The sequence below is a fragment of the Thunnus maccoyii genome, chromosome 18 (genome assembly GCF_910596095.1).
Source record: "Thunnus maccoyii chromosome 18, fThuMac1.1, whole genome shotgun sequence".
Classification (NCBI taxonomy): Eukaryota; Metazoa; Chordata; class Actinopteri; order Scombriformes; family Scombridae; genus Thunnus; species Thunnus maccoyii.
Window position 1 is genome coordinate 2,756,950 of NC_056550.1, and position 144,179 is coordinate 2,901,128.

The window sequence follows — 144,179 nt, forward strand, 5'->3', positions numbered from 1 at the left end:
CAAACAGAGGGATAGTTTATGACACTAAATACAAAATGATGATTTTAAGCTGCTGCTGATATTTAATTCTGCAAAGTTTCTTTCATTCCCAGAGTGATTGCTGACAGTGTAGAAAAACTGGAAATAAAAACTAAACCCTCTGCTGTCTTTTATTGGAAAATTAATCCACACACTCTTAATTAGCTCCCATGATTATAAATGCAACATTTCAGTTGGATAAACCTCAGCGGGCATGAAATACTTTTCTCCTGTCTTCTTTGGCAGCCAAAACAGTCTACATTACTTTTTATATGAATCACATATTCAGAATTTGTTCATCATCCAAAAAAACAAAAACAAAACAACTCATTTTATACTTCAGACATAGTAATTCACACGCTCAGGCTATTTTAAGCCTAAAAGCTAAGTTTCAATGCTAAAGTGACAATAAGTACAGTAGATAATAGTCAGTTAAACCTGAAGATTGGTGTGAAAGATTAATTTGTGCATGTACTCAACACCCCTTGTTCATGCAAGCCTGTCTCCATCTCCATTTTCTTTTCTTACATGTGCCCAGTTCCCAATATTTTGACCAATGGGAAGGTGTGTCCTTCCTGTGCAAGCTCAGCAGACAGCATGGCAGGAACCTGCAACAGCACTCTGTCCTGTATGGGAGCTGAGGACAGCTGCTTCAACGGCACCAGTGAGTCCCTGCAGTGACAGTGATGTGAATGGTCTGGAGGTAGAGAGGCTATAGATGTTCATGTTAGCAGAGCGATGCTTGTTGATAAATTACATTTCATATACAGTAAAAGCAAATTAGTCTGCTTCGCACTTGAGCTGAGTGTGCATCATTTATGATCACTGCACTGACAGAATGAATGAATCTTTACAACTCTGTTATTGTTTTACACAGTGGTTATCAACCATACAAAGTCTAAATGAATTTTAAAAATGTTACCAATTCACTTCTTTCATGAAAGTCACAATGACATGACAAGTAAAACTGACGAACTGAAAACATCAAGCTCATCAGATACACGCTATCAGTAGTTCTCAAACTTTTTTCTGTCATGGCCCCCTTGAACCCGAAACAAATCTCACTCCCTGACATGTAACTTGATTGCATTTTTATCAACTGGTAACAATACTGGGGAGGGTAGTAATAAAGGAATCAAGTTCAGAATGGTAATGAAATATTATTCAATATTTGACTGCATGTTTCTTCTCGTGTTTTTCATTAATTTCTGTGAAAATGAAGTGCAAGTTAAACCGCACTCTTGTTTCTTTATTGTACCCAAATGAATCAGATCAGGATTTTTTCACAGCCCAGATTTTGACTTGACATGGCAGGGAAAGGACAAGTGGAACAAACAACATGAGTGATTGCTTTTTTCACCAAAAGCCTACTCACACCAGCATTAAAACAGTGCCAGAGACTCCAAACTGGAGGAAGCTATCATAGCTTATCAGCTGTGTGTCAGCAGGCACTTTTATTTAACCACTTCTGTCTGGAGTATAAACTGCTCCACAAAGAAGGAATGGTTTACAGACATTTACAGTATGAGACAGGAGTTGAGACAGGTACAGATTCGTCTTTTGAACAGTGAACTTAGATAAGATAATGAGCTAACTAATTCTGAGAACTTTTTTCTTTATTGAATGAAATGATGTACAATCCTGAGAACCAAATGACTATTATATAGTTTATAATATTTTATGACTGATTAGTGCTAGCATGTAACTGGCAGGCTAGCAGTTACCTTGCCAGAAACAGTAGTATCTGTAGTCACCAAGCTATCAGAAACAAATAATTTGCAAAGGTGTGCTAATTAATTCCTCTGCACCACTTTCTGGTGTACCTCAATGCAATGTAGCAATTAATAATGTTGTTAGTTACACCTGTTTTTGACAGGTCAAAACATCTGCAGTGATAAAGCTCTATTCAACTTTGGTTGTACTTCACATTCTCTCAATGGTCATGTGCACCATTCCTGCAATGAAAATATAATGCAATATAGTATCTGCCATGCAGTTTTTTGTAATCTGATGAGCATTCAAACTCAGGGATCTATTACTCGAACTTCTCTCCTCAACGGTATTTGTAGAAGCTTGCCTACACCAACATAGCCCCATACAAACTGAGTATATCCATGCATCATCATGATGCATGGATACACTCAGGTTGACTAACTGTACTTGTTTGCTGAAATCATTCTGTTTCTTATATGTTATATAAGAGTTTTATTCCTTCCTTCCTTTCTTGTGTCCTTCCTCTGCAGGTACATCAAACTCCAGCCAGGTGATAGAGCGCGGCTGTCTAAGCAGAAATCTCTGCACCAACGTGCTCATACGACAGGCTCTGTTTGGTGCAAACTCTCAGGTTGTCTGTCGAGCACCGTGGAGCATCAGGCTCAGCGCCGTGTTGCTGACCTTTGCGCTCACAGCATGTAAAGTTCTTGTTTAGATAAGACACACACAGTTGCAAAAGTATTACCCATTGTTTTCTTCAGAAAATATTTCAGTGTGATGGTACACAGACTAAAATACTAGATGAACACGAAGTGTTTGTGTGAGACTGATAAATTTCATAGCAGTGTAACAATTATTTGTGAAATGGTGACAGGGATCATTGAAAGTACCACCCACATACACAGAGATAAAATCTCGCACATGCACAGCAGCCACACCCAGAACCACAGACAGATGTAATCGTACAGAGATAAAGTCACAGGTATGCAGGCACACAGTAATGCTTACAGAATGGAACAGTGATAACACGTGTTGTAGGCAACAAACACAAACACAATGATATGAGTACTCACACTGACAGGAACATTTGTACAACACAACGCCTCTGCTGTCAGTCAAATCAACATGACATTAAAACACACACACACACAGAGTTCATTTTCAATGTGCAGCTGAGCAGGGTAGTTTTTATTGTTTTAGACAATAGTTGTGAGACAACTGATGTGTAAATGACCCTAGAGAGCACTAATATGACCACTTCAATACCCATAATACTCAATACACTGTGTATTATTGTTTTAATAAAATTAGACTGTCACCCGTTTTGTTTCCAAAGTTTTCTTCTTGTTAGCCAATAAGCTCTTTATCTGCCTCTGGCCATATATGAGGTCCACAGCTTCAAGATCAAAACTCCAGAGAAGACTGATATGACTGTACTGGTAACACACTACATTTGCCCAGTAATTTATCCAATGCTTACATGGCCAGAAACTGAAAAAAACATATGTGGCATAAATTAGGAGTAGGATTGACTGACCCCATGATGACAGATTGAAAGCGGTCTGTCAGATAGGATGTAAACCACATCAGTGCAGCTCCTGGTATGCTCAGACATTTTTCCATGCAGTTGAGTAGGATGGAATGACTGACAGTGTCGAAGGCTGCACTTAGGTCACTCAACAACAGAGACTGTGTGGTTGAGTCTCACAGCTCTCATTAACTTCCCATACAAAACTATAGACAGCCAGCAAACAATCTCACATCAAGCTACTTAACAGCAGTAGAGGGAAGAAAGGTAAACTCACTGTATCTCACACAACTATAATATATACCGGACCAGTTCTAGGTTTGAAGGAGCAGTTGGGATTAATAAAATTACTAAAAAATATTAAACACATATACATAACACAACTCATACAATTATTTGCAGTAAATTATGATAAGTTTCGCTTAACCCCTTTTGTTCCTTACCTTGTTTAGAATGAGTTAAAATATCTGTTTCAATGTTGTCAAATTAGTTTTGTCAACTGTATTTTCATTTAAGTTAAGACCAGTCTGTATTTTCTTTGTTTAACAACTTTCATTTATTAGGTTTAAGCCTATGTATTTAAGCTGTTTTCTTTCAAGTTAGCTCGTTCTGAGTTTCATGTGAACAGGTAAGAATCTTTTTAAAGTCCTTGTGTCATGTAATATATCCCATTAAATTTGCCCTTTTTCAGGAAAAAAATGAACATAAGACACACTTTTCAATTAAAACACTATTCAATTTAAAATACATAAAAAGTAGAACATTGACAGTTTAACACCATTGGGTTACGATGTTGCAGTTTCCAGTTCAGTTCAGTTCAGTAAGCCTATCTCAGTTTGATCGAAGATGAGGGAAAAATCTGGTCCTACCTTAATTGCAGCAAAGCAGTTTTTCAGAAAGTCAAACCGTGACAGCAGGTCCGGACACTGGGATGTCTTTTAATCCTTTGGAATTTCAGTGGTTACGGCTCACTATCTGGTGTCCTGTGTGTGCTCCTGTCTCAAACAGCCAAAGAAATGACACCACCACCATGATAAGATCTAACTTATGTCCAATCTTCAGAGAAACTCTCCTGGGGGGAAAAAGGGTCAAGTTCAAAAGAAAAGTTGATTTTTCCATGAATGATTTATTTACATATATCTATATATTGTTTTTTATTTTTTATTTTTTTATATTTATGCATATTACTGTTGGTAGCCTGGCTTACACCGCTAATGGTCAAAAATCACTTCACAGATTCTTTTAAAAATCAAACCCTGTTTTTGATACTATTTATGGTCGACATCTTTTCTCTAAAAAGTAGTTGACATTGTTAGTGGCAGACTCTGACATTCCCATATGACATTCAAATAGCCTACCTGCGCTTAGGAGGTTAACAGGAAACACTGGAACATGTAATTCAGAATTATTGTTCTCAATTTGATCTCACTGATGCCAACCTCTGTTTGCTGTTCACTTTATAGTGCTGTGATGAGTTAGTGCTAATGCAAACCCATCATATCCTACTGCTGCTACTTCATATTAAAAGCGTTCCACTGGTGAAACATGGGGTGGCTTTTATCATGAAGAAGTCACAAAGGGCTGACCACAACTGATGATGCATTAGTTTTTGGGGGAGCCAAACGCTGTTTTAGTCTGGATGGAGGGCCAAAACAGAGAAAAGATGCATTTACAAATTTAGCTCACTGAGTGTGGACTTGGTCTCAGTGTCCCAACACTTTCTCACCAAATAAATAGATTTAGCATTAACAAAGAACCTGTCAACAGTTAACTCCCACACAACTACATAGGATACATAGTGTGTACATACAGTAGTAGTGTGTACATTTTATTTGCATATAGTATGGCATATGAGCACAATTTAAAACCTATTGTGGATCTGAAAATAGTAGTGCTATACATGTTCAAGAATACAGAATTACTGTCACTCTGCACTGCCATCACCAGCCACCATGATCATCCCCCCTCTCTGTTTCTGTGTGGTGGATTCAGTCTATTTCGGTTAGAAGTGCTGTTCAGGATCAGAGCTAAATGTAGGCCAGTGGAACCAATGTGACTAATGTTTGAGAAGATGACACAGTTAGCTTCAAAAAGCTGACAAGCAGACAGACATTCAGCTCCCTCATCCAAAACCACAGTGACAGCAGGCCAAAGGGACTGTGGTTAGAGTCACTGTTGGTTCACTGCCATCCAGCTGAGATTCACCTTTAAGACCAATACAAGGTAAATGGCATTCCTCCAAGTTAAACCGATGAATTACAGTGGGATAAAAGACTATATTTAACAGTCACCACACTTATGCTTTTAAATTACCAATTTTATAGCTCATTTATGTTTTTTCCTTTTCATATTTTAATCAAATGACTCCAAGTAATGAATAAGGGTTGCTAGTACTGCTGATTGCACTGAGACACAAATCTGCAGCTTTCAGCTCTTTGTTTTAGTTCGCCAGTCCATACCATAATAATCCCAACAGCTATCACCAACTAAGAGATATTAAACCATGACAGCCTCTTCTAGCTCACAATATATATTTATATGCTACCTGCCCACTGTGAAATGGTAAAAAGGTGAAGAAAATAATAGTGGCCAGTGAAGAAAGAAATATTTAGAAAGCCAAAGAAAGCCACCTAAAATCTGACTGTGACTCCCAGATAAATAAAACTCCCTTTTGATTTTCATTTAGTGAACAAGTTCAGGTGCAGAAGTCTTGCAAGTAAGTGAGACTCAACGTTATTTGATGCTGCCGGTTGTGGTGTCTTATAGGTTCAATGTGTATTGGCCACCTGATCCAAACAAATAGGGGGCAGCATATCAGCATGTCAAATCTGTTATTTCTTCACATTCTGTTGATAATTTTAGTTAATTTTGGAACATTTCAAACTAAAATTCTGGCCAATTCGTACACATTAAACCTTTAACAGCTAACTGAAATAAAACTATGTTTTTGTTTTCCTGCTACATTATACACTGTAAATCACCTTTCTTGTGAAAAATCAGCAACCAAAGGTAAGACATTTATATTTATGTTTTTTGGTTTTGTGATGACACCCGCCACGGAATCCTTGTTTCCATACAGTCGATCAAATCTTTGCATAAAGCTTTAACATGACATTCTATAGGCAGAGCAGATGGTCACACTGAGCCTCATAGCGTCCTGCTACACAACACAAGAGCCACAGACTCTGAACAACCCACATCAGCTTTTCTGCTAGTCTCCTTCTTATCTAACTTAAAAAGATGAGCACATCTTGTCCTGCACCTTAGCTTGTTGAATGAGCCACCAAACAAACAAAAAGTGCACCGCTAACACTAATATCTCAACAACTATTATTAGATTGCCATAAAATGTGGTATAAATATCCATGGTGCCCATTAAATGAGTCCTAATTCTGACTTTATTTTTTTTATCTAGCATCATCACTGAGGGGAATATTTCTCTAACAATCATTCACCTTTAAAGAGACACATCTGCATTAATGGCAACACTACAGACTGCATCTCTGCTTTAGTGTATGTGTATTGAGCTCCATTTCCAAGTCAAATGCCTTTCCACATTCATTATTATCTATTTATAACGTTGATGTCATGACGTATCAGCGTGTTTGAGTGTGTGTACGTGCATGTGTGTGTGTGTGTGTCTGCTTATACAGGAGGCAGTGATGAGGCAGATGTGACATACTGTTTATATGTCGACACAAATACAACTCAGCATATTATCTATAAAAGACTGGACAGCGTTAGCTTACTCAGCAAATTTCTTTTTTTTTATTCAACTAAAGCAACAATTGTTATGCAGAGGATAGAGGAACTGAATGAAAAGCTTTAGCTACAATTTAAAAATTTTACAATAAAATTTTTACAAAAAATGAAAGTCAGGCATCAACGAATTCATCCTGTGGGATGATAATAATACACAAATAAGCAGGAAGGGCTGAGTGACTTAACAGTGATAATTGGAGGAAATCTAGGTGTTAAGATGTTACAGTGCTGTTACAGTGTAACCCACTTCCCTGTGTGAATCTGAAAATACATATTTGCTTTGCGATATATGTATATTCTGAGGAAAAAATACATGTACCAATACAATACAATGCAGTATTTATTTTGACACATATCTGAGTGTATGAGAATATACAATATGTGCTCCTCATTAAAACAAAGGTTTTATAAAATAGAAAATAAAACTAATGTGAGCTGCTTTTCCTCCATCTACTCTGTCACCCTCCCCTTCTCGTTATATGGTAAAAAGGGGGAGGGGGGAGGTACACACACACACACACACACACACACACACACACACACACACACACGGCAGCATCCTCTGCTGATGTCAGACTCCAGTCATGTCGACCCTCCTCAGCACCATTAACACCATCATCTTCATGGCTTTTCTACAGACACGTAAGTAAACAGACTCGACCGTCGTATGTGTCATTTCTCCAACTTCTCATATCATATCTGCCGCTGAAATCTGTCTGCATCTACCGTGATCTCTGCTGAAAGCCTCGTTTACCGGTGAAAATAACATTTCAGTGTTTCTTAACGGGTCAGGCTGGGATGTTTTGGTTGCGCAGCGGTGGATGCTGTCGGGGGAAGAAAGCCCAGCAGTGACGCTGACATATAAATGAGAACAATGCGAGACAAACATCACCTACAGGAGCATTTAAGTGAGAATGTGAAATAGGAAAAATGTCACCAAGCTCCGCAAAGGTTGATAGAAACTCTCTTCAGTCCCACAGATGCGCTATGCGGCGCTACATGCATATTAAAGGTGCAATTTGTACCTTTGCTTTCAGTGTCATTCTGATTATCTGCGGTCTGTACTATAACAGCCTACAGACGGGAACATCTTCATTGAGAGGCGAGGTTTTAATAAAGCTGATACAGAGCATGGATGCACGTGCTGCATTCAGGTGTTGTCAGTTTTCTGGAACACATCTAGGCAATGTGGAGATGGTGGGATTTTTGCAAGCGATCATCTGCCTGAAGTTTACCGTTATGCTACGAGATGAGAGGAACCTTCATTTGACGCACATGCCTTCTGTTAGAGGAAGCATGCGTTTCAGTAATTAGGCTACTGATGTATATAGGCTGTCCCCAATTTGTGCCTCTCATATATCATCATTACATCTGAGTCACAGAGCGAAGCATCTAAAAAATAAATACATTTAAATAAATATGTTTTAAAAGACCCAGAAGGTGTTTAACAAAATTTACCGCTGTTCTGAATGTTTATTCAGAATCTTCACCACCTGGATGAAAAAAAATATTTAGTTTGCTGCATGATATAAAAAGATAGTTAGCCTGTTTCCCAAGTTGCGCCTCTTTTCCCTGATGCAAACAAAGGATATGTATTCTTGCTCAATTTATGCATAACATGAACCAAGATCAAAAACTGTATGATCAGTTAAATTGTTATACACTAACATTTTCATACAAAATGCATTTTCATATTTTTCTTTAATATGAATACTCTGTGTTTTACCAAAGGTGACATAATTTCAAACAAAGAAACATAGTCACAACTTGAGAAACAGGTTAAAAATCTTAATTATTGGTGCAACATCCTGATTCATCCTGATGGTTAGAAGAGTGAGGATTCTGGAAATACCCTCTGAACAGCAGTAAGGGTTGTTAAATGCTCTTCTGGGTTTTTACTTATTTCTTGGAACATCAGATGTTTGTAACTCTGCTCTGTGTGTTATAATGATTTATAATGTAAATTATACAGAAAAAGGGATAAATAAAGCAGACAAATATTAAAAGTACAATTCTTTTTGAAGAGTAGTCTGTCTTTGACTATTTATCGATGGCTAGAGGACATCTTTCTTGCTCTTTCTTTGTATCATTACAGTACTATCATATAATACTCTGTGTGGTGTATAATATAATTTACTGCTTTACTATTTTCTTAAATAGAATTGATTTTTGTTCATATTGGTAGTTGTTTACCTTATATTGGTTGCTAGCAATCAAAGTTTACCACTTTTTTATTTACCATCACATCACTGCCTGTCACCCAAGGCTGGATTATTAATCAGGCAAAGAGGACAACAGCCTTAAAGCCCCAGCTCAATGTGTGTCAGTAGACATGGCAGTTTGTGGCCTTCTGACTGTGTGTGAATCTGTTTGGGAATATGCTCCTCTAAATCAGAATATCAACTTAAATGAAAAAAATGGTGATTATTATTTTACCTTGTGAAGCTCCATGTCAAAATATTGTTGTAAGAGGTTAAAACTTGTAGTATGAAGAACAACTTTATTTTGAGACCAGCACATTTTAGCTTGTGGCCTTCATCATGGTCATCCAGGCCACAAGCCAAAGATTCAGTCATTTAAACATGTTAATGCCAAAAGCAGCATGGAAACACCTCTAAAACTGGATTTAATATTAAACTCTATAGTTAATGACATAGACAAGCAGTGGAGTACTCATAAAATAAATATGTTTTAAAAAAATATTGCCAGCCTGAATCACATACGATTTTAATTAAAAAGTGCATTAGCCTGTACAATATGCTTTCTTCATCCCCATCTGCTTTGTGCCTCCTGTCTCTCCAGCAGTGACCTGGTCTGCCTCCTCTCGGCCCACATCAGTGTTTAGTGTGATTAGTTGGGAGTCAGATGAATGACTTTGTGCAGTGACCTACTAGCCATGCTGCTCATGCATTTGTGAACAGGACGCATTAGCACACACACAACCCATATGCACACAAACACACACAGGTCGATTAATGGGCTGTCTGTTAGTCATTGGCATTTCAGACTGTCTCTCATCGCTGGGAAACAAACGATCAATTCAGCTGACCAAGCCAGTTCTAAAAGTGTGTGTGTGTGTGTGTACACTGTGTGTTGGATGAGGTCAAACTTTTATTTAAAACCATTCTTAAATGATCCACAATTGAGCTGGTGTAAACTCACCGTTGTCCCAAATTTCTAGCTGTGCTGGAGGTCTATATCTGAGTGAGCAGCTATTTAGTTTCTGTTGTTTGGCAATGCTGAGCATAGGGGCAATATACTGAGCATTTCATCCCTGATCCATGTGACTGATTCACTTTGTGCTGAGATCAGCATTGGGCAAGTTACTTGAAAAATGTAATCATGTACACATTGCATATTATGCTTTTAAAAAGTATTCGCATTACTTTACTAATTACTCAACAGAAAAAATATTCATTAAATGGCTCGTTATTTTATTTTTGTTACGTCAAAGGTGCCCTTTAAACGACTGTCTCCATGCCCACATTACATCTTATAATAATAATAATAATAATAATAATAATTAGGCTATACATTTTATTTATAGAGCGCTTTTCAATATACTCAAAGACATGTAACACATCTTCTGTGTTAAACAAGTCTACCATCTGGAGCTATACTGACCATCAACAACTAGCTTAGCATTAGCCCCAGTGACATGAAGTTCTGTTCTGTCAGTGAAGCAGCATTGTTCTCACAGTCTCCAACTCTGAACTAAACCAGCTGAGTCCTTAATGTAGCCTTACCAGCGGCTAATGCTAGCAAGCCAGCTAAGAAGACACAACATGCAAGTAAGACAACTTTGGTAGCGGCTAACTACGTCCCCACACTTCCAGCCCTTGCATCAAGCTAGCACATACTGGACTGTTCTGTCCAACCAAAGCACATCATTGTACAACTTCAATATATAGGCTTAAACACTTCTAAAACCACAGCATCCCATTTTTATATTTAAATTTGTGTAAATAAACAGTAAATTCAACATCTTTGGAGTTGTTGGAATGGATAGTTGTGTTACTTTTCACTTTTTTTGCTCCATTCTGTGTGCTAAGCTAGGCTAAACACGCTCTAGAAATATGTCAGAAGTGAGAGGTGAAATTTATATAAATTCTTTCATCGCACTGGATAAGATAAACAAATGATTTATAGTGTAAAAGCACAGAGGCCCATGCCTTGTTTTTTAGTGGCGTATGTTTGTAAAATACACTGTCCTACCAATTGAAAATCCTGTCATCATATCAGTAAATTAGGCTATTGTTGTTCTCTTAACTAATGCAAAATGGAGAAAATTAGTGAGTCGTGAAATCAAATGGAAGCATTTTGGATTTGATACCATAGAAATGAAAAATTGTGGATAACAGTAAGGCTCTTTGCTGACATAAAATGCAGCAGCCTTACAGTTACGTTAGCCTGTCACTTAGCAACACAGCAGAGGCACCACAAAGTCACAAAACAATGTCAATCTACAATGTAGTTTAGGATATGGCTACATGGATGGCATTCAAATGAATTCAAACAAATTTCATCTGAGTTCAAACTTAATTTCTTGAAAAAGTGACAACTCTAGTGTCAGAATATCAGATTCAGCCTATTCTGTTGCATGAAACATCAAGCAAAGATTGGGTTCAGGTTTGGCAATGAGAAATTTTGCTCTTTCCTTTCGCTGACTATGTCAATTGTCAATTGGGTTGAAATAAAGCAAAACATATTAAGTAGCTTTGAATTTTGGTTTGGGCTAGGTTTCTCAAATTCAGCATTACCAGTCAGGTCAAGACAGGTCTTAAAGACGAGCATTCGAGTCTTAGTTTGAGGCCCTTGAAATCAGAATTAAATGTCTCAGCTCTCAGCTTTACTGTTCAATTCTCTGTCAGATGACTATAAGAATCATAATAGATGTCTAAAAGAACTGAACATCTTTTGGCTTTCTCTTTTCCCTCAAAATCAGTCTCCATTACTCATGGTTTTATAGAGGCTGACTGAAACTCATTTGGCCTCACCTGTTATTTCTCCTCGCTACACTTTCCTCTCCATCAGAAAAACTAAAACTAGCTGAAGGTGGGTGGTCTGCTCAGTCATTCCCTGGTACAGCAGCTGGATAAAGTCCAATAAGGCCAAGAGTTGCAGGGAGCTTTGCTTTACATGTGCTTGGCTGTAACAGCAGTGCTGTTTGTTTCATGGTAGAAGAGGATAAAGGGGTTTGAGAGTATGTTTTAAGTTGGTATTTGTGTGTATGCGTGTGGGAGGAAAGGGCAGAAGATGACCCACAACACTACAAAGTATGTACCCAAGACCTGACTACAAAGGCGTAAAGTGAATAAGGAAAAATCTGTCCTATTTGGCAAAAATTCTTAGAGTGATGTAGTTTTGGTCCCTCTAGGAAGAGCGGTGAAAGCATTCTGTTAGATACCAGTTTCTTCACATATAGAAACTTAGACAGCCCAACCTACTGTATACTGGATTTATTTTTGGGACTGTTTTTACATAAATAACGGTCCCTTAATTTAAAAAAAAAAGATATGTATTGAGCAGGATGTGAAAAATAAGGTTGTCAGTGCTCTCTGGTGGACAAACGTCATTTAATGGTGACACAAACTGTTTCTAAATTGCCCTCAACATATCTTTGGGATTTCAGTACTGCATTTTTTATTACTGTAAAATTATTTGTAATAAGCTTACATTGGCCAGTGATATCATCCATGCAAATGTATTGCAAGTGGTGAGGACTACATGAATACATGAAAACTTCATAACTCTTGATGTTGTGGACAAATGCCTTGCTCTACACGTGACTCATGAAAATAAAAATGGACCAAAACTTTCATTTGAAAACAATAACAGTTTGTTTAAAAGTTATATTTTATTTAAGGGGTTTGTTAGTATTTTTCATATTCACATTCCCTGTCACAGTGACAGTGACCTATTTTATTGCACTTTTTTGATGTGTGCATAAAACAAATGTTGAGTGGGAAAAAAGAAAAAAAAAAGCTGCCACATGATACTCTTCTGATCAGAAAAGACACATTCATTAGTTAAACGAAGACTATGCAACTTTTTCTTGAACAGTTCCACTGTGGCCACAAGTGACAATTTCATGATGATGCCAAATGCTAAGTTGTAGTTTAACACTAGCACAAGCAGAAAAGAATCCTAACATCAGAGAATGTCTCAGAAATGTCAGTTACACAACAATATCTATTTAAAGTTTGCTAACATTAACTTAGTTTTTCCTTGTTTCAAAGGTCACACGCTTACAAATGCAACAAGTCCTCCAAACGAGCAAATAAATTGTTTTACCATTTGACTCCAGAACAATACATAAGTGCATTTTCTAATCTGGCGCTTCTGTTGGCAGTAATCAGCAGGACAACATCATTTGTCTGTGCTTTCCACATCACTGTTAAAAAATAATGATGTTTCATTACATGGCAATGCTGTGGTTAAGGTCTGGTTAGGTTTAGGCACAAAAACCACTTGGTTAGGTTCAGGGAAAGATCATGGTCTGGGTTAAAATGATCACTTAGTTGATTAAAGTTACTACTTTCTTAAAGTTAGGAAACAAATATCCTGTGGCCAAGTTCTCTGTTGTTTAATGCCTCTACCACCCCTCCTCCTCTGAATGAGGTATATTGTCAACTTTTATATACATCATCTGAACTGCACCACTGCTCCAGGTCATAATTACTACGGCCGCTGCATGGCATCTGTCACTCAGACGTAACTATACATTGTTTTTGGCAACTGACATTATAAGCTATTGTTGTTTTTCTTGGGAGGACAGTTTCTACAAAAGCCACCTTAGGTGGGAAGCAGTAAAGAAATAATGTCCCAGACTTTCCAATCTAGTCTTATGATTCTAAAACTGACTTACTGACTGTTAACTCACCAGGACAATGCAACACATTAACTACACTCTACACTTCACTAGAGTTGGACCCAATCCTGAAGCTTTCGCAGTGGCACCAACCCACCCTGAAACCTGATAGTTTGTTGGGATCCATCTGGTGTTGTAGAACTCACCTAAAATGTACACAACATTTGGATGGAAAATTACCTTTTTAGACACTTCTTGGTCATTCAGGCATTTGCAATGCTTGAATCAGATAGTTCAGATACACTTCAAGTGTTTCTAAAGGATTTGTAGGGAAATGAATACAGTCAGTGTCCTCACAATAAAAACGTGTGTGTGTTATATGTAGAGAAGGTCACATGACTCTAGTTACAAAACGGAACATTATCTTCATTTTTATTACTTCTCTCACCCATTCTCTCTTTCTCTCTTCCTCACTCTTTCTCTCTCCATGTCATATTCTGTCAGCCTCAGTTGTTCTGATTTCCTCTCTCATCCATCCGTGTCTCTGTCACCCTCATTTTAAGCCTCCGTCTCCCTCTGTCTCTCTCTGCTCTGTAGCTGACTGCTCATTGTGTGTGTGTGTGTGTGTGTGTGTGTGTGTGTGTGTGTGTGTGTGTGTGTGTGTGTGTGTGAGTGAGTGTGTGCATACACCCCCACCCCTACACACACACACACACACACACTGAAGTAGCCTTCAGCTGTGCTCACAGATATGGTGCCATGTCCTCAAGGACTCTTTCTCTCTCCTGCTCTCTCCTTTTTTCATCCTTGCTTTGCTTTTATCATGATTGAGCAGCTTTCTTTCTTTCTTTGTTTCTTTGTTTCTTTTTTTCTTTCTTTCTTTCTTCCATCATCTGTTTAATTCAATTAATTTAAGCGTGCCTTCTGTTGTCTGAAATAAAGCCCTTGATGCTGAGAAATATGTTTCTTTTTCCCATGAAGGTCAAAACCTTGTCTTCTTTACTATTACTGGTTTGTAGTGGTGTTGGATTAGAAGATTAAATGCTGTGTCAATGGTCAGTTGAAGCTTGTAGTCTTAATGGCAAAGAGGTCAAAGACCACTTCACATAACAAAAGCTATATATTTAATGGATATGGCTGCAACCTACTAACAAAATAGATCACAAGATGAAATGTGCTAGTGCCTGGTGGCATACCATGAGAATAACTGGTGCACACAAATAAGCAATTTGTGCTCTTAAATTAATTTCCTGACTTAGTGTGGACTTGGTATGTGGTCTCAAATAACTTAATTTGTGCACACAAACAAGTAATTTTATACATTATATTTGATATCCCTCAACAATAACATTATGTTCTGTTAATTTTTCCATACAAACTATTAATTCAGGAGAATAAATTTAAAAGAGCACAAATTCATTTGTTTACCCATGACACCATATAGGTTTGGCTCTCACTGAAAGACTTGTCTTTAAATGCACAATATGTAATTTCTGCTGCTTGGGGTCTCAATCAAAACAATAACAAAAGACAGAGTGTGATGATGTTGTAAAGTAGCATGGGATCATGGGAGTTGTTGTCTTTATTGTTAAACAACCAGCTTCTCCGGGATAGGATTACTTCAGTGTTCATTGTTCAGGATGTTTTTACCGGGAGCTGCATTATCCGAGGTCTCCTCCTCCCCAGAACAAAGAGACCCACTGATTAAAACAGGTAAAAACACTTAATAAAGCAGTTTCACATAAAAAATCAGTGTTCCTCCAACGCTGTTCGGTGAGCACAGGATGTCCAGTAGAGGCTGCTAGCAGAGCTGCTGATAACGTTTGCTCAGCTTGTTTCTCTGATAACTTAAGATCCAGGCATTCAGCAGGTTTTTACTGGGAGCTGAATTATCTACAGAGGTCTCCTCCTCTCCAAAACAAACGTGGCTACATGGGATTTAACAGTAAACTGTGGTCATTTGGTATTTGACTCTTAAAATACAGCAGTGTTTGGCTCTTCTTCATGTTTTATAATATGTTCCCTTTAATGACGTATTTTCTATGTTGAATTTCTTAATATTGAAATAAAAATCTAATGACATAAAACCCTGGTGGTTGACTATGACTATGATGACTATGACTACGTGGTCAGCATGGATCCTGCACACTCTATGATGAGAGCCAGTCCCACTGAGTTTTGTGTTTGACCGCAGGGGGTTGTGGGTAACACAGACCGTTAGCCCATTAATAAATGAAACAACCATGTGATGAAGACATATGGCCATGCTCTGATCTGCCCTTGGCTGGCACTGTGTGTGTGCTCTTGCAAAAAAAGAAAAAAAAAAAAAAGTCACTAACGCTGAGTGAATTGAGTTGGAAATTGAGAGGGAGATATGGAGGAAGAGTCGGATAGATAGACGATAGACACACGCAGTGTGTGGGTTGAATGTGTGTGTGTGAGAGACAGAGTCTGTGGGCTGTGTGAGTGGGAGTTATCTGCAGAGAATGCTTTGACCTCTCTCCCTCTCTGCTACTGCAGCTGTTTTCATGCTCTGCATTCACACTCACACACACACGCACACATACATATACACACACACACACACACACACACACACACACACACACACACACACAAACTGAACAAAGGAATACTAGCATATTGGTGAAGGAGAGAGAGGGAACTGTTTCACTTCAAATGATCAAAATTGTATCAATTTTATGATTCTATTCTACAATACTGTGCTCTTCTGTTTAAACAACTCACTGGCCTCAGAACTGAAACTGGCCTTCGGGTGCAGCACTGTGGCAGCCTGCTGCTCCTTAACAGTCAGGATGTGTCAAATGCACAGAGCAGCCACTAAGACTAATGTATTATAACTTCACCATGTCCTCCAACCTAAATGACAAAACAGGTTGTGTCATAACAACCCTATTTTCAGGGCTTTGTTGGGGGGGGGGGGGGGGGGGGGGGTGCATGTTTTCATTTATTTGCATCAAGTCCTCCTAATTAAATAACAGTTGTTTGTCTGTGCACTCCAGAGTGACACATAGAAGCATTTTTACAGTATCAGCAGGGTGACATCATTTTTCTGTGCCTTCCACAATTGTTACAACACAGTGTTGAAAAATAAATATGTTGTATGATTTGACAACAAAGTGGTTAAAGGTTTGGTTAGGCACAAAGAACAACTGACTAGGTTAGGTTAGAGAAAGACCATTGTGTTACGATAAGATTGTAGCGTCATTGTCAACCCAAGAGGAACTTCGTTGTAATGGGTTAGGTGATGATTGTGGTCATGGTTTTAAAAAAAAACAATGTTGACTCATGGTTTGAAGCAGGATCCACCCTGATCTCCCCCCTGTGTGGACTTTGTTGCTCATCAATAATGTCCTGATTTCCTCTTTTGCTCCTGTCATAATTACTGTGGCCTCTAGAGAGTGCTGACACTTCACTTCTTCTGTTTAAATGTGACATGAGATCAATACTGCCTGCCATATGTTAAATTGCATACTGTAGTATGGGGATTTCTGCATGACTATCTGCTGTTGTAAATGAACAGAGGCATGGCTGTAGTGAATTTTGTGTAAGATGTTCATGTATGAAATGTTAATGTGCCGCAGAGCTGCACGCTCCATCCTGCTCTCCCAACACTGCTGCTCAGATCTCCTCCGGCTCAGGATCTGAAGGCTGGTTTTTTTCTGCAGATAAATGCAGCTTTAATCTTACATAGTCAGACCTTTGTCCCATTAACATAGACCTAGACTTTTGTTTCCTGCTTGCTGCCATCTTGTCACTTGTTTAGAGCTAGAAAATCGGAATTTGGGCAAAGGAGTAGAGTTCAGGCTGCACCAATAGCAGATCCACAGTTGAGAGCTGTCAATCATGCCACAACAGTAACTTTCAAAGTTGTTACCCAAAAGTGAGATGTTAAGGCCCTACTGCTTGTGGAAACAAATCTATTATTGTTGCAATTTTACAGAAAAGTTATAAATTATACTGCATTTCATGAAACATCTCTACCGCCATTATCCTCTGTCACTGTACTTGCACTCACTGCCAAATAGCATCTCTCTCATCTCTGTGATTTGTATTATTTTGCTGCGCAGATATAAAACAAGAATATAAACAATATTTCCTGAATGAGGGGTCTTGCTCTCTCAAACCAGCTGGACACAGGAAATCTCTGCGATTTTGTGTGTCAAAGTTCAATCAGATTGAATTCTGCATCACGTGAAAGAAGTGGATCAATTTGCAACTGGAAGCGAATGTGTCTCATCCTGTTCCACATAGACTTGAATGAGAAACCAAAACCAATCTGACTGCTACATAAGGCCAGTTTCTGCAGGCTCTCCTCTCTCCACTTCCAACCAGCCAGCATGCTGTGGTCTGCACTTTTGTAATATATTGTAAATAACATCATGCAAGTACCGATATAATACCAATGCACCCGTACTGCTGTGTTATAGTGATTATGGCAGCCACATTTGTGTTCAGGCATTAAAATGCATTGAGATGAATATTTCACAGTTGTTAATTTCTTGGATTTCCTAAAGATAAGGCTGTTGTTATATTTTTCTTGTTAACAAATCCAACCTGTCATGAGCCCCATGTCATCAAACCTGCTGACCATACTGGAAGTCTGGAGCTCTTGGAGAAGCTCATTCATTTCTGGACACACATTGACTGGTCATTTAAGGAGACTTATGAATATGAATATGATACAGTGATGCCTCGCTAACATAGAAGCATTAGTCCAAGCTTACTGATCCTGTCTACTGCAGGTTTAGTTTTAGAAATTAGATGCCGATGTTTACCACATAACCATGGCAACCGCCAGTGAGAGGCAGGGGGCAGGAGAGAGGAAGTAGTTTGTGACAGCAGATGGGAAACCAAACCTTTGGCTGGCGGGCTCAGTGGGCTCCTGGCTGCAGTTTGAAAACACGCACACACACACACACACACACACACACACACACACACACACACACGCACTCTCTGGCTGTCACCTCTGCCAGAACATGGAGCTTGGCAGATTTATTGTCATTATTGCCCCTGCTTTGTGAGGTGGAGAGTGCAAAGTGACACGCTGAGCTGACACGGCTCATCTTTCTGTCTTTCTTTCTGTCTGTCTGCCATAAGTCCATTCTGTGTTTTCTTCACTACATTTCCCAGAGATCAACTTCAACTCTTTTTGTATTCCTTCCCCTCTCCTACAGGTAACTGATGATGGATCTGTTTGGCAGAGGAGAGCTTGGGCTGCTGGGAGGTGGAGAGGGGCTGAGAGATGATGTGGGCGTATCTGGGATCAGCTGGTCGGCCAATAGGCTGCCAGATGACATGTACCCAGCGTCAGGATTGGCCCTGGCTGCCGCCTATCATGACATCAAGACCCGGCTGGCCAGTCTGGAGAGGGAGAACAGCAGCATCAAAAGGAAACTCAAACACTATGAGTTTAAGGTGGAGAGCAGCACAGCACACACACACACACACACACACACACACACACACACACACACACACACACACACACACAGAAGGCTTGAATGCATTATTTCCTAGAAAGTTAATCTCTCCTCTCCTCTCCTCTCCTCCAGTTTCCTATGATCAGTAAATTTGGAGAGGAGAGGACACTGTGTTGTTCCTGTGAGCCCATCATCAAGGATACCAGTGTTATCCAATCAGAGACCACCAACCTACAACAAAGGATCAACTCTCTCACTCAGGAGGTACCAGTAGTAGTAGTAGGAGTTGTGCAATTTATATTAATACTATAAGTTTAGTGAGAGAATCTCAACAGAGATAAAATAGAATCTGCAAGTTCTGTTCACTCCATTCCTTCCTCCCTCTAGACAATAAGTATGTTTCCATCGATCAGTTTTATTTTTTGCACATTTTCAATTTACGCATAAAAAAAACTTTGGCTAAAGTGGAAAAGTTGGTGCATTGATAAACGCGAAATGTGATAAAGCGCAGTGGAAACAGACTTAGTGAATAAATGATGACATACATGAAGCATTGAAGCTTGAGTGACTTAAATGCTACTTCACTTCAAGTACATCATCATTTATCATCATCATCAGACATCATCATCTGATGTTTTTGTTTCCTCAGTGACTTAAATGTCACTCAAGCTTCCATCTGTTTGGGGCAATGAGGAGGCTGTAATGTTCCTCAAATTCATACATGAAACAAACAGAAATGTCGTATTTCCATCATGTTTTCCACATGGTTTTTCTCTGTTTGAGCTTTGACTGCTAGTCTTTTAATGATGTCATCTTGTTGTGTCCTCTTCTGCAATGGTTTACTGGCACCGACCGGAGAATAAACGCCACCAACTGTTTATCTGGTGCACCAACTCCTAATATTCACATAACAGTTATGGATATTCTGGAAATAAGTTTAAAATTTGCTCTAAATTTGGATGGAAACTTGATTAATGACTTTTATGTGTACTTGTATGTAATACAGTTTAGTACTTAATCTGTACACCACCTAAGTGCTGTTGAGAATTTTATCGGCTACTATTTTTGATTTAATAAGTAACCACAATAAAATAAGGGGTAAACAAAGTTTTATTTCCTAATCATTTTTAGTTTAATACTCGTCTACTCTCTTTCCTGTGCACTCTCTGTAGCTCTCTCTTTCTCTCACTCATTTTTTAGACATTCCTGTCTGTGGCAGGATGGAAAAATAAGCACCTGAAGCACCTTTAGTGTACAGCTTTCTTCTAGTCATTCTTTTGTCTACATCAGCTGGTCAACAACCACCAAACAAACTGATGAATGACAGCGTGCAAAAGAAATCAACAACAATGAACGTTGCACTACCTACCTATCATGCCTAATCTACCAAACTGAAATCTGTTGGACCTCATTTAGCCTAGGTTAGCCTACATAGCCAACCTGTTAGCAAGCTTTAGCCCTTGTTTCAGTCAAGCACAAATGTGCAGGTAATTATGATTAGCAGATCATTAAGAATCATTTCACACATATTGGGTCATATTTTTGTAGTTTTGTTCATCATTTCTACTGGTTATCACCAGTCATTTCTGACATCTGGAAACATGGCTACAACAAAGTCTGAATGGGCAAGAAAGCAGTCGTAAACAAAACAAGTTTGCCTAAGGTCAAAGTTGAAACAGGAAGTTAGTTTGTAATCTGTGATGGATGTTTAGTTTCAGTTAACGGACAGTTTAGGGAATAATTTTACAATTCGCCTTTGTTTTGGCTAACTTGGGGGTTTGTTCCCAACATGTCTGATTTTTGGTGATTCTTGACTTGTTTGACTTCTTTTTAGGAATGTTGGTGCATTCCCAGTTTAATTATCTTAAGTACAATGTTATCATTACTGACAGAAATGATGGCCGAAACCACAGCTATAAACCCCAAGTTGGATTAATCAGAATTATCCTTCAAAGGCAAGTCTAAGATTACTCCTGTCTCTCTGTCTCAGCTCCAGAAGAGTAAGGAGAGAGAGGAGAGGTTGGAGGAAGTCATCCAGGCCTATGAGAAGATTCACTTGGAGAAAAGCAATGTCCAGAGAGATCTAGACAAGATGGTAAACATGTTCACACACACACACACACACACACACACACACACACACACACACACATAAATATTTCCTTATAATAAAATATTATGTCAATAATATTTTGTTTGTGTTTTTGTGTGTGTGTGTGTGTGTGTGTGTGTGTCAGACCACTCTAGCGGAGCAGCATGTGGAGCAGATTTGCAGTCTGGAGACTGCTCTCAGACACAGAGAAACTTCCCTTCAGAAACTCAGCGCTCAACTCCGCAGCAAAGACACACATCAGCCTCAACTCCACGCTAGCCTGGATGTACCCAGAGGTGAGTTCTGTTTGATCAGCGGGGGACACAGTCAGATCATGGTAGTATTAGCAAGAGCAGCTTGCCTGGATCTGGAGTCTCTGGAGTTTCTGGTTGTCCAGAAACTGATCATGTCCAAGAATCACCATAAAACGGTGATATGACATTTTTGCACTTTGAGTTTTTGTACAGATTTAACAAACAAAATACATTGTATTAGTGAGCTTTAGAGGTGCTGGTGGATAGATTTTCTCACCTTTGGACAGAGCCAGGTTAACTTTTCCAGCTTGTTTCCAGTCTTTGTCTAAGCTAAGTTAGGCAGCTGCTGGCAGTAGCTTTATATTTAGCATACAGACATGAGAGTGTATCAATCTTCTCCTCTAACTGTCAGCAAGAAAGCAAATGAGTGTATTATATTTCATTACACTTTTGGACTGATATACCAAAATAAAAAAATGCCAAATACCAAATAAACACCCAAACCCAACATGACTGAAAACCACAACATCTAAAAAGACAGTGCTGATGATTTAGGAATTGAAGTTTTAGATCATTGTGGAGCAGTGCTGTGTAATTCAGACTGAAGCTGTTGTCTGTGTGGTGTTGTCAGAGGGGCGCGGGCCGACCTTGCAGAGCTCCCGCAGTCTAGACGCCCTGTCAGATCTGAAGCTGCAGCGACTGGAGGCCGAGCTGGAGGGGGCGCGACACCAGGCCGAGGGAGCATGTCAGAGAGAGAAGGAGCTGAGAGCCGAGCTTCAGAGGCTGCAGCAGGAAGTAGCCCAGCTACAGGAAGCACAGAGACAGGTAGGCTGGATGATTGCGTGGGGTAGGCCTCCAGACTCTGGCCATTTTGGCACATTTGACAGACATTCACACATTCAGTGTGACTAGAATTATAAGTAGCCACATCAGTGGTCCTTGTAAATGCAGTTTTTTACTGGTAATGGGAACAATGGAATGGGGCATAAGATGATACCAGGAATTAGTCATGATGGGAATGCAGTGAATTAAATAAACAAACACAATGAAATTGACTGGAATTTAGGAATTAACTACACATTTAGGTGACAGCGATAGCATATATTGCAAATTTAGGCCAATGAATAAATTGAAAAATGAATAGAGGAAAATAACTTCACCAACCTATTCATTAACACATGATGTCTCTCTCAGGTTTTTGCAAATGTGTTTGTGACAGTTGCCATTGTTGTTTGTCACAGTTAGGGTTCCATCATTATAATGCAGTTGTGTTCATGGACTGACAACTGTTGAAGGTGATGTAGTTAAAAGGATACATGTGGTGAAATTTTATATTTTTCTAATTTTCAAAAAAAAAAAAAAAAAAAAAAGGGAAATGACCAAAACTGACAATACTCACTAGAACACCAAATGTGTATTAATCAGCTTTTGAAAATAGTCCCCAACAAATGCACTATTTCCTCCTGTTTGAGTAATATTTGCTAAAAACTACAGTGACCAGCTGTTTTGGGAAATTTTAGGAAAATGAGATTATGTATTGTATTTGTGACCCATTTTTAAAGATTTACGCCTTCAAAAACCAAGGGGTGCCACAGACATCATGTTTCTTCAATTGTTTAGTCTTTGTATGATGAACGATCAATAACTCTGAAAATCCCAAAATGTATGATGATTTTGACTTGTAGTAGTTTCACCTTTTTTCATATTAGTGAATCACATGACTCCTGAGATCTGCCACCACTCACGTATTATTCACTTTTTGTGACCGTGTGCTACGTCTTTCATTTGGTTTAACTATCAAACCCTTTCATTTGATATGGTTATTGTCAAGTTATGTCAATAATCTGTAAGCTCTCTGTTTACACGTTACTATGGATGCTATGTCCTGTAGCCTCTTCACTATGTTTTCCTGTTAAAAAAAAAAAGACAGGTGGTCAGAGACCATCACAATCAACTGGGTGAATTTTCCTCAGACACAGATTCATATAAATTGGATTAAATTTAATGTTCACTGTGTAATCTACTTATCAAAAGTTTCACCACTCTGCAAACTGAGAATTCTGAAATGAATGGATATCAATGTCTAACAATCTGAAAATATTTGTTGAGCATAAAATTTCATTATTGAACTTGGTAGTAGTACTTTGACTTATTAATTTGAATGTTTCAGCTCCTGTTTATAGATAAATCTACAACCTGCTGATACTGAGGAAAGTCTGTTAGGGCCCAGACTATAAATTTAACGTGTTTCCCATTGACCAACAATCATACATATCTTAGAAAATTTTCCAAACCATGTTTTTAGCTTAACAGAAAATAAACTTCACCAAAGATTCACTTACTAGCTTTTGCCAGAGCTTTCAATCACATCTCATGGTCTCCACCAGTGAATGGTTGCTCAGTTGTCATGGAGATGGATCATCAGTTGATTAATGGTCAATGGACTAAAACATGTAGAGGTTTTATAACTGTTCTGTGTTATGCACGCATAAAATCCCTTCAAATACAGTAGTTTCTGTACCAGAAAGATAATCTAAGCTTGACCATATGAAGAAACGCAAATCAATAAAAATGTCTGTGATAAGTAACCACAGCTCTCTGTCAGTCACAGGAGTTGGCCCCACACTGTGAGCACTGTGATGTAGAATGGATAAAGAAAGCCGGGGACGAACAGTAAGTCTTATTCCAAAGAGGAGAACATTTGGATACCAGTCTATTGTTTGTCAGCTTGTCATTTATGTATATATATCTATTTATTCAGTCACTCTCTCTGTGTGTTGCAGGGTGAACCTAGCATTAGCCTACACTGAACTTACTGAGGAGTTGGGTCGTGTTCGCAGCCTGGCTGTGAAGCAGGTTGACCTTCTGCGGCATGTCTCACAGGAGCCGGGTAGGTCACTTGACTGGGTTTTTGATTTATACTTTATGGTATCAGTAAAAATAAGACGTTAGACGTTAGACGTTGTTAGACGTTAGAGAGACTTTCCTTCAAACATGGTGAAAATCTCGCAGTTCAAAAATCCAGAAAAATGGCCTGGGCTTCACTAACAAAGTGTATGTGTCTATTATTACATACATCCATTTATTATACTTACAGTTTTACCATAGAGTTCCAAGGTGTAGCTTATTAACTTACAGAGAGAACACAACAAAACAGTCTTCCATCAGCCTGTTACAATTATTTGAAGGTGCTGCAAGCAGTAATAATCAGTAATGTTTACCAGGAACAAAGACAGTGAGATGTGGGCTGAGCCCTAGATTTTTGCTAGCTTTTGAAACTCCTTTTGGGACTTTAGAGGAAGTAGAAAAGAATGCCAGTGAAAAGTGATGTTAAGAGCTACTTTCCCTTGAAAGCAGTCCCCAATCATTGGTCAATTGGAAAGACACAGACAGACTGAAACATGACTGAGCAGTGCATTCAAGTGGCCAGTGTTCCCAAGTAATAAGTAATTGATATGTTTTGCTGAGGAATGTCTTAATTCCCAATTGATGATGTTTACACGTTACAAGAGGTGTCCCATGGAGTATTGGGACAACTCTTTTCCAGTCCATGAATTGCTGATTCTTCTTTTTCTGCCCTCTCCAGTCTCTCGTCCTCCCCTGGCTCCTCAGCGTCTCTCCCCCACCTCCCCCCAGCGCCCTTCCCTCTCCCCCGACAGGCTCCTCCCCACCCCCTCTCCTCCACTGTCCCCAAGCGATGGCCCCGCCTCTTACTCCCATCAGCTAACCAGCAGCCGCCTACGAGCAAAGTTCCAAGGTCGCCGTAGTTACTCAGAGGTGAGATCATTTTTTTGGGTCATTTTGCAGTGAAACTTTGGGATTACTACATAGAGAAGTTTGGAGATACAGTCCTTGAGGTCTTTTGACCTCCTCCTCCTTTCCTCAGGTGTCTGACCCGTCAGCCATCCACAGGCCCCCGGTTCGCCTGATGAGGGACCCAGTATCCACCCTCCCCAAGCCCAGGCCCCTCCTGGGGGAGACGCAGGGTTATGGCCAAACCAAATCCCAGCTCCGTACCTCCTTGGTGGGCCTGGTCAGACCAGCATCGGCTCACGGAGCTGGAGGAGAGAGAGGAGGAAATGGAGGAGAGCGAGGAGGAGGCAGCAGTCTGAGCAGCAGTCCTCATCATTGTGCTCTGGACCTGGGCTTCCCCCTGGCTGCTGAGGTGCTGAGAGCTTTCACTTGCTTTTATTAAGTTAGCAACATTCCCTTTATTAACAAGCTTATACACCCACATAGTTACTTGCTGCTTCTATTGTAGGTAACCATAGAAAATGATTTGAATTATGTTCTCATAGTCAATTAGATGATACATACCGACGGGTGACAAGTTAAAGGAAAAACCAACATAGAATGTCTTAGTAAGGTGTTGGGCCACCATATGCCACCACAACAGCTTCAGTGTGCCTTGGTATTGATTCTACAAGTCTCTGAATTCCACTGGAGGGATGAACACCATTCTTCAAAAAGATATTCCCTCATTTGGTGTTTTGATGATGGTGGTAGAGAGCGATGTCTAATGTGTCAGTCCAAAATCTTCTGTAGGTGTTTAGTTGGGTTGAGATCTGGTAACTGTGAAGGCCATAGCATATGATTCACATCATTTTCATACTCATCAAATCACTCAGTGACCCTTTGCCCTGTGAATTGGGGCATTGTCATCCTGGAAGGGACCACTCCCATCAGGATAGAAATGATTCATCATAGGATAAAGGTGATGACTAAGAACAACTTTGCATTGATTTGCAGTGACCCTTCTCTTTAAGGGGACAAGTGGACCCAAACCATGCCAGCAAAATGCCCCCCACAGCATAACAGAGCCACCAGATCCCCTCACTGTAGGGGTCAAGCATTCTGATTTTTCCTTTAATTTGTCACTCGTCTGTATTAATACTTTCTCACAGGCAGGACAATATCATGGACAAAAATAATGAAATAACAAAGCCAAATCATAGGAAAACTTATGTCACTAGTAAGTGGAGCTCCACTGCTAAAAGCTACTGATTCAGTTAGTGACAATGGTTATTCAGTTCAGTCCATTCAGTTGAAGATTCGGTGTTAATGATTGGTTTGTACATGTAAGATAATGTGGGTCAGACTGTCAAGCGACCACTTGCTGAAGTATTTCACGGTGAAATATTTCAACATCTACTGGATGAATTGGCCTACAATTTTGTGCATGGTCCCCAGTGGATGTATCATAATGACTTAGATTATCCCCTAACTTATACTCAAGCACCACCAGTTGACATTTTGGTCTAGAGTAAAACGTCTGTACTGAAATGAAATTCAGTACAGACGTTGATGTTCCCTAAGAGATGACTTGTAAAAACGCTTATGATCCTTCAACTTTTTTTGCATTTTTCTTTCATTTCATAGACAGTAGAGTACAGACAGGAAATGCGGGACAGACACGCAACAAAATCCCCCAACTCACTTGTCCAAAACTTTGATGTATGACCAAACGTTACCTGCTGAACAGCAGCATGTTAGCATTGTCATTGTGTGAGCATGCTATGCTGTTAGCATTTAGCTTAGCTGTGCCTAAGTTTGTCAACGTGGTTGTAGACTCTAATCTCCTATACTTTCAACAAGTGAAATGTTTGGTTGGCATTTAAAACAGGATAGACATTTCTAGTTTTGAAAATTGGCATAAATTAGCACGTAGTTCAACCATAAATTTCTCTAAGTAGGGTAAAAATAGTGAGGGAGCTATACTGAAGTTTGAATGACACCAAAGTTCACTTTCAGCAGCTGTCCTATAATTACCTAATAAGTTTTAAAATTGCTATACTTTCTCATAATTAAATACTCCACTATCACTTCTGCTAATTGCTAAGTCACGTTATATTTCCTGAAAGATAGAGATATACATTTTGGAGGGGATTAGACAATCAAAGACTATTCTTTCATCACATAAACATCAATTATTTTCGGAGTAATCATCATGTCCCTCCTCTTATCCAGGTGCATCACTTCTGTCGCCTTGATGACCCCCCTCAGCCTACCCCACTAGTGACCCCGCCACAGTCCTCTGATGATGAAGAGGTGATGACAATGAAAGTGATGTGTGTGACTCTTGTTGTGTCTTTAAAGCAGTGTTATTCACTTTGAAGATGTCTTTTACAGGATGTATGTACATATCTATCACCGGCTGCCAGCCCACCTCAGACACTTGGTGCAACTGGGATTGGCTCATCGTCGCCTAGGGAACAGCCCCTCCACCCCTCTTTCCCATCTCCGAGGAAACAGCCCCACCATCCCTCTTTCTCGGCCCCAGAGGGCCCTGCCACCCTCTCCTGCCATCTGCCTCCCTACATGAACACTGAGCACGCTCAGTCATGGCCCTCCATTAATGTGAGTAGTTAACAGTGTTGAGGATTACATAAAGTGGTTAATAGATTCCTTGCATTCCCTGTGGGGAAACTAGGTCATTGCAGCAGCAAAAAGAGGATTCATAAAAAAAGGGAAGGGAGATGAAATACAAAACATTGTTTTATATAATACAGGACCAAAAAGGTACTCATTTCAGGATAAGGAGGGTGTACAGCATACTAGCATTAGAACTTAATGAGGCAGAGAAAAACAAATCATTTGTAAATAAAAATAGGAATATAAAAATGTAAAATATGAAATTACATACTTTATGAAGAACGACATTTGGGGAGTTTGAAGGTAATTAGTTTGATTTAGCAAGTTACTTGCTAAATCAAGTTGCATTAATACATTTTTTGGTCACCTGGGGGCAGCAGGACAAGCTATAGACACAACACTGACATATCATGTTATCAAGTTGTTATGCACAACATGTTAGCAAACAATTGCCCAGGTTAAGGCAGACACAGAGAAACATTAGCATTTATTTGGAGATGTGTTTCTGGTGACTCACTAATGAATATAAAGATGGATTTATATTTGACGCTACAGATTACAGCAGTAACAGCAGTTACAGCAGTCCCAGTGTAGCATCTACAGTGCCAAATTTCATCTGTTGGTAGCAACGCTGCAACACTAGATGGATGTATCATACATAATCATGTTGTATCATGCTTTAAAGTAAATTTTTGAGCATTGGTTCCATAGCCATGCTGTAACCCTTTATAACCCTATAAATCCAGCTGAAGTCCAATATTAACTCTCCTTTTAGCTCTGGTTTGGTCTCCACCAGCTGATGAGGGCAATATCTTTATCTTTAGCTATTAAATGCTTCATTATGCTCACCAGCTAGATGCTTACTTTGTCAGCTGTTTGGTGCTGGGCATAGTGTACAGTGGGCTTTTTCACTGAAAAACCAGGTTTATAAGAGCAAAGTTTGCACTTTGTAAAATAAGAACAATGAGCTAAAAGAGGCTAAGAGGCTCCGTAGAGCTGATGAGAACTGCAGAGTTGGTGAATTCTCTGCAGATTTGTTACCACAAGCGACACCTTTTATATTAGACAAAATCATATGCCATAAAAATCTTGATTAATACAGCTTTAAGAAAAAATCAGTTTTGTTATACTTTATATTTATCAGTTTTATTTGAACAGACAACCTCTGAGAGACACAAACACACCCACAGCCTCTGTGGTAGTCTGGGCACAAACTTAGTTTAGATTCTTGCTGTACTTTGGGGTTCAGTAGTTGAAAGCTGTCTTCATCTGTCTGTAGTTATGGATGGAGTCAGAAGAGAGTGCTGTTCGTAGCTGTCCTCTGTGTCAGCTGACCTTCCCAACCGGTTACCCTGACGACGCCCTCATCAAACACATTGACTCCCACTTGGAGAACAGCAAGATCTGACCTTTCTATCAAGCATTTTACACCCATTCCAACCAGAGGTGGGGATTCTACTGATCTTGATTGTTTTCTTGTTTTTTGTGGTTTGATGAGCCTGCATGCTCCTTTCAGTGCTGCCTATGGAACATGTCCAGTACAACCGCAGTCCTCTGGTACAGGGGTTACATGCCTTGGTCAAGAGGCACTTCCTTATGCCCTTCTATACAGACTGTGGAAACCAGCAACCTTCCAGTTACAGTACACCTCTGTTTTTCTACTCTTACGCATAATATCTCTCACAAAGCACCATATCAACAATTCAATAAGAGTGGCTTTTATCAAATGCTGTTTTTCTCTTTTCACGACACAACTCGACTAACGACCATTTGTATATAGACCTGAGTGCTGCAGAACTAGCAGATGTAGAAAAGACAATAGCGCTGTATCACTCAGGTACACTGAAGCTCCACTGGTAACGTAATATACTGTATATACTGGTGTGAGACGAGCACTGGAGACAGAGGACGTACCGGAAACATCCGACACATGCAGTGTCAGAGGCACCTGTTGTTTTCATGTCCCCTGTGTGCCTCAAACCACCTGGATGTCACTGCTATCATGTTTTTGTGGAGGATCAAGATTTCTGAACCTGCAATGAATGCTGGTCAAATAATTTAGAGGTCAAAAATCGTCTGCACAAATAATTTTAGTGAATAAGTACAAAATATGTAGTCTAGAAGTCTTTCCAAGAATGAGAAACAGGCGGAGGGAACAAACCATGGAATTGCTTTAAGGACACAGCAAACAAGTCAGGACATTGATGACAGTAAATGGGGCCAATCTACTGGCAACTGAAGTTCCAAAGCAAACTGTATGTAAACTCTGAAGTGTGAAATGCTCCAAAGGTACCAATGTGATTTAAAAAAAGCACCTACTGCCATCTCCTGGTGTGGTAATGAAAGTGCCTTGGTTAAACCAAAACCTTTTACTCATCATCTCAGAATTATGACTTAACATCTCATAATTATGGCAAAGTTCCTCAGAATTATGAGTGTCCCATCATTTTTGATTATTAGTCTGATTTTTTTCTTGTTTTTTCCTATTATTGTGTGATAGTATCTCTAATTGTGAGAAATGTTAAGACTGAAGATCTCATAGTTTATGATGTATCTCATAATTATGACTTAGTACCTCTAAATATATGATAATATCTCATAATTATGATAAAGTATATTATAGTATATTATTATAAACCAATATTATTAAACAATTTTTCCTAATTTATATTAGTCCAGATTGTTTTATTATTTGCTCCTTAATAATTATAACTTCCTTTTTATATAAATATATGTATATTACAACTACAGATTTTATCACATAATAATGAGAAACTTTATGCTTTTTAAATCTATGACATGCCATTTATGAAATATTATCTCATAAGTTATGAAAAACAATAATAGAATAATAATAAATAATTCTGGACAAACAATGAATAATCAATATGTAGTATCTCATAATAATAACTTAGACCTATAATTTATAATGTATCTCATAATTGTCTTAGTATCTCATAATAAGAATATTTCTCATAATTCTAACATACTCTATGACTATGATCATCTAACTTGTATGGATCCATATGAAATGTGTAATGAATGACACTATTAGGCATAAGCAAAACATGTTTTACTAACTTGTTTCACATTTCATTTTTACACTTGCAATAATCCACACTTATGGGTTTATATACTTTGCTTTGGGTTAAACGCAGCTCCACAGAGTTTCCCATCGTACTGAAAAAACAATAAAAGGTGAAGATGAGCCACCTGCAGTGACACCAGAGAAACCTGTCAACATGTCTTCACTTATCACTTCCATTGCATCTGGACTACTGCACTGAATAGACTCATCTACAGAAACTATGGACTGAAATTTAAAGAGACTGAAAATGATTTTCTGACTCATAGCTGTTTTAGTGTTTCAAGGATGAAAGCCAAACTAATGAAGCAAAAAATGAGAGAATCTGATGTTACAGAAACAAAAATCATCTGAATAAGAACTACACAGTGAGTCATTCCTGGGACAGCAGAGATCTTACACATTTGGCTGCAAGTCACTCATGTTCAGGTGGATTTACGGTGTGATGAGCAGCAGGTCGAGGGTTCACTGCCTTGCTCAGTGACATTTCACCAGAACACTCGGCTCTGGGTGGACACACACTGCCTGTTAAATTCTCACGGATTCACCGAGTTCTTCTTCTTGGGATCATAAAACCAACAGAAAGTCCAAATCAATCTAGCATTTTAAGATGTAAGATGTGTGTGCGTAATGTTGTGAGTGCACATACATATTAGTAATCTGTGCAGGTAAGGTACCAGTTAGCTTAGCATCAGCTATTTGGCACTATGACACACGCGGGTCAAACTAACAGCAACCTGCTATCCATACACAAAAAGTGAAATCATTTCACAGTCGGGATCTGAACCTGCAGAAAACCTTACAGGGGACTTAAAGGGTCAGTTCACCCAAATTATGTATAAACATATTCTGACACTAACCATGCAGATAATTTTGGTTTAGTTCCAGTTGTTAGCTCCAGGAAAAAGCTAGTAAGCGGATGTTCAGTTGGGATTGACAAACAACTATTTCTGAGGTCAAGAAGAAACTTTCATGTTCAATTTGCTTTAATTTGTTTTGAGTTCTGTCATATCTGAATTTTGCATCCTCTCCAATACAATTGAGATGAATGGAAATTAATTTCATCATAACACATTTAAAAAAAAAAAAAAAAATCAACATCTGCAATACAATACAACATCTGCACAGACAAACACAGTTGGATGTGACGCAGTTCTCATGGCCTGCATGAAAAGTGTGCCCAGCAAACACTGGATTTTCTCTAAGTGTGTTTAGCATAGATCAGCATATTCATGAGAACACATACAGGCATACTTTTCATTGAAAGTGTTCAGTAACACAGTTTGTGGGATCACACATGCATGTCCCAAACTGAAAATATGAACTTGACACATTGATTTAAGTGCAGATGCATTAGTGTACATAGTAACATGTATGTACACATTACTCTAACTAAACTGCTATATTGTACATACAGTACACATACTAGGTTAGGGCTATGAAATGAGAAATAATTTCAGGATACTTTTTACTTTTTGTTTAAATCTTTGTCACTTGAACCTCTCTGGAAAACCTCTTAGAAAATAAAATTTTCTGATAAACACAACCATTTATGTTTAAGAGTTGGCAGTTAGCTCTGTTGCTCTGGCTGCTTGAACTAAAGCTCCATTCACACTGTGGCTGACATAGATTCAGATTCAGTTGAAAAGGAAAGCTACAGTTTATCACAACTTGGCTTTTGTTTCAGTGGTCAGTTGTATTGATTATAATAACACCAACGTAATTGCTGAGATCTTAATGAGTTGCAAGAGTTGTTGACATGAAAACCTAAAGTGAGCACACCCATAATTTGCTCAATAATCCCTCATTGCACAGGAAAATAGCACACGGTAAGCACAGTTGGTCAAAGTTGAGGCAGAAAGTGGGTCTGTAAACTGTGACCGTTTGAGTAATCATTTTATTGTCGCTTTTAGCATTGTTGCCATGTTCATAGATCATGTATAGAGATTATGGGAAATGGTCTTTGTTTGGCTACTGAAGACATGAATATTAAATAAACAATATTAGATCATTTACTTAATCTACCATCCTTATCCAGACATATGGAGTGAACCACATGACATAATGTTGAGTAAGACTATGTTCCAAGGCTGGATTTTAGTTATTTGTGTTATTATGAGTATCAATATGATTTTTAATTGGGTTTACATACATCTGGAACAGAACCCAGTTTCACTTTGTCTCTATTTAGAGACAGTCGAGAAAGTCTGCAGTGTGGATGGAGCCTAAAATCTGGAACATGCTTTTGCATCTGCAAGTCTGCTACATTACACACTTTGACCCAGGTAGATGTCTGCCAACCCACTTACATGTGACATTCATGTATTGTGCTACCAGAGGCAAGTCTCACATTGACAAAATCAAAATGTGTGAGAAGTAAAGAAGCACATCAGGAACAGAAACCTGTAAAATCCAAGGAGGTTTACATTTTTGAAAATATTTTTTTACCTGTTCATACTGGTTTATAGATGCTACCTAGTGCACACATTACATGTGTCAAGACTTGTAGACTCAGAAGTATATCAGAGCAGGAGTACAAATCCAACATGGCTGCAGATGAGAGCCCTTGGGGTAGTTGTCAGGTGTTGGGAGGGGAAGCTGTTCTATGTCGGTAGTGCTGGTTGCGCTCAAGGCTCCAGAAGAGATTTCAGTGAATTAAATACAACAGGAATTCCATCACTGTATCACAACTATTTTACTTTTTAAGTGTATTGTGAAACAAAAGTTGAGTTTTTACAATATTTTTTGCAGTTAACTTTATTGTAGATTGTCGTTGTTTATAAGCTTCGATGAGAATTATTTACGCTGTCAAAATGATAATGCACTTGATTCTTTTAGCTTTGTTAAATGAGGATTTGAATGCAGCCAGCAGGGGGCGCTCTTTGTCCGTTCCCCTCACTGTTGTCATGAATACCTCACTGTTACTTCACTGTTTACAGCACCAACATCAGCAGGAGAGCAGAGTGAATGCTTTTCATATAATAAATGTTAGAGCTGTGGACGGGGTTTCTGCTTGTAAATGATCCAGAAAAAGAATGAATAAATAAAATAGTCATATAAAATCCAAACTAACTTGTGTTCCATGCTGAATGTCACAGACTGATGCGGTCTAACAGTGCAAGCAGTGTGTGAAACACCCCAAGAGATTCAGATTTTTTCTGGCTGCTCAGGTTAAAACTTCAGACAAAAGGCAGCCTTTATAAAGGGTTTATAAGCTGTAACTAATTATTTTATTAATAGTTAATCATTTATTAATGATGAAAACAACTTTTGGTTGCCACTTGAAAATTCACTTTGGCTGGTGTTTATCCTCCTCCAGCATGTCACTTGCTTTGTCTTTTCAGCTCTGTAGTTCATCAGAAAGACTTAACGTTTACAAGTGTAAACATCATGGATCCCTTTATTAGTGACAGATATATCATTTCACTCCTATAACATTGTCAGACTTATGATGGACAGTTTAAAAAAAAAAATCGATGCAACAGAACCAGAGAAATCATCTGTCAAAACCTGGCGCCTCCATTACCCACAATACAAAAGTTCGGTTGGAGATTGGGGTGTGGAGTGTGTAATGTCGCTAGAACTGCTGGTCTCCAGCAGAGATGACCAGCGGGCTACAGAGATCTGGTAACTTCACTTCTTTCTAACTCCACACCATCAGATTTTTTTACTTTTCTAACTTGTAGTTTTCAGCCCCAACTGACACTGACTTAAGTGACACTTGAGGCAGTTTATCAGATTTTACACAGCTCCATCTGGTCAAGACAAAACACTTTATACTACTTTTTTCACATATGTACTAGAACTCCCCCAAACCTCAAAACTCACTTTCATGAGGAAAATTGGTTTATAAAGAAAACTGCAGTCCCAGGCCAAAAACTGTGCTTTGTGCTATTTGCATTTATCTGTCTTTTTGGATTTGTGTTTGTATGGCACATTTCCTTTTTTGGGATAACCAGGGTTATTTTGAAATGAAGAAATATTTGCTGTAAACAATTCCATACAATATACAGAATATGATGATTAATATATATGCCCCCTCAGCAAGAACTTGGCGACAGCAGCAATGAAAAACTCCCCTTTAACAGGAAGAAACCTCAAGCAGAACTAGGCTCTAGGTGGGTGGCCATCATGTGAGACGAGAAAGCACAAAACTATGCGGAAGAAGCCAAGTTAGTAATATGCATTAATGGGACATGAATGTGCACAGATGGAGAGGAGGAGGAGGAGAGAGTTGCTCAGTGCATCATTCAAAGTCCCCCGGCAGTCTAGGCCTATAGCAGCACAACTAAGGGCTGGTCCAAGGCAAGCCTGGCCAGCCCTAACTATAAGCTTTATCAAAAAGCAAAGTTTTAAGCCTACTCTTAAATGTAGAGAGGGTGTCTGCCCCCCAGAAGATGGTTTTATAGGAGAGGAGCCTGATAGCTGAAGGCTCTGCCTCCCATTCTACTTTTGGAGACTAGGAACCACAAGTAAGCCTGCATTCTGGGAGCGTAGTGTTCTAGTGGGGTAATAGGGTACTATGAGCTCTTTAAGATGTGATGTTGCCTGACCATTGCTGTTCTTTACAATGGTTTATAACTGATTTATAAAGCTTTAAGTTATAACTTATAAACACTTTATAGTGCCAATTAGAAAGTGGTACAGACAAATCTATCATTACAGGGATTATTTTCTGAATTCCAACTCTAAACTGAATGAACAAGTGTGAATGACAAACCAGTGAACCTCCTTCACTGATGAAGGCCTTGAGATACAGTAGAAAATTCCCAAAGAAGTTAGCAAGTGGAGCTTGAGATAAGATTACCAAATTGAGTGAACAAAAGTTTAAGATGCAAAACACAGAGTCGATTACTAAACCTTTTATTTGAAACAAAACCATTAAGAAAAAAACATGACAGGCTTTTAACAGTAGTCTCTTTTCCTTATTAAAATCTATTGTTGAAACATCAATAAAAAATACTTCATTGCATCAACTGAGAGCATAAAGATCCAAGAGACGCAATCCTCATCTTTCAACTCATTTTGAACATCAACAACTCATACAGGTGAGAGGAAGAAGGCTAGGCTAACAGGAGTAGTGCAAGATTCATCCAATGTGTCACCGATGTGCCACTATTAAACATCAGAAAATAAATTCGCACCAACTTTACAAATAAAGTTTATACAGTAGGACCCACTGAGAAAGAGAGCAGGACAGCACCAGTTCACCTGTAAAAACACCCCACAAGCCCCCAGCGCGCTTCAGAATTACTCCAAGTGTTCTGGATTTCTCTGCAGGAGGCATTTGACATTTAGTTATGAATTTATCACTGTCATAAAAATGAGATTGACTAAAAATATTTATATAGACATCTTAAAAGTCACAAAAGTATAACATATAATCTGACATTCATCCCACAAATATGATATAAGACACTTTACATAGAGAGAGGCCTAAATCCTAACAAAAACCTGCTGATTTTCACTCACAATTTTGTAAGGGGCAGTGATAAAGGGTTAAAAAACTGAATTTTCAAGTTAAGATTTTCGTTTGAATCATGAATGATTATATTTAAGTTTTATGGTAAGGGGTAGGCAAAAGGCTGGAAAGACATCCGGCTTTGTCTAAATCAGTCTTCATTGGTTCCATAGTGGCAATTCACCTCTACATGGTACAAAAATAACACAGTGAGAGGTTCATGTATGCTTTCAAATGCCTCTCTCCTCAGACCTCTGGATCTTTGTTGATGAGTCACTAGAGTATATTCATGTGTGCTTTATTGCACTAACACGTGTTTGCAGCATTCATCAAGGGTACAATTAATGATCTTTACTAACAGAGGGCTGCATAGTTCCTCTCATCACCGTGTGTTTAACTCCTGTCTAGTTTCATTCAGGCACAGCATTAAGCTAGGTGCAGTGTTCTACCACAGGTCCAGGTTTTCAGTTTTGGCAAAGCCTGGTTCTTTGCGGAGCTGCCAGTAGGTTCCGTTGTACAGCCACACTTCTCGGCCGGCCTCATCCAGAGCTTTCCTGAGAACGAAAAAAAACAAACAAAAAATTGTTGCTTTCTAGCAATCACCTTGGATTTTTTTTCTTTTAACAACATTAAACATTTAAAGGAATAGTTCTACATTTTGGGAAATATGCTTTTTAGATTTCTTAGATTTCTGCCAAGAGATATCGAGAAAGTGGTGAAAGTGGATTTTGTCACTTTTAGACAGAGCCTGGCTAGCGGTTTCCAATTGTTTCTGGTCTTTATGCTATGCTATGCTATGCTAAGCTAAGCCTACCAACTGCTGGCTCCAACTACATACTTTGAATTATTTATTTTCTTTCCAAGAGTTAAATGAGAAGATTGATACCACTCCTGTCTGTATGGTATTTCCCAAAATGTTCAACTACTCTTAACATTTTAACAATTAAAAATTTGCTGACAATTTGTAATGTTAGGTTTTTAATTCAATTTAGGATTCATTATTTCAGTTAAGTTTATGTTTTCAAATTTGCCATAATCAGACTCACTGATTAATTTACAATGTTTGTTGACCTAAACTGCAAAATAAATAAATAAATAAAAATCCCCTCAAACACTTTAAGAATGGAGACTGAAAAAAGAAAAAGACATGTTTGGTCAACTTATCAGATAAAAGTCCAACTTTACCAGCAGTAAAGATCATAAATTACATTCAGTTTACTTGTCATAACTTAGTCAAGGCTGAAAAAAGATAACCGTGATGATGTCATCAGTTTGGAGATTACAAATGTATGACAGAAAGCCTGTGTTAGCCATGTCTGTCAAACTCCATGCCCCAGTTTGTATTTATCAGGCAGTGAGGGTCTTATGAAGAGATGCTTTTGGTTGCATGATGGGAGATGTAGGATCAGCCTTTTTGAACTTAAAATCATAAAAAATACTAAAAAGTAGGATATATCTGCCTCTGCTGTACAGCATTTTGACCAATTTTAAAAACCTGTCCATTGTATGTCCATAAGGTTAGGAGACTCACAACACCTAAATTACTGGAGTGCCCCTTTAAAATATTGTTGATAAAAAAGTGAGACAATGTTTTGTTTGTTTCTTATGTATAAATATAAATTATATATTATATTGCTTCCAAATGTTCAAAAGAAGAGCTCCTTACCTGAAGAACCTGGGGATGTGCTCCTCTTCTCTCTTGGCCATCTCCTTCCTCCTCTCCCTCTGCTTCTCCTCCACCTCTTCCTTCTTTTTCTCTGCCTCTGCTAACTTCCCCTCCTCTAGGAGCCTAATGGAGAATGGAGTCACGGGAATTAAACAGCTGGTCATCATGGAAGATGGACGGTACAATAACTGGGATAAAAAAAGAAAATTGAACAAATGTTTCAGTTGAAATAAATAGAAATCCTGTTTGTACCTCTGGTCTGGTCTGAAGCGCGTGTCTGTAGGTGGAAGGACGGCCTTCAGGTCATGCGTCAGTTCATTTAGTTCTCTGGCGTAACATGAAAAGCCATAGAACTGGTGGTAGTCATCAGGCTGCACGTCTAAAAAAAAAAAAAAAAAAAGGAAATGACATCATACATGTAAAGGCTTGGAACAATGGACAATGTGAACTTGAAAAATCCTAAGTGAAGAACTGCAGTATTGCCATCCATTTGTTGTTTTTGTAATTGAACTATATTTGTCATCCCCTTCCATACCTATATCTTATAAGACTTTGATCAGCTCACCACCTGCTGCCTAATGAAGCTGACATGGGCTGGGTGATATAAACAAAATTCAGTTTGGCCTCAAGACATCTAAATCTTTGTGTTTAGCAGACAGGCCTGTAGAACTTAAGTTTGACTTGGTTTGATGAAATCATGAATCCTTTTTCTGATTTGAGACTTACTAATAGGTGGAATTGTCAATATAGGAATGCCACAGTTTAAATATTTTGTTAAGATTTTCGACCAATGACCAAACTACAGTCAGTCAAGTCGGTGACTCAAGTTGAAAGGTTAATACTGAACTGCAATGAGACACTACAGATGAAGTCTGAATCTGAATTAGTCAGGGGTTTTAAGGACTTTTCCTACATTCTGACTAGAATGGAAGTTACTTACTGGGCTTCCAGATACACTTTGGGGTAGACAGTGTGTCACAGAAGATGCCCTCATGCCAGAGCCCTCCAAAACGATGGACCACCTCTCCAGCCCGGTCCAGAACCACACCCTGGACCTCATTCTTACTGTTATCTGAGCTCCAATACCGAGACTGGAATATGAAGGAATCAGGGTGTTTAAACAGGAAGAGGACAAGAGAAGTCTATGTGTGTTATTCTAACTTCAAACTGAACTAGCAGTAACACATGCAAACATTAGAGGCGCTGTCTAAAACAGGACAACAGCAGTGTGTGTGTGTGTGTGTGTCCTGACCTTGACGAAGGTGATCTTGCAGGTGCAGATGTCACTCTCTGTGTTTCTGATGACCACCTCACCATAGTGCTCCAACCAGCGCTGCTGACTCAGCACGTTATGGATACACGTCACTGCCTTGTTCCATTCATAGTGATCACCGTACCTAAACACACACAATGCAATTATATTCAACACTTGAGTGGAATACAGTCAACAATTGACGGTTCACCACTGCTATTGTTGCTACCTGTCAAGCTTTCCATTCTCATACCACACAAACACTGTTTACAATAATAACAGTGAAATTCTTTGTAATTTTTGAAGCAATGGGTTCTGGATTTCAGACAGAGGTTGACAAAAGCAACTTCTCATTTCTTGCTGACAACGGCTGAATAACTGTCACTGGCAGATTATATCAGCTGCCAGGTAGCCATCTAAGCTAATGTTCTTTTTCCTGAGTTGAAAACTGTCTCTAGTTGACTTTTTTATTGTTTTCTGCTGACTTGTTTTAAAATGAGGATCCAATAAAAGGGGTCTTAAATAAGCACATGATTACTACATACATGATATTGTGCTAAGTGCCAAGCTACAATTGCACAATTGCTGTAAAGAGGAGGGGTTTAGGGAATTTTCTTACACGATTTGTTGACTGTATCATATGCTTGCTAAAGTACACCGTTAACAGGTCATGGTATAATAGACTTGTTAACATTACTGCATGAGCAGATGCTATCAGCTGTACTACTTGAAACTAGAAATTATTAGTTTATGACTTTTGCATTTTAACTTAATCTGCTGTACTGTGTGACTGGTGTTGTTAAAGGAGGCAGTGACTCACTTGGGCAGGGTAACGTTGACCTGTCCGCTAGAGATGATCTCCACTGACTTCCCCCAAAACTTGTATTTCCATCTCTGATCTGAGAGCAGAAAGACAGAGAGAAACAAAGTGTTATATTTTATTCCACTCATAAAAGTGGATCCAGCACTGATCACTCACACACTGCTACTACCTTGCCAGAAAGTGAAGTTTTCTGACTCTGCGTGGCAGGCTGAGATGGGAGGGTGATGGCTGACCTGAAAACACAACATCAAACACAGCGTTACAGCGTGTACTAAAGCCAGGTTTAGTTAGTATGTCTGTTTCCTTCTCTTTCTTTCCCATTAAACTAAGCTGGTTACCTGCTCACTGACGTAGCGGAAGCCTCTGTCTTCTCTGTCACTCTCATATGTTTCTCCCAGAACAGGGTTGAAAGGTTTGTAGCGATACCTCCAGGATGCCCAGGCATATCCGGAGATGGAAAACACTGCCATATAAACCTGGGATCATACACATTTGTTTAAATTGCAAGTAGAGAAAACTCCCCCCTGACCTCATCAGTTGTTTAATTTCATAGACAATTTATGATGTTCAAAGCCAAACGCACCATTCTCTCATATGGATCATCAATTTGGTTGGCTATGTCCAGCAGCTCGGAGTACTCCAGCTCTTCACTGACTCTCTGCAGCAAAGATAGTGGCTCATTGAGAGCGATAGGCATGGAGACTCTGGACAGGTCCTTGCCTATGTTGTTATACAGGATGGTCATGATGCCAATGTGGCTGTTGTCTGCTCCGGTGGCAGGGAGGACGGTGCGACGACCTGGATCACAGCAACACAAATCAGTACAAAGTAAAGTACAAGAGCCAAATGTGTCATGAGAAGAAGAATAGCATGACATCAAATATATAGGCACAACAGAAGCATGGAAAAATAAACAAAGGTAGGACTAAACAGGTCTCTTTCTTGAGCTGCTTTTTAAATAGGTGACCACATTATCCATAGAGTTTAGATCTACAAGGGACTTTGGCTCCCCGACTAATAAAACAGCACATAGCCTGAGGAGAGGCGATGTTTGATGAACAAACTGAGGAACAAATGTCCCTTCTCTTGCTGTTCTTACATAACCTGCAAGCTTTGTCATCATTAAGGCATATTATTAAACTTCTATTATATTTTTATAATTATATAACTTATGACAGTCATGATTTAGAGGGAGAAGCATCTAAAAGGAGGAGATGATGAAACGGACACGTCATGCATCACATGAATCAAGACTAAAAGTCTACAAAGCTATAAATAAGGGAAAGTAGCAAGTATCAATTTAGTTTTGTAAAGTTTTGTGAATCCTGCTCTCTATCTAGTCAAATTATTACTGAAATGCTGAGACCAGTTACACAACACTCCACTCATTTACAATATAAATTAGACAACACTAGTGGTGGTGTTACCTGTATCAGTGGGCACTGGGCTGGGTTTGTCAGGAGCGTTGTTCAGACTGGCTCGGTAGTTGAGGGTAGCAGTGGCTGAGGAGGAGAGAAGAGAAAGTCAGTCAATCACTCTTATCTTCAGTTTTGTTGGTCAGAATATGTTGGACTGATCATTCACTGGTGAGAGGAAAGGTAGGTGGACACTTACCATGTCCCTCTTCAGGCTCTGAGGTGCTTGTGGTGGTGATGTCACTCAGCCCTGACTCATCCGACGCTTCGGCCTCAGATGAGCTGTCGCACACGATCACCTCATTTGCATCAAAATACTCTGCCATGGAATCGGCCACTGAAGGTGGACGGTGACTATGACTACGACGACTAGATGGTGTCCTCTGTGAGGGAGCGGAGAGGACAGGAGCAAAGAGGAGAAAAGGATTTGTGGTTCAAACGACGCAGTATTATCTTTCAAATGAAAAAAAATAGTTAACAGGCATGTGGAGTAACAGGCAAACAAATGAGACACATGCAAGACAAACACACGCGCACACACAATCAGAGCTGGAGGTTCTGTCCCACTGATGCCACCCACACGCATTATTCTGTCAGGCTCTTATGTGGAACTGTCCAAAACCCATTCAAGTAGCTAACCTCAACCACACCAACCAAATTACACTGTCATTCATTTGTTTTTGCTTGTAACAGATTCAGGGCAAAAAATAGCACCAGGCACCAGCCAAATGCTGGTAAAATATGCAAATAGCTGGTATATTTGCTTCACTCACCGGCCAAAAAAACAAAGGAAATCTACTGGCTTGTAAAACTTCAACATTCACTAGCCATTTGGCTGGTGGACAAAAGAGTTAATTTTGTACCCTGAACCGACTGCATCAGGAGGAAAGAATCACTCTGTCCAAGATGTGCTCTGCTGTCATAGCTTCTGGGAGAATCATGATTTTCTGTGCGATTTTTAGATAAATGTCATATGCAAATTAAAATGAATGCAAATGGCTGACAGTGAGATAAATAAAAGATGTACAGTACCAGTCAGAAATTTGTACACACTTCCTCATTCAAGGGAATGGGAAGGTATGCCCAAACCTTTGACTGGTACTGTATGCAAAGAGAAACTGTCTTTCACACACAAACGCACAATGCAGAGTGAGTACACACCTGGTCCACACGGACAGTGCAGAATGATTCCTCAGTAGAGTCAGAGGACAGGGAAAGCGAGTGGACTTTGGTCAGATGAGACTGTATGTCAAGCTGAATGCACATATGCACAGATACACACACACACATGCGCAGACCAGCCATGCAAGACACATGAAGAAGAAACACAGAAGATCAAAAATAAATGATCAGAACCATCATGCAGACTCCAGAGCATTCTCACAGCTCTACTCTCCTGTGAGCGGGGAGGACCAACCTTCATCTATATGGTGGTCTACAGTTTTGGTGTTTTTTTAATAGCTCAATCAGGTCTTTCTGCTGCACTAGTACTGCCTTTTAAAATATTTTAGTAGATTATTTAAGTTTTCCACCAAGTGTTTATTAGGTTTTTATGAGGAGTAATGGAGGAGCAGGGACCAATAAATCCTGAATTTTACTCCACTGTGTGAGTCAAGCTCCAAAAGAACTGGTTCCTACAATTCCCATAATTCAGCGCATTAGTGTCTTTCATTAAACCCTCCCAGCCTGATAAACACCTGTGTCTGTAGTGCAGGCTTTCTATTAATTTTTTGCTGAGAAAACTGTCAACTGTTTTCACAGGCTGAGTAGTACTCCCCGTGATGAGTGAACTGATCTTGATGTGTAAAAATCGGTGGAGTGCCCCTTTAAAATCAACAAAACAACACAGTAAGTGCAATAGTTATTTATTGCTGCTGGCCTCTCAATACAGAGACTAGAGGGGGAATGAACTGACTTGTTAACAGTTGAGTGTGTTGCTCACAGTGAGAATGCATGGTGACCACCAACAAAATAAACCCCGGAGTCACATCAACTGATGATGGTTAAAAGACAGCTTCATGCAGCACGGACAGAAAACAAGCAGGCAGCTCAGAAGAAACCTCACGCAACACCAAACAAGAAGGGTTACAGAAAGCCGTCAGTTTGACAGGAGGAATTAACAAATCCCTCGATTGGCATGACTGCTTAGTTTCAGTGTGTAACAACAATCATTGTATTTGTGTGTTGAGAAAGGGGGAGAGAAAGACTTGAGGTGTGTTTCGTCAGGCTGCTGCAGAAATGGGCTGCGCCTGTGATAACTTGTGCCTGTCTTGCCTAGAAACAGCCCAAACCTGCTCAACAGTTTCACACAGCACTTCAAAAGACAGCAAGGGCTTGGTCTCCATTGTTTTGCAGGTCTATACTAATATTTTGTGCCAATAATCAGTGTTTTAACTCTGGAACTCTGGGAGGAAAGTAAAGAGTGGAGAGGGAAAAAACAGACACTACAAAATCCATGTCAGTCTTTGTTATCGTCTGCAGCTTTTGTTTACAGCTGTTTACAGTTTCAAGAAGTTTGAGTTGTGCATGTGTGTATGGATTAGGGTGTGTGAGGGCGTGTGTGTGTTACCTCAGACAGTGTGCTGCACAGTGTAGCGAGCTGATGTGAGGTGTTCTGCCTCAGGTCTGGGCCAGTCCAGGCCTGCCTAAGTCTCTCTCTCTCCAAGGTCAAAACCTCATGAATGGACTTGAGAGAAACATGAACTGCAACATAACATACAGAGGCTTTATGAATTACAAAGACAGATTTCACTTAATGCACATACAGTATGACGCCACTTGTAATAAAGATTAGGAGAACAAAAATGTTGCAGAGTAGTAGCTATTACGTTGTAAGTATTTTTTAACTATGATCAAAGTAATTTAATAATGGCTTTAAAAAATGTCCACAAAAGTGGCATTGTGAAATTGCCAAACTAAACATATTTTTAGGGCTGCCCCCTAATAGTTGATTAGTCTATGAAAAGAGTTTTAGGAAAAAAAAACAACAACCCGAAACTCCATTCGGGAGCTGCACCTTGCCAAAATTATGTCAAAACCTAGTAAGGCTGGACCATGTATGAAACACTAGCAGGCATTTAATTTGAAAAGACGGATACAGGAAGTGGCGACACGTGGTGACACCAATGAAGTTACGCATTTGCTCGGCCGCTTTAAGTGGACCAATGGCGTAACTTCACTCAGTCAGTGACCTGGTCTGCTGCTAATGACTATTAGGCAACTAGGATAATCTTTGGTCGGGGGCAGCCCTACATATTTTTGATCCACTGCAGCTTTATGTCACCAGTAGGTCTCTGAGGTCCTCTGATCAGGGTTTGTTGGTTGTTTCTCTCTTCGAATTCAAAACTAAAGACTGTGCTTTTGAAGTTGTGGCTTCAAACTTTGGAACTGTCTCCCATTGGATCTGTGGACTCAATTCTTTCTCTACTTTAATTAAATAAAGATAAGTCTTTTCATATAGCATATTGCTTTGTCTTTCTTTTACCTTGTATTGTAAAGTGGTTTGTGACATGTGGTTTGGAATGGTGCTATATGAATAAACTTGACTTTACTATGTTTGACTATCAAAATTGTCACTGATTAAGTTTGCTGATTGATTAAATCAATTATTTAACAGAATTTTTTTGTCCTGTCTAAAATAGACATTTCTCATTAAAACCAAATTCCTATGTAAACCTATACAGAGAAATCAGTTTTTAGATGAGAGGGCCGTACCCCTTTGGGAAACAGTGCAGATGTCCTGGTGGAGCTTCTTGGCCTCAGGTGAGGAGACCTGAGGGTTGGACAGCTGAGAGTAAACGTATTCCGGGATGGACTGAACAGAACCGCAGTTGGTACTCAGGTGGCTGGAAGTGAACTAGAGAGGACAAGAGAGAGAGGAGGAACTTTTTTCATTTACTTTCATCTTCTCCATAGGAATGAACTTCATGAATGGACTATTTTCAACCCTTCAGTTACATACTGACAGCAGACATTGTGTTACGAAATTCAAGGCCCATGTGATTAGAATTCACAGAACTAATTTACACAACAAAGTTAAGATGAAGAGGTTAAAACTACAATAAAGATTCTCTGTGGGTTGCAGAATGATGATCAAGTGTGAGAGTATTAAAGTCAGTCTTACTATTCCCCCCATGGCTTCAACACGGGACATGGTCCTGGAGTGACCAACTCCTTTCCCGGTCTTCCTCTTAGGTTTCTCCAGGGAGAGATTCTGAAACAGAAAACAAGGTTAAAGCTTCCTTCTTTCGTCAGTTGAGTCATAAAAGCCTCAACATAAATCCTCACCCCACTGTTATTTTTCCAGTAAAATGCTATCTTGTGCAATGCAGAAATTACACTTTTAGATACAAAGTAAAGACTTTTTTTTAAAAACTCAGTTGTTACCAAAAAACTGACCTGCATGCTGATTCGCATCTCTAGATCAGTGTTTGTGACTGGCAGGCCTCCCTCAAGCCAATGGAGTCGCTGGATGAGCTGGGCCAGTTCTGTCAGCTCTGCCTGACAGCGAGCCAGATCTGACAGACAAAAGAGTCACACACACAAAAAGTGTATTCAAATAAAGAGAGTCAAAGATCAAGTCATCCCATTTTTATTTCTCAATGTGTATGTATTATGAATATGATTAAATAAGATTGTAAACCGTCTTTCACAGATTACAGGTGGTTCTCACCGTTGGAGGTTGCATCAATGTCATGGGTCTGCTGCAGCCAGGCTGACACCTTGCTGGTGACCCCTGGATGTGATGCGACGGCTGGAGCAGGGGTTCCCGCCTCTGCTTGATACAGTGATGCTGAGCTGGCATAGTGAGACGGCTGGACAACCAAAGCACATAAGTTAACGAAACAATAAAAAAAAATACACACATTTTTATTTTCTTCAGTTTTCTTTTAAACAACTATCAGACAACTGTCATTGTGGGCCGTACTGTAAATAATGATGGAATGGTTTGTCAATTACACAGTCGATTAACAGAAAATAATCTATTATAATTTGAATAACTGATTAGATAGTTAAGTTATTCCGTAGGTAGAAACACAAAACATTTGCTGTCCACAGAAGTCAATTTGGACGTTTCTTAGGCAAGGCAACTGACTGATCTATGAAAAACACAATGGCTATTTAAAGCCCTGATATAACCTATTTTTGCTGATGCAGTTTGAGTTTCTGTCTCTGTTTCTGTTTCTTAAACCAATAAGGTGGATCTTCTGTTTATTCTAAATGCAACATGCATCACTTCCCGTACAGGAGGGAAGAACTACCAGGAACTGAAGCTATTTCCAAGTTATTCAAACTGCACACTAATTAGATGTTTGTATGTACAAGGTTATCAGTATGGAGCTGATGATCACTACAAAAATCACCCTCTTCCGATGTGTGTTTGTTGTTACCATGGATATTTTTCTTAAGAATGACACAATTCATGTTTTTTTGTTGTTGTTGTTTTTTTGGTCAGCAAGAATCTTTACTGACCGTGGCTCTGTTTTTCTGAGCGAGAGTTGATATAGCTGGTAGGGTGGTCTGACCCAAGGAGAGAGCATGAAGGACGCCATGATGGACACTCATCGCCTCGTTTTTCCTAAATACACGATGAGCACACAGCTTGGTCAACCAGATATAGAAGAGATCATGGCTCTTTGCCTAAAGGAGAGAGAGAAAACAAGGATATAGGAAGAATAAGGACAAAGTGTTTACCTCACTGGAGGCTGAAGAATTACCAGATGTTTGCTTAATAACTTTATTTGGATCCTCTAAATTTTATAGGTAGTGAATTATGCATCTCAAGTCATTGTGTTCTTCATATTCAAAGCTGTGTAGGTTACCTTGAGGTGGTAGAGGTTGTCTCCAGCATCCAGGTCTATGCGTTTGGACTTCTTGTTGATGGACATGACAGCCAGGCTAACATCCAGAGAGCCATGCAGCTTTCCTTTCTGAATCTAAAACACAACGGCAGAGCGGATTTTCAGCAATTCTGTTATTACCTATTCAACAAACCGAGCTGTTAGACCACACTGGAATCAGCTGAGTTTATGGCTCTCACTATCCATGATGTGTGCAACAGTGTAGTGTTGGCACCTGCATTTTTGTCAATGACTTACATCTTGCTGCAACTTTGAATATTTCAGAATTCCCTTCTCCAGCAGGAAGTATCTCTGAAAAGGACCAATCACAGTGAAGAGTGAGAATGAAAACAAAGAATTCCCAGTGGACACTGGAGTTATATCATGCTGACTGGTTTGATGATAACACAGTGTCAGCCTATCATGCTAACCAGCAAATACTTATATGTTGAATAGACACGATTTACTGTAACAAAAATGTGTAAATACAGCAGAAAAGTTATATATTGTCCAATGTGCGCTGCACTCACTTTGTGCCAGCCTTTGAGTGGGTATTTCCTCCTTTTCATCAAGTAGCCCTCACAGATCCCAGGGATACTGAGGTCCAGAGAGGAGCCAGGACCTGCACACTGTTCCAGCTGCTGCAAGTCGTCCATCACCTCCCAGTGACGAGACTAACAGAGAAAACACATCAATTATGACAAAATACACCAAATTACTGAAAGACAGTCTTTACACCTTAAGATTGAATTTCCACAATATGACAATTTGGCAAGAAAAGAAAAAAGAAAAAAAATATATAAGTCAATATATCTGGTCCATAGACTAAATCCACCCATTACAAACAGCTGTTATAATGGTTTGAACATGTAAAGTTGAGGTGTTAAAGTCCAGGGTCCCAGCTTAAACCACTTAACCAAAAATTATCATAATAATCGTTTTTATTTATTGATTGGGATAGTGTGCAGTTTTAAACATTAAAGATGCACCGCACCAGAGTTAGTTCAAAGCTAATTAGCATCTGCAGTCCCCCACAATCAAAACATACAACAACAAACAGTACAAAGCAAAACACACACAGAGCACAGCATACAAAATACAAAGCTACACACACAAACACAACAGCACATCACATACACTCACAATGTCAATTAGAAATTTATAATGTAAACTTGTAAAATTAAAAGAAAGACTTCCTGTGCTAATAAGAAGACCATAGATAAAGTTTAGACTCAGTGGTCACACAGCTGATTGGTCTTTAGCAGATTTTTTAATTTGGCCATGAATGTATTGATTGAATAATAAATAAATAATTTCCATTGGGTTCTGCACCTCAGAGCGCCGGCACCATCCCGTCATGCAGCCCTTTACTCCTCTACCATGTGGGAGCGGTGCCTTTGCTATGGGCTGGCTCCACTCCCCCTGCCCCGACACACACATGTTACACACTCCACACACAGACACACATCCATCTACTCTACCCCCTTTCTTTTTGCTTTACTGTCTGTTATCTCACTTGGTTGTTTATGTGTCCACGTACTTACTCTAACCTCACCTGTTTTGTACCAACTGTTATTCACAATTAAAAAAAAAAAAAGTTATCTTTTAGTAGACGACTATTTGACGGACCCCATTTAACCTTTTAGATCTAGACTGAAAGGAAACTTATGAGAGCCCATTTCTGCCAAGCATAGAAAAAACAAGAATGAAAAGTTGGAAAGGTAAAGGAATGATAAAAATGAATACTAAATGGTAAAAATTGTCAAAATTTTGACTTACCTTATAATTTTGACTAAGTCATAATCTTGACTTATTTTGTAATTTTGACCATGAGTATTTTTATTTTTGTCATTCCTCATATTTCATTTATGTTTTTTCCTGGTGGAAATGGGTTTCCATAAACTTATTGTATAAAGATAATTGATATAGATGAGACTGACAAAAATAGATTGTTGACAATATTATTGTTTGTTTTTTTAAACACAGTTAAGGCTGCAGGATTTCAGCCAAGTGTGTTCATACAAATTGACGGCATCTTATGAACAGAATGTCACAGGTCAAAATACATTTCCTCCCTTTTGTGTTGGAAGAGATAAAACAGTGCATCTCTAAGTGGCTAAAATTGTGAAATACAATAAAATACAGTCCACAGAGATTGATACAATCACTATGGAGTCAGATTTTGTGTCTTGTTACCTGCTTTGAATGTTTGGAGGAGCCAGTGCTGTTGTTCCGCGAGTGGCTAGGTATGAATGCACTGGCCGGGGATTTGTCAAGGCCGCTCATCACTGATTGGCTGCTGCTAAGAGGGGGCGGACACACCTGAGGGTCCATTGGTGCAATGTGATGAGGAAAGCGTTGCATGGAGTGACAGGACCTTCAGGGCAGGATATGTCTCATTGCACAGTACACGGCACTGCAGAGGTCAATGAACAGTGTCACGACCAGCAACATGCAAAGTTGTATTGCAGTATGGTGATGAACAGATCATGAAGATGTAGGAAAAAATTAAAACATTGCACAGTGACAAACAACATCAACTTCTAACAAATTTAAGACCTTAAAACACACGTGAACAAAAAAGATAACTATTGTGACACCTTGCCTAGAGCATTATCTAGCTGGAATGTTAAAAATAATAATAATAATAATAATAATCCCATTCTTAAAATGATGTTATCACAAGTTTACAAAAAACCACATGCGATGAAAATCAGTATCTTTACTGTTACAGAATAAATATACCAATCCTCAGTGTCTCCAGATATCTCACTGGTAAGGTCACTTTTTTGGAAACTTTGCATGAATAGCTATGATTTCATTTTCATTATTTGTAGTGGCTAGATCTCACTATGTGAAGCATTTTCTCCATGTTGAATAAAATGTCGTAACTCCTGATTTAGAAAAGGTAAACATGTACGTACAAAAAACTGCATCTCAAGCATTGATTTTAAAACCCACTGCAACCAGAAAATTCATGGCAACAACAAATATTTTACATTCTTCTCATCTCAAAACACCTTTTATACCCTGTCATATATCTGAAAACTTACATCCCTTATATTGCTATTTAACTCTTCATCAAACAAGGTCAGCAGCCGGGAGGGCAAGTACACTTGACAAATATATGTATACGTACTCAATAAGGACTTATATTTGCTCCTTATATTGACAGACCATTCCAGCTCTCAAGCTTGATCTTCTTGTATTGGCTAAACAGTTAAATATACAGTACACACACAAGGGCAGTAAAAACTACCTTCACCATCTATCAGTGGGGATGTGGGTCTAAAAGTCACTAGATCACTAGGACAAACAGGCAGACAAATAGATGCATAATTAGGATGAAACCACAGTCAGTGAATGACCCATTTGATGTTCAGTGGCTCTTCCTGCTCTCCCTCCTCCACAACTGCTGGTATTCCCTTTTCTTATTCAGCAGGTGAAAACAGCCGGTAAAAGGAAGTGTTCATTGTTGAAATTCCAGTCTAACGTTTCGAGAGGCCTGACCAGATTCTGGTGGCAGTATGTTGTCAGTGGCTGGCAGCCATTGTCACATGATGTATTCAGAGACAACTGGGCTGTTTTCCATTTTAGCTTGGGATTGATAGATAGACCTGCCTCACCAGCTGCTGTCCCGACCAGAACATCAACTGCATGCTTGTTTTTCCTTCTTGTTGATTATTAGATCAAGTAAAACTATATTATCATCTGTTTCTGGAAAAGCATGCTGAAATCAAAATTTCTTAAATGAAGCCTCCCCCCCCCCCCCGCCCCGCCCACCCAAAAAACAAAACAAAAACAGCTTTGTCTTCCAGTACCCAGAAATGAATTGACCTGTAGCCCTGAGTGACAACTGGACAATATGACAACATCTATGAATGCAATGATCCAAATTTATAAACCTACAGATATTTTCTCATACTGTTAATTCCATTCATATTGTCTTTACTGCAGTAGATTCCCTACTAATGCCACTGTAGCAAACGCAAGTACATAAAACCATATACTGAGGAAATGGAAAGCAATACTTGAAACCAGGAAAGCCTTGGTGACACAATGGCAAATAACAAAATGAAACACACCTGTGCTGCCTTGATGCTTGCTGGCTTCCTTTGCTGCAAAAAAGCTTAAGAATTCCCTTCAAAGTTCCCCTTCATGCCGCAAAAAGGGATTCTCCCATGAACTTTCCTTCAGTGTCAGTGTCCTCTGAAAACTGCCTTTAACTCTGTGTCACACTGAGAGCAATGCCACACCTGACTGATGATGTGCTTGTCAGACGAGTGCATATCAATGAGCAGCGGGTATCTGGGCGGGGCTGACAGTAGAGCAACACTCTTTACCTGACCAAACAGGCCTACCAGCTCTTTCATCACAAGGATGACAGAGATTTGCAACAATTTGTTGTCAGCGGATGTGCATTAGAAACATTAAGAGCCCTAAAATGTATTAAATAACAAATTCTGACAAACAAAGGCAAACAGTAGCAACTACTTTATGGGGGATTTAAAACAGTCAAATGTCAAAAAAGGGGGTTACATTTCATAGAAGGATACATCACACTTTTAAATGCCACCAACAATTAACATTTTACTTTTGCAGCATAACTTCTTTCATGAGGAAAGTTTCTTTTTTTTAAATAATGAGTGTCCAGAGAAATAATTAAAAGTTAAAAGAATTAAGTTTTAGGGATAAGGCTGGTGCTATTCTATATATTAATCCGCACCGTTGCACTGGGTGAAATGTTCCTTCATTACCATAAATCAGAATCAGGTTTATTGCCAGTACCAGTCAAAAGTTTGGACACACCCTCCCATTCACTTGAATGACACTGTAGTTTATTTTGCTTCAATCCCACACACACACTGCACTACTGCAGAAGATACTCTCTAGAGCACCGCTGAAAATAGTCCTCAATAAACACACCAATTAAAAAAAATAAAAAATAAATTATTTAAAGATGTACATGTTCAATAGGAACCAATGGGCTTGGGGAAGGCTGGAAGGTGGAAGAGTAAGAGTGCTAAACAAACTGCTTGAAGCTGTTAACATACCATGCATTCATTACAGAAAAAAAATCTCCCACAATGTGTTATAATATCAGTGATAAAATAAGGGAAAAGGATTACCTACTGGTGCAGCAACAAAGTCTGTGTCTATCTTTTTTCCTTCCTGGCAACAACAGTACATACTGCAGTGCTGTTAGCAGCCAACTGTGTCATACAGCGTCACATTTCTGACTTTCACCATCAACACACAGACACATTACTACATCTGGATGAAATATTTGCTACTTATAATGCTGAAGATTCTGCTGTTGTGTTTACCTCTGTGTCTTTGGACAAGAGGATCAGGAGAGGAGACCAGACTTCCCCGTGGCCAAAAATTAAGTGAATCAGTTAGTTCTTGGAAAGAGTTTTCCAGTTTGTTGGAAGCAGAGAAGAAGAAGAGTTGAGGCCAAAACATTCCCTGCATGCTTTGCACTACACATCACTGATTACGCATCTTGGTAACAGAATCATTGTATAAAACATTCTTAGCACTAAGCGATAAGCGCTGTTGTATTGTTGACACCAAGCCTTTTAAGGCTGTGTAATGTACGCCCATATGAGGGACATATCTGAAGGGATCAACATCCCCATTTCTCTCTGTTCCTAGCACACACTGCACTTGTCTATTTTGTAAGGTTAATTGGCTCTATTTTATGGTACGAGTTCCTTTCAATAATTATGTGAAGCTAACATAATGAAATTGATGATCATAAAATATGTTAAGGTTTGGTTCATGAAATTTACAAAAACACTTTTTCTAATTTACCTCTAATAATGACAAGCCATGCAGATCGTTTTGGCCTTTAGATGTCTATCTGAGATTTCTGCTTCCATCACACTGCAGTGAAAGTGAATGAAATTTTGTTTATGGGACTCACAGCTTTAAACAACGACATTTAAAAAAAATCAACAGCAATGTGCCTCTCCCAAAACAATGTCCAGTTACTCTAAATACACAAACCTCCCTGAGTGTCACAACACCCAACTGTGACTCAAAAGTTTTCAGAAAACATCTGCATGACTCAAAACTACTAGAAGTGAGATTTTATTTTTGTAATTTGAGTAAATTGACCCTTTAACATAGCCAAGAAATTTAGATTTTATTGCCAAAGATAAAGACATATAGCACCAGTCAAACATTTGGACACACAATGTGAAGCTGTGTAGCAACTTTTTGAATGAAATCTGCAGTGCAACATATCAGAATTGTTGTGATGGGTGGTGCCACCACTGGTATATGGTTCACAAGTCTTCGCTGGTCTAAATTTCTCCATACATTCCCTATGAATATTCAACTAAAGACAGTGAGAACAGAAGATAATTAGTCATCTTCTGACTTTGGGTGGGGGGTCAACATCACAGACGACCATCCTTGGAACTTTCTCAACAGTGGGGAAGACACAGCAACATCTACATGAGTTCGGGGGGGTAAGGAAGGGTAACATGACTCAACAGCTACCATGCATAGTTGAAAGCATAAACATGATGCATCACAGTGTGGTATTCTAGCTGTAGGCCAAGGCTGCCAAGGACATTATCATGACACACCTATTGGACATTGAAGCAAGCTACAATCAGGAGCTCAGGAGGGCTATTATCATCATCATCATCATCATGTTCTTAACTCTCTCAGGTGATCATTTTTTTGATCTCCTATTTGGCAGAGGATTCAGAAACAATATTCCCTCCGGCTGTCACTCATAAACACCCAACTGCCTTTCTTTAGTGGACATCCAGGCACGTCGTCACAAAAATATGTAATCAAATCCCCATCTATCACAGCTAATGTCACAACACTAACTAGGACACAGGAAGAAGTTCAGAACAACCATGATAAGTATGCGGTCCGTCCAGTAAACCAGAGAGAGAGAGCAGGGACTGAGATACAGCCCTGAGGATATTATTTAACAAACACTTCTACAACTGTGACCTTGCTGGGAGAAGAAAACAAGGACATGTGTCACTTGTAGAATACCAACAACATATTTTCCTTAACTCACTGTGGGTTTCAAGTCCTCAGTTTCAAATCCATCAGCTTGAAACACTGGTGTACAATGACTACAATATCTAAATGTTGTGACTCTGAAACATTCCTCACTTAAGTCAAGCCTGTTTTGGCTAAGCAGCAGCTACCAAACCTGAACGCTAACAGAGGAGCCAGTTTGATGAAAAAAATCCAGGAGTTTGAATGTGCCAAAACACGGCACATCAGTTTATAATGAGACAGGACCTTAAGATTATTGTCACTATGATAGCCTTCGCTAGTCTTATCTGCTGTCTTGACAAATCTGATTAGCCTTCACAGTGCATTGACAGATCAAATTGTGTTGGGGAAAAAGTTGACCTTGGCTTTTTACCAGTGCCCTCTGTGTTGGCACAGCACTCTATGCTAACACACTGGTGTCATTGAAATGGCTGCGTTGCAGTGTTAGTGTCAGTCTGAACATGGTCTAAAGCTAACATGGAATGGCAATATGTAGTTCTAAAGCCCACTAGCTGCTACCTCAAAGAAAAAAGGGAATTAACTGAGGTCATTAAGAAATGCCCACTCCACCCTCTCATAATTGTCAGTTGTATTGAAGAGGGCAACATTAGTAATAATGTTGAGTATCTATAAGTATGCAAAATATATATAGATAAGAAGAATCATGAAACACAAGTCCATGAACATTTTTCTTACTGATAAAAAAATAGTAGTTTATGTCATGTGTTTTCATATGTATACTTCCAATATACAGTATCATTATCTTATATTTTAAACTCTCAAATGTCAATTTCACTATTGGCCTCAAAAATCCAGCAGTCAGACTATAATAAGTTAGTTCTCATGTTACTTGATTTTTTGAAACAGTGACTGCCATATGAGTGCATGTCCTGGAACTCAGCTGTCTGTCTAACAGTGGCTCTGGGTATGATTAGAGCTTCCAACAAAGCCTACATCCTGCCAAACTAAGCCTTGAGATTTTGACTGTAGTAGAAAACAAACTTTGTATTCAAGATCAAATGAAAGTACACCGCTGCTTAAAAAGAAAACTCAAAAGTTGAAAGATGCTATGCTGCTGACCAACATTGAGGATAGTCATGGAGGACTGACCACAGTCAGCAGGACGGTGGCGGATGGAAATCAGATGTTGAATAACTCTGCCAACATAACCTCACTCCATATCCACAGCTAGAACTTCTATGAAGTCATCAAACATGGTAGCTATGAGAACAATGGTACAACCTGACCAAACCAAAGAGTGATAACAGATTCATAAAACTGATGCAGATTGATTTAAGGGAAACATTTTACAGAACAATCTGTACAATCTCGTTCATGTCTATGTGATGTCACCTCAGACAAGGCTGAGACCTGAACAGACTGGTTCTCTCACTCTTCTATCCTCCATCTTTCACTCCCTCCCTCCCTCCAGGAATGTGCCAGAACAACATGCAGAGACTGTTTGGCCACATGTGGCTGGTGGGAAGTTTCTGTAGGTACACAGAGTTTACAAAACGGTGTTTACAACCCAATGCTACAGTTTTGGGTGAAGTTTTGCACTAATATGTAGGACAGAGGGGAAGTGAAGACTTGTCTGCTTTAACATGATTGTCGATATGAATTACCACAGGAGCTGAACATCAACATAAGCACATCAACACATGAGAGAACCAGGAGCACTCTTCAATTTAATTCACCTATTTCTGGATTTTTGTGATTTTCTAGTACCACCTGGAACATGGAAATCTTAGCAGTCTTTGGTAAAAGAGAGTGAAAAATGGTTTGATTCATAATTTTAGTTTACATCCTAAAAGAGGTTTGTAATGGCGGCCATTAGGGCTGGTAATCAAACCTAAATTCTTTTCTGGTAACGACTGATGTGTGTCCGTAGCCCCAAGTATTGAAAACTGCCGAGTACCTACAGCTGACATGGAATATCTGGTCAGATTCGTAGTCTTGTTTACTAATTCATGATTAGACTATGGTTGCAACTAATCATTATTTACATCATCAGTTAATCTGACAACTGTGAATCATTTAGTGTATGAAATGTCATAAAAAAGTAAAAAATGCTCATGACAACTTCCGGGAGCTTTAGTCATGAGTTCAAATGTATTTTGTCTGAAACCCAGAGATATTCAGTTTACATATAATATAAAACAACATTTGAGAAGCTGGAACCACAGAATGTTTTTGTTCTGTTTCCTTTACAATTACCTCAAATTGCCATCAACTGATTACCAGAATTAGCGTTGACATATTTTCTGTGAATCACCAGATTGATTAATCGACTAATTGTTTCAGCACTACATCAGATAATCCTGATTTAAAGATCAAAATTTGGTCAATTCTAGACTATTTTATTTGGGCACTGTTCTTACAAAGCTGCTTGTGTTTAAACATTTAACATTTGAGAACTTTGCTTTTGTTAAATTAAAAAAATATATCTTTAGATGAACATGTCTATCTTTCAGTGTAAGTATAGGTACCAAACCCAAGTATCGTATTTGCACTTGTATCAAAAAAATTTCAAACAACACTCAGCCCTTCTACACAGAGCATGAAGAACTGATTATTTTCATTATTGATTCAATCTGCCAAATAATTTTATCTGTGAATCGCTTTGTCTATGAAACATCAGAAAACTGAGAAACATGCACATTACCTAATTCCCTATACCCCAAGGAGATGTTATCAGAACTTTTCTTTTGCCAAACCAACATTCTACACCCCAAAAGATATTCAAGTTACTATGTTAAGACAAGCAAAAGCAGCAAATTCTCAAATTTCAGAAGGCTTAATCATCGAATGTTTGGCATTTTTGCTTGAAAACTAACAAATCAACTATCAAAATAGTTGCAAATTAATTTTCTGTTGACTGTTGGGCAGCAGAGTTGCTCCGCCAATAAGCTGGCCACGGCGGTAGTCATAGAGCCCGATCAACTGTGTGTAAAAGGGACAGCTGGCATGGTGGGACAGGGAGCTGACACTGTTGTGTTACAGGTCACACCTCTGAATCCAGAACGCTGGCATGTTATGTAAAAGCACACATGGGGGCAGCATTATGCCGGCTTTGTTTGGTTCAGTGTAAACAAGCAAAGGTGGATTAATGACGGATCTTCTTTACGGCTATAATGCGGGATCTCTGTATAAAAGAGCCTGGTGACTGTGTGGTGGGGATAATGTTACAGGACTAGTAAAAAAGAAAAATGCCTCTGTGCCTGTTTGGGAGTATTTTGGGTTTAGTCCCTAATTCCATATATAACTTTATCTTGAGATGACTTCTTCCAAATACAAAAGCAGTTTATTAGCCACATAATTTTATTCAACTGTCAGTCTGCTACCACCACCCGCACACCATCTCTGTTCAGCCCACTGATGTTTCGGCATCCTCTGGCAAGAATCTATGAAAGAAGGGCACTTACTCCCCATCTATTCATTATTCTATGGGCCATAAGTATTTAAACCCAGCAAAACTTGTCCAAGCAGGCTAACTGCATACTAGACACATAGCACTGTTGGCTAGATAATGTCACACATGCTACAATGACTTCTATCACCAGCAGCTCAGCACTGTTTATTTTTGTTTGTTTGTTTTTTACACAAATACCGACATGTACTGTATACCATGGTGAAATGTCAGAAAGATATGAAGGCATGGAAAGTAGATACCACCCAAGCCTAACTTTTTCATCAAAACGGTACGAAGACTCCTCGAGGATTATGAAACAAATGTTGCTAAACGACCTTCTGGGTTTTTTCAAGAACACCAGGTATATATATATATATAGTCAAATGTAACAGTAATAAATTACAGAGGCCAAAAACAGTACAAATGACACTGAGAAATAATAAAACTTCTCAAAGACAAAACAACACATTTGAATGTGAATTCAGCAGCAAACAGCAGTGCAGCAATCTACCAAACCAGACTACACACCCAACTGTCTTGTGGTGAAAAGAAGAGCATCCAGTCCCTGAGGACATGTAGGAGGCTTCATGAACAGGTTTGTTTTATAGGATAAGTGAACAACACCATAAACACCGCCATAGAAACAGAGTTAGAAACACCATATGATTTTATAAGTTATGCAAAGGAGTTTTTTTTTTTTGGTCTGACGGCTTATTAAAAACATCATTCTGTATTAACGCTTGCTACTTTCATGCGAAAAAAGGAAATGGCGCTAAGCGTCAGTTCTTTGACAAAAAGAAAAAAAAACTGATGAAAACAGAGAAAAGTAATATATGTTGACAACTTATTGCATCGTGCATATTTTGAAAATAAAAAGAGCCGATTAAAAACGCGTGAAGGCCCCTGACCAAACTACAACATGATTACTAAAACGTTTCTCTCCGTTTTATAATTGAAATAGTATCAAACGTTTAACTTGCCGTCAACTAAAACGATAAAATTATCCATTTCTCTGAAAACAACTCACCTGTAAATTCTTTCTTGTGAGGTTATCTTGTCCGACTGCAAGCCACCTGCTGCACTGATGAAATCTGTCTTCAAACCCGTGCGTCGCCTCGAACCTCCCCTGCTCAGGTGTCTCCGCGTGGCAGAGATTTTGGCGGAGAGTTTCGCAGGTGCACCTGCGGTACAGGTGCATCATGGGAACACCGTATTTCAACTCATTTACAATTCAATCTTGGTTTGGTAAACTAAATAATCATCAATCTTAGACATTAAAGGAAAAAAGCAAAGAATGGATAGGTTTACAATTTTTCAAGTGTGTCTTTCAAGTGTGCTTCAGCAGTCCGAATTAGTTATATACAGTGGATATCTGCCACATTTACAGTCTTTTTAGCATCAAATTTCTTCTTTGTGCTTCCTCGGACAGTGTTTCCATGTTGAGCTGTGGTGGAAGTAGCTTATAGTAACATAAAGAGGGACACTAAAAAGACTAACGTTGATTTGACTTATTTGGACGGTTGAAGCTTCATATTAGCTACAGATAAACTTTTAAATACATTTTTGCACAAAAGGAGGACTTTAGTTTTTTACCCCCATCACTTACATTGTAAGTGCCTTATGAAGGGGTCCTCTAATGGTCAGTATGAATATGAGGAATGATTAAGGCAAGAAAATGTTTCAGTGTTAATTTGGGAACTTGACTATTGTTTTAAGAAAGACTTGAAAAATTATGAACTCGTCCTTTAAATGAGAATACAATCAGACATAGACTAATAGCCAATTAAAAAAAACACATTTTTATGTCATCATTCTCCATGTTTCTCCATGCATACATGAACATGACATTTTTTCATGGGAATGATGATATTTAGGCCTAAAACTGATACTGATGAATAAACATATATCTGATGGATATGTGTCTATACTGAAAGAATGTTTTGTTTTCTGAGCGGGTGGCAGAGCTTTCCAAGAGTTTGAGAAAGTCATCGATCTTACCAATCTTTTTTTGCAGCACATGAAGCTTATGGAGATTAGAAGGGTATGTATTAGTCCAAACAATATTATCATAAAAATATTAGGGATAATAAAATAGGGATAAATCATGGAATAATATAGAGTTAAATAAACAAGACACATTTATAAAACTTTGTAGTTTGCTGATCATCCCCAGCGCCTTCACAGTTATGTTACAAATAAATTCAATGTTTTTTTGCAGTAGAATTTCTCCTCAACCAAAATGACTCAGAAACAAGTGTAAGAAATTTCTCTTCTATCTATGACACCCCAGCATAATTCCCAACATACCTCCTGCCCCTTCCAGCAAATATTGAAACATCTTTTAAAATCCTTTATTGCTAAAAACATACAACTTATCAATCATTATATTTTAAGCAGTGATAACCTGTTTCTCTGCCTCTCCTCCTGAAGCTGTCCATGGTTCTGGCATCTTTTATGACAGATGTCCTGTTCTGAACCAAGAATGGAAGAGAGGAGCACACTATGTATCAGCCATGTATTTACTATGAAAGTGTATGGGATTTAGCTGAAGTTCTCCATCTAGTGGGAAAAAATAAAAACTACCTGATCTGTACACTTGTACACTCCTTCCCAGTAATGTACTGTTACCAGTAAGATTGACTAAAGACATACTAAGTATGTTTGGCAAGACTTGTTGACAGTATGTGAGGAAATCATGAGGGGCGGCTTACGCATGACACACTGCCATTACAAGAGTGAAGTTTTGAGGATGTGACAGCAGCATCATACACACGACTGAGGGACAATCAGCAGCGTCTGTCAGTGCTTCCTGTATGGATGAAGAATGAAAATCTCTTCACTTGGATGTGAGTTCTCCATGTTTAATAAAGAAAATATTGCCTTGTATTCTATAGATATAAGTAAGAATGACTTAAAAGTGTAGTTCTATATCTGAATATTCATTGGAGTTGTCCTGTGATTTGTGACTGCAGGGACAAGTGAGCCTTCTTTGAGAACATTTAGTTATTGTTAGTGTTGCCAGAAGGCAACACACAGGCTAGACATGTTACGAATGTCTTGTGATGTGAAAAAATCCCAGAACTAGTCTGCATGTTTATATAATTTTGACTGAAGGGTATGTATGCCATTGCTGATACTTCAAGAGCAGAATACTACTGTTTCACCAAACTGTGCAACATTCAAACTTGCAACAAAAAAATCTGTATCACCATGATCAGACAGTTAAGGAAAGAGCAGGTGGTCTTGCTATTTTTTCTGCACTCAATAGTAGACAGTCAGAAGTGAAAACTTTCCATAGTACATTTTGTAGGAAAAAACAGTGGAAAAAAGACAAGACATTCTTTTATGTTGAAACTTGCTTAAAGATATGTGAATACGTATTACACATTGTGAAATCCATCTGTCTGACGGTTTAGTGGTGACTTAAGTTCCTGTTATTTTACTTCCCTATATTCAGCTTCAACATAAATAAACCACACACCAAGTAATGACATTTTTAAGGAACATACCAAAATTTATTTAATGCTCACTTACTACAAATCAAATCTTCTTTAAATGACTGGAGATCATCGTTCAGGGCAGTAGAGTATTCTAGAAAAGCATGTCTACTCATATTGGCTTCCTACAATGATGATACCCATTGTGATGTCCCGATAGTATCTGAATATGTTGGACTTTTACCACTGCATACCAGATCCAGAAAAACAAGACTAGTGGTTCTGTTAATCTGTACTTAGACTCAGCAGTGCTTTGATCTGACCTCTGCACGTTTACACTTCATCTTGCTACATGAAGGGCAAAATACTAGCTACATTAGCACTAACTTTGGCACTGGATGAGGTGCAGAATCATCTAATATGGACATAATTCCTAGGGATAGTGGGCTCGTTATAACTTAGTATAATCAAGCTAGCAGCTTTGCAGATACATCCTTAAGACATAGTTAGTAATAAAAGTTAGTAATTCCATAAATATGTTAAAGTAATAAACATGATTCACATATTGAAAACACTGTTAGAACAACGTTGTGAGATGAGGTGAGATCAGATTCCCTTTTGATCATCTTGCTATTGGAGGTAAAAAAGATCCTCTGAAATTGCTAGGAACTAATAATGACGGCAGTTCCGGAGATACTCCTGGAAACACTGGATGATCTGGGAGATGAAGAGCTTAAGATCTTCAAGTGGTTCCTGCAGCAAGCTGAAATCCTAGAAGATTTCCCAGTCATCCGAAAGAGCTGTCTAGAGAAGGCTGACAGACTGGACACACTGGACCTGATAGTGCAGACCTACAGTGAACAGTCCGTGGAGGTGATCACAAAAGTGTTGAGGAAGATCAACAGGAATGATCTGGTACAGAGTTTGTCCAGCATCATCTCAGGGCCCAAATGTAAGTTATCAAATCTGAGACGAAGTCCTGGTTTGTATAAAAAGTAGGTTTTAGGATGTTGACTCTCTTTCTCTCTCAGTGAATGTCCGTGGTGTTGCAGAGACTTCAGAGGGCAGGGAAACATCTTCCATTCAACCACAGGCTGCTTCTTGTCTTCACCCTCTTGCCAGCAATCAGACTGAAGGTAAATCTCCTGTCCTCTTAATTATGTAAGTTAAGTGCTTATCTTGTCTTAAACATATCAAGGTTTAATTAAATAATTTGTCCTGGACACAGGTATTCATTTCTATATACCATGTGTGTCCAGTCCAGTAACATACATGAGGGGGGCAAAATATTAGGAACACTTTTCAATATAATGCACTCCAATACACCACCCACTACAACCTCAATAATAAACATAAAGTAGAATTATCACCTTTCTGATAATGTCAATAAAAACTGAAAATGTATAAGCTTCGTAAAAGTAGAATTTATGTCAGAGCTGTTGTTTTGGATTGCATTAGATTGCATAGGTGTTCCTAATAAAGTTGCTGGTGAGTGTATATACACTTAGTGAACTTACACTCCCTACACAAACAGATATAAATTAATTACATTTAAAATTTGGCATTTACATTTTATTAGATGTGTGTGTGTTTTGTGCATAAATGTCTGGCTACAGTCTGAGACTAATATTTATTAGAACAAATATCAACGCCAATATTTACATCTAAGCAATACATCTTTCTACAGATATAGATATTCTAATAATACAATACCAGATAGATATTTTTAATGTAGATTTTTAATGTCTTTAATATGTATATAATGCAGACAGTGACCCATCTGTACACATTTTTTTTTTTTTTTAATTCTTTATTTAATTCTGTGCTGGGCATAAATGTATTTCTGCAGTCTGGAACATGGGCTGCTCCATTATTTATTAGAAAAAGTACAACAAATTCCATGTACAACCCACAAATGGAATTCAGTAAGGCAAAAATGCTGCAAAACTGTGACAAATCAGCCAATCCCTGTCTTGACAGAAGAAACGTCAGTTGTGTCTCCAGCATTCAAATCTCCTACCTACTGTCTCTTAATACAATATCCTTATTAATGTATTTGTCCCCAGTTGTCCATTCAGTGCATGCAGTTGTACACTCCATGACCCAAACAATTACTGTCAAAATAATTTAATAATCCACTTACTCCAACATGCAGAACAATAATTCTTCCACCCAGAACATTTTGGCAGCACACTACTTGTATACATCCATGCTACACCACAGCTGTAGCATGTAGCTAACATTAGCTAACAAACGAAGACCACATGGAAGTGCATCATCATTACTCTGCAGAACACACAGCTAGGACCCCGGGCCAATCTGGTGCATGGATGTATTATAAGAGCTGGATACCGGACCAAAAATGGCGCCCATTCAGTCAAATAAGAATTGCTTGGCTGGCGCATATGCCAGAAAAAGTTTCTAGCTTCTGGGTTTGCTTCTGTGTTGTCCACTGAATATGCTCAGTAATGTTTCCTCTGCTGGCCCCACCTGGGGGTTCAGGCTTAGCCCATAGACTTTACATTGTGATGACGTCACAGATTTTTAAAAAGCTTTTCTTGGCTTGAGTAAAGTTTAAGACATATAAAACCTCCACGGATCAAAAGTTCATAATAGAAAGAGTCATAATTGACCTTGTTTGCAGCTCGAGGTGTCCTGTCAACAGGGGGATTTTTGCTGCAATACCACAAGTGATCACTGGGAAAAATTGGCTGTAAGCCTGAGTGGTGGAGCCCTGTCTAGCTCTTATAATACATCCATGATCTGGTACCTACACCGACAGCAGTTGAAAACATGAATAGAATGAGTAGGTGTCCGCCTAAAAGCCAAATTCTCTAAAACTGAATGTTCAACACAGTATATATTCCTGTGTGTGGGGATTTTTTGGAACCAGCATCTAGTGACCGTCAATGGTATTGCACTTTAAGGTACTTCCGCGTTGGCTTCAATTTCAAGCCTTGGTTGTTGCTGCTTGATCTTGGTCTTGCGGCAAGCAGAAATAGACTGAAGTACAGCAGCCCTAGCCAATGCCTGCTTTAGCTCTTCCTTTACACCTTTCAGAGATCTGAAAACAGATAAATGAAAGTTACACTCTGCGGAATAGCTGCATCTGCTTTCCCTCCACATTATAGCCTGCAGCTGCATCCTGTAATGTTACCTCTACACCAATGGCTAAAATTGGAATTTAAACACTGAATAAGAGGGGGCTACTTACATATAATTCCAGGCAGACTCCATACACAACCGACCCCAACAAAGAATCAGCAATGCCAGCACAACAAGTTCAAACTGGTTCTGTTGGAGCAGGGTGGGTCATCAGGAACTTTGGATATAAGCGCAAGTTGAGTCTTTGGTTATTAGACCCCATCATGACATCATCATATATTAAAGGGGGTAGTGAAGCCGTAAGTAGAGTAGGATACCCCCAGTGGAGTCTAGATACTGGTGATGGTGATGGATGAAGAGAACGCTGAGATCTTGATGGATGAGAAAATGAAAAGACTTCTGGTGATCTCAGACCCTGGTGCTGGAAGTGATGAAACTGGAGGTGAATGTGGAGGAGGAGGGTTGTGACAATTCACACTGAAATGACAGCTGGCAGCAACAGGCAGGAGAACAGATTTAAAGTCTAATAGCAAAGATATGATTGGCTGCTGAAGATCGTGGGAAAATCTGGTTGGTTTAACTAAAACTAGTCTAATAGCAAAGATATGATTGACTGATAGAGATTGTGGGAAAATAGAGAGAGAGGAATGAGAATAAATAGTCCTCCTGATTGAACTTGTGCTAAGCTTCATTTGTAATATGTTAAAATAGATACACTAACAGATGTTCCAGCTCAAAAATCTTCTGGTTGAGGCAGACATAGCTATCACAGCCAGATGGGGAGGTAAGTGGAGTCATATTCATCCAGGTTGAAGCAGTAGCTGGGGAGACAGGAAAACAGCAATCACTAGTACAGGGGTCCTATGTCGGTATATTGCAGCCAGTGCCAGTGTCGGCATTGTAGACAGTAGACAGAATCCAGCACTTAGACGCAGGGGCTCTGACCCAGAGTCCACAGTGTTGATATGGTTTCAGCAGAGGTGACCCACAAAAAGGGAGATTAACAAAACAAAACAAATATGTTCTCAGTCTTGCTTGATAGTTTTTAATGTGATGACTCAGAACTAAGAAAAATCACATATCTGTGAGTATATCAGGGTGATCAAATGTTGAGAAATTTTGTTGAAACTGAATAATCCACTGATTTTTCCTGAGAGTGAGCATACAAGCAACCTGCCAGCTGTCAACCGGAACCAGAAAGGAGAATTATTATGTTTCTTGGTGAACAACAGCCAAGTGCAGTGATTCCCTGAACTCTTTTTGACACAATGAGGTTTTGAGGTTTGGTACCATCATGCCTGTACTATACCTAAACCTAGACCTATACTATATACTTAAAGCTGTGAGCTCATTGATTGTATCTAGCAACCCACATTTCAGCTGTAGATACTGCATGGAATTACTGGGTGGAAGGATAAACTATTGTTCATTGGTACCAGCCCCTCTAAAGTAAGTGTAGCTGTTGGTAGGTATGGTAGATGTATTTTTCAACTTTGGAGAGAGGCTAGCACTTTCCCTCTGCTTATAGTCTTTGTGTTTAGCTTGACTAATCACCTCCGTACTTAACTGACAGATATGAGAGTGGTATCAATCTAATCATCTGACTCTTGTAAAGAAATCAAAAAAATGATTTTCCCAAAATGTTAAACTATTCCTTTAGGTAAGAGTGGTACTTCATAAGAAAATAGCAAAAACTGTTTAAAAATGGGTTGCGAAGCTGCACCTGGCTCTGGATCTGCACCAAAAGCTTTTCAATGACTCCTTAGCCTATGGCCTAACTTTTCATCAGAGTTTTAGAGCTAACTGCAAACAGCACCAAATATACGACCTACATGGGGGAGGTAACGCTGTCACATATGAAATGAAAGATATGAATCTGTTTGTGGATATACAGCTTTGATACGTTGTTTTCTTCCACATTCATTTGTCCTACATAGATTTGCTGGAGCTAGAACCTGACCCTCCAGAACCCATTGGATCATACCAGCGTACACTCCAATCACACCTCCAGAACAGGTTTATGTGTGCACAAGAAGGGTGGACAGAAAGGGTGGATAAAAAACACCTAGATGACATCTATATAGTGCTCTACATCACATATGGGAGCTTTGTGAACATCACCAGGCAGCATGAGGTCAGGCACATTGAGATGGCATCAAAAGAACCAGGGGTAACAGAGAAAGTAGTCCAACCCAATGATATCTTGAAACATCCTTCTGGAAAAAACACACCGGTACGAACAGTCCTGACCAGTGGGATTGCTGGAATTGGCAAAACATTCCTTGTACACAAGTTCATCCTGGACTGGGCTGAAGGAAGAGCCAATCAAGATGTGCATCTCACATTCCCCTTCACCTTCCGCCAGCTGAATTTACTGAAGGGGAGAAGGTTTCGTTTTGCAGAGCTCATTCACAAATGTATCAGGGAAACTAGAGATATCAAGGAGGAGGATCTTAATGACATTTTCACAAAATTACAGGCTTCAGGAAACACCAACTATGACAAAAGTAAATTCAAACTTCTGTTTGTGTTTGATGGGCTGGATGAAAATCGCCTTCACCTCAACTTTACTAGTGACCACACTCCAATTATTGATGTGACACAGTCAATTGGAGTAGAAGTCCTGTTGACGAGCCTTATCAAGGGGGATCTGCTTCCTTCTGCTCGCCTCTGGATAACCACTCGACCGGCGGCGGCCAATCAGATCCCTCTTGACTTTGTGGACGTCATGACAGAGGTCAGAGGGTTCACTGACCTACAGAAGGAGGAGTACTTCAGGAAGAGATTCAGAGATGAGCAGATGGTCAACAGAATCATTTCCCACATCAAGACATCACGAAGCCTCCACATCATGTGCCACATCCCGGTCTTCTGCTGGATCACCGCTACAGTTCTGGAGGACATTTTGAAAACCAGTGAGGGAGGAGAACTGCCCAAGACTCTGACTGAGTTGTACACAGAGTTCTTGATGTTTCAGATCAGACAGACAAAAGAGAAGTATGGCACAGAGAAGAGCATTCAGTACATTCAATCACTTGCAAAACTGGCTTTTTACCAACTGGAAAAGGGGAACTTGATTTTCTATGAAAAAGATCTCAAAGAGAGTGGTATTGATTTAGATGAAGCCTCAGTGTACTCAGGAGTGTTCACACAGATCTTTAAAAAGGAGCGCAGGTGGAAGAAGGACAAGGACGAGGATAGGATGTTCAGTTTTGTCCATCTGAGCATTCAGGAGTTTTTGGCTGCTGTTTATGTGGTGCAGTCACTCATTAACAGAAACAAAAATGTGATGGCGCTACAACAACTCAAGTTCCAAAGTGTGCAGATGCTTTTCAGCAAACCATCTGTAGCAGAGGTCCAAAGAATGGCTATTGACAGGGCCCTACAGAGTCTGGATGGACACCTGGACTTGTTCCTCCGCTTCCTTCTGGGTCTCTCCCTGGAGACTAATCAGAAAAGCCTACAGGGCCTGCTGAAACATACAATAAGTACTACAGAGGCCAATCAGGAAACAGTGCAGTACATCAAGGAAAAGATCCGAAAGAATCTGTCTGCAGAAAGATGCATCAACCTGTTCCACTGTCTGAATGAGCTAAATGATCATTCTCTAGTGGAGGAGATCCAACAGTACCTGAATTCAGGAAGTCTCTATGCAGACAAACTCTCTCCTGCTCAGTGGTCAGCTCTAGCTTTCATCCTACTGTCATCAGAAAAAGACCTAGGTGTGTTTGACCTTAGGAAGGACTCTGTTTCAGAGGAAGGTCTCCTGAGGCTGCTGCCAGTGGTCAAGGCCTCTACTGTATTCTTGTAGGTCTATAGATAATATTATATATATTATATATGTTATATGACTGTATGTAAAGAATTTCTAACAGAAGAGATTGATCTTCCAAATTTATTTGATCACTTTTTTAGCTTATAAAGTCTAAAAGCAAAAATAGCACTGCACACAATACTGCTTGAGTCACAGTTACAGTTGGCCTTGGCCAGTTAATTGTAGTTTGTGGCTAATGTTATATTTGTTACAAACTCCTCTTCAGCTTGAGTGGCTGTAACCTGTCAGAGAGAGGCTGTGAAGCTTTGGCCTCAGTTCTCAGCTTGCAGTCCTCCAGTCTGAGAGAGCTGGACCTCAGTAACAACACCCTACAGGATTCAGGAGTGAAGCAGCTCTGTGCTGGATTGGAGAGTCCACACTGTAGACTGGAAACTGTCAGGTCAGTTCACTTTAATTTTACAACAATTTGAAATTTGTAATTCACCATAACATATTTTATGTTTGTGCCCTGCATTAATCTATTTTGTTGTAATATAGCAAAGAATACTGTATGTAATTGTATGTATATATTTGTGTGTCTGCCCATATAAATGAAGGGATTTGATATTAAGTTTATTGTGAGCAAATTTAATTTCTGGTCCCTATTCAGATTGAGTGGCTGTAAACTGTCCTGGAGAAGCTGTGGAGCTCTGGCCTCAGTTCTCAGCTCACAGTCCTCCAGTATGAGAGAGCTGGATCTTAGTAACAATGACCTGCAGGATGCAGGAGTTAAGCTGTTATGTGCTGGACTGGAGAGTCCACACTCTACACTGGAAACTCTCAGGTCAACATCAATGAAATTTCAGTTTAGCTCTCTTTTAAATCATTTTGGGATTCTTAAAATATGTTATAAAGTGTGATGGTCAAGGAGGGATGTGAGAGAACTAAATGCCCATGTCTTTAAAATTCCATTCCCCAGTTTGTAGCAGAGGCTTTCATATGAGTATGAGGCACAAGAGATTATTGAAGAGTTAATGTATATTAATGTGAACTGATAAATATGCTCTTAGATTTACACTTGTTTGATAATGACATGTAACCCTGCAGGTATATAATACAATTTCACTAAAAACATGTATTGTAAGAGAAATTTTTTCTCCAGTTTGCAGACATGCACTGATAAACATATAATAAAACAGGAGAAAATACATAACTCTTCTGCCAGTTGAAAAAAGGTCTTTTTTGGCCATGGCAGCAGTTACAGTATGAGTGAAACAAAATTTTATATGTGCATATCACTCTTCTCAAATTCTGTATTTAGTCTAACTTATTGTCAAATTTGCTTTTTCATTCAAATTCTTCAGGTTGAATATGTGTAACCTGTCAGAGAGAAGCTGTGAAGCTCTGACCTCAGTTCTCAGCTTGCAGTCCTCCCGTCTGAGAGAGCTGGATATCAGTAACAATGACCTGCAGCATTCAGGAGTGAAACTGCTCTCCTCTGGACTGGCGTGTCCACACTTTAGACTGAGAATTCTCAGGTCAGGAATAATTGTTTTGATTAACAGGTAACCATTTAAATCGTCCTTGCTGTCTCCAGTGTTGAGACCTAAATTACCAAAAGACAGTTTTGAAGATTTTGACGCAAGCTTATTCAAAAACTGTCAATCTGACCACATAACAGCAGAGAGACGATTATGGGTACAACAGCTGCAATTGGTTTTTCTAAAACATCCCCAGCTTTTTTGTGTGTGTCTCTCTCTCTCGTGTGTGCGTGTAGGTTATCAGGCTGTCTGGTCACTGAGGAAAGCTGTGCTTCTCTGGCCTCAGCTCTGAGCTCCAACCCCTCCCATCTGAGAGAGCTGGATCTGAGCTACAATCATCTAGGAGAGTCTGGGGTGACACTGCTCTCTGCTGGTCTGGATGATCCACAGTGGACACTGGACACTCTCTGGTATGTAGACAGGGGTGGAGCTAGACTCTCAGTACAGCAGGGGGCAGAACATTCTCAAGGGGCCCTTCTGATAAAGTCATCTTAAAATTCACAACTGTAAAATAGCTGATATACCCTCTCCTATCCTATCCATAATCACATATTGTCAGTTATTGAGCCAAGCAAGCCTATGGTATGTTTAAGAAAACATACAGTGAGGCCACGTTATCAGACAAGCTTGTTCTAAAGAATAAAAAAGGAAAGAGGTTGCCAGCTATGTTCAAATGTTTCAGCACAGAGAACAGCACACAGTGCTCTATGTGCATCAATTAAGGAACGGTTCAGCACCACCGCCGATAGACAGTGACAGGCCAGGTGCACTGTCTCAGTATCATGTCCTTCTTACATGGGAATAACATAAACATAAAATAGACACAGCAGTCTACAACACTACAAGGCCTATTCAAATACAAAGTAGATAGTCAACAACACCACAGGCAGTGACACAGACAGGTGCTGAGATGCGGTAAGTATGGAGATAAACAACAGATTAATCTAACATTCTGACTGATTTCTTCATAACCAAAACTTAACTTAATAAAGACTAATTATGGATGTTTCACCAACCAATTGCTGTCTCTGCTCAGTCTATAATTTGGTGTAGTCCATTTGTGTATTCCACCATCCTCCATAGAACAATATAATCCACAAAGGTTAACAAACTTTGTGCATATCACAGACCCTTTATAAAACTTCACCTTCCTCTTTTTCATGTCAAACCTGCCAACCACTTTGTCATATTTATGTCCCGTTTAACACACAGAAAAGTGAGGTTGATAGTTTGGCCTCATCCATGCACAAATGCAAATGGCTCTTACTGAACCTCAGACGGCTGAAACTTCGTCTTGCGAGTTTCATTTTGGCTAATGTTTTCAGCAAAGTTAATCATAAACTTTGAATCACTGATTTTGCAGTCTTCACTCTCTGTGGAGTCAACAAGCAGAAATACGGACAGCACCACTCTGCCATTGAAACCCACATTGTGGTCAGAGGGGGGATTACATTCGTAGTGATAAGAACTATCATAGAGAATGAATAGAAAAAGTTAAGAGAGTTAGTTACTATTTCTGCTGTACCTGTGCTTTGTCCCCAGTGGGGCCCCTTCTGAGCGTTGACCGTGAGGTGGCTGCCTCCTCTGCCCCTGCGGTTGCTCCACTTATGTATGTAGAGCATAATGGCTGGTAGAAGGCTAGAATCTCATACTGTTTCATATTTCAGGATTATGAGTGATATTGCTTGTAAAAAGAAAATATAATAGTCTGATTTTGTGTATTCCTCTAGTGTCGACCATGCTGGAATGCGCTGGTTGAAATCTGGACTGAGGAAGTGTAAGTGTGTATTCACTTTGATTCATGAATGTAGAAAAAACAATCATAACGTAACATAAAGTTTTGCATGACTTTGTATCTATTTGGCCCTTGTACGATACCTTTGGGAAGCAGGACTGTCTGTTAGGGCCGTCACTTTTTATTTGAAATACGAATGTGGGAAGAAATAAAATATTCAATCTGTAATGATTGGTTTGAATTCAAAGTTTACAGTGTATAAGTGCAACAGGCTCTGTCTTCTACTTTAGTTCTAAAAATGCACTGTCTGTCTGGGTATTTTTACATTCCTTTTAATTCCATTTCTGAAATAGCTTTTTAGTATTTTTTATAATATGAAAATAGCCAGGTAATTTTCCTGAAATAAAAGTCACTTTTTTAAAATTTATTTTTGTATTTGTTTGGTTCATTTAGGATTTGTATTTATCTTGCATATATATGTGTGTGAACGCAAGTATAGGTATTTTTATTTTTATTATTTTACATTCATTGTCTTATTGCTTGTAATATAATTAATATTGCCATTAGCTGTATTGTTCTTTGAAGACTTTCAGATGAGGGAGAGGACGGTAAGGAGGGAGATAAGATGAACATGGGAGGGCTCTCAGAGGAAAACATTCTTACTGTGCTATGATACTGTTAAGTATTCATGTCATACTTTCAATCAAGATATTGTAAAAAGCCACTATTTTTGACAAACTGGAATAAATTGTTTAACAGCATAGGCCTACCTGGCCTGATATCTGCAGTCAGACCTTCTCTGGTGCTGACAGGTGTCTGTCAGTCACACTTTGTCTCCTTAACTTCTGTATCCACGGTACACATCCAGCTCAGGTTTTTGGGAACTATGTCCCAATGTTGTCCTGTTACCTTTATACAATATCTGATAGCTGACATATGTTCTTTGGTTACTAGTTTCAAATTACAGTCCCTACCAAACGTGACGTGAGCAGCAAATATGACTTTTGTTACCCCATCAACCTTCTCCAGCTTTCCCGGGGGGAACTTTTTGCTCCCAGGCCAGCAGGATTACGTAATTCCTCAAGCAAATATTATTGTATGAGTCTGTTTTGCCAGTATTTTTATATGAAAACAATCAAAATTCACAATTGTAAAAACAAATTAGAAGTCTGCACACATCTCATAAATGAGACATGGGCGCTTACTCATTCAGTTTTTCTAACTAATTTTTAAAAAATCAGGAACATTTGTGAGGCCTAAGCATTGAATTAAGATAAATACAGATAAAAATGAAATTAATTTGAATTAATTATGTATTTGTTCTCATTTGTTAGATTTTTTGGAAAAGTGACAAAAACAAAAATGCTGTTAGATCAGTACCTGCATCTGAATAATTTCTTGTTCTCCCCATCAGATGCTTGTGAACTCACCCTGGACCCAAACACAGCGCACAGATACCTCTCTCTGTCTGAGGACAAGACAACAGTGACTCTGGTGAGAGAGGAGCAGTCTTACCCTCATCACCCAGAGAGATTCCTCCACTGGAAGCAGCTGCTGTGCACAAATGGTCTGACTGGCCGCTGCTACTGGGAGGTGGAGAGGAAAGGGTGGGTGTCTGTGGGAGTGACTTACAGGGGAATCAGAAGGAGAGGAGAAGCTACAGACTGCTGCCTTGGGCTCAGTGACAGGTCTTGGAGTTTGTGCTGCTCTCGTGACCGTTACTCTGCCTTTAACAATAACAGAATGACAGCCATAAATACTCCCACCTCTGATCCTGACAGAGTGGCAGTGTATCTGGACTGGCCTGCTGGCATTGTGTCCTTCTACAGAGTCTCCTCTGACACACTGAACCACCTACACACCTTTCAATCCACATTCACTGAACCCCTCTACCCTGCATTTGGGTTTGAGTATCTGATTAGGTTTAACTCCTCTGTGTCTCTGTGTCAGATGGAAGAGGAAGAATCGCCTCCGTAGACTCACACTTCTGCTGCAACAAGACAGTACAAGATCACACATTTAACAAATATGCATTTTGAGTTTTGGATATAAGTCTTTGGATTATCATGTAATTGTTTAGTCAGTGTGAATTGTGCCTTATGCAAGAACATTTTCGTCTTCTTCTCTGACTTTATTCTGTGAGGATTGTTCATACAAGTATTCCACATTGGATTCAACAAATTCTTTTAACTGCACAAACTTGTCATAAATCTCTCGTTTCAGCCTGATGAATGTCACCTGTTCACGAGGAGGTGCAAGTTCATGAGATTTCATCTGTAGGATAATTGATGCAGATGACTAGTCCAGCTCTGTTTGTGGGTTTTTTTCACAAAAATGGTCAAATAAGTGTTTTTGCCCTGTATACATAGACAGTCTCTGCATAACTCGTACGATAGTTCTGGATCACCTGTAAATTTTGTTGGTACCTAAAAGAAAATTCTAAGTACACCACAAGATGCCACTGGTTCTCTTAAATCATTTTTACATGCCACAAAAAATAATTTCATTTGAGTGCTTCTAGCATGAGGCCTAACGTCTACATGTACTCAGGGTGAGGGTTGTAACATACTGTAACTTGTAACATAACTTGTACAAGAATATGGACAATTTGAAAATAAAATGACTCAAGTTGTTGTGTTTGTATACAACTGATAGATTAAAATATCTTTCTTATGAACCATGGTATTTGGTGTCTTTTATAAATGTCAAAACAAAAAAAATTGACACCTGCACACTGCCAGAACCTATAATGAATTTATTATATAGCTACATTTTGGTCAAGCAATTGCCTTGACCGAAACATTGCTGTAGTGTGTGTGTGAAAAAACTAGTAAACCATAACAATGTACCTAACATAGTTGACGGTCAAATATGCCTGATTATAGATAAAATATTGAAAAAAAATGAGAGAACACTCACTACAATGTGTTCAAAATGTCTGCCACTGAGGAAAATGATGCTGGTTACATGGTTTTGGGACAAGTAAAATTTTTTAAATTGCAGGGGCGTGTTCTGTTAGTAACATAGTTGACAGAACTTTTGCAGACATCAATCAACTAAACCATTTACTTCATTTAAATGTGAAACTCAATTTAGAAAGTACTATTTTTCTTTAGTATTTAGAATTTTGAAATAAATAAAAATTAGATAATGTTGACTTTAATGGTATTTATTCATTATTTTGAAACCAAGAGCCACTCAACTGAAATTTCAAGCTAAATGAAACATAGTGTACACAGAATGTTTGTGTAATATTATAATATGCTTTCCCTTATAGATAAAATATATGTTTGAAGAAAATAATAAAATTATAATTATCATCAATGGACATTAAATGTACCCCTAGTTGTAGAATGATTCAGCTATTTAATAAATTCACCACAAGTGCTGACAGTGCACAGGTTTTGATTTTTTGTTTTGTGCTGGTGCTTTGTCTCCTATGCTCCTGTCTATTTGTATGTGTGCACACTGTTTTTTAAAATCTCAACCTAAGCTATTTCAGTTTTAAAATTTTGTTACACATAATTATAAGAAAAAAAAGACAGCTGGCTATTCTGTGTTTTTCTTATTTTCAGAGAGATGAGAACTCCAGCAACACTTGTAGTATGAAGAACAACTTTATTAGTTTATCAGTCACCTAATAAAGTTGTTCTTCATACAAGTGTTGCTGGAGTTCCCATCTCTCTAGACTTCTTTCCCTTCTCCGTGCACCTTGGAAGTAGGTGAAGTTGTGCCAGAGACCCTTATTCTAAAAAGATAAAAAAAAATGCTCACAAATATGTTTCTAAAAAAAAAAAAAATAAGGCTCATTAATTTCCTTAAACAGCGACTCTCTAGTTTTTACCAAACATACTCAAACAGGAGAAAATAGAGCATTTGTTGGGGACTATTTTCAGCAGTGGATTAATACACATTTGGTGAACTAGTATTTCAGCCTAACAGCATACGTGACGTTGACTCCAGATAAACTACAGTGTGTGTTTTCATGGTAATGAAGGAACATGTCACTTGTCAATTTATACACACATTTTGGTCCGTATTATAAAAAGAAATTGATATTCAATACCCAGGCCTTCATAATAGACACTTCCCACACCCTTTTGATATTAGCCTCTCTTACCCTTGCCTTGGCCTCACAACGAATTTTCACAGGTTTATCTGTCTTCCTTAAAAAAGCTTTTTAAATGTTTAATTTAATTTATTTAATTTTATTGACTGACAAACAGAACACTACAAACAGAAAAACAAAAAATACAGATTCTGACAATTAATCAACAAACAAGTGAGTCCTACCATTTCTAACCCTCCCAAACCAATTTACAAATCTGAACCAACCCTTTACGCACCCTTCAAACAATATCAATCATAAAAGTTATTACTATCCTTCAATTCTCAGTGTAGTTTTCTAGAAAGCTGAAATATGACACTGGGTATTTGTCCATATTCTAAAGGCATCAGTATGCTTCAAATGAGCATCTGAAACCCCCTGCCCCACAACTTCCTTGATTTTTCATGTGTAAAAACCAAGTGCAATGACATAAATGCCTTTGAGGCAGACAAGTAGAAGCACTTGACTTCAAATTTATTTGAATGACACTTAGCTTAAACTAGTTTTTGTTAAGCATACTGAGACCTTAGGGGTGGGGGGGGACTCCATTCATTTTACACATCAGCGTGTGTTTCCAGGTGTTAGGGAGTGCTACTGCACATGTAAAAAAAAGCTGTATAAAGTCTTTTATGTTGTCAGAGGCAGCTGTGTGAATCCTCATAAACTGCCTCATCTGATGTCACTGAACTGTTGGTGGTCAGGTTGTGGCAACAGAGAATAAAAAAGTTGATATGTCTGGTTCTGTTTCATTGATTTTGAGCCTTTTTTTTAAAAAAACTGTCCATCATGAGTCTGACAATGGTATAGGAGTGTAATACTAAATCAGTGGTGTACTCTTTAGAAAAGGTTATCTACCACTGACACATGAAACAAACATCTAAACCATTACAATAACAAACCAAATATTTTCTAAGCATTTTTTTCTTATCTCCTTTGCATTGACAGTAAAGGTCTTCACAGGTCCACTCAGTTCTGGGGAACCATGATTCAAAAGGATCCAAGTTTACTCAGTGTCAGTTCAGATCCCGTGGTACCCTCATAAATCATCACAGGAGAAAATATTGTAGGGAATCAATAGCGTGTGTGAAAAATTAATGCTATTAAATTCCTCATTTTTGGGAATTTGATTTATAGTATTAAATTGGTTAGGGAATTGTTATATTCTGTTTCTATTACACAGTTGGCTACAGAATATTTTATTGTTGGTTTAGGAGGTTAAAACGGGTCTCAATTATTTCTATGAGTTAGCCTTTGAAGCATATAAATCAATGACTTTTTGAGTTAGTTTAAAAGGATTTTACATTTATTTTTAGAACATTTTTATTATATTGCAGTCCTTTTCCTTGCACAGCTGCTAGTTCATTGACAGATCATCATGCTGCTACTGGTACTCTCTATTACGGTCTGTTAGGGTCAACCACATTTTGGATTGGAATTAATTATAATTGGATCTATTTGTATAAGATTTGACTGTCCTTGGGTGACCTTTGGATCATATTTTTCTGTTTTGAAAATTAATAAATGCACATTGGGTTCAGGTAGGCTTACCAAAGGTCTGCTTTTGATCAGGTCTGACATTTTGGACCTATGAAGAACTCTAATTAACAACAACAAAAAAAGTCTCGTCACATGTATCAGGACTGAACAACATTTTATTCTGTACTTTTCCAGAACTTCTGTACAATACCAACATTTTCAAGACCTGGAAACGATCACTTTTGTCAGTAATCCAGGCGTTATAGAGCCACAGAAGAATCCTGCTTTAAGCACAACACAACACAACCAAACAGGGATATGATCTCTTTACTTCCACTTCAGGAAGCATGTTGCAATCAACATTTTGGCAATCACATATATTCTGCTAGGAGCTGCTTTTCATAACCATTCTATAACATAATAAAACAAATAAAAAGGAATGCCCTATATTAGTAATCCCATTTTAACCATCAGCAGAGTGAGTCTAACCTGACCAGAGGTCAGAGGCAAACTGCTCTTCTTAACATCAACATGGCTGTAGAGAGCTAAAGGCAGACACTGGAGGACAATGGGAGGCAGATGGGACATAAAATAAACACAAACAACCAACAGCCATTTCTTTGTTGGACCTCTTCTTGCTATGTTGAAAAGCTTCGGGAAAAAGGTCTATATTTGAATTTATAGATGGATTCTGCTTTTCGCAAGTCCATCTCAATACAATACTCACGTTTTAAACTTTAAGAGTTACTAGACACTGTAATCATTCCTATTCTCCCTACTGGCCATGCAGTGATACCTTCCTAACATGACTACACAGTAAGACATAAGATAAAATCTACAGTCCTCATTCCACTGTTCAGCTGAACAGCAGTCTGAATCAGCCAAAGCAACCTTTAGTCTTTATGTTTACTTGCTGAGCTGTGGTGAAAGGATGCATCCTGGTATTCTCATTGGTTGGTTGCTGGGACAAACTACAGGTAATAAACCTACACAAGATACCACGCTGAAGAAACCTGCTCAATTCAGCCAACTCATATTAGCTTCAGCTGAACTCTAGAATGGATTTTGACACAAAGTATCACTTCACAGCCAGTATAGACGAGAGAAATGATTACAGCAACCAACAACTCTTTCCATGTAAGTATTGTGTTAAGATGGACTTAAAAAAATCTGAATTTATCCGATGCAAACTCTGCTTCCTTGTCTTCTTTTCATGCAAGTCCCTTGGTAAGTCTAGAGAACACCCCTGACTGTGTTCAGACTGCAAGCAACTCTGTAAACAGGTTTGGCGTTCATTTCCTATGCCGTGTTGGGAAACTTGGCCACACATGCATGGACAAAAATAAAGTGTCAGCTGAGAAAGGTTGGCTATTAAGTGCCTGATTCCCACTTAATCCAAATCTGTGTTAAGCCTGACACAGTGGTGAAAAGCATGCATTTGAAATGACTGCTATCAGTTGGGGTTTATGTTTATTTTCAAAAAAGTGTTAAATTATGTATAAACTACAACCAAGGCAGCTAAAAGGCTTGATTTGCCTTCAGTGTACTTCTGTATTGATGTAATCAAAGCCTTTGGTTTTTCCCTCCTTCAGCAGTATAGAGTGACAGAGTTAACGTACCTGCAGTGTGAACACATGGACAGTTACGTAGAAATTTCCTCTTGTCTTGCCTCCATTAGTCCAGGTGGATCTAACTAGAGCACAGGATGGTTTGATTTGTGTCTTGATTGGTTAATCACATGAGCCAACAACCTAAAGAACAAGTGAAATAAACAAAGCACCCTACGCACTGAGAATTAGCATTCCTTTCAGCAAAACAAAGAGAAAACAGCAGAACAAAAAGAGTATAAAGGTTGGATGTCAATGAAACTGACATTTTCCTAACGGCTTCTTATCTGGTAAACAGATTTACTGTGAATTTAACAGCACTATTGGAACTGAAAGCTAAGCAGAACTTTTTTATAATACACATGAATCATTGTATTTAGAGCTGCTGATGTTTTATGCGGCCCGGGTGTGGAGGCAGCTGAGATCCAGTCTGAAAGAGCCGTGGCGTGGCTTTACCTCTGCCAGAGGAGACAAGGCACATGACTTGCAAAGCCTCTGATAATTATCACTTTCTCTAACCACCTTCTGCTGTAAAAGGTCCATTACAAAAGTGCTTGTCTTTTGTTACTTCCCCTCCTCAACTCAATGAAGACCAGGCTACTTTGAAGGAGAGCCTGCAGAGTGCTGCTTTGATGAACACCATCATCTTCCACTGGTTCAGCCAACTCAGCCCTGACTCTCCCTGCAAAAGGTCCATTCATCCGGTCCAAGCCTGCCTTGACTTAAGAGCCAAAGTCAGCAGATCTCCACCCGATAGTCTTTCCATGAGGAAAGGGTATAAAAAATGTTTTATAGAGCTGTAAAGACTAGATTTCTGTTTGGGTTTGTGGGTCAAAGTGGAATGACTGCCTTAGAATTTTGCCTCATGTGCTTGTGTCCATTCCTACAGTGCATTTGAGGGTTCAAGCTATGAAACTAACCTTTTAGATCCTCAAGCAAAAATGGCTGGTTGATGTCAAAATCTATCAGGCATCTGGACAGCCGCCTCCAGTTTTAGAATCACAGAGGACATCAAAATGATAGCTGGTTAGCTACAAAAGTAGCACAAATAAACCGCTACAGGCCAAATTTGCCAGCATTTGACTAGCGGATGGTGTTCATTTTCAATGCAGTATGGTCATTGTCAAGAGAGCACTACCATCTTTTCAATCTCTCTCTGCAACATCCATACAACAGAAGCTAGTATCCAATCTTTAACCCTGAAACATAGGCATCACATTCTCTTCTGTGATTTTGTTCCTCCACTGCAAACAAAACAAAAAAGGTCCCTTTGTCTTTAGTTCTTGGCCTGGTTTTGAGTCCAGCACCGTGCAGGGAGTCAGGGCTGGGAGCTGCCCTGGCTGTCAGGGTCCGTCCCCGAGGAGCTGGTGTCTGAGTCTGAATCATCATCGTTGTGGTTGTCCTCCGCCAGGCTTTTCTCACGTATTCGCCTGTGAGTAGCGCTGAGGCGAGCCAGCAGGCCTTGGTAGTCGAAACGACCACGCTTTTCGCCAAATGGGTCCTGGGTAGAGGGAGTTGGAGGGGACATAGAAATAGAGAGGTGAGCTGTATGCAAAATTCCTCAATTTGGTGCATCCTGATTATAATATTTACAGTCAAATTAACCCAATACAGACTACTGATTCTGTGCATAACAGATAATGAAATATCAATGCACTGCCCTATCCCTTAACAGGTCTACGCTACTCTTAGAACATCTTACAAGTAGATGTCCTTTGAAGAATGAGGAGAGGGAGGATGACTCAAAACAATTCCATGGTAATGCAGGGTATTAACATGCTTACACAGTGTGCGAGTCAAGATCGTTAGTAGCCCCCTGACATTGTGTGCAATTTTTGCAGTGGCACTCATAATTTTAAATGGATATAGGGGAAACACTGATCTTAAAACTGGCAACTTCCCATTCCCTGGAATGAGAGTGTGTCCAAACTTTTGAATGCAATTTACAATTTCATTTAGCAGATGCTTTTATCCAAAGCGATGTACATCTGAGAGTCGATACAACAAAAGCAAGGATCTAGTCAGGAGAGAACAATGCAAGTAAGTGCCATTAGGCTAACATAGGACGTAGGTGCCAACAGGCAGTATAGAGGCAATGCATAGAAGCAGATTTTCTTTTTTTTTTTCCCTCCAGCCCATCAAGTGCAGAGGTGTTCGCGAAAGAGCTGGGTCTTTAGTCTTTTCTTAAAGATCAAGAGGGAGTCTGTGGATCAAACAGAGTTAAGTAACTCGTTCTACCACTGAAGAGAAGAGTCTAGCTAGTGGCTAAGAGCCCTGTTGTGGTGGTAGTACCAGGCGCCTTTCATCGGCAGAGCCTAGTGAGCAGGAGGAAGTGTAGACCTGGATGAGGGAGTCCAGGTAGGCGGGAGCTATTGTAATTGCTGTTTTGTAAGCGAGTGTCAGGGTTTTGAATTTGATGCGGGCAGCAACTGTATAGCAATTGTATGAGAAACCATGGGAGCGGATTATTGTAACAAGTGAGGTGGTGTATATTGAGAAGAGAAGGGGACTGAGCACTGACCCTTGAGGAACCCTTGTGGATAAGCCGTGGGGTTTGGACACTTCTCCCCTCCAAGATACTGTTATGACCCTTGGTCATTTTTTTGTTTCTGCTCCTATATTAACTACTCTCTCTCTCCTCCTCTCTTTATGTGTGCATCCAGTGTGTGTGTGAGATGAGATGCAGGTGGTGCTCCCTGATTGGCTCAAGTGATGGGATAGCTGTTGGCTGATTGGTAAATGCAGATGGTCCTCTCTCTCTCCCATTCCCAACAACGGAGGGAGCCAAGTGTGTTAGGCAACTTTCCTACCATCAGATGTGCAGATCATTGTACACTGTAAATATTTAGAACCAAGGTACCAGTCACAGTCAGTAGGAGTGAGAAACCCCTTTCTTTTTGTAAACCATTTTTCTCTTGTTTTCAATTAGGAATTAGGTAAGAGCTTTGTTTTTTGGTTTCAACTATTTTTTTCAGGGAAATATAGGGTTGGGATTAGTGGATTTTTGTTTGTTGTTTTGGCCATTGCTCAACTCCGAAGCTTTTGAAAGTAAACTGCTACATTGTGAACTTTGATTATTGTTGGGCTGACCAATTCTTGGGATTGGGCAGAGCGGGGGCTCAAAGCATGTTGTGTCCAGGTTTCCCCTAGACTAGAGACATAACAGTACTCTAAGAGATCTCCCTCTGATGTAGGACATGAACCAGCGGAGGGTCCGTCCTGAGATACCAAGCTCAGTGAATATGGTGAGGAGGATTTGGTGGTTAACTGTGTCAAAGGCAGCTGACAGATCTAGCAGCAATAGAGCTAAGGGCTGACCAGCAGCTCTAGCTAAGCCAGTGATTCCATTACTGACAGGAGTGCAGTCTCGGTAGAGTGCCCCCGCATAAAGCCAGACTGATTTGGATCGTACAGGTTGTTCTCAGAAAGGAATTCAGAGATTTGGTTAAAGACTGTGCGCTCAAGTATTTTTGATAGGAAGGGCTGAGTGTGAAGAGAGTGAAACCGGTTTGTAGTTTCTAACCTGGGCTGGGTTGAATGTACGTTTTTTTGAGCAGCGGGGTGCCCCGAGCTGTAAATAAATGAAAATCCTGCTCTGAATTTTGTCCTTTTTTGCAAAGCTACAATTTTTTTTTTTGCAAAGTTACAAAAAAAAAAATCACTGAGAGTATTGATTGAGTACTGGACTGATAAGAATCGATAAGAGTACTAGTATCAATAAAATTATAAACTATCCTCACTAACAAGTCACCACTCAATGTTTACATTTTTCAAAATAAATGAGAAACTTTGTGTTTTTTCTGCATTTTCCCCACAGAAAACGTAACAAACTGTGTGCACGAAACCGAAATAAGTACATTCTGCTCCCATGTCAGTGACTCCCAGTGATAGTATCAAAACAGACAGTGTATAGTACATATATTGGCAAATCTTTGCATCATTACTATTTATCTCACAGACTTTCCTTACATTCTCACTGAACATATACAAAGATTTATTGACAAAGGAAGTAAAGTAAAACATAGACAATAGAAAAATTATGAAAAATAAGTAAAAATAAATATTGTCACCTGCATGTTCTGTCCCTGCAGATGCAGTCTCTCTTTGCAGACCCCCTCGTAGAAATCATAATATTCGAGGAAGGACTTTTCCATCACACTCCTAAAAACACACATATGCACACATCCATCAGTTGATAAGCAGGATGAAGAGGGGTGAGGAAATGAAGGAGACAAGTGATGAGGTGAGAAGGACAAGAAAGAAGCACAGACAGAAAAAGATGTTGGAGACAGATGGAGAAGGAGGAGGTTAGTCTTACCACAAAGCTTCAGGACAAGGAACTTTGCCCTCCAGCATGTCACACACAGCCACCCTCATGGTTTCGTGGCGGATACACTCATTGTAGTTCTTACTGTCCCCTGGGTGGCGCTCCTGAGACACACACACAGACCACAACCTTATCTAGTAACTTTAATGAAAGTGCATTAAATTTGCAATACTGCAATTTATAGTGACAGTGAAAGTGAATGGTCAGCTCATACATACATTAGTCCTGAAACTTCACAGCTGATTTAGTCAAGGGGAATCAACTAAACAAAACTTAATTTCCCATATTAGTACAAATGATATATGACCAAACTCAAGACATTCTCTTTTTGTCCAAGCGTTCTTCAGTTCTGCTGGCAGTTGAGTACCTCTCTGAGTAACTGACACACTTTAGAAAAATAGGCTGTAGTGGCCAAAAACGGATTTTTATGAGAAAGAGCGTACTTTTTGCATTTTTAAAAATGTACATAGTTTCACTTTAAAATCCTACAATGTGTCGCTCAGGGCCAAGCCTCCCATCAACAATTGCAAATAAGGATTTGCCCAGCAAAAAAGAGCTGTACCTGCTCAAAGCCAGGTTCATTGTGATAGGGGTTCTCTGTCATCAGAGACTGGATGGAGATGAGGACAGATGAGATACTCTGGGCTGGACTCCATGCTGGGCCTGTCCATGTCCTACACACACACACACACACACACACACATATTATAGCATCACGTACTCTGGTATAGCCAGGGTTTGTTTGTCGCTTCCACAATTAAGTATGATACAAATACAAAACCTGGAATTAACCAGCACTCACCCAAGGATGCTGAGGCAGACCTTGCCGTTGCGGTAAAAGTTGGGGTTGAAGCGGACAGTGTTGTGTCCAGTGGTGATGAGCTTGACCCGTGGTGGATGGATGGGGTAGTCGGGGGGGCAGCGGAACAGGAAGAGGAAGAATCCACCCTCATACGGTGTATCAAACGGCCCTGTGATCAGAGCATGGATCTGCAGGGAAATAAAGGAATAAAAGTATGTCAAGCACGGTAGAGACACTGAAAGGGTGTGTGGGGGGAAAAACAAGGGAGAGATGAAAGAAGGGTGAAACAAATGGATGGATAAGAGAGATCATAAGAAAACATGCCATGGTGCAGAAAATCTGACCTAGAAAACACTGGGCAACATCAACATTAGAACCCACTGTGAGGGAGAAAATGTACAAATGAGAAGGATGTCAAGTTTCAGTCATCCCATGACCTAAAAACTTCACTCCTTCCCTGTTTGTTAATGGTAGTTTCCAGTCTGGTTTTAACTCTAGTTAAACTGGAAACCCCCATTGACGCAATCAGTGTGACACATGGTGGTAAAAATCTTGATACTGCCCAAGCATGCCCAGAATATCTGTCAGATCCCTGATTCTCCAAAAAGTCCATGACAAATTTAATTTATCTTTTCAGCATCAATGTTCTTGACCTCGGAAAACTTGACAAAATAATCTCAACTCAAGGTCCGCTTACTAGCTTTTTCCAGTGCTTTCATCTACAGCTCACAGTCTTCGTCAGCAGATGGAGATCTTCCAGTTGCTACAGCTCAGTTACATGACCTAACTGTAAGCGAAACTCCATCCACCAACAAAGACATAAAGATGCGGACCAAAGCAATGGAAAAAGCTAGTAAGTGTGCCTTGAGTTAAGGTCATTTTGCCAAATTCATCTTCGGTTTGTATTTTCAGTTCATCTTCTCTTTTATAAAAAGAGAAAATAATTGTTATTGCTGCTATTTAGTTGTCAGTTTAGTCAAAGTTGAAGCCAGAAGTGTGCTTGTAAACTGAGATGAATGTTAACAACAAACAGATTGACCAATAGTTTTACCGTTTGCCTTCATTTTCTCTTCCAAATAAGTTTGACTAGCCTGGAAGATTGTTCCCAACCTGTCAGATCGTCTGAATGCTTGTGTTGTGATGACCTGACCTGTGTTCCGACCTGGTCTGATCTATTTATAATGATGGAGCTGTGTTCACAGATCTCAGCATTTAGTGTAACTTGGTGAGTACAATGTTATAAAAATAAGACCCAAATTGTAGTTAACTAGAATGATCTTTTAATTGACAGTTTACTAAAACCCCAGAACAGTGATTATCCAATGATAGCTTAGCAACAGTAACTAGGCACTGCAGGTGTGGATTTGGATTTCCCCATATGATGAGGCAGTGTGCAGACTACTATTACAGGTCTTATTGCAACTCTGTAAAAAGTTTGTAGGTGTGAGGCTTTTCTTTCTTTCCAAAACCAAATACACAAGTGTGTTCATCTGCTCTAATGTAAGCTGCAATTGCTAGCATGTCCGGTTAACTAGCTTATTACCCACAGTAGTAGCACAGTGTTACAAAGGGCACATCATAAACTACATTACTTTATGGGCTTACAGGTTACATTAGAAAAGCCACAATGATGACTGGCACATCCAGTGAATAGTGTTTCCCCACTGGTGTGAAAGATGGAGTTTAGGCTAATGTTAGCAGCTTTGTCCTTCTCTTCACTGGAAACCCAGCTAACGTTACCCAAGATAGTGTCATGTTTGCCAAACACATCTGTTAGTACTCATCCTAAGAGCCTTTTTATAAATACTGTATGAAAATATAAACAAGTACGTAAGAGCAGCCAAACATTCCTATGTTAGCACAAAATAACAGTCTGATTGTACATGTTTTTTTGCATCAGAAACCAGAGATAACTAGCTGTAAAATGTAATATGAGAACAATGCTGTTCCTGTATTTCCAAGTCTTCTGCATGAATGAATCATCAGTTGGTGAGTATGCTGACTTTCTGGCTGGGACGTGTACTGTAGCTTAAGCCTCAGTCTTTTAGCACAATATCTTGTATGTTGAAAAAATAAACACTGTATTTAAGTCCAAAATGCAGCATACAGTACATGTCAGTCGATATATGCGTACAGGTGTTGATGATATGATGTGTGAGGCAGAGTGTGTGTGGCAGTCACCGCCACTTCTCCAGCACATTGCAGCATGTTTTCACTGAAGCCATTTTGCACAAAAAAACAAACAAAAACAAAAGACAAACAAACAAAAATGAACTAAAAACGACTTTAAAATCAGTCTAGGTGAAATATGCACAGTATTACAAAATTTTCTTTATATGTGCCACTGTGCTTTTCTCCAGTTTTATAAAGTGATTGTGTTAAAAAGCTGCCTACTCTCACACACTTGTGTTTGCTTTTTTCTGTTGGTCAGACACTGACCCTCATCAAGACCAGTTAGCTTAACTGTCAGTTATGTTTCATATTGCAGTTCAGTGGACAAAGGACACCAGTCAATGGTATGGCACACAGTGCACTGGAGAAAGAGCCCAAATATACTGCCCCTTTCTATTTATTGAATCAAGAATTGGTTTGAAACAAAAATCAATTCTGAATTAAATAGAAGACATCAAGAATGGGAACTGTATCAAATCGTGAGATGGTCTGAATGTTTATGGCAGTGATGGCAGTAGATACATAATAATCTTTTGTTATCCGTTTGTATGAAGTGCATGTGCTCACGCAACAGTTATAAATGAAGCCCCCCTGGCATTTCACCTTGGTCATGTCTTGAGGATCAGGGACGACAAACATGCCTGGTGGAGGCTCTTTGTAGATGGACATGATATCCCTGCAGAGACAGACAAAGAAACGGAGGGAGACAGATGAGGTTCCTGAAAGGATAAAGTGATCATAGAGACGGAGAGAATCTTACAATCAACAGCAACTGACTTTTTGGATTTTTCAGTTAAAGAAGGGAAACATTTAAAAATGATATCTTAAGCTAATGATATCAAAATAAAGATTAATGATTTAAAAGGGTCAGTTCACACAAATCACAAAAACATATTATTTCACCTTCCTCTTGTGGTGTCTCGCCATACCAATAGTTTTGGATTTATGTCCAGATCTCCTAAGATATCTGTTCCTGAAACTGCCACTACATTTGAAAAACTCAATGTACTTTTCCACAAACAATCCTGCTGTCAATAATTTTCATAGGAACTATTGGTAAAGAGTAATTCCCATGAGAACTGTCCCACAGTGAAATCTGAGGATTATCTTAAGTAACTGTGCAACCATTTCTGGAAACACAAGAAACGTTTTCATATGTCATTTGAAATTATGTTACACTGTGGAAAAGATAATAATCAGCCTGATCATCTGAATAATGGGTAACGTTGTGAAGCAGTATGGAATATTTCTGTCATGATACAGTGGTGGAAGAAGTACTCATATCCTTTACTTAAGTAAAAGTATCAATACAGCAATGTAAAAATACTGCATGAAAAATCCTACTTAAGTAAAAGTATGTAAGTATTATGAGCTTGATGTAGTTAAAGTATTGCAGTAAAAGTAGTGGTTTGGTCCCTCTGACTGATATATTATTATATATGACATCATTAGATTATTAATACTGAAGCATCAGTGTTAGAGCAGCATGTTACTGTTGTAGCTGCTGGAGGTGGAGCTAGTTTACACTACTTTATATACAGTTAGCTAGTTCAGTCCAGTGGTTCCCAACCTAGGGGTCGGGCCCCTCCAAAGGGTCACCAGATAAATCTGAGAGGTCATGAGATGATTAATGGGAGAGGAAAGAAGAAAAAACAAAGTTCTGATACACAAACAGTTTTTGGACTTTTTCTCTAATCTTTGATTTTTGCTGAAATATTGGATGATTTTAACATTTATTGAAATGAAACCATGTAAGAAGTTTAGAGGGAAAAATCACTATTTGGTGGACGCTGCTTTTTGTAAGACGTCAAAAGCCAAAAAAGGTTGGAAACCACTGGTTTCAAAGCTTGTTATATTATCCATTGTGTCAAATCTTCATCTGAAAAGTAACTAACACTGTCAAATAAATGTAGTGGAGTAGAAAGTACAATATTTCCCTCTGAAATGTAGTGGAGTGGAAGTATAACAGTAAAAATAAAGTAGCATCAAATGGAAATACTCAAGTAAAGTACAAGTACCTCAAAATTATACTTGATAATAAGTACTTACTTTCCACCACTGACATGGCAACAATTAAATGACAATAATGGAAATGTGCTTTGTCAGCGTAGTCTAAATGAATTACAGAGGTACTCCTAACAACAACAATAACATTTGGTCTGAATTTATTTGTCTAAATTACAGTAAATTCTGAAGTTTCCTGGAATTTTCCGTCCTTTGTAGAGTCTCTGAGGGATGCCAGTAATGGCAGGAACTTCATGGTAAGCTTTTACTTTCGATTTTTACTCACCCCATTTAATTTTAGGCCTCAGCTTTCCTGGAAACACACAACTGAGACAACACAGACACATTTTTTGTTACTGTTAAGGTAATATTTGTATTACCTCTTTATCCTCAGGATGCACTGCTGGGAAGCCTTCTCGTTGTCCCAGTCCGTACTGAGGGTTGGGTCCCAGGAAGTGGCGTGGATTTGGGACAGGAGGCCTGCTCCTGCCACCCCGCCGACCCCTAACCCAACACCGGGGAGAGGCGAGGAGGCGTGTACGGTCGGAGATACGGCCACGACAGGTGGCGAGGAGCCGGGGGTGAATGTGTTCCCAAACCCGGCTGGGGTAGCAGTGACAGCGGATATAGGGGCCACCACAGCAGTTAGGCCACTATGCGCAGCCGCAGCGGGAGGAGGGGAGGCCGGATTTGAGCTGGAGTGAGCACCGCTGGCTACCGAGTGTCCACCCGGCAGAGAGTTGGCCAAAGTAGGCAGCAGCGGAGCTCCGCCGCCCTGTCCGGTAACGCCTGAGCCAAGGGCACCGCCGCTGGACTCCTCTCCAAAGCTGTCCGCCATGGCTCGGCTAACAAGCCTGAGTTAAACCACTGGTGTTGACTAATTTATAATGCTAACTCTAAGCTGCATTGACAGCCGAGTGCGAAGTTACCTCGACCTGTTTTGTTGTCCACTGGGATCAGAGAGCAGGCGAGAGGCGCAGAGGCGAGGCCAGAAAACAAGGCATTTCTTCCCACGACATGGTGGCTATTTATCGTTAGCTTAACTGGGTCTTTCCCCAGGCCTCCAAAAAGTATGAAGTCGTCAGCAAAATGAGCCCGTCCACCCTGCTACGGCTTACGAAGCGACACACCGTCCGGTTGTTATCAGTTAGAAGGAATATGGTGAGAGAATATTTGATTTTTTACCGAGCACATCCCTGTCAGTCCGCTCGTATAACGCAACTTCAGGGTCTGTTTTCTCACCAGTGAAACTACGCTGAAATATATAACACGGCATATCCGGTGAGAAACTTCAAAATAAACGTTGCAAGTACCGCTGCAAAAGAGGGTGACATTCAATTAAATACTGTATTTACGTATTAAACCAACGAGTTTATGGAAAGATAATTGATGAATGTTAATCAATTTAAATCCTTTTCATATCATAAAGTTCTAGCCACACAGAGTATTGTGACGTTAACAGTCTACAGGGTTTACAAAGCATTAGAAAACATGACTGGCTCTTATGAACAAGGCAACAGGAGCGCTATTATAATCTAGGCGGTAATTTGCTGGACTATGTGGTAAATTTATGAACAGCAGGTATTCTAAGAGCCTGTTTTGTATCAGTACCTCAGACACTCCTATTTATGGAGGCCTTTTGGGGTCCAAACTTGACTCTTGATTTCCAGTCATGTTACACCCAGACCCAGTCAATGACTACATCACAAGGTCTGTAAAGACCTGCATGATATTTAGTCCTAACCTGTGATTACTACAGTAAATATGGCAGGGACATAATATGGTATAATAATACTGTAATTTGATTAACTCTTTAGTTTACTTACATATACCACTATAATACCACACTTGTTTTTGCATGTTTCTGTGGGTTTGTACAAAATGACACACTTTACATTGGTAAGAGCACTATACAAAGCCTCCCGTCGCATTTTTGAATGGTTGGATGTGCTCTAACTCTCAAGCAGCCATTTGTTTCCATTCATTTCCTCACAGTATGAATGTCTAAATTATTGCAGACAAGATGTTCACCATTCTGTGATAAATTCTGAGGTGAATCGATTAGATTAGCCACTCGAAAATTAATCAGTTAACAGAACACATTTGAGAAATCTACTAAATTATATTTCGGGCAAAAATACCTTTTATTCAAGTTTCCAACATATACGTGAAAATTTGCAGCTTGTCTGTTTTATCATTGTAAAAATTAATATTTGTAGGTTTTGGAATGTGGGTCAGAAAAACAAGTAACTTAAAGACATCACCTGTGGCTCTTGAGAAATTGTGATGCACTTCCTGACATTTCACATACAAATCTGTAAACCAAGAAAATCAAGGGCTTAATAAAATCAAGATTTAATAACAAAAATAGTTGTAGCCCTAATGAAATGCCAATCAAGTTTCAAGACAATACAAGTTGTTTTTTCACTGCATACTGAAAGAAATGGAAGACAACTGCTCCATGTGGAAGGAAGGAAAAGCTTGACTCAATGGTCATCTGTAGTAAACAGACTCAAAGATTGAAAACAAGTGTGGTAGTTTCAACTCATTTAAGACATCTGAATTTAGATACCGTTGCTTTTAATTTCAAGTGCTCACATGGAAATCTCAACTATATCGTGTACAGTTTACAGTACTTAAACAGGACATTTGGTGATCCACACCACTGCTGGTGAACTCATTCTGAGAGCTGCTACATCGCCATGTCTTGTCGTCTTGATCATCAACACTGCAAAAAATTTTAACAGTATGTCCAAGTGGGGAACCTTGATTTCTGCAAGAAGACATTACGAGTTATTCCTGGCTTCTAACTTTACTTTCAAACAGTGACATGACATGGGTGGACTAAATTCTGTAGTGATTAGTTGCCAGTTTGTCCATTTCCTGATGTTCATATTGGGTTGAGATCATTTCAAGAACGGCAAAAAACCTGAGTGATGTTTGAAACTACCACTGGTTGCATTTTTACAGTACTGACAACGTTGCAGTCCATTTTTTCAGCAATAATAAAGATGAACACACTACAGACTTTTAGTTATCCCAACCATTTATTTTGGACAGATTATTTCAACCGAAGTGAGGTTTTACATAAAACTTCAGAAAAACAAAAATAAGTGTAGGAACATAAAAATGTAGGATTGGAGGTTTGCTAACCTCAGATGTAAATATTTTTCCTTTAATATTTCTTCCGCTGATTGGAATGGCCTAACAGCTCGTTCAGAGTTCCCGTTCTGGAAACCCCCCTCCGGATGGAAGGAAGGGAGGGAGGGAGAAGGGAGAAAAGGGAGAAGACAGGGAGAAGGAGGTAGAGGGGGGTAAGTGAAGGGGAAGGAGGTGTGGATGTGTTGCCAGGTTTACATGGCAAACAGGATGAGGAACGCCACCATCAGACAGAAGAGACCCATAGCCTCAGACAGGGCAAAGCCCAGGATGGCGTAGGAGAAGAGCTGCTGCTTCAGGGAGGGGTTCCTGTGGAGGAGAGCAGACAGGTGCACAAAGTGAAATTTAATGACAGTTTCACCACAATGTAACGACTGCAAAAACAAGTCTTCAGAGTGGACACAGTGAGCAGTCTGTGTGGGAAGTCACTAGGCATTTAAAAAGACCAAAAAAAAATGAGCAAAAACACTGAACAATATAGGTGTGATTGATGCCTTATGCTTCACCAATAATGATATTAATGTGATTAATACAGGCATTTACACATCAAATATAATTTGATAGGTTTTCTGGGTCCACTCTGAGACCTGAACCGAGACCCACGTAGGGCTGGGTCCAAATCACACCGTCTATCATCAGGACTGTTAGCATCAGGTTGATGCTGGTCTCAGGTCTGTACGCCAATATACCCCATGAATCCATGTGGACTATCAGCTCATATGGTGCATCATTATCACAGGAGAGAAATGCGTTTATGGTGAAAGAGTGTCAAATTTGATTGCTATGGTTTTCAAATGTGGCTGCATCAATGTTTGCGATTTCCATTAGGTTCTGTTCAGGTCTACTGCATTTTATATTAGTTCTCATGATTTTCTGGTCTATTCAGATCTGTTCGACTGTCCTTTGGTCCCTTTCGGTCAGGATCTTTTTGATAATTTGTACACTGGTTTTCCACGTCTGTTCTCCACTGGTTTGTTTTGGATTAGATCCAAAAGACATTTATTGATTAAGAATTTTTTGTGTTTGCTTTTGAACAAAGCCATCTGAAACACTCTAAAAATGTCATAATTTGAACAAAGTAGGGCTACATCTAACAATTATTTCATTATTGATTAATCGGCAGATTATTTTCTCAAGTAGTTTAGTCTATAAAAAAGTAATTGACAATTGATTTCAGAAAGCAAATCAATACATTAAAGAATATTTGGTCTTTTTGCTTGAAAAAAAGACTGAAATAATTAGTTGATTATCAAAATAGTAGCCTATTTATTTTCTGTCAATTGTCATTTCAGCTCTATAACAAAAGGTTTTACAGGTTACACACTGTAGATGCACATTTAAACTTACTAACTTAAATCCACGAGTCAAGTCATCAACTATTCAGACTACACTAGCTGGATAGCTTTAATCATTTACCTGCTAGTACTCTTCACATGGAATGGTCAATATGACAGAAACTTTTATCTGAGCACACAAATTAGTCATTTGTGCCCTTGAAGGTTACGTCACTGTGTTTAGCAAGACAAGTCCCCCCTTCTGAGAATATTTGCATATTCATAGATCCTTGATTTTTCATTGAGGAAGAGAATGAGGTGACGTTCTGCATCTAATGATTTTATTATGCTTTCAGGCAACATCCATGCTGAGGTCTTTGGTTTGTATGTCTCAGATTAGTTAAGACAGTTTAAAACACAAATGATAGGGACATCAGGAGTCAGACTGAATGACAAATCTCAAACGCTTTAAGGGGTTGTGGATTAAAGCATCCAAAAAACTGCTGCGTGAAAGCCGTTACCTGGCATAGCCAATGATGAGGCTGCCGAACACTGTTCCGATTCCAGCTCCTGAGCCGGCCACACCCACTGTGGCAGCACCAGCACCAATGAACTTGGCGGCAGTGTCGATGTCCCGGGAGACAGCGCTGGTCTGGAAGGAGCGTGTCAGGACTGCAGACTGGCTGACTGGCAACAGGGCCTGGGGAGAGGAGGGAGAGGATTGACATCTACACTACTGCATCGGCCAACAGCTGACTTTAATGCTGTTAGTGCATTTGATTCATTTAAATTTATTCAGGGTGAGTCAGCTCTATAGTAGCTATCCCTTTAAGGCCAATTTGTAGAAAATGTAATATCTTCACGTATATCAGTATTGTGATAGAAAGTTGAATGCAGATTTTAACATGTCCAATCCCTACACACATCCCAGTGTTTGTCAGGTATATTTGTCAGAAGCCAAAAGCAATTTATAAAGAATTGGATGCAAGACGATTGAGGTCAAACACTCACCTGCTGCTCCACTGTGGCTTCAGGTCTGTTGAAGAGGGAGACTGAGACTGGCCGGGCGAGGACTCTGGACCCCCCACGCAGCTACAGACAAAAGCAGACTCATTACAACCTGTATTACAAATTACATTACAAAACTGTATATCACCTGCACTTCCACAATGACATGTAATTTTCACAAATAATGGGATAATTTACACAGTGAATTTCCCAACACTATACATTTGTGGAGGTTTCCAATCTCTTTTTGGTTTGTGATCCCTCTCCACATGTTATGGAGTCGTGATTTGTAATTAGTTTAAACAAGATCGCCTCTTTGATCATTCCATTTGCCAATGTTTCAGATGCTGAAAAACTGCTTTAAGTAACTAAATTATGATATAATAACCAAAAGCTGAAAGAAACTGCTGCATCCACAGATGCTAATTTGACCGACTGTTTTAGAAACAGGTAGAATAGGGCAATGACTACATGTACACTAGAGCTGCAACCATTAGCTGATGACATAAAATTAATAGGTGACTATTGCAATAATCGATTAAAAGGGACCTATTGTGCTTGTTGGACAGTCATATTAAACGTGTCAAATAATGAGGTAAACATATGTGGGAGTATTCCCTGTGAGCTAAAATCACCGGCTTCACTATGCTTTGAACACTCGGTTTCCAACATTTTTTTTCTACTTTCAGCCTGAGCCGACCTCGGCTTGTGACGGATTTCTTTATATGGTTATCTGCTCCACACACAGCGCGCATGTTCACTGCTCGCCTCTGCTAACATTATGGTATTTTTCCATTGTTTTGGGGATAGTCACTCTGAGCCATGACTCCACAGCACAGCAAAGTAAAATGAGTAGCTGCTGGAGGTGTACTGGTCGCCTGCAGCTCTTCATCAAACATCATCATCACTGTGGCTGTTTCTACTAGTACTAGTCCTCCCTGCATTATTTCTAACTGATCCGTTCACTAACAAAGCTATGCTAATTCTCTGAGGATCATGTTTAATTTCCTGTAAATTCTTCACAATAAAACTTTGTCATTATTATTATCATTATTACAGTCAGTTATTATTTAGTCATTTAAAAGTTTTTAATATGGAGCAGTGAAGCAGGAAATGTTGGATTTGCATCTGCAGTAACTTAACATGACTGATGGTAAATCAGAGGAGAGTGAGCTCATCAGGAGAGGGCCTTAAAGAGACAGGAGCTAAGATCACCTGTAAAGAGACAGAGGCTGAGGGGCCGTATAAAAGACCAGTATAAGAGTTTTTTGAACTGTGAATCATGCAAAGCTACTCTAGTGGAGTCCCAGAATAAAAATATAGAGCTGCAAATGAGTATAATATCCCCTTTAACAGTTTGAGTCATTTTTCAACCAAATGTGAGAATTTGAGGCTTTTCCTTGTCTTACATTGTAGTTAACTGATTATCTTTGATGTTGGACTTTTTGGTCAGACACGAAATTTGACAACATCACTGTAGAGAAAACTGTGATGCACATTTTCACAGTTTTATATGTCAAACAATCTATATAATTATCAGATTAAGCAAAAATTAAAATGGTTGTGACCATGCCCCTCACACACACGCACACTAATCTATTTGTTAACCTGTAGACATTTTGCTACAGTTTCTCTCATGGTAGCACTCCCTTTAAAAAAAAATATTTATTAGACAATTGCATGCAATGTTGCAAATGAGCCAGCTTCATGGCTAAATTTGATTTCCATTATTTCTGCTTCAACATTGTACCCATATTGCCTGTCTCTAAAACTACATGACTTTCAAACCAGCTTTTATGTTGGGTTTGTGATGTTCTGCCTGTCCAGCTGAACAAAGTGTCCAATGTAAATATGGAACCTTGTCCTCCACAACACCTCCATGACTGAAATGCCCAACATGCTGCAGGGTCAGCTGACATGGAAATGCCACTAGCTGTGCAACTGTCATGAAGAGCATGGACCAAACATGGCTGCCATCCGCTGACTACTGCAACATTTAGAACTACCGTGTCCTTGAAGACAAATAAGGATGCTAAGAAGCTTGTTGGTTTGTACATTTCTTCTTTAAAGTACATTCACAAGATGACAGTTGCATTACAGTTAAAAGCTTCATAATTAACTTCTGATCGTCATAATATCAGTAAATCAACCACTTATCAAAAGGAGAAACCTCAACCACCCCAAATAATCAGTTGTCACAAGACTGTTACTCCCAAGAAGTAGTAGTTGACGTACCACAGCAGGAGAAGTGACAAACTTGGCGCAGGCATACATGGTTGGAACCTGGAAGAGAGGGAAAGAGAGAGAAACAAACAGAACTTATTATGGGACAGTGCACCTTCTACGCCACTAACACCTGGCAGACTGGTGATTATGAACACCAATGAAAGATGGACATATAGTGATAATGCTGAAGTTGAACCTGAGACTTTGAGAGAAGATGCTACCAATTATATACATTTTATGTGCTGAAATTGATAGTCTACTTTTTTGTGAGCTTAATCTTAACGTCAGGATGTGAGCAACATATGTATCTGCTTCATAAGGATGCAGGAACTGCTGGTTTATGATTTTTCAGGGAATTTAAAACATTGTGCAGCCTTGCTGAGTCTCAGCGAACAGAGAATCAAGGTGGAGGCTGCAGCTCTGTGCCATAGTTTGTTCTTTCTGGCCTGCAGCCTTGACAGCTTTACTGTAGATAGAAGTTAACTCAGGTTCAGCTGAGGGTCAAAGTACACACACGCTCAAGTAAGTAAGTTTCCAGTGTATTAATGCTATCGAGTCGGAATAAATCAGTTTGAGGTTAAATGTCACTGCAACAGGAAGGAGCACCTGGAGTACACAAAGGACAAGTCTAGCAACAGGTTGATCATGGAGTGCAACTCTGGCATGTTGCTCCTAGCTGGTTCAGCCAAGAAGCTAATCCAATTGCATTGACTACTGCAAGGATCAACTCAAGATAAACCGCTAAATGTCTACACATGCTGCAGAATGAATGGTTTTAACGCTCCCACTTACAGACGCCATTAGCTGAAAGCTGGAGGACATTTCTGCTGGGAAGTGTCATCTGGTGCTAGTACAAGATTCGGAATGTCAGTCATAAATGATCACAGTATTTTATAAAAAAAAATCCCAAAAAAACCCAAGCCGATGTCAATAGTGGCAAGGCCAGAGACAAGGTTACACAGCATGATAGTGCCACCTGGTCAGACCTGGGCTTGCTTGGTTGTCCTGGTACAAGGGGGGAGCTACGCTAACGTTAAGTTGCTAAGCTAACCAGCCTGCAGACTTGAAGGTCAAAAATGAACCATAGACGGTCACATGGGGCCTGGAAAACCGGTACCGTGCAGTCCCTGCTAAAATAAACCTTAATCTAACCATGTAATGCAATGACAAGGGGCGAGATGGCTCCGCGGGTCTCCCGATAGGAGTGTCCTTGCAGCGGCGGACTGACTCAGAGCCCGGCAGGCCCACAGCGTCAGACATTTTACATCCAGTAGTCTGTTAGCGCTGCTTGGCCGCGCCGTGCCCGTTGTGAGAACCGCTGCTACCCCGGCGGCACGACAACCAAAGGCCGAACTGCACTCTTAACGTCCCTATTGCTCTATTATCCGACACACAAACACACCAGGAACACACAGACTAATGAAGTAATTCCTACGAACCAAGTCATTGAATGGCCGACCTAGCTTGCTAGCTATAATGTTAGCAATGACAGCTAGCTTTACAAGCGTATCCTGACAGTTCGTACGGAGAAGTTAAAATATCACATACACATGCATTTAAAATACGGACTAAAGTGAGTAAAAATGACGTGTTGGAGCAATGAAACGCAAGTATTACCGGTTTGTTACAGCTTTCGGAGGGTCCGGGATTAGCTGCTCTCACACACAGCGGCAGTCAATGAATGTAGGAGGGGGCAAACTGTCACCTTGTCATTTATAAGCACAGTGTCTACGTCCTAAACGCCCATTGGTCAGAGAAAACTCCCCTGCATTCATAATTGGCGAATGATCATATTACGTCCGTCACTTTAGCCTATCGAATACAGCTTTGTTGAACTAAAAGATTTTGACTGGCCAGGAGGTATTTGAAGGCGGGACCGAAGGGACTTTCATTAATTTTATTGGACAGTATTGCCGGGAATGACGAGTTTACGAGGAGTGACCTTTCAAAGCACATCCAGTGTCCTATGTACTAATTGGTTAGTCTATAGGAAATCCCGCCTACAGGAAAATTGTCTTTAAAAAAAAAAAAAGAAAAAAAGAAAAAGAAAAAAGAAGAAATCAATGCTAGAATTCCATGAACAAATTAGGTTATACTGGAAGATGTTACACACAATCTCTCATCCCATAAAGTCACAATGTAACTGGGTGACAGAGAAACATTTTTGCATTTCCCACAAGTTACACAACCTACAAAATCATGTAGGCTAATGCATTAACAAAATATCTAAATATAATGTATTACCAACCCATACATCTGCAATAAGCCTCACTTTCAATTCAAGGGATTTTGCTTATTGACAAAAATGTAATAACTGTTTTTGAAAACATGCCTTTAAGGAAGCTCCATGTAGACAAACAATGACCATCTCTCCTAGTTTTATAAGGACTGCATTACTAGAGTAAGAACTCTCCCTGTATTGCTCAAGAACATTTTAAGACTAGAAAAGGCTATATTTCTGAAGAAAATTCACCTGTGCTAGCTGTTGAAATTTTGTAGTTGAGGCTTTTGAAATATAGATGAAACACTGAAACAATAGAATTTGTAGTTGAAGTGGCATTCACAATAGTGTTATCAAAGAAAAAGTCACTTTCTAGGCACTTCTGTTTTACTTCATGCACCTGCAAGCCTTGTGGCCCTTTTGTCAGGTAGAATGTGGAACTCAGTGTTGAGGCATTTATTCTCAGAGGCTTCTCCTTGATCTACTGTAGCTTGAAATGTACTTCATTTGAGTGTCGATTTGGCCAAAAGCATCTGCCAAATGAATGAATGTAATATGTAAGTTGAAGTGTCAGTTTTATGTGTAAATGCTGGGTGAATTTGAAGTATCAGTTGAAAAGAAAGTGTTGAAAAGGAGATGAAAATCCAGTTAAAGAAGAGGTTCACAAAAACAGTCAGGTGTTCATATGAACAGTGACTACATACTGGATATTAAAAGATCACCTTCAAATGTGCTTTCAATGTAAGTGATGGGGCCCAAAATCCACAGTGTGTCCACACAATCATTTTGTGAAAAATGCATTTAAAAGTTGATGTGAAGCTTATATGAGGCCTTTGCAGTCTGAGTTAGTCATATCAAGTGGATATCTGCCACATCTATGTCTTTTTAGCATCAAATTCCCTCTGTGTTTCCCCAGACAGTGTTTCCCTGTTAAGCTGCGGACTTTGACACTGAAAAGACTGTAATGTTGAAAGATATCTACTTGATTTGACTAAAAAAGACAAAAGAGACATATCAAGATTATGAATGGTAGGCTTTATATCCCTCTAAAAATTTTATGTAGTGTTTCAACATATAATAATGCTTGGGGGCTACATTCTTGAGAAATTATATTGAAATAACAGACCCTACCCTATCTATAGCTCCTCTTTTCATGCAACAAGACACAGCTCTTGCATCGAGTTTATAACTGTCTGACAGCAACAGTTCCATCCTTTACACCTACTGTTTAAAGAAATCATATCACATTTGTTGTTTTTCTTCCAAATAAAAAGGGGATCTCTGCTGCAACACAGATTAGCAGAAAGCCAGTCTTCAGTTTCCACTAGTTTCCTGACATGTCTAAATGACTTTAAATTATATATGAAATCCTTTAAAATAATGAAAAGCAAGAATGCACAAAATTTTATTTTATTTGCAATTTATTATTGTAATAATATATTAACAGAACCCCTTTTTGTTTTATATTTTATTATTTTTAGATAAACTAATAGATAATAATAACAACAGATATAGCTGAAAAAGAAGCAGCTACATGAATATATGAATGTGCCCAACTCTCAAATACACAGTGTGAGAACTAACAGAAATCTCATTCCTCTCTTCATTTTCATTAAAACACTTTCCCCAGCTACAGTTTCATTACCTCAGTTAGTTAGTTTAAAGTTGACATGACTGATTGGAGGAGGTAATCAAAATGTTGCTTCCTTCCTTCCTTCCTTCCTTCCTTCCTTCCGTCCTTCCGTCCTTCTTTTATTCATTAGCAAGACTAAGAGTCAGCAGCACTGGATTTATAGTTGTGCTATGGTTGTGAGCTAAATGCGAACACACGTGCATGCTGTCATGCTCACAATAACAATGCTAATTGAGATAATGAACATGTTGAACATGCAGGTGTTAGCACATTACCAATTGTAACACCTGCATGTTCAACATGTTCATTATCTTAATTAGTTAGTTAACATTTGCTAATGAGCACTAAACACAAAACTGATGGGAATGGTATTACTTTTACAGGTATTTGACCATAAACCCAAGTATTGGACAAGCTTTGACCTGATGATGGCGCTATATGAAAAGTCAAGGGATCACTGAAATTATTACAATTCATTAGGGGAACAGTAGTTGTTGAGGCATTTCACTCTGAACCTAAAATGTCAATCTGCTGGTGGTGCAGCAGGTCAGTCAGGAGATCACCAAATTTATTGGGAAACATTGGGCATCATGGATATCTATGCCAACTTTTTTTTTTTTTTTTCCTAAAAAAAATACCTAATAGTTGTTGAGATATTTCACTAAAAAACTAAAAATGTTAACCTCATGGTGGTGCTAGAGGAAAAGTCAGGGAATCACCAAAGTCAGAAGGAATCATCTGGTAACCTAGTCTTGTCTGCACAAATATGTATGAAATGTATGTATGTATTTCATTGCTGTCACTAGAGCCACACATGTATGGTTAAAACCAGGGAGTGAATGCAACAAAGGCATTATGAATGGAAAAAACAGAAAAGAAGGAATGAATAAATGAAAATAGGAATAAAAAGGTATAGAACAAAGATTAAGGGAGAAAGGATAAAAGTGCAGAATAAAGATGGATGCAATGTGTTGTGATTACAGTGAGGGGGGCGCAAATTAAACACAATGACAGACAGAGACATGGAGAGATAGACAGAGACAGAGAGCCAGATGCAGACCAGCAGGAAGTAGATGTGGTTTGTTTTACAGGCGACAGCTGTATTAAATTATCACATTTTTTACAAGCTCTAAATCCATATACACCACTGCAATGTGTGTCTGTGTATGTGTGTGTGCAGTATGTGGGTAGTGGCTGTGTGTGATATATGCATATTTGCATGTGTGTGGGGACATGTAAGTGCATGTGTATAAAGTGTGAGTGCGTGCTGGGCAGAGCATGCGTGACTGTATTATGCTCATTTCCATAATAGAGATGTGATGCTGAACTCTGCAAATATTCGGCTCATTTTTGCCTCACTATGTTAGCACATTTTACCTTCTCATTTTACTGCATATTGTGTGTGTGTGATTCTGTGTGTGCGCATGTGTGTGTGTTATAATACTAACCTACAAAGGGCACTCTGTCATCAGAAAGTCACCCAGCATGCTCCTAACTACTTCTGAACGCAAACAAGGCTTCAGTATAAACAAAGGAATTTCCGGTACATAAATGAGTGAATTTTTATATTAATATATCTATTTGCTTGCTATATTGTATATGATATTTGAATGCAACAAAACTGTAATCGTGTATGGGACTTTTAAAGCAGTGTAAAGGCCTCAGTATGCCTAAAAATCACATGCTTACAGGGTCGTCTAACAGCGTCTGTAAACTCATTTCCAGCATTGGAACTAAGGGGGCTGTGGAAGGCTTTTCACCCCATATTTGAGTGTGGCCTTTCAGAATTGGTAGAAACACTTATGTTTTTAGATGTGGACAGAGGACACGTTGAACACGTACAAACTTTCTTTGTTTGAAGCATACTGAGGCCTTAAAGTTCATAAAAGGAAAAACACTACAGCGGCATATGGTAGACATCAAAACACCCATGCTTATTTTTTTCTGTGTAAGCCTTACAAGTGTATGTGTGGGAATTTATCAAGATAAGCCTCTGTTCTATTTCCCAGCACTGACGCGTGAACTCCGCAGAAAAGTATTGAATTTATCATATTCAATCCCTGGATCTGTAAATCTCAGCTACTGTACTCTGACTACTTCTCCTTTCTGTATGGCACATCTGGTGTGTGCGACACACATGGATGTGCTTCAAAATGTTTTTCTCTCCCTGGTCTAAGGAAGTCTGCATCTGCCAATATTAAAATGAAATCATTTGGTAAGATTGAAATTTTATTTTCCATTTGTGTGCACATGATGTATGAATAAGTTAAAACTGACCTTTTAAAAACATATTTTCAAAATGAAAATGAAAATTTTCATAATGGCATGATAATCCAAGTGCTTTTTTTGTGAAATATGCTGAAGTCAATCATTATGAAACTGATAATTAAATCACCATTTCAAATGCGTTTTCAATTTCATTTTCATTAGAAATTTCACTAACAAAGACCATGCCATTTGAACTGTATAAAAAGTAGATTTATTTGGATTGTCGAGAGGGTTCAGGATTGGATGAGGATAGTGTATGGTGGGCTGGATGGGGGTTGAGGAGAGGGATGAAGGGGGTTGATTGCCGGGGGATGAGGAAAGGATCCTGGGATCAGGGGATGTATGTGCAGGGGTTGATTATGCAGCCTGCGGACTCAGGGATGAGATGAAAACGAAAACAGTACAAAACAGAGGAGGTTAGAAAGGAGGGAGCTCTGTAGCCTCCTTACGAGGGATGAAGAGATGAGGGTCGAGGGATGAGGGATGAAGGGATGAGGGATAAGGGTCGAGGGTCGAGGGTCGAGGGGTGAGGGTCGAGGGATGAAGGGATGAAGGGATGCGTGTGAAGTGGTAAGATGTGCGGCTCATAGATGCAGGGATGAAACAAAAACACAGTAGGAAATTGAGTGGATCCATCAGAGGGAGCACCGTGGCTCGATGTGACTATTGCTGTGGTAATGGCAGGACTGGAGGTGGCTGAGGGAAGAAACAAAAGAAGGAACTGAAAGGGTAGAGATAGCTGCAGCTGAAGGAAAGGAAGAGGAAAGGATGATGGGACGTATAAGCGGGGGTTGATTGTGCAGCCTGCGGACACGGGGATGAGAGAAAAGACGAAAAACACAAGACAGATCAGACGGGGAGGGAGCGGGCACAGGGGTAGATACGACCTGGCCCTGCAAGAGGGCTGAAGCAGATGGCTGCGTCATGACGTCATTGACGTGCGGCATACAGGTGGCGCTGGGTGGGGAACCCGGAAGTGAGCGGCCGTCCGGAGTGGTGGTGGAGGTGGAGGCAGAGAGGAGCAGGAAGAACCTGGCTTTGTTGTCAGTTTGGCGAAACGGGATTTGTATCCGGAGTTGAGCCTGGCCTTCAGCTGGGGCTGAAGAAGTCTGGGCTCTGTTGTAGTAGGCGGGGTTGTAACGTCATCGGTGTGCGTCGGCCCGGCGGCGGACAATGAACCCGGAAGAGCGGGAGGATTTGAGTTGCCGGCGAGAGGGTTGATGGAAGTAGAGTCTGCATAGAGTTGGAAAGTTTGTCTTTATCATCGTTTCGCAGAAGTGGGAGACCGTTTCCTTGAGAGCTTGCCGGAGGTGAGCAAACATCCGGTTGAAGATGTTAATCGCTTGGAAAAGAACCGTGTGCGAGTGGGCCATTGTGTGGATACGTGTGGAGCGTCTGGATCCCAGCTGATCAAAAGTGCGGTGTCTGGAGGAGAAGGGTTCCATGTGGATGTGGTGGTGATGGAGATATCTCGTTGGTACTGCTCGATCTAGTCGTGGGCGGTATGTTGCCAAGGAACGTGGATCACGGGCAGGAGGTAAACGTTTGCGATGCAAGCGTGTTGTAGGTCGCGTGAGAACTGAGACGAAAGGGGTTAGACATGCTTATATAGGTATGCACGGACGATTGAATTAGTGAGGCACAGGTTATTGAATTTAGTGTGAGAGAGGGCCGTGGTCTTGTTCCTGAACCTTTTTGAGAAGTCCATTTCATATAAAATTGTAATATTGCAGTGTATTCTTAGGAGCAGCCTACACAGAAAATTATTTGTCAGTAGAGTTTCCATTTGATTCTTATTTTGGCAGTAATTACGCATTTTCAAATCTGAAAATTAAAAATATATATTTTCTTGTCATACATCATGAACACACAAACAAATTGAGATTTTAATTTGATGAAATTATCATATGTAAATAGTGGCAGTTATAGACTTCCATACTCTTTAGCCCTTCTTTCTTCATAAAGGCCAACCCATCACCAGGCACTGTGACCTCTGACCCCTGCATCCCACAATGCACTCTAATGTTGTCCAACTAACTGCAGCCAACTCCACCAATGCACTCATTGCAGCTTCCCCCAGATGAAAACGTCAGCTAAACGTTAAAAATGTAAATGAAAATAATTCAGAGGCATTTACTGCCAACACTGAACAGTCGAGGCAAGCTGTCAGTTGATTTATGCTTACCATGCTGTCAGCTGATTGGCTGATCTCAGATGAGGGCCCTGCTCATAAATATTCATTATATCCTGTAAAAGAATTATAGATTCCTCTATGAAGACTCAGAGAGACAGAGAGAGAGAGAGAGAGACATGCAGACAGAGCTCATTTATTTACACTCCCTCACAGCAGAGGGCGCCAGAACATAAGCTGTATCAAAGTTGACTTTTGTTTTGGGGACTGGATGTTTATATACTTTAAGATATTGTTTTAGTTTCACTTTAGTTTTGGTTTTCAGGGTTGATATTTTGTGTATATTATTTTTTTTATACAGCTTATAATTTTGTTTCATGCTAAACATAACCTAAAGCAGCCAGCCAGCACCAGGACAAGATTGTTGTATTTGCAACCTCACAAGTGTATAGGCCTAAGTTGTGTAACTAGTAATGTACAATTAATGCAAGAAGTAATAGTTGACCTTTTTTAAAAACCAAAACTACTAGTAGTAGTAGTAGTTAACCCTAACCCATGAGCGATGTATGCTCATGGGTTTCTCTCTCATACTTATTTCACTGATCTGTCCTAGCTATAGAGTGCAGTGTCTTGGTCTATGCTGTGGTGTGCTAGGGCCTGACAGGATGAGCAGTGCTGTAATGTGTGGAACTTGATTCTGTAGTGATGTGTCAGTAAGCAGGATGCTGCTCAGGCTACAGAAAATTATGAAAATCTGTCTCATGCCTTTCTGGATAGGAACATGTTCAGTAGCAGACAGGAAACGCCATGGTGCAGCACAGAACTCGTTTCTACCTTGCTGTGACAACTCCAGTTTTGTTTTTTTAATCACATCTCCTTCTTGCAGTGTGATCCACCTGTTTATACAACTTCATACTATTTTTTCCATACATCAATCCATACATTTCTATGTTTGTAACAATGATGCACCTTTCTGTGCATTTTTTGAAAATAGCTTGTAACAGATAAGAAAGTGACAGAACCCTGAGCTTTTATTTATGCATTACACCGTCATTTGTACGTTGCACTGCGGATGTTGCTGAAACGATTGGTTGATTAATGAATTAGTCAATCAACAATAATTAGCAGCAATTTTGATAATCAATTATTCATTGGTGTCCTTTTTTAAAAACCAAAAATACCAAATATTTTCTGGTTCCATCCTCTCAAATGTGAAGATTTTCTTTTCTTTGCTTTCAGTGAGAGTAAACTGTGTGGCTTTTGAATTGTTGGTCAGACAAAACAAGCCATGTAAAGTTATCCGCTTGCATTTTGGGAAAAATGTAATTGTAAAATTCTTTCTCATATTTTATGGACCAGCTAAGAAATTAATTGATAATAAAAATAACTGTAGTCCTAGTGTGGAGGTGAAATGTTCAACCAAAGTGTAATTTTTGCCTCTGAATTTTTATTTTTATTTAAAGACGTTTTACAAGCCTAAAGAGGTGAAAGTATACAGCATCTCAAGAAAAAAAACAAAAAAAGCATGACATTGAATTTTTATATTTCTATTTTTTCAACTTTCTTATTGTTGTAATAATCAATGTATTCTGGACCCTTTGGGGGGGTCCCGACCTCCAGGTTGGGAACCGTTGATGTGGTGATCCAGTAAACACAGAAAGCACATGTGAGAACATCACCCCCCAAAAATGAAGTCTTTAAACGTCTTTAAACCAGATTTTGACTCAGGGCCCCTCTACATGACAAAGCCTAAAGATGAGGTAACATGCAGGACTCATCATAAGGTCTGAAGCATTTCAGGTGATTTTTGTGCTGTATGGTGCATATTCCTGAATTTTGAGACCACATTTGCAAATGATTGAATCATTAAACCTAAAGCGAGGGCGAGTTGCCTGGATTGGAATGGAATTGACTGCATTTATATAGTGCCTTTCCAGTCTTCCGACCACTCAAAGCGCTTTACAATATATGTCAGAATTCACCCATTCACACACGCATTCGTACACTGATGGCAGAGGCTGCCTTGCAAGGTGCCAACCTGCTCATCAGGATCTAATCTAATGAACATTCACACACTCACACACCACTGGCACAACCACTGGGAGCAGTTTGGGGTTCAGTGTCTTGCTGAAGGACACTTCAACATGCTGACTGGAGGAGCCGGGGATCAAACTGCTGATCTTCCAGCTAGTGGACGACCCTCTCTACCTCCTGAGCCACAGCTCAAAACATACCTGGTTTGTCTGGTTGGTAATAAAGCCCTGCCTCATGGGCTGGAAAACAGCAAAGCTTCACGCTAGGACTAGATCATGTGAATGCACCATAAAAACAGCAGAAACCAGCAGCCAAACATTGCTGTGTGTTATCCCACCATTCAAATAAAGCTTATCCAGCACTTTTTTTGTGACTGATGACTTTTGATACTATGAGATTTCTACATTTTTTGGACTTAAGTCATTTCTGCCTCGGGGAAATTTGGTACAGCAGCCTCAGGTGAGTTTATTTTGATGCAGGGGAAAGGTGCATTTCAGAGTTATATGGGAATATGAATCAGCTTTGCAGTGCATGAGATTATAGTCACATGTAGCATCAAGTAGCCTGGTAGCCACCGGTATGAAGAACACCTTCTTCAATTGCTTCTGTGGATAGAATGAGCAGGTGAATGCAGGACAATGTTTGTTCGTGATGGAGCTGACTCCTCCACATTTCTCTCCGCAGTTACCTTCAAATGCTCCTCCAGCTGTTCCCCTAATTATTCCCATCAGTATGTTGGCCCCCAGCTGTTTAACTGTCTGTCTGTGGCTGTTGGCATTTAAAGATCCCCTCCAGACATGTTTTTAAGAAATATAAAAAATATTCTGCTTAGAATAATAATTTGTCTCTGGTATGATTTTTCAACAATGACATCTCTTTATCCCTCATTAAAAATCCAAAATCTATGAACATGCAAATATTATTCATTTCAAAAGTTGAACTGCAGGACGCAAGATGTTGTCTACTTCACTGAAAAATCCATTCTCAGAGAATGTGCACTGGAGGCTTCATGTTTCCACATCAACTTGTATAAATTGAGTACAGGATTAGCTTCTAAACTAGTTGTGATGTCACAAATCCTGCTCGTACACATCAGATTTGCAGTGAGCATGGAGAAACTTTCCACTCACAGGAGATGAATGTGAAAACAGCCTTCAAACTGTCAAACTCTGCACATCATTCTGCACAGTGAAGCTCAAACATCTAAGTGAAGGAACAAGATGAAAAACATATTTTTGAGTGGAGGGGGGCATTAAGTAATATTATGAATCATGTTAAGTGGCCACCTACACAGAATCAAATCACAATATAGACATTGTTAAGCGGAGCCATTCGCGCCACCTATCTATCTCTTCTTCTTTTTGTTAATTCCAATTTTAATCAAATCAGTACACATTTTAAACCAAACTAGTAAATATATATACACTGAAAGAAACAACTAATTTTAATTTCAGTTTGACTTCAAAAGAAGAAGAGTGAGCAGACCACAGGCCTCAATAAAGCAAAAGGATGTTTGTTTGTCAGCAAACAGGAAAATTCATGTTTTTTCCACTGAGACAGACAGAACAAACTCTGCCTCTCTTTACCATCCAGACACACCTACACACACACACACACACACACACACCAAGAGAGACTGCCATCTTCATTAGTGCTGAGTGCCAATGTGGCCTCTGGATTTATTGGCAGGCAGAGGGGAAGCCGACATGTACACACAAACACATACACACACACACCTCTTCAGCATTCCACTCCACAGTAGCCTAGTAATAATGACCAACCTCAGTGGGATCAATAGACTGGAGACAGATGAGCCTGGTTAACACACACACACACACACACACACACACACACACACACACACACACACACACACACACACACACACACACACACACACACACACATCTTTGCTATGCTGCTCTGGTTTAAGCTTAGGGAAGATGGATAGCTGCATTCACACTGCAATTAATAATGTTTTTACAAGACTGATGGCAGAGAGAGAGAGAGAGAGAGAGAGAGAGAGAGAGAGAGAGAGAGAGAGAGAGAGAGAGAGAGATCTATAGCTTGATATTCCTCCCTCCGTCAGCTTCATCCATAGAAATGGGAGGTTGGAGGTTTGTATTTTAAAAAACAAAAATCCCAGCAGATAGCCTTTTCACTTCAGTGACACACACAGATTGATTATGGTGGTTGTGAGATATTAGACACGAAAAAGGATTTCTGTACCTTTAAAGTATGCAATATGCAAGACAATACTGAGGAGCACATAATATATTGAAAACACATTCGAAATATTTAAATAACTTTAAATATCATCTGTTGGCATCTCAGTGTCAGAGAATTGCATTTACTTGCATTTAAGTATTACAGAGAGTATCAACAATAGAGTAATCGCAGGAAGGGAGACCAGGTGTCTTGAATATGTTTAATTTTGTCTTTTAGATTGATTTAGATAGTTGTGCATTTTTCTAAGTTGTTATTTTGTTTTATTTAACTATAAGCACTAACTTTTATTAACAACAACCAAGTGCCGAGTTGAATCATGCTTTAGTTGCTATGAGTGGATATTGTATTGCAAGAGAGGTTATTGTAGTAAAACAAATGAAATACTGTAAATCTGGAGGACATTATGTTTCTAACAAAACGTATTTGCTGTTGCAAATGAATAGAATATGAAGTATTTCTAAAGGACAGGGTCAGTCTAACCCGCATACTGCTGTGTTCAGAGCATTTACATACACTAAGTAACCTGATTATCCTTGTCTTTATTTCCCGGAAGTAATCTTATTTCTGAGATATCATGTAAACAAAAAGTCTGCTTTTCTTTATGAGGTTAACTCATTTCTATCATCTGGTAACTGGTGGCAGTAGAATCAATAAAAACTGAATATTACAGTTAAAATATTTTTATGACATCAAACTCCACTTTTGATATTATTTATGGTTTGCATTTTTGTGCAATAGCCATACAATGTATTTACATTATCTTTCTATATAGTAGTTTTTGTTGGAAGTGGCAGGGTCTTCTATTCCCACACTGGATTCAGTTTACCTGCACATGAGGAATTCTCAGAAAAGTATGAAAGACAGACATTGCAAAAATGTGTCTACAAGGGCATTTTTTGGTCAGCAGATACTTTTTGCAAGAGAGTAAAGGAACAAGAAAAATGAAAGCTTCACTGAGCTTTTTCTGTATATATGTTTGTCCTCCCTCTATGCTGTTTGTGGGTGTGTGGGTGTGTGTGTAGGGTACAGTGGGATGTGATCTTATAAACTGTTTGCTGGGTAGCCGCCTGACTGATGTCACCGGAGGTTTTGACACAGAATATCACAGACTAATAAACTGTGCTAATAGAATACACCCTAATAGTCAAATTATTTGGTTAGAAACTCTGACTCAACATGTTCTACTTACAGTACATGGACTGCAATGTTACAATTAATCTGATAAATTGAATTAATTAATTTATATATTTATTATATTCACAATACTGGCATCAACATTACACCATTTCTACAGTATTCATACCAATGCTATATTTTTTATTGATACCTGACTCTGAGGAACATAAATACTTAATTTCATTTAACATAACAAGCTAACGTTATCCAGCTGCACTTTGCCTACAACAGTCATCAAATTGTGTAAAAGAGAAAGTAACCAAGACTATGAATCTGACCAGCAGTGTTGGGCAGTAACGAATTACTTTACCCATTACATTACGTACGTGTTACATTACATTATGATTACTTTCCTCAGTACTTGAAGCTGTCCACCCTCTCCACCGAGGACCTGTTGATATTAAGAGGGGTGTAATTCCTTCCCAGCTTCTTCCCAAAGTCCACTATCAGCTTCTCAGTCTTGCCGACATTCAGGAGTAGGTTGTTGTCCTGACACCAGTAGGTCAGGTCGTCTACTTCCTTTAGGTAGGCCTTTTCATTGTTATCTGTGATCAGACCCACCACAGCTGTGTCGTCAGCAAACTTGATGATGGTGTTGGAGTTGAAAGTGGCTACACAGTTGTGTGTGTACAGGGAGTATAGGAGGGGGCTCAAATTGCAGCCCTGGGGTGCTCCAATGTTAGGGATGCGGGCAGAACAAGTGTGTCCACCTACCCTCACCACCTGGGGTCTGCCTCTTAGGAAGTCAAGGAGCCACATGCACAGTGAGGTGTTTAATCTCAGGTCCTTTAGCTTTGTGACCTGGGGGGAACTATGGTATTAAACACTCAATTGCAGTCAATGAACGGTAATCTCACATAGCTCCCTTTCTTGTGCAGGTGAGATAGGGTGGTGTGGAGGATGTGTGCAATGGCGTCTTCTGTTGATTGGTTGGGATAGTAGGCAAACTGTGGTGGATTTAGTGTACTGGGTAGTGAGGAGCAGATGTAATCCTTGATCAGCCGTTCAAAGCACCATCCCCTGGGTGGTAGTCATTCATGCAGGCTGGTCTTGTTTCCTTGCGCACAGGAATGACGGTAGACTTCTTGAAGCACATGGGCATGACAGACTGAGCCAGGGGCAGGTTGAATATCATTGTGAAAACCAATGTTAGTTGGTTAGCACATAGTTTGAGGACCCACCCACTGATACCATCTGGTTCTGTTGCTTTTTTGGTGCTCACACACTTGAAAGTCCTCCTGACATCATGCTCAGAAAGGGTGATAGGTGTGAAGGTACACCTACCCAACCATTAAGCTCTTCTTCATCTGTAACTGCTTGCTAGCTGCCGATGGCCTCAAAGCAAGCATAAAAGTTGTTAAGCTCACTTGCTAGAGATGCATCAGCACTTGACAAGGAGGGTGGAATGGGCTTGTAATTTGTCATAGTTCTTAGACCTTGAGACATGCTTCTGGGATTGCCCTCCTGGAATTGTAATTCCACTTTCTTCATGTAGTCCCCTTTTGCCTCCTTTACTGCTCTTTTTACATTGTAGGCTGCTGCTTTGTAATTGTCCATGTTTCCAGACTGAAGCCCTAAGTTGTAGGCTGCAGTGCGTGTGTTTATGGCATCCCAGATGGTTCTTGTAATTCATGGTTTCTGGTTGTGGAGTGATTTAACAATAGATTTGGTTACAATTGCTTCTGTTGTTTCACAAATTAAATCCACCACAGACTCATTGAATCCACTGACGTCATCTGTGACACTGACGGTGGTGTCCGGAAACGTGTTCCAGACTGTGTCATGTAGTGCAGACTGTAGGGCAGCCTCTGGATGGCCTGACCATTTCCTGACCTTTCACATCACTGGGGGCTTGCATCATAGTTTGTTTACATACTTTGACCTCAGCAAGATGGCCACATTGTCGCTCTTCCCGAACGCGGGTAGTGATTCTGCTCTGTAGCTGTTTTTGAATGATATGTAGCAGTCATCCAGGGTGTAATTCCCCTTGTGGCACAGTCAATATGTCACTCAACATATAACCTTCTTAAGGTTAGCCTGATTGAAGTCTCGAGCAAAAATGAGCGCAGCATCAGGATTACTGGTCTGTGAGCACTTCAAGTCTTTGCAAAGGTCCGACAGGGTAGTTTCTATACTCGCCTGTGGTGGGATGTAGACCGCTGTGATAATGGTCGCTGTAAATTCCATTCAGTAATTACAGTTACTTATCTCGGTAATGCTCTGCTACTTAAACAGTTTGGCGGTGGGCTTGTTTGCTGTGTTACCAGTAGTTTGATGGGGATTGATATCAGTTTGGTCTCTGTGTGTTCAGCAGACAGTTAAGCTATCTGTAAATGATCAGTAAATACCTCCAAACTGTAGGCTGGCTGCTTGTTAAACCACAGCGTCTCCTTTTTTTTGTATATGTATTTAACAAAGAAAATTTAACATGTAGCTGTGAAGGCTTTGAAGCTGTTTAAAGACTTTGACGCGGCTGACGGCTGAGTAATGAAAGTAACATAACAAGCAATGTAACTAATTTTGCTGTCGAATGATTAGTAAAGTAATGTGATTAATGAGTAAAACATAGTGTGTAACTACATACATTTTTCAAGTAAATTGCCTATAACTGCTGACCAGACATTTGATGCAGCCTTCAGTGCTCAGCACTGGCTCCTGTCGTATACTGTAGATAGGCAAATGCTCGGGCACCAAGGTACTGTAGGGGGTGCGTAACAGCTAGGGTAAGGAAGCAAGAAAAGAATGCAGTGCTACATGGAGATCACAGAGGCAGAATTGCACTCAGTGATATCCTTGGATTCTACTTGTGACTTGAAGCATGAGACAGGACACTCTTTATTAGCATTTTAACCAAAACTACTATCTTTGCTTTTGTTGCCTAAACCGAACAACACTCAGAGCTCAGGATGTGAACTCTGGTCCTACGCTTTGTATGCCTATCATTTTAGGTGCTGCATAATAATTTTAGAATGCCCTAAGCTTTATAAATATTTGGGGTACAGTATATGAATTGGTGTTATGTGGTGTTAGTGCTGTATATTTTAACCTTTGGTGGAACAGTTTTCTCCAACAGGCCCAACTCTGCTGCTTTTAAAGGGGACATATTTATGTACATTTCCAAATCAATATTTTTAATCTGGAACTCTACTGGAATATATTTCATTCTTTATATTTCAAAAAACTTTTAATTATTTATTTTATACTGACCCTTTATACAGCCTCTCAATTCAGCCCCTGTCGGAAACCAGCTGTTTTAGCTCCTGTCTCTTTAAAGCCTCCTTCCTCTGTTTTCATTGGCCAACTTCTAGAGGCTGCCCTGTGGCAGACTTCCACTGGTTCTGGAGGCTACATAAACATACAGTAGTAGTATGATTTCACTTCTTTTTCTCATTCTTTATTCAAAGTGGAAACTTCTCAAATTCATCTGTAAATGTTTGAGCCTGAATCAGATCTGAAATGTGCAAGTGGACGATGTGAACAACCCATGGAACAACCTTAGCAACAGCCTTAGCAACAAAGGCTACAGAATAGATGGCTGTTTGTAGGTATGCGCAAACAATGATGATATCATCACAAGAAGGAAGTAGAGGAAATTTTCGAACTAAGAGTTCAGAGCAGGCTGAAGCCCTGACTTTTGACTTTCAGGGAGCATTTTAACATACGTTCACTTCAAGTTTTGGAACTCTGACCATGTTTAACTTCGACATCCGACATATAACAATATAAAAAAACAGAAAATCACAAAAAGCATAATGTGTCCCCTTTGTGACAGGAGCTGATGTGATTTATTGAAGCTCATCTCAGCCCCACCTGCTGTCTGGTTGAATATTTTTAGAAATTTTAAGTTTGTGATTGAATTTTAAATGTAATATAAATCATACAATTTGTATTCATTCAGTTGTTACCAAAAAATCCCTTTCTCCTCCTTCCTGCAGTCTGATTATGTCTGCTTATCTCCACTACTGTCTCAAAATGTTCCTAAAATTAATTTTCTCTATCAATGTATTAACATTGCCAAGTCCTGTCTCTGTTTGTGTCTGTGTGTGTATGTGTGTGTGTGTGTACATGAATGTGTGTGTTCAATGTGGTGCTTATTACACTGCCTCTGTATGTGTATGGGGTGGCTGTGAGCGAGTTTTACAAGCAATCTCTTTACTGCTTTGTGTGGTGCACACCTACTTTTACTACCCTACCACAGTGAAGAAAGAGCAGAATACACGCACAAATGCATGCACACACACAGCCACACACACACACACGCACATACAGGCAGTTCCAATAAGCGCCATGTGAATGATATGGGCCGGTTGGTTTGGTATTGAGTTCTCTCCAGCTCAGTTTATGAGGAAGCTGCATTGCGAGGAGGGGGGCAAAGAGGGGAGACGGAGACATTAGTTTAATTGTAGTCAGGGTCTGTGACTTAAGTGAGATCCCAGTCTCTGACAGCATTCACGTACAGTGCAGAGTCTCTAATGCACATATAGTGAGTAAAAAAAAACTGACTGTCTTATGTCACCACCATTAGAGGAAACTAGTGTTAAAAAGCCAGCAGTATAAGAGTTGATCAAACATGTTTAATTAAGAGCATAATACAGCTGGTGCACTCAAACTGCAAAAAGTGGATTTTCTCACTTATCTTCTGTGGTGTCTGGCAGATATTTTGGGTTTTATTTGTCCAGGTTTTGAAATATCTGTCTCTGCCTCCTCAACAGAGGTGAACATTGGAGAATGTAATTTTAAAAATCCCAACAACAAAAACATTCCCCTCCAGAAACACAGTCCCTGACTACACAGCTGAAATAATAAGTAGATCAATCAATTAGTCAACTGACAAAAGAATTTATCAGCACTTTTGCTGCTTTTCTTCCGTTTTATGTAATTGCAATTTGGGTTTCTGACAGTTGGTCAGACAACCCTTCACTACATTTATGGAAGATGTTTCCATGGGCTCTAAGAATGTGATAGGCATGTTTTTTCCCCCTGATGTTCTATAGACAAAAAATAAGTTGTTGTAGAAGTTGTAAAAGTTGCACATTCTTTTTGAAGCCTGTGTCAGGACCTCACACTTAACAATTACTTTGTACTAAAGTATCAGCCCCTGTGAAACTGTGTGTAGATTATCCAGATCCACACTCTGGATTGGGTTCCTTACAAAATAATCATTGTAACCTGTTCAATCAGGATCAAATCCTTACATTTGTTTAGTTAATCTAATTCTATTCTACTATTTAACAATGTTATAGTGATCTGCAAATCACCAACATTATTATTGGTATCATGAGCCAGACCTGAGAACTCAACCAAGAAAGTTGAAAATGAGTAACTTTTCAAAGAGATAGTAGATAAGTAAAACTGACAACATGAACAGCACAACTTCTGATATGATCAGGTGTCTCTAAGGTATACTTCCTCCAAATAACTCCTAATGAGGGAGCATCCATTTTGTAATAAATGCATTTGTTTAATAGGTAGGTGTGCACATTATATTGCCTGTATTGAGGTAGATTAGTGCTGCAGACTTGAACAAAGAGACACAAGTGAAACAGGTCATAACAACATATAAAAGACATACATTACTACAAAACAAAAGAAGATGACATATTCCCAGAATGACATAACTGTAGCTCAGGAGCCTGCTTAGCCACTTAAGCAAAACAATATACTATAGGTTTATTCCTATAAATCAGTCATAAGTGACTGTAAAAGTGACCAATAAAATAGGTGGTAAATGTGAAACAAAGCCTGAATAATTATATCAAAAAATACACACAATATTACAGAAAACAGAGGAATTCCACTTGTTATTTACAGTATAAATTTCAAAAATAGATTTTTACATGCTCTGTGGAGCATCTGGGCATCCATAACCACTTTCTCAGCACACTTCTTAATTGTCTAAAAACACCTTGTCTCCCACAAAACTGGGAGTCAAACCAATTACAGTACCAGTTAGTATCATTACCCCAACATACAATGGCATAAGACAAAGCACTGTTCACAAGAATCTGAAAATAAACATTTAAGCTTCCTGTTGACCTCCTGCAGAAAAATAACCAGAGTTGTGCCTTTTCAAACACAGCACGGACATGAACAGGCAGATGTTTGTGCACTTTGACTGTAAATATCATTGGAGCAATGCCTGCAGAATACAGAATCAATATTACTACTACTAATTATAGTATATTTTTATGTGCAATTAATATATACAGTACTGAGCAATAAAGAGGAAACACAAACAAATGAATAAATCTAAATAAATAAATTACATAAGAAACTATATAAGCCACAATATGAAGGATTTTATTGTCCTAAGTGCAAGATGTAAAATTGTCTGAGGTGGAAGTGGTTCAAAATGAATGATAAACATAGTTCTGCTGCTATATCTGGTTTCCATCCTAGATTCTGTTTCACATCATAAAACTAGCTTTAGTTGTATTCAAATTAGCATATTTACAATATTTTATGATGCCTGTAATAAAAAATGCTGCAATCTTAATTTAGGACTTAAAATCTCACATCACATTTAGAATGAATACATCTGTATCAAATGAAGTAATGCATCATGCATTATCAGACAATCACAAAACTATATGTGCTCATCATTGATCATTGCTACAGTTAAAAAAAAAAAAAAATTAAATAAGTCTCATAAAAATGGCCATTTATCCAAAGTATATGACATGATAAAGGGTGAGAATTCCTTTTGAAATCATATTTTTTTAATTGAATGAACTGTACTGCTGTAAATGTCCAAGAGTCTGACTTTACTACAATAAATCCAACATTCATACAAGGCAAAATGATGATTGTGACTGTAGTTCTTTGAGTCAGTTTACTTTTTCTGTTCAAGACATGAAAAAGATATTGCAATTACTGGTAATGTTCCATAAACATAGAAAACACAGTAAGGTACAGTAATGTTGTAATAAAGGAAATAATAGTAAATCACTATTACAGTGACTAAATACATTACTACATTTTGGCAGGAAAATAAAGAAATGTATTGCAGTGGTGGTGAAGTGACGTTATGATGCATGCTGACTGTATCCTGAGGACTGAACATATGATTTAAAGGAGGTCAGTTTGGCTCACTGCATTAAGAGTTTTCCACATTGACACTGTAGTACAGAAACTGGTCAGTGGTCAGTTTCAAGGTTGATTCACCCAAATCATAAAAAAAATGCTGTTTTTTCTTTTATTTTATTTATCCAAACAGATAGTTTTGGTTTTATGATTATTTAGATACTGAAATATGCATCTATGCAATTTATGCCTCAGCCCAAATACATTGGAGGTGTACTGTACTATCCTGTAAATGGACTGCATTTATATAGCAGTTTTCTAGTCTACCAACCACTCAACACATGCCAACATTCACCCATTCATACACACATTCATACACTGATGGCAGAGACCATGGAAGGTGCCAAACTGCTCACCAGCAGCGCTTTACAATGTTTCCAATGCTCACTCACCCATTCACAGCCACACTCACATAGCGAGGGCGCAGCCACTGGGAACAATTTGGGAATCAGTATCTTGTCCAAGGACACTTCAAGAGGAGCTGGGGATCGGACTACCGACCTTCTGATTAGTGGACGACCTGCTCTACCTCCCGAGCCATGGCCCCACAGCCATTGTACTGTATATTATGTTGGATTTCAATTAGCACAAGTCCTCTTGGTTATTACTGCTTCTAATCTTTTCATTAAGCAGTTGACTCATTCATTGGTTCAACTTTATAAGTTAAAATAAACGTGATATGTGTTGGTTGTGGTTGTGTGTGAAGTTTATATGAGATAGTGTGTGTGTGTTTACAGGTCCTGCATGTGGCTTCGTGGTTTGCAGCCTTCTCCATCATGAGCTACTGTTCTAGCAATAAAAACTCAGTTTCTTGCTTCATTTGACCTTTGTTACCACAGTAATTAGCACCAAAACACTGGGTACTGCATTTCTGTTGATTTGAAATAAAGCTCTAATGCCACATGGTGACTACAGTATGTGAGAAAGTACTACAGTGTGCTGAAGGGCATTCATACAGGATACATTGACAGTCGCAGCAATCAAACCTGTGACCTTTTATACTGCAGCTAGTTCATAGTTTGACTGTGCAATGTGCAATAAGTTTCCCTCTCTCTCCAGTCTGGACAACTGGAATATGATTTTCACATTCTCCTGTACAGAATAATAAAGTGACTGTTGATTTTCTTAGTCTTTACTCTGAAAATCAAATTTTATGGATGTAAAAATCTTGTTCTCAGATTTGCAACCACACATATAAGATTTGATAGAGTGGGACCGACTATGGGAAAGGTTATTGATTAAGCATAGATAGCATGATGATATAAATGTTGCATGATGGTGTTAGAGAAACATTCCTACTACAAGTTTGAGCACCACAATAACAACACAAAGAGCTGCTGAGCCTTTGAATTTGTGCAAGACTCTCTACTAAAATTTATTCCCAACACAAAGAAAGAATAATAAAACAAGCAGTATTAGAATGCATTAAAAGAATGCAGAATTTAAACAAAAACAGAGCAATGCCTATTTTAAATATATTAGAAAATATTTCGATAGGGAAAGAATGAAGAATTGATTCATTTTATATGTTTGAGCATATAAACTGTAGTTGTGTTCAACTACGCTGTATGATTTAGAACATTATCCATATCTGTTTCAGCGATTCAAGCACACCTACTCATAGTGGTAGAGTAGTGGTGTAGTGGGTACAGTACAGCCTAACAAACAACAGGTGGCAGTACAGATATGTCAGAACCCACAAAGTGTGAGGGATGTTTGTGAGAGGATGGGTTTATTGCCAGGGGAGGAAGGGACTTGCTCTGCTGTGGGTTTCCTCATTGGTTAAAAGAGGAACATCCCTCACACAATGCCATGGTCATGCTCCAAGAGAGAAAGACACATTACCTGTCTGTCTGCCCATCTCAACCCATCAGCAGTTTCACTGTCTGCATATTATGTGCAAATAGTAGTGCAGTACACTCCAATTTATTATGTGGAATGGGTAGTAGGGAGAACACACTGGAAACAGCACTGTAGGACATATAGCTTTTCTCTAGTACTATATGGATTGTTGTCATTGTTTTACTTTGTACTGTATTTTCTGTACTGTAACCTTTATGTACTGTTTTCACCCCTGCATGCATCTCTGACCAAAGTATTGCCCTCTTTTGGATAACAAAAGCTAATTTGATTGATGATATGTTTAATCTTGACTAAAGGCTAAAATACAGCACCTACATATATTGTTTAGTACTTCTTTTGCTGTATGTGTGAAGAGTTTCCATATAATATCATTATTTTCTCTGAGACACTGAAGATGCAGAGAAGCAGTTGGTCCTGTGGGTAGGGTTGACTAAATCCATTAAATATATAAATGCAGTATACTATACATTATACAAGACACAGACAACATCATATGGTGAGAATTTCTGTCACAGGGCCACCCTTGGTGCTTTGTCACTTTTTAAGGATAAAAGGATAAAAAACATTGTTTTCCTTTACCTACCTTAGTGACCTCTGCTAGAGAGGTGGGCAAAGTTTCCCTTGAGTTCTCTGACTATCTCCTTCATGCTGTGTCAACTGGGATCAAGAATTCCACAAAGTGGTCCTCCCTTTCACCCTGAACTCCGGTCCAGGTCAGCAATTTTCCTTCCCCTGCCTTCCTGAGTCATTGGACAATTTTCCAAGATCTCTTTGAGGCCAACTGAAAGTCCTTCTTATGGGACTCACTCTGGTTTTGAAGCCAAAGAAACTGCTGTCCTTCTGGTCTGCTGATACTGGTCTGCTAATTCAAGAGAATAAGACAACCTTCTGGCTACAACTCCCGGCAGCCACTTTGGTAATGGTGGTTTGAACATGGCCTATTTGGATATTGTGTCCCAAACTTTCACTTGGATGAAGGAAATAGTCACAGCCAAGTGGCTTTATTTTGGGTTTACCAGGTCTGTCATCTGATAAAACTACCAGGTGATGATCAGCTGACAACTCTGTAAGACATACAGCCACGGATTTGATGGTACTGTGCGACTATCAAGTAATTCACAGATGTTTGGCTTCAGGAGTTCTGCTACTTCAACAAACATGCTCATGAATACTTACAAACTACCTTATGCTAAACACGGTGCTTGTTTCAGACAGTCCATTACTAGCACAAAGAATCAATAACAAAACACCACTTGGCTCAGATAAGCAGTTCTTTGCAATCAACCTCTTCCCAGTTTCACCTGCATGATTGTTCATGTCCCCCAGCAGGACAATGTCCAGAGCCAGTGCCCTGTCCAGAATTCTGTCCAGAGACTCCAAGAAGGCTGGATACTTTGTACTAATATTTGCCACACAGGCACAGCCAACAGTCAGAGCCTTCTTCCCAATGATATGCAATCAGACACAAACATTCAATAACCACCTGCCACCTGTCACCCTGGGCCACCCTGGAAAAGTATAGATCCCAACCCCCATCCAAAATATTGATTCCAGAGACGATCCTATACCAAACTATGTAAAGCCCAACAATTGCTCAACTATTTTTTGTCCTACCTAGAATGAATGGCTGGCATAAAATTTTTTGTTGAGTTGGGTTGGTTGCATGCTTGATGACAACATCGGTGTGTCTGTAAGACCATTTTGGATTGCCTTGTTGTCTCCCAGAACCAAAATGGTTTAGGACACCAAAATGCAACAGATCCAACATTTCTCACACAGCAGGTTACTTTCTCATACATCTGCCAACTTTTTCTTCCTATACTTGTCACATTTTGTGCTAGGTATTTATCAAAACTGGATTGTCTATGAGTTAATGGTATGCTCAGGCTACACCCTGTATGGCCTCAGCTTTACCATTCAGTTTCTTCTTGGTAGGACAGTGGAGTTAGTGAAAAATTGATAGAGGAGAGGGGAGAAGGCTCTGGAAGCACCCTAAAAGTGTATGCCTTATTGTAGTGTAGGCACATTGGATAAAAACATGCCCTTCCCCAATTTCCAGATGTTACTAATTTCTTGCGGGACTTCACTGGCTTTTCTGTGCTCATGATCAGGGGTTTGAGAGGCTCACAAGCATACACACTCTCACTCTCCCTCATGAACTCAACCACACATTTCCCTTCTTCCCTGCCAGCGACAGTTAAACTGTAACATCTTGTGTGTAATTGAGTGTTGACCACACATCATTGGCTCCATAAAGCATGCTAAATACCAGTTGGAAATCCTGTCTAAATGCTAAATATATTTCTGTATTTTTTGTTGTTGTTGTTGTTGTTTTGTTTAACCATTGCTTGTTTTTCTCACTCAAGAGGAAGATCTTTCTCCGAACTCCAACATAACAAAGACAAAAAAGCATGCGTAGACTTAACTTTGTTTGTCTGCTGTTTGGTCCTGAGCAGTGTACAGTGGAATTATCAGAGCTTTTTTTTCTTTTGCTGAAACAGATGCCTGCCATCGCCGAAAACAACACTATGATGGTAGTGAGACTAGACCAAAATGGTAAAGTTGCAGAAACCAAAATCATGAGACTGAAAGAGCATATAAATCTCTGTAGAGCTGAGGGGAGCTGCAGAGTCTGCAATAATTCTCTGTGCTTTCAACACTATGAGTGCCCCCTTTCACAATATATCATTTGATCTATTGTTTGCTAGAAAAGCAATGATTATAGCTGCTTTAATTTAAAAAAATAAACTAATTGGTGATGTATAGTTAACTCTGCCTGAAAACCTGTGCCAACAAAGACGGGAAATAACCCAGACTTTGTTTATCACCTGAAGCATCACCACCCAATAAAGTACATGGAGTGCAAGCACTTCAGTCTCAAACACCAGCAATTAGACCAATCCTCCGGAACAAGTGGTGAGACAACATCCCTGCAACAAACTGTAACATTACTGTCTGCTTTATCCAGCGAAAATGGACACATATGGTTACTTAAAAAAAAAATTAAAAAAATTTAATAGATTCATACAGTTCTCGGCCATTTACAGGTTCTGCATCTACTTATAGGGAATTTTAAGTTTAAGGGAATCTTCAAACTCAATAGAAATACTGACTACATCTATATTGGGATATACATCAATCGTGACAAAAATGAACAAAAAATATGGCAGTGATTTTTTTTTTTTTACCCAGCCTTACCCTTTCAATAAGGATCTACCTCTTTTCAAAAAGAACAAGTGCAATTACAAAGTTAGACAAAATTTGCCCATGAGAATTTGACCCCTCATAGCTTTGTCATTGCTAATCCAAGAAGACTACCAACCTCAAATGAATCCTGGTAGTAAACCAGCTTCAGATTGACTCCTGACATATGCAGCAGTCTGGACTTTCATGTATCTATAATGTGTTGCTTGACCTGTGGCCTTCCTGTTGTTGACAGCTCAACTCAACTCAACTCAACTCAACTCAACTCAACTCAACTCAACTCAACTCAACTCAACTCAACTCAACTCAACTCAACTCAACTCAACTTTATCTATATAGCACTTTACACACAACACAGTTGATCCAAAGTGCTTTACAGCACACACAGTGGAAAACAAAAAACAAAAGAAGGAAACAAACACAATAGAAAAGAAGAAAAAGAAAAAATTAGAGTGATGATGAATAAAAATGACAATAATAATAGTAAAGGCACATGGTCACACAGAGCCCACAGTTGCAACACAGACCTACAGAGACTTCAGGAGAAATACCTGTGTTGGTTAAGTTAGGAACAGTTAAATGCTAATGAGTAGAGGTGTCTTTTAAGATGACTCTTGAAGATTCCACTAGTGGGGGAGAATTGGATGGTAGGAGGAGGAGAATGCCATAGTTTTGGGGCAGGGTTAGAGAAGACCCTGTCCACATAACAGTCCTCGATATCAGGACAGACAGAAGTCTTTGGTCAGACAATCTCAGTTCTCTGACAGCATGATATGGGGACAGGAGTTCTGTGTGAAAGGGGATGAAACCATGTGGCTGGACCACTGCATGTTTGAAAGATTAGAGAACATGGCTGGTTTCCAGGGAACTATTGATAATTGAAAGAATGCTGGGGCCAATGATGCCAACAACTTCTTTGAAGAATTTAGTTGGAATAATGTCAACAGAACAGGCGGAGGTCTTCATAGAAGAGATAATATGATGAGGTTCTGGTAAAGTTATGGAGTTAAGGGAATTTAGAACTACAGTGTTCTCAGAGGAAATGGATAGGCTATTTATAGGTGGACTAATACTAGCTCTGATGTCAAGTACTTTGTCTCTAAAGAAGTTTAGGAAATTTCAAATTTAGAGACTTGCCTCTAAGCAGGGGGTGGGAGTGGAGGAGGTGACAGAGTTTAGTATACTTAAAAGTGCCCTGGGATTATGACAGTTTTTGTCATTAAGATTGGAAAAGTATTGAATCCTGGCATTTTTCACAGCCAGCTGATATTTATCCAAGAGATCTTTCAGAATTCAAAATGAGATCTGCAATTTATCCTGCTTCAACCTCCGCTCCGCCCTTCTGCATGCTCTCTTTATTTCTCTAATATTACTGTTATTAAACCATACGATTTTTATTTTTGACCGGTGCAACAGAGTCAAGAATGGCTGAAACAGTATTGTTGAAAAGTGAGACAAGATCGAGAATCGAGATCAAAAATGATTGCCCTGTGATCAGATAGGTGAAAATCTTCTATTACGGGGCTGGAGAGAGACCTGAGGAGAGAATTAAATCTAGGCCCTAGATTTAATTCTTTCCTCCTAGATTCTAGGGTATGGCCTTATACATGGGTTGGGCCATTCACAGATTGTTGGAGACCAAAGGATTCAAGTAAATTTATAAAATCACAGGTCATGGCTTCAGAGAGAGAGCAAATGTGAATGTTGAAATCTCCGAGTATAAGAATATTGTATTTCGGAGCAATGTGGGAGAGGAGATCAGAGACTTCACTGATAAAATCAATATTGGGCTTAGGGTGTCTGTATAATAGTAGGCAGAAGACCGACAGCGTGCCATCTATCACAAAGGCCAGAAATTCAAAAGAATTGAAAAGGGGATTTTGATTGTATGTGTGAATTACCTCATGGTGGCATGGTCTGTCTCCAACAGTCTGAGAGGCATTTTCAGGTTATTCAGGTTGGTCAATGCATAGTCAGTGTTTGCAGCATTGCCCCATGCAGATTTGGATGAAATCCATTGATAAAGTCAATTGGCTGCAGTTCCAGGACAGGTTGAAATTGTCAATTAAGTCCTTGTTCTTTCATGCTGCACTGGATTCACCTGTCAGCCAGATGTGCAGTGACAGTAAATGTGAAAAACGGTCACAGCCCCGCCCTAAGGACATACTGGACCAGATATAAGGTTGAGTTTCCCAGTGTCCTGTCAGAAATGAAACAGCATTAGCTGATGTGCTAAACATGTGTTAAAGAAAAAGCTCTACATTTTCACTTACTTGCAGAGAGTTAGCTTAGCTTAGCATAAAGACTGGGAGCATTTAGTTTCCTGGAGTCTCAACTGGTAACCTGGCAACTGCGCGTGGCCAAGAATAGTTTGGCACATAAAATGCCAATTTGTCGTTTTGACACTTTGGTATTTGTACGGATTAAACAAGCAAGATACAATGTGTTTATTTGTGAATTTTAGAGGTGCTTGTAGGTGGATTTTGTTACCTTTGGACAGAGCCAGGCTAGCTGTCTCCCCCTGTTTACAGTCTTTGTGCCAAGCTAAGATAACTGGCTGCTGCCTCCAGCTATATATCTACTGTACAGACATGAGAGTGTCATTCTAACTCTCATCAAGAAAGCCAATAAATGCATTTCCCAAAATGTTGAACTATTGAAACTGACTGATACTGCTGAAATGATCAGTTTCCAGTCAAAAACGCAGAACTGTCTGTCGAGTCGGACAAAAACATAACCAGCTGTTCAAAGCGCTGAGGACCTCCAATATGGCCACCAGACAGTAAATTATGTCACATGAAAGCCCTTTATTCATTACTTACCTTGGTGTATCCCACCTGGGCCAGTTGAGGCAGGCTGGTCTGTCTTCCCCCTCTACTTATGGTCTTACATGATTATACCACATTATTATCCTAGCAGTACCCTCCGTGTGTCCCGCCGTGCTAAACTCTGTTCAGACAGGTGAGCAGGCTTCCTCACCTGTAATTAACCCTTCTGTTTATTGTTCTACATTATTACACACAGTCTGTGTAGAGTTGTTCCTGGTTTTGGCCTGCACAAATATGGCTGTCTGTGAACACCTGTCCAGGTGAGTTGGAAATCAGTGCAGGGTGTCTGATGTTTAAAGGCACACCTGCTGGCCAGGAGTCAAGCAGAGAGGACAGGACTGTGCTGTCTGTTGTTGCAGCTCTCATACACCCTGGGAGTCTTGTGATCACACTCTCTGAACTGTGTTCTCAACAATATAACAGCATTACAACTACCAACTGGATCTGGAATTCATTCTACAAAAGGAAATGAATTACCTCACAAACTCTTAAAGGAGATCATATGCTACAGTTACAGCTTTGTTTTGATTCTGTAAACGTCATATTGATTTTTCAATGAAGCATAATTGACGCATTGTAAAAGCCCTGACAATAAAGACACAGTTTTATAATTCATATTCTTATTTGTCTATACTCCAACTTTTATTACCATAAAACTTTAAGGTCCATCTTCGGAATGTGCATCAGTGTTCTTATGCAGTTTTTGTGGTGTGAGTTGTTAGAGCTATAAAATAAGGTATAGGCCTGACATATCCAAGTCCACTGCTGCTGATGAGCACAGTAAAGCATTTGATTTGTTATAAGACTGTGCTATTTGGTTTGGGATATATCTTACAAGTCAGGGTAGAAACAGTGGATAAGAGCACCATTCTTAATAAAGCCAAAGTATTTAGCCATCATTTAATCTGTAGCTGTGTGAGAAAAAAATGTTGCCATGCACCACATTCACATTAGATCCTATGCTGAAACAGAACATAAACATAAAAATAATCTGCAGCTGATTTCTTACAACTTTGGCAAGAGAATGCAAAAAAAGGTCTTTTCTCCCTCCCACCTATGATTTTTCCTCCATGTCCCTTCCATAGACCTGTCCCCTATCACCTCATTATATGCCTGGTAAACAGTACATTGTTTAGAAATCCAACCGAAATAAAAAATAATTATGTCAAATGATTTTGAAAATGTATTTTATATATTTTCAGCCATGCTAGCAACATATCTCTAGGGATGTAAATGTCAGTCCGTTGGTCTGTTGCTCCACTACATTGGTCCAGACTGAAATATCTCAACAATTATTGGATGGATTGCTATTAAATTTGGTACAGACATTCATAGTCTCCAGAGGATGAATCCTACTGACTTTGGCTATCCTTTACCTTTTCCTCTACTGTCACTGGCAGGTCAGAGTTTTCACTTAGTAAGTGAAATATCTTGACATTTATTGGATGGATTGGCACACAGTTTGTTAAAGACATTTACAGTTCTTATAAGATGAATCCAAATGACTTTGACTTATACAGTGTGAGCCTGTACTTGGGCACAGTGGTGCTTTGAGCTAAATGCTAACGTCAGCTTTCTCACATGCTCACAGTGATAATGCTGATGTTTAGTAGGTATAATGTTTACCATAGTTTGGCATGTTAGCATGCAAACATTAGCACTAAACATAAAGTAACTACAACTGAGGCTGATGGGAATGTCATTAGTTCTGGTATTTTCACATTAACCAAAGTATTGGACGAATCGAAATTTTTACCTGCTGTTGGCACTAGATGATAAGTCAGAGGATCACCAAAGTCAGTATTATTCAAATTTTGGGGACCATGAAATCTGGACAAAATTTAATGTAAATCTAATAGTTGTTTAGATATTTCAGTCTGGGACAAAGTGGTGGACCAATGGACAGACCAGCATTACTATCCATGAAATCATATTGCTAGCATGGCCAAAAACATATAATTAAATTTCCGTTTCAAGGCTGTCTTTTCACTGCAACCCTCTGTGTTCGATCCCAGTTTTTTTATTTTATTGAAGACTGTTAAAGATCATCACATAAAGGATGTCTAATGTGGCCATTTGTTGATTGGAGTCTTTCACCTCATTGAACCTGGTTTTGAATCTGTTGATTTTTTAGTGATGCTACAACTGGACTCACTAGCTGCTGGAGTTAAGCATGTATTTTTCTGCTCAGATGGATGTAAAATCATGACAGCAGTCTTTTGCTCAGTGGAGAGAGAGATGGATTTAGGGCATCTGACCTGGTTCAAAACAGAAGCACAAACTCTGAGTTGGTCCAGTTTAAGCAGCGGAGTGCACACAGCTCACATTTCCGTGTTTTATAGGAATCACCAGCCAACAGACTGATTGACTTTTCTGTCCAAAACCTTTTACAGCCTTTGCACCATTTACAAGACGAGGCCTACTACACTCTGCGACGACTGTTGCACCAAATAACAAGTACAAGGCACGAAGAAGCAGGAGGGCACATGCATTTAAACACCAATTCATGCATACATGTGCACAATTTAACACACTGAATTGTACACTGAACACACACTGTTTGTACTGCACACACTCACACTCATCCCTTCATTCTCTCCTTCTCTCCCTCCCTTTATCTTCTTCTTTTTCTCCTATAAAACATGGCAATTTCAATCTTTTAATCTATTTATTGCTTCAGTGGAGGGTTTGTTTTGTGATGGTAAAACTCCATCAGAACACAGAAAGCTACAACAACTAATCAGTGTTATCAAGGCTAATATCAATCAGGTCAGTGAGAATTTTTTATTCTACTATGTAAACATGGTAGATTTATCATAAAAGTGACATTTAAGGTATGTTTATTTCTTTATCTGTAAAATGTATACCTATAATTTGCTGTATATTACAGTATGTTGCCATACATTTAAGTGAATTGAAACAGAAAATAAATAATCCTAACCCATTAGAGCAGCAATGCATTCTTTTCTTTAGAAGCCACCACTGAGTTAGAACTTACGAATACCAATTTGAGGAAAAATAGTATTTAAAGCATTGTATTTTGTTTACTATTTTATTATATAGAAAAGAAACATCTGAACAGTGTACAGAGAACCTGTTGGGGCTGTTGCTGTGTCATTTAACATCTGACAGCTTAGCTGTGGTTAAGAACAGGTTCGGCTAAACTGGAACTATACTCCATTACAGTTAAATCTCCTACAATCAAAATCCTACTTAAGAAAACGACCAGAAGTATTATGAGCTGAATGTACTTTTAAGTATGAAGAGTAAACGTACTGGTTCTGCAGAAATACGGCCCTTGATGGACATGTTATTATATATTACTTTATTAGATTGTTGATTCTGAAGCATCCGTGTGTATTGTGATCAGCGCTTTACTGTTGTAACTGGTCAAGGTGGAGTTAGAACATATACAGCACTGTGCACAGGTTTTAAGCACTTTAGATGTTTCTTATCCATGATGCAATTCCATCAGGGAGGCGTCTGATCGGTCCTAAATTAATTATGCAGCATGACAATGACCCCAATCATACAGCCAGAGTCATAAAGAACTATCTTCAGTGACGAGAAGAACAAGGAGTCCTGCAACAGCTGGTTTGACCCCCACAGAGCCCTGATCTCAACATTATGGACTCAGTCTGGGATTACATGAAGAGACAGAAGCACCTGAGATGCCTAAATCCACAGAACAACTATGGCAAATTCTCCAAGATGCAGGAACAACCTACTTGCCAAGTACCGTGAAAAACTGTGTGCAGGTGTACTGAGGAGAACAGCTGCTGCTTTAGAGGCAAAGCTGCTCACACCAAATATTAATTTCATTTAGGTTTCTTCTGTTTACTCAACCGTATATGAAGTTAATTCATAAATAAAAAATATTCAAGGCATTATTTTTGAAAGAACTAAATGCTAACTTGCAAAAAACTTTTTTATGGGTCCCCTCCAAAAGTTAAACACAAAAATGAATCCTCCTTACAGAGGTCTAAAATATGATGGATCCTTTTTAGCAGATCTCCAGTAAATTTGACCAATTTGTCAATTAGGAAATCTAATTTATAATTCTACTGAATTTTGGAATATCAAGCATGTCTACAGAGTACCAGATCTCACTTAGAAAGCACTTTACATCATCTATTAATTCATTAGTTTTGATATTTATTAGACAATGTAGACAGGCGTGAACTGTGTTAGATCTTTATTAATTAGTTTAATCTCTTATCAAAAAGTAAAGTACAATTCATTCCTTCACATGTCCCGACACAGTAAAACATCATCTTCCATCTTCTGGTAGTGAGTGCAAACAGTCATCCACAGTGTCTATTCAATGACAGTAGAAAAACTGAACAATTATTTTTCCATAATTCTTTTTCAAGCAAGTGATTAACCCCTTAAACCATCAAACACTGTCTTACATATGACCAACTTCCTAAAAAGGGTCCTTTAACAAAACGTTACCTTTTTTAGCAACATGGTCTCCATTGTGCAACCTGACCGAACATAAAGATTGTATGTTTGCACCTGTGGCTCTGGGTGTGGTGTTAGCAAGCAAGACAAAGCCTGCCTCTGTTCTGTAGATTTTATGGCTGTGAGGGGTCACTTAACAACTGGTTTGATGTCAGCAGATTGAAATTATCACATATCAGGATTTTTTTTATAGCAACTGATGACACAGATACAAGTTTAAAGGGACATAAGGAACTTTGCCATAAGGAACATCTTGAATTTCACCATCCATAAATAAAAACAATTGCATAGGAAGATGATAAGCTTAGTTTAGCATATAGGCTGGAAAAAGGGGGGAAAAACTAGCCAGGCTCTGTCCAAAGTTCAAGTTGCACCTTGTTTGTTTAATCTGTACGTGAACAGAAATTTTACAGCGACAATTAGTGGTTTTAGTTGGAGATGCATGCTGGAACTATTTCTTGGTGAGCAACAGTCGGCAATGACTTAATTACTTTTTACTTTCCTGTTGTGTATGGGACTAAACAAATCCATACACAACAGAGCTTCAAGCTTTAGAAGTGTTGGTAGATGTATCATTGAACTTTGGACAGTCAGGCAAACTGTTTCCCCCTGCTTCCAGTCTTTTATATATAATATTGAACCACTCCTAAATAGTAAGAGAGACTAGGAGTCTAGTTTCCTACACTACCAAGGAATTCAATTTGTTCTTGGATCAAATGTAAACTGCTACAAACACTACTCTTCTTACCCTGAAATAGCCAAATCTGTCAGTGAATGCTACTTAAAACTTTACAGTTGTACAAATAAATAAAAGCAGTAGTCATTAGAGTTACAGTAGAGAAAATAAAACCAACTCTAACTTTATGTACATTAAAGTCTTCACTTGATGTGACTGTGCTTTTGCAACCACTGAGTTCAAAATTGTGTGATTTTGGTTGATTCCATTATTGTATCTGAATCATGTCAGCATGCTGCCACAAATATGTGCATACTTTCATTGCACTGGCTGTATCTTTCCACTCCAGGCCAACAAGGATTTTAAAAACATCACTGCCCATACTGTAGTGAAAAGTAACTAAGGTGACTTAGGAAATCTGAGGATTTAAAAGGTGTTAACATTAAAGTGCAGAAATGCTCTGACAGCCAATCATTCTGAAGAGCTGACCAGCAGTATGTACCATTAGTATGGAAATGGAATCAAAGGTGATGAATCAGAAAAGAAGACTTTTCCTTCAAGGCAAAATGACCACATTGTATCAATTTTGCAGATGGATGAAAATCAACGCAGATATATGGTATTCACTAGGATTTCTCACAAACATCTATTGTTTTGCCATAATCTTGACCTCTCATTATAAACTTCAGATCAGCACCAAACAAAAGTTTAAGAAAACTGGTGAGAGGATGTGTGAAAAAGTAGATCAAACTATTCTATATGGTAACAATGAATATACACTATTTTCTGAATAATTTACCATAGTCTGTGTTTTAAAATTAGCTTTGATGACACTTCCTGAGAAAAGTGATATATTCCCAAAAGGTATTCATTTTAAAATCATGGAAACCTTTAACCCTAGTTTACACTGAAAAATGTAATGTCAGTCAGGATCTTTTTGTACAACCCTGATGATATTGATTTGTGCAATAAGTATTCTGTGGCTTTAAGGATTCTTAAGATGTTTTCAGACTGAATGCAACACATTTTAGAGCCTTGACAAACAAAGTCAATGGAAAAAAGCAAGTGGACATGAACAGACACAAATTTGCCCCAGGTGGCACAAATTGAGGCAATGTTGCATTCATACTTGTTGAAAACAAAAAGGAAAAAATAGAGACACTGGAGGAAAATCATAGAGAACTCAATTTTCCAATAAACCGTTTAAACCGTCACACACAGGCTGAGATTTGGACTGCTGGTATATTAGCTGTTTGTGTCGAGTAAACTCATACTGTACAAAGAGTGTAGCCATGAGAATAAAACAGGACAAACGTCTGCTTGGTGCTCAATCTGAATACATCTTTGGGCTGCCAGTGTACTCCAAATGAAACATAATACACATAATAAACATTTGCCTCCAGTTCATCAGCAGTATCATGCGATTTGGCATTGCTGTTTTTTTAGATAAGACATTTGAATTAATTAAGCTTCCAGTTCATGTTTTGAGGTGCTTGTGCGGTCGCGTCTGTTATTCAGAGTTACACACAAGCTAGTGGAACTCTTAAGTCTATTGCTGTTGTGACTTGGCAAACTCCTCTGTGTAGATGGCATTTTGGAGGAGACATCCAGTCACAGTGAGCATACTGCAGCAGCTTATTTGCCATGGAGAATGTGACAAAATTCAATTTCCGTCTGCTTTTACACCACCTCCTCCCTCCTGTCAAGAGCAGCAGGCTGGATGTTGGCTTTGGGACTACGGGGCTGGCTCAGTCCCAGGGCCTCCTCTCTGGCTTTAAGCAGTTGTTCTGGTCCCCAGTGCAGGCAGAGGGGGCAAGGGCATGAGGCCGGATGGTGCATGATGCTGGTGGAGGGGTAGAGAGCCCCTGTCGTTGGAGGCAGCCCCCCCGGCCTGTTGTGGTATTGCGAGAGGCGGAGTGCATCCAGGGGTCTCAGGGGTGCACTGTATGGGCTGTGAGCTGAGGATGCTGGCGACGAGAGAGCCAGGGGAGAGTAGTGGTGGAGGGGGAGGTGGGGGAGATGCGGTGGGATGAAGGGATACGGGAAAGTCGAGGAAGGAGAGGCCCGGCCCATCAGGATTGCCCCCAGGGGGTCGACAAGAGGGTGGGGCCAAGGCAAGGAGTGTCTCTGCCGTTTGTCCTTCATCCTCCTGTTCTGGAACCACACCTGGAGAGAGGGAAGGAAAGATTGTACAGCATTATACTGAGAGGTGTTTTCAATATTTAGTCCAATCCTATTGATATAAATTTGTTTCATTTCATCATCTGAAGTTAATTCCTGATTTTCTCTGTTGTAACACTGACATCTCTGCCTTCCTAAAACTCTAAAGCTGAGACTGACATGTTGTCTGCGTGTCTGACTGTCTGGTCTTCAACTATTTTACCAGCTCATAGAATCTCCCGGAAGGCTGTGCTTCTAAAACGTCAGGTGGCAGCGTTTACAAGGCCTCGCCTCGCATTCCTGCTCTTTCATAAAAGACCCTCCAGTAGTTGACAGAAAGGTGGGCGCATTTACTGTGCATTAAAGCTGCTGCATTGGGCTAGTGGGCCTCTGCGTCAAATGTTAGACACTGCTAAACCTGTCACTACTCAATCTAGCATGCTGATTGAAATGGCAAGTAAGGTGAGGAGATGAAAAGCTCACATTCATGGAAAATGTCAAGGGGATGTTGTCATTTAGGTGAGTGGCTGCCTTAGATTTGCATTTTCACCTGCTTAGTTTTATTTTTTGAGCCTGTGAACAAATGAGAATTTCTTAAAGCCTGAAAATCAGTGGAGGAGGAATATTGTTGAGCAGAGGCACTGTTGTTGTTCTGAGAGTTAGATGATAAGATCAAAACCACTTTCATGTCTGTGCAGTAAGTATGGAGCTGGAGCAAAAAGGTGATTAGCTTAGCACAGCGTAAAGCCTGGAAGTAGGGGGAAACAGCTATCCTGGCTCTGTCCAAAGTTTAAAAAAGGCTATGTAAAACCAGCACCTCGAAACTCACTAATTAACACACAGTTTTTTAAAATTTGTATACAAACAAAAAGGGGGAGTCACAAACCAGAACTACAGTATTTCTTGGTGTTCAAGAGCTGGATGATTAAGACTGTGTGTTACAGTCGAAAGTGCCAGAACAAGCGAGTAAGTGGACCTTGAGTGAACATTGTTTTGATGGCTGCTGTTTCCAAAGTCAAAGATGAACTGTCAAGCTAAACTTGTCAGCCAGCATGGTCAAACTAATGACAGTTTCAACATCTACAGTCTTGTGACACTTATTGCTTTGTCAAAAGAAAATTACAGTTACAAATGACAAACCAATTACCGCACACTAAACTGTGGGAAATGCTGCTTGCCTGCTTGGTAATCCTCAGTGAGTTGGCGAACCAACTGAAACCCACTCCTCTGGAGGTCCCCAGACCCAACACCAGTATAAATGGCACGTGAAAGTAACATACAGACAGGATATGCTCTCACTCTACAGCATATACAGTGTGAAATACACACACCTTCTCTTGAATTAATTCTGAAATATATTGAGCTTTAAATTTATTTCCTTTACACGGACCCCTTACAGACTTGATTTTAGCTCTGTCGTTCTTGGCCAAACCAAGCTGCTCATTTTTGCATGTTGCAGCCCATTTATTGTAAATGCTTCATAGGCTATTTACATTTTTGTTGATCATTTTCATTTCTTTCCAAGTTAAGTGGAGATGATCCCATATGGTTATTATTCCATGTAGCCATTGTTTTTATACATATCTGTACCTTATGAAAATGGGCAAGGAGAGACTTAAAGTCCAGGAAAATAAATATATTTGCTTGATTTTTTGTTTGTAGCCTAAATTGTATTAATGCAATGCATATTTTTCAAATCACCTTTTGCTATTTATATAATGCATTACCATGGAACCATTACACAACTTTAACGGAAATACATACAGTAGACTAAATAAAACATAATAAAGAGAATACATGATGTTCAGTGTTACCAATCTCAGTCAGATTTCTATCAACTCGAACTCGATTTTCAGAGTGTAGTCACTGTAATGAGTGAATGCTCTAGACAATGGTCATAAAGTAGTCTATTGGTAGTATTTTAGTAGTCAATATAGGCTAACATGGAAAAACTCTGGCATGGCCCTTTAATCACACTGCATGGTATACCTTTATCGTTGTCTCCGGTAAGTTGAGCGCGGTGGCCAGCTCGCACCGCCGGGGTCTGGAGACGTAGCTCTCCTTCCCATACTCCTGCTCCAGCCGGGACAGCTGTTCACGTGTGAACGCCGTCCGGTGCCGCCGGCTCTGGTCGAGCAGAGCGCTGCGCGGGCACGGCTCCTGCCGCTCCTCTCCGCCGGCAGCCGCCACCGGCGTCTGTCTGCCCTCCGCCACTGAAATGACGCATACAGAAGAACGAGCTCACAGTGCAGTCTGCACGTGGGACACTTTACAACAAGGCCTAATAATACCTTATACCTGTTAACCTGCCCAAATGTGTCCAAGTGGAACAACATACTACACATTTTGGCTATTTAAGAAGAAGCTTCAGTGATAAAGTTCCACTGATGTGTGCTATGTGCCAACTATAAATAGCTATATTATAAATGCAATATGGTCACAAAGGTGATCACGTAAAATGCACCCAAGCCTAGAGATTTATCCTTTACCTCTTAACCATAATGTTGTTTGGGGTCCTGGAGACCCGTGAGCCTGTATAACAACTCAAAACTTTACATCATTTTATCAGCTAGAAACTTCATGACTTTACCTGATTTATGAGAATTGCTTGTAAATTTGATTTTGAACCGATGACATGTTTCAGAAGTTTGCTATAGAAAATTTAACATTACTTTGTTTGGGTTCTCAAAGACACAGCTGTAAAACCTGGTTAAATACAATACATTTTTATATGCTTTTTGTCTGTGATTGGTGATGACAGTACTTTTTATGCAGCAGTACCCTCCCAAATCCCCCAAAATGTTTTATGGTCTTTTCTGTATTTTGTCACCTGCATGTTCAGATGGTGGCAAAGGGAAGAGTTACCTCTTAATTCATTTTCTACATGTTTTAATATTTAAGTAAATGAAAGATTGGTTGATTTTGCAATTATTATAGTTATTTTTAACATATACCGTACTGGGGATTGTGGGACAGTGAGTAAGAATTAAAGCCATTGTCAACAAAACAAAAGGGTTCATCTGTTGTTAATCTGTTGTTTACTTACGCATCAGGCTGTTCTGTGATTGAAGTGCAAAAAATAAAAAACCCTGCTTTTGTGTATCTTTTCCCCGGTAGTCCTAGGTCAGATATCCTCCCGTTGCAGACTGCAAGGCCGGTGAAGATGCTGGCTGGAGTAGGACAAAAAGTTATCTCCTTGAGACTCTCTCTCTCTCTCTCACGCACACACACACACTTCATCCAGGTCTGTTCAGACAGTCAGGGAGAAGATGAGGTGTTTTTGTCCTAACACCCCTTCCTCCTCCTCCACCTTATCCTCCTCCTCCTCCACCTCCTCCTCCTCCACTACTGTCTGTGTTCCCCGGGGCTGCTCTCCTCTCCTCCTCTGCCCCTATCACGGGCTCTCCAGACGGGCCGTGGTGTGCGCGTCGGCCCGGCGAGGCGCCGCGGCCCGGAGAGGTGTTAAAGGTGTTTAGGGATAAAGCCTTTGGTCTCCGTCTCGGCCTTTGTACTTTTGTTATGGAGAATTAAAGACGCTGAGGCAGAGACAGCAGCCAGACCCCCATTGTTCTCCGCTGTTTGATGTTTGCAGGTTTGGAAGTAGGCTAAATTATTACAGGCCTAATGGCTCCAAATTGGCCGAGGTGAAGCACGGTGGAATTATTAATTAAGCTAATATTATGGCTATAGCTGTCCGTACTATAATCTACACGTACCCTATGTTTAATCATTAATTTTAGGGTCTTATATGAGCTATCTGATCCTTTAAAATGTTTTCATAGTTAGTCATTTTTGATTAATTCTGCGCTGCTTCAAAATGATGGTAAAACGATATTTCGCGCATTACTGATGACGATTAATCTAAATTAACCTTTGCCCTTTTTTAAGGGTGATCAAGTTTTTTATAATAGAGTTTTTTCATCTTCCTGAAAGATAAATTCAGTAAACTAAGTATTTTACTCTGATATAAGAATAACAAATGGTTTTAAGTCTTCTTTTCTCTTTGATTGTTTAATCGTGTTTAAATAATCAGTTAATAAGACTCACAGGACAGATTAATTGAGCTTTTAATATAGCAGTGCAGTATCAATCACACCGCTATCTTATAAGTGTATAGCCTTGCCTCAGTTTAGAAGCTGACCCTTGAACCTGTGTTTTGGAGCTTATTATGGCTATAATCTACGATGATTGTTAATCCAGCGGCCAGATGATGATAAAGAGGACAGGCTGAGGACAGAGACAGCCAGACGCCAGGTAGGGTGGAGTCACTGTTACAAGGGGGAAATTTATCATTATGAAACACACTCAGGTACTATTGAAGAATCACACTCAGAGCTGTATACTGTTCAGAGTCATAAACCTTGTCAGAGACTTGTCTTTAATTGATCTCTCTGAATATGTGGCATGTCTGAAACGCTTGTACTGTATAGTGAGTGGGAATGTGTCAAACATATGATAGGCTGCTCCACAAGCTCAGTTGCAGAGTGTAGCAAATAAAAATAATAATATTAATAACAATAATAATACACAATATGTGTGGAGTTCAGTTAAAACATGACCGCCTTTACAAAATGGATGTTGTAAAGCAGATTCCTGCATTAAAAACAAACAACACCCCCCCATCCAGACATGTTTTACGACATATAAAATTACTCTGCTTTGAATAATCATTAGTTTCTGACATGATTTTCTCAAAAAAAAGAAAAAATTATTAAATTTACATCTCCCTTGTCACTCATTAAAAATCAATGCAAATATTTTCATTTCTAAAGTTTTCCTCCATTCTCAGTATATGTGTACTTGGGGCTTCAAACTTTCCTCCCTCAGCAGATGAATGTGAAAACAAACTCTACACATACATCATTCTGCACAGTGAATAGAACAACATCCAAATGAAGGAACAAGCATTATGTTCAATTTTATTAGGGGAAAGGTACTCTGAATGATTGTTGGGTGTTAAGGTCAGTGGGTCAGTTTTTAAATTTTTTTTATGTGTGTCGAAACGAACGAATGAACGAAAGTTACATTGGAGCTGTACAATAGGCCAACATTTATCAAAGTCTCTGTTGGGTTTCATGTCTTCTACAAGGGCACTATGGGCAGATACATGACTGTGGATGAACATATTTGGACTGCCATGGGAAACGTGACCCACTCTACCTACAGTGCACTCCCTGACCGTTATCAAACCTTTAAAGAGAATCAAGTCGTACCATAAGTGTAATTTTATCAACACTGATTTACCAGAGAAGAATACAAAAATGACAGTCCTGGGTATGCTGCTCTAGGCTAATTCTCAGTCAGAGCCCATATAGAGCCCATAATGCATCTTTAATTTAACCTTTTTGAAATAAATGAACATACCAACATATGACATATTCTTAAGTAGTTCCTTTGTTGTCATGGTTATAATAATAACCACATGCATAAAGTCAGGATGATTGTGGTCATGGTTAAAAGAAACCAACATTACCTGTTGGTTGGAAACAGGAAACAACAGAAGTTTCCAGTGTTTTAGTCCCATCCATCCACCCCAACTTCTTCCCTTTGCAGACTTTGTGGAAACAATGTAACACCACTTCCTCCTTTCCTCCCGACGGACAAGAGTCATAGTTCCTGGAGTGCTTTGCCACTTAAATGTAAAAATGGGCAACTTTTGGACATTTGCTGAAATGATTGATACTGTGTTTTTTCTCTCATTCTTTCTTTAAACTCTTTGACCCCACTGTCCCACTGTGGGCCAGTCAGGACAACTCATGCTGGGCACCCAAACTTTGCTCACAGCACTTTATTTTAAATTCCAGTAGAAATCCCAAAGTTTACCAAGATACCAAATTTGGCAGGCTGGGTTTTGGGCACATGTGTTTAAGATGATGGACAAGACATCTAGAATATTTGCATTTGATGGAATGCTGCAGCCTTAAAACATATAGAGCTTTGGATAGGAATATTTCACTCAGTGTAGACATTATACGGCTCTCATGAAAAGGTGTAACAAGCTGATACAGACAGTGTGGAAGAAGATGATTTAACATTCTTAAAGCCACTTTAGAGGAAATAAAAGGAAAGCTGGATTTTAAGAATTGTCCTCATGTGTTCAGTTTAAAAGCTATAACATTTCTGGCTCTAATGTAAAGGGCTCTGAGTGAGCAGGTGAAGCGTCTTGCTTCAGCATGAACTCACAGCATCAGGGTTTAAACTCCTCAGCCACTGACTGTGTCTTCACTCACGGTCCAGTAGCTTGCTTTCTGTCCCTTTTATATATCCAAAGTTGTTTTTCTCTCTCTTTGGGGTAAACAGTGGAACAACGTGAAAATGGATTTCATGTGTTTTGAATATTAGTGGTTCCTGAATGCTCTGACCCCAGTTTGAGGTCAGGGGATTAAAGGTTGGGAGGCTGTCATAAAGAGCGATGGAGTGTCCTGTTCTGTGCGAATGATCAAACACTCACACTCTGTCTTCCTCACCATATTTGAGGAATAACGCACATGTTGCATTAGTTCTTGATGCAACATGTGTTAAACATATGAAACAAGGCTGCACATGTTGCTATAATGTTTTGAGAACTTGCAGAAAATATGTGCGTTGTCCCCCAAAACACCCACATACTGAATCTGTTACAATTGAAACAACCTTGCACGGTTTGTGCAACATATGCCAATGTCTTCATCCAAAATTCTAAAGTTCTCAAGTATTTTTATTGCTGTTGGCCTCTAACAGTAACGCTTCAGTGCAATGGAATTGATGACTGGCATCCCTCAGTGGCCGTGAAGATTTGAAGCCTCATTGGCACCATTATTTGTTCAAGATGATGGATAACAGTCCTGATATTTTCCAAGGCCTGTTCTAAGGTTTGTTTGATAGATTTAGAGACAAGCCAGTTGATCTAATTATTTATGTTCACATCTTGTCCATACATCAGAGCTGTATGATATTGGATGAATTGGCAAAAAGCAGACTGCTCCATGTTGCGTATGGCAACCTTGGAATAGTTAAGGCTAGGGTAGGTTGTGATTATAGCAAATACTAGAAAAACTAGGAAATTATTTCCACCTAAAAAGGCTCCTCTACTCCTCCCCCACCAGCCACTTCTCCCTCAGCTGATGACTTTGCATTCTTTACTAACCAGGCAAGAGCATCAGTGGCCAATTCATTGAACCACTCAACCGCAATGCATCTCTTCTAAATAAGGTTGAGTCACTTATTGCATTTCTCCCTCATTGAGAAAGATATCTCCAAACTTCTGCTCTTGAGTCATCCCACTACTCCTCTGGATCCTATTCCCTCCAAGCTCTTGCAAGCCATCTCACCCACAACCATGCCAGCAATCACACACATGATAAATGCTTCTTTGGTTTCAGGTACATTCCTCACAATGTTAAAGCAAACCCTAAATCCATCTTAAGTTGAAACTACAGGCCTGTCTTGCTACTACCCTTCCTATCTAAGGTTCTAGTGCTACATTAAAAAAAATGCTGCGTTGTTGGTGGAGTGCTATTTCAGGTACTTCTGAAAAGATGGCTGATGAAGGTCAATAGCTGAAACATTGTGTCTCTAATAAATTCAGTGCTGACAGTATGCACAAATTCAACCCTTTTTTACCATCTGTGAAATCCAATTTAAGTTACTGACTCATGACTTTGAAGGTTTATCAGATGCCAAAACACTGCACCGAGGTTTATTAAACTGTGAGACGGGATTTTACATCTCTGGAAAGTTATCACAGCAACAAGCATTTCATTCTCGTCTAGAAATGTGCCATTTAGATTACAACGTAATCCTCCAGGAACAAGGACTCCAAATTAAACACCAATATACATTGGTGGTCTGTGCACTCCAGAATGACACATAAAAGCATTTTCTGATCTGATGCCTCTATTAACAGTGAACGGCAAGACAACGTCATTTGTGCCATCCAAAACTATTATAGATCACTGTTGAAAACACCTTACCAATTACTTGGTAAGGTTTAGGGAAAGATCATGGTTTGGGTTTAAATAAGTACTTTGTTAAGGTCAGGAGACCTTCATCATCATGTTTACAACAATAACCACATGGTTAAGGTTAGGGGATGATCGTGGTCATGTTTTTTTTTTAAAAAAAACAAGCCATTGTTGAATCATGGTTAGAAATGGAAAAATACAAAGCAATCTCTTGTGTTGAAGTCAGATGTTTTGATGATCCATCCATATTCACCCTGACCTCCTTACAGAGGCTTCTGTCACTTGAATGCAAATATATCATTAAACAACTGATCTCGTCATTATTCTTTGGAGGACAGTCTCTCCAGGAATGTGTGCTTATTTGATTGGCCAAAGTAAAAACCTTGCCAGATTATGTTGCTTTGTGCTGTGGCAAAAGTTGAGGTTTGACTTTTTTTCCCCCAGACTCCACTGTGTCAACCTCTGATCTGACTGATCATAGTCATGGTTTAAAGAAACAAAAGGTGTATATAGGATGCTGGAAATGGGATGTGGACAGTGGTCTCCCTTGTCCAAGTCACATGCTTGACCTCCTCCCTGTGGTGTTAATACAAAATCACATTACTTTTGCCTTTCCTCCTGATGGACAAGAGTCATAATTTGGTCACTAGTGGTCCTTATCAGGTACACATAAATGGGTTGTTTTAAGTATTTGAACATCCAATGTCCTTGTTTCCCTTGTGAGGACAGTCTCAGCATCCATCACATAAACATGAAATTTCAGATTTACTTTTTTAATGTAAAAGTCATGGTCCTTTACATTTCCAGTAACAGACAGTAGGCTTTATTAAGGCTGTAACAGATTACCATTGGTGTGTAAAATTTATTACATTTCATGACTGAATTAGATGTTCTCACAGGCTTGACTGTGTTTTAAAGAGTAAGTGGAGAGTTGTCTCGCTTGGGGCAGTCAGGGACAGCGTTGTGTTTCTCATTGACTTTGATCATCCAGATTTTATCCAGATCTGATTCCCACCAGCTGTTTTTTTAAACTCGTTTCACCAGCCATGAGCTAAAACCTCACTCCAAACCAATACAAGTTATGATGGTCTGTAATTAACTGATTATACTGGCAAGTACATTGTTGCACGTGTGTCTCAGAGGAGCAGATCACTCCCACTGTGGACTGCAGAGTGAAATGGGTATAGAAAATTCTCCTTCTTGCCCAGTCCTTGGTGGGTAGGACTAAGTCTCAACCTAACAGGCCACACCTGAATTGATAAGAGGCCTAGCTCAGGCCGTGCTCAGTCTGTTCCTTTTGTTTGCTGAAGCATGCTGGTCTGAATGTAGAAGCTGCTATTTTCTCCAGTTGACTTTACCCCAGATGCATTATTTGAGTAAGTTATGGATATTTGCTATAGTTATTGCTGTTTCTTTGTTTAATGGTTAATTAGTGTTATTTGATTTAGATATATTAGAGGTCCTTTTATTAACCAATTGTTTTCATTTGCCTTTTAGCGATAAAATCACCTGACAGTTAACTACTCAAGTGGAAATTCTTTGAGAAGACAATAAACTATTGAACAGCTCTCCTCTCTGGTCTTCATGCTTTAACCAGCATGCCAATGCAGAGGCTTTTTAAATGACCCAGTTATAACAAAGTCAAGTTTCTACATGCTCCTTCGAGCTGGATGGCTTAGGTATTGGATATGGATCAGGGAGAGCAGCATGATGAAGACCCAGGCGGGGGGCGGAGGATGCATTAGAGTAGCAGCGAGACTCTAGCAGATCCTATCCTTTAAGTTATTGTGGCAGCTCTTTCGTGAACACATCTACACCTGATGGACCGAAGGAAGAGAAAAAAAAACATAAATACAAAAAAGAAAATTGCTTCTAAGCAATCTATGCACTCTATGCATTGCCTCTGTGCACCGCCTGTTGTCATCTACATCCTGTCGGACTCAAACTTAGCTTTATAGCACTGTTGTTCTCTCCTGACTAGATCCATGCATTTGTTGTATCGGCTCTTAGATGTACATTGCTGTGGATAAAAGCGTCTGCTTAATGAAATTGTAAATTGTAAAACTGAACTAATGAAACAACAAGGAACAAGTGGCAGGACACAAGGGCAGGCTGGGAGCTGATTGGCTGGGAAGACACAGGGAGCAGGGCAGGGCTAAGGACACTGATGCAGGGCAGGTGTGGAGCACAGGAACACAGAAGGGAAACACAGAGCAAACAGAAAACCAAAAACCCCAGAAAACACAACATAACCATTAGGGGTGTGCCCGAATACAAATACATTATTTGGAAAAGCACAAATAGTGTTTTTTTATGAATATTTGTTTCATACAAATATTATTTATTTGTTTTTGGGAAAAAAACAAAAAACATGTCAAATACCAGCGTGCAGGTCGGTTACTTCACTATCTCAGTCTCTGTCCTCTGCTCCGCTGTTACGTCTATCGGCAGGTCTCAACGAGGGGAGTCACATCCACCTGCTACATGACGCACATTTCCTAATTTGGACATAACTCCCAGAGTTGGGGGTGTTCACTAGAGATAAAGCTGAGCTACTAACACAAGCGAAGTGCTTACAAGGGACTCTCCATAACCTGTTGTTCCCCTTCTCCTTTCCACAAAGTTAGGTTGTAAAAAATAGGCAATAAATGAAAAGTGCCTTTGAAGTTCTTCCCTACGTGTTACACGCTGAACTGTCTCTGTGTTGTAGGTGTATAAATAGGAAGAGGTCTGTCTACAATGAGTAAAGTTTTAGCTCAGTAGTCAGCACAGTCCTCTATGATCTGGGAGACTCCAGTTTGAGACCCGGTGGGGGGACCTCCTTCGTAAAGTAGTTTATTCATGAACATTTATTGTAACATTTTAATTTTCTAAAATTAAAAGCGTAATAACAACAAAAGCAGGATTTTTAAGCCTCTTTCCACTTTTATTCGAACACAAACACATAAACTTCAGCATATATTGCTGTTGACAAAAACATGAATTACGAGTCTGTCAAGCAGATTGAATTGCATATTAAGGCTGCATGAAACAACATGGATCGAACTATAAGACAACTGCAGCTCTGGATAACATAACTAGTGTTATAGTTCACTTGAGCGCTTAGTTCAACAAGAGTTCATGTAGAAAGCAACAGTTTCTCATGTGGTCCTTAAATATAATCTGCAACCTCTCTTATCTGTCCTTCTTCCCAGTCAGTCCAGTCTTAAACCGTATTCAGACCAAATCAGATGTTGCGGCCCACTGCTGGAGGGTTGAGTGGAGGTTTATTGAGGTGTGAGCATGTTTGTGCTCTAGAATGTAACCGCTATGAAACAATCAGATAATAACGTTTTATTGATCCAATTCACTGGCTTTCTATCTACCACTGCTGCCTTGTTTCATTCACTCTCTAGCTTGCTTGAGAGTCTTTTTCTCTCGTCTTTTGTAAAATGAGTCAGGAAACCAACAGCAAAGTCTAACTTTACTTTTAACGTAATCAAATGAAGAGAAATGTCCTCCCGTCCTCCTAGTAATGTTTTTGTCCTCCCTCATGGCAAGGTTTTACCGCTCTAATCAGTCTGATCGCCAGCTGTGATTGGCCACTGCAGCGTGACGTCGGGTTGTGGTTCTCCAAATGCAATACCCCCATTCAAATGAATGGGAGGACCAGAGTTTTTGCTACACTGACTGGTCTGAATATGGCCTTAAACAGGCAGAAAAGCCTGAGGGCATCTGGTGGACTGGTGGGGGGACATAAAGCCAGACTCGGACAGAACCATAACACCTATGCCATTTTGGACGATGGCTCACAGCATACAATGCTCCTGCCAGCAGCGTGTAAACCACTAGGGCTTGAAGGGCCCACAAAACATCTTGTAGTACACACAATCAGGGAAAAAACTGAAGCCTTAGATGTAGCTTATGTCCGCTGTTAGATTTCATTCTCCCCAAATCCACAGAAAACATTTTTCATTAAAGATGTATTCACCTCTGACAAGCTATCACTTGCAGACCAGAGTTGTCCAGTGGATAAGCTTCAAAAATGATATTTTTGCCACCTCAGGGGCCTACCCCTCATTCCTTCTCTAAGGTGCAGCCTCTTCTTTTGATAGGAGCAGATAACTCTCACCTCATAACTCTGACAAAGAGAGTCTGCTTAGGTCTGCAGAGTCTGCTTAGGCATTCAGATGCCACCCAAGCTCTCTTCACTTCAACTGATACCCCCTATGCAGAACTCAGTCATCATGTGGAAAAATTATGGCAGATAGATATTCTCCTCTTTAAAAATGAGAATCAGTCAGAGTAAATATTGATGGGACTGAACACTATGCATTGAACACACATTGTATTTAAATGTCTTTATATATTGCCTTGTGTGGCTTTTACATTCTGTCTTGATGCCTTTTAAGTTTTATGTAAAGCACTTTGAATTGTCTTGTTGTTATTTGCTATACAAATAAACTTGCCTTGCCTATGCAACACCTCAATCCATCCACAATGTCCTGAACCTACAAGCACCCAAGGAGTCAGTTATGCCCCTCCTGCTCTAGACTGATCGTCATC

The 144,179-nt window shown here is 39.4% G+C and overlaps 7 protein-coding genes across 8 annotated transcripts in view; 3 read left to right on the plus strand and 4 right to left on the minus strand.

The window, feature by feature from the left end:
* Positions 1-3,038, plus strand: part of LOC121884704 (ly6/PLAUR domain-containing protein 8-like) — a 5,256-nt gene extending 2,218 nt beyond the window's left edge. The window contains exons 4-5 of the mRNA XM_042393665.1: positions 557-682; positions 2,262-3,038. Of these exons, the coding sequence (XP_042249599.1) occupies positions 557-682; positions 2,262-2,446 (311 nt within the window). The 3' untranslated portion in view covers positions 2,447-3,038. The remainder of the gene's footprint in view (positions 1-556; positions 683-2,261) is intronic.
* A 7,641-nt stretch (positions 3,039-10,679) lies between these two features.
* Positions 10,680-30,564, plus strand: LOC121883851 (TANK-binding kinase 1-binding protein 1-like). The gene is made up of 13 exons (XM_042392309.1): positions 10,680-10,812; positions 19,034-19,274; positions 19,412-19,543; positions 21,270-21,374; positions 21,517-21,667; positions 22,257-22,450; positions 24,237-24,298; positions 24,409-24,515; positions 25,212-25,402; positions 25,512-25,790; positions 27,593-27,673; positions 27,755-27,982; positions 29,277-30,564. Exons 2-13 carry the CDS (start codon positions 19,041-19,043, stop codon positions 29,403-29,405), a joined length of 1,893 nt encoding a protein of 630 aa, XP_042248243.1. The 5' UTR covers positions 10,680-10,812; positions 19,034-19,040; the 3' UTR covers positions 29,406-30,564.
* Positions 30,565-35,929: 5,365 nt separating this feature from the next.
* Positions 35,930-59,163, minus strand: LOC121884391 (oxysterol-binding protein-related protein 7-like). 2 transcript variants are annotated; one of them, XM_042393178.1, is made up of 23 exons: positions 59,014-59,163; positions 49,736-49,955; positions 48,070-48,213; positions 47,798-47,851; positions 47,522-47,635; positions 47,172-47,339; positions 46,372-46,513; positions 46,098-46,216; positions 45,823-45,912; positions 45,414-45,555; positions 44,269-44,402; positions 42,861-42,953; positions 41,899-42,082; positions 41,712-41,786; positions 40,868-41,082; positions 40,623-40,760; positions 40,454-40,517; positions 40,282-40,360; positions 39,462-39,606; positions 39,150-39,300; positions 38,462-38,588; positions 38,210-38,332; positions 35,930-37,097 (listed from the first exon to the last, which is right to left on the minus strand). In XM_042393178.1, exons 2-23 carry the CDS (start codon positions 49,901-49,903, stop codon positions 36,989-36,991), a joined length of 2,778 nt encoding a protein of 925 aa, XP_042249112.1. In that variant the 5' UTR covers positions 49,904-49,955; positions 59,014-59,163; the 3' UTR covers positions 35,930-36,988. The 2 variants fall into 2 exon arrangements, with proteins under 2 accessions (XP_042249112.1, XP_042249113.1); XM_042393179.1 differs by lacking the exon at positions 42,861-42,953.
* An 810-nt stretch (positions 59,164-59,973) lies between these two features.
* On the plus strand, positions 59,974-74,173 carry LOC121883440 (NACHT, LRR and PYD domains-containing protein 12-like). Its single transcript, XM_042391713.1, has 12 exons — positions 59,974-60,027; positions 60,417-60,832; positions 62,090-62,375; positions 62,455-62,559; positions 66,466-68,335; positions 68,569-68,742; positions 68,953-69,126; positions 69,647-69,820; positions 70,060-70,233; positions 71,554-71,600; positions 72,973-73,165; positions 73,509-74,173. Exons 3-12 carry the CDS (start codon positions 62,099-62,101, stop codon positions 73,579-73,581), a joined length of 3,261 nt encoding a protein of 1,086 aa, XP_042247647.1. The 5' UTR covers positions 59,974-60,027; positions 60,417-60,832; positions 62,090-62,098; the 3' UTR covers positions 73,582-74,173.
* A 3,127-nt stretch (positions 74,174-77,300) lies between these two features.
* Positions 77,301-89,335, minus strand: ube2z (ubiquitin-conjugating enzyme E2Z). The gene is made up of 7 exons (XM_042392085.1): positions 88,435-89,335; positions 86,654-86,726; positions 83,879-84,066; positions 83,639-83,750; positions 83,068-83,180; positions 82,820-82,910; positions 77,301-80,250 (listed from the first exon to the last, which is right to left on the minus strand). Exons 1-7 carry the CDS (start codon positions 88,890-88,892, stop codon positions 80,068-80,070), a joined length of 1,218 nt encoding a protein of 405 aa, XP_042248019.1. The 5' UTR covers positions 88,893-89,335; the 3' UTR covers positions 77,301-80,067.
* Positions 89,336-91,079: 1,744 nt separating this feature from the next.
* Positions 91,080-97,443, minus strand: atp5mc1 (ATP synthase membrane subunit c locus 1). Its single transcript, XM_042392086.1, has 5 exons — positions 97,339-97,443; positions 95,731-95,778; positions 93,499-93,579; positions 93,009-93,187; positions 91,080-91,522 (listed from the first exon to the last, which is right to left on the minus strand). Exons 2-5 carry the CDS (start codon positions 95,767-95,769, stop codon positions 91,408-91,410), a joined length of 414 nt encoding a protein of 137 aa, XP_042248020.1. The 5' UTR covers positions 95,770-95,778; positions 97,339-97,443; the 3' UTR covers positions 91,080-91,407.
* Positions 97,444-129,196: 31,753 nt separating this feature from the next.
* On the minus strand, positions 129,197-134,941 carry eve1 (even-skipped-like1). Its single transcript, XM_042393437.1, has 3 exons — positions 134,738-134,941; positions 133,681-133,904; positions 129,197-131,697 (listed from the first exon to the last, which is right to left on the minus strand). The coding sequence occupies exons 1-3, from the start codon at positions 134,739-134,741 to the stop codon at positions 131,212-131,214; spliced, it is 714 nt and encodes a 237-aa protein (XP_042249371.1). The 5' UTR covers positions 134,742-134,941; the 3' UTR covers positions 129,197-131,211.
* Between the last annotated feature and the right edge of the window lie 9,238 nt (positions 134,942-144,179).

Excerpts from the sequence above, each read along its gene's own strand:
- LOC121883851 (XM_042392309.1), top strand. The coding sequence starts at position 19,041 with ATGATGGATCTGTTTGGCAGAGGAGAGCTTGGGCTGCTGGGAGGTGGA. Across the intron at positions 24,516-25,211 it reads GCATGTCTCACAGGAGCCGG|TCTCTCGTCCTCCCCTGGCT; the intron begins GTAGGTCACTTG and ends TGCCCTCTCCAG. Across the intron at positions 25,403-25,511 it reads GTCGCCGTAGTTACTCAGAG|GTGTCTGACCCGTCAGCCAT; the intron begins GTGAGATCATTT and ends TCCTTTCCTCAG.
- LOC121884391 (XM_042393178.1), bottom strand. The coding sequence starts at position 49,903 with ATGCAACGCTTTCCTCATCACATTGCACCAATGGACCCTCAGGTGTGT. Across the intron at positions 42,954-44,268 it reads TGTGCAGCACACTGTCTGAG|CTTGACATACAGTCTCATCT; the intron begins GTAACACACACA and ends ATGTGCATTCAG. Across the intron at positions 39,607-40,281 it reads GTCAACGTTACCCTGCCCAA|GTACGGTGATCACTATGAAT; the intron begins GTGAGTCACTGC and ends GTGTGTGTTTAG.
- LOC121883440 (XM_042391713.1), top strand. The coding sequence starts at position 62,099 with ATGACGGCAGTTCCGGAGATACTCCTGGAAACACTGGATGATCTGGGA. Across the intron at positions 71,601-72,972 it reads GAAATCTGGACTGAGGAAGT|ATGCTTGTGAACTCACCCTG; the intron begins GTAAGTGTGTAT and ends TCTCCCCATCAG. Across the intron at positions 73,166-73,508 it reads TGGGAGGTGGAGAGGAAAGG|ATGGAAGAGGAAGAATCGCC; the intron begins GTGGGTGTCTGT and ends TCTCTGTGTCAG.
- ube2z (XM_042392085.1), bottom strand. The coding sequence starts at position 88,892 with ATGGCGGACAGCTTTGGAGAGGAGTCCAGCGGCGGTGCCCTTGGCTCA. Across the intron at positions 83,751-83,878 it reads GTCTGCCTCAGCATCCTTGG|GACATGGACAGGCCCAGCAT; the intron begins GTGAGTGCTGGT and ends GTGTGTGTGTAG. Across the intron at positions 83,181-83,638 it reads ATGAACCTGGCTTTGAGCAG|GAGCGCCACCCAGGGGACAG; the intron begins GTACAGCTCTTT and ends TGTGTGTCTCAG.
- atp5mc1 (XM_042392086.1), bottom strand. The coding sequence starts at position 95,769 with ATGTATGCCTGCGCCAAGTTTGTCACTTCTCCTGCTGTG. Across the intron at positions 93,188-93,498 it reads AAGCCACAGTGGAGCAGCAG|GCCCTGTTGCCAGTCAGCCA; the intron begins GTGAGTGTTTGA and ends TCCTCTCCCCAG. Across the intron at positions 91,523-93,008 it reads CTCATCATTGGCTATGCCAG|GAACCCCTCCCTGAAGCAGC; the intron begins GTAACGGCTTTC and ends TCTCCTCCACAG.
- eve1 (XM_042393437.1), bottom strand. Across the intron at positions 131,698-133,680 it reads TACCGGAGACAACGATAAAG|GTGTGGTTCCAGAACAGGAG; the intron begins GTATACCATGCA and ends CCCTCTCTCCAG.